The 141,036-nt window shown below is 50.8% G+C and overlaps 7 protein-coding genes across 7 annotated transcripts; 3 read left to right on the plus strand and 4 right to left on the minus strand.

The window, feature by feature from the left end:
• Window positions 1–12,529: 12,529 nt before the first annotated feature.
• On the plus strand, window positions 12,530–36,923 carry Hif3a (hypoxia inducible factor 3 subunit alpha). Its single transcript, XM_059281118.1, is given in 14 exon segments — window positions 12,530–12,590; window positions 12,593–12,684; window positions 16,798–16,882; window positions 17,767–17,879; window positions 18,233–18,441; window positions 19,602–19,708; window positions 19,951–20,098; window positions 23,097–23,209; window positions 23,802–23,992; window positions 25,577–25,678; window positions 27,073–27,344; window positions 28,676–28,787; window positions 30,994–31,075; window positions 32,409–36,923. Coding segments are annotated over 14 exon segments (1,785 nt in total). The 3' UTR covers window positions 32,507–36,923.
• On the minus strand, window positions 29,889–80,204 carry Ccdc8 (coiled-coil domain containing 8). The gene is made up of 3 exons (XM_059281100.1): window positions 80,110–80,204; window positions 76,747–79,991; window positions 29,889–29,909 (listed from the first exon to the last, which is right to left on the minus strand). Exon 2 carries the CDS (start codon window positions 79,413–79,415, stop codon window positions 77,181–77,183), a length of 2,235 nt encoding a protein of 744 aa, XP_059137083.1. The 5' UTR covers window positions 79,416–79,991; window positions 80,110–80,204; the 3' UTR covers window positions 29,889–29,909; window positions 76,747–77,180.
• On the plus strand, window positions 40,448–66,099 carry Ppp5c (protein phosphatase 5 catalytic subunit). The gene is made up of 13 exons (XM_059281107.1): window positions 40,448–40,639; window positions 45,713–45,954; window positions 53,101–53,248; window positions 59,192–59,313; window positions 61,864–61,929; window positions 62,164–62,262; window positions 62,962–63,067; window positions 63,458–63,600; window positions 63,689–63,776; window positions 64,481–64,521; window positions 64,613–64,791; window positions 65,406–65,487; window positions 65,580–66,099. Exons 1-13 carry the CDS (start codon window positions 40,519–40,521, stop codon window positions 65,640–65,642), a joined length of 1,500 nt encoding a protein of 499 aa, XP_059137090.1. The 5' UTR covers window positions 40,448–40,518; the 3' UTR covers window positions 65,643–66,099.
• LOC131897987 (10 kDa heat shock protein, mitochondrial-like) lies at window positions 80,027–83,338 on the plus strand. The gene is made up of 2 exons (XM_059249057.1): window positions 80,027–80,173; window positions 82,868–83,338. The coding sequence occupies exons 1-2, from the start codon at window positions 80,027–80,029 to the stop codon at window positions 83,213–83,215; spliced, it is 495 nt and encodes a 164-aa protein (XP_059105040.1). The 3' UTR covers window positions 83,216–83,338.
• An 8,406-nt stretch (window positions 83,339–91,744) lies between these two features.
• Window positions 91,745–94,778, minus strand: Pnma8c (PNMA family member 8C). The gene is made up of 3 exons (XM_059249174.1): window positions 94,773–94,778; window positions 92,445–92,601; window positions 91,745–92,345 (listed from the first exon to the last, which is right to left on the minus strand). Exons 1-3 carry the CDS (start codon window positions 94,776–94,778, stop codon window positions 91,771–91,773), a joined length of 738 nt encoding a protein of 245 aa, XP_059105157.1. The 3' UTR covers window positions 91,745–91,770.
• Window positions 94,779–115,017: 20,239 nt separating this feature from the next.
• On the minus strand, window positions 115,018–118,204 carry Pnma8a (PNMA family member 8A). The gene is made up of 3 exons (XM_059253565.1): window positions 117,846–118,204; window positions 116,340–117,610; window positions 115,018–115,853 (listed from the first exon to the last, which is right to left on the minus strand). Exons 2-3 carry the CDS (start codon window positions 117,595–117,597, stop codon window positions 115,837–115,839), a joined length of 1,275 nt encoding a protein of 424 aa, XP_059109548.1. The 5' UTR covers window positions 117,598–117,610; window positions 117,846–118,204; the 3' UTR covers window positions 115,018–115,836.
• Window positions 118,205–137,509: 19,305 nt separating this feature from the next.
• Pnma8b (PNMA family member 8B) lies at window positions 137,510–140,467 on the minus strand. The gene has a single exon (XM_059253566.1). It carries the CDS (start codon window positions 140,060–140,062, stop codon window positions 138,059–138,061), a length of 2,004 nt encoding a protein of 667 aa, XP_059109549.1. The 5' UTR covers window positions 140,063–140,467; the 3' UTR covers window positions 137,510–138,058.
• Window positions 140,468–141,036: the final 569 nt, after the last annotated feature.

Below are 141,036 nucleotides of genomic sequence, written 5' to 3' on the forward strand. Positions count from 1 at the left end.
TAATTCTTTATTGATTCTTTGGGAATTTCACATCATGCACCCCAATCCCACTCACCTCCCAGTCCTTCCATATCCACTCCAACCCCTGCAGCATGCCTCTCGAAAAGGTGCCCCTGAAAAGATTAATTTAAAAAAAAACTCCCCGCCGGGTGGTGGTGGCGCACGCCTTTAATCCCAGCACTCGGGAGGCAGAGGCAGGCGGATCTCTGTGAGTTCGAGGCCAGCCTGGTCTACAGAGTGAGTTCCAGGAAAGGTGCAAAGCTACACAGAGAAACCCTGTCTTGAAAAACCAAAAAAAAACAAAAAAACAAACAAAAAAACCTCCCTCCTCCGTCTCTCCTACACCTCTTCATTGATCCCAGTGGCACGTCACACCCTTTGGCTCAATCAGCCCCACTTGCAAAATACTCACTGCAATGAGTCATCTGTCTGGTTCAAGGCCTCTGCCACACCATCATCACTGGACCCTCACTGAAATTCTTCTCAGATATCCTGCTGTTGCCCCAAGTCATGGAGATCCTGCAGTTATTGTTCCTTAGGACCAGTCCCTTCACACACTCCAGCAGGTCATCGATGGGGTAGATGTTAGGGTAGGCCAACCCAAGGCCCAGGATGTGGGTCTGGGTGATAGCTGAGCTGGTCGGTGTGGGCCACTGGGACAACCCCCTCAGGTAATGGGCAAAGCCAGCTCTCCTAGGTAAGACATTTTCTTTTTTTTCTTTTTTTTTTTTTTTTTTTTTTTTTTGGCTTTTCGAGACAGGCATTTTCTTAATTAGTGATGGATGGGAGAGGACCCAGCCCATTATGGGTGGTACCATCCCTGGGCTGGAGGTCCTGGGTTCTATAAGAAAGCAGGCTGCCGGACAGTGGTGGTGCACGCCTTTAATCCCAGCACTTGGGAGGCAGAGCCAGGCAGATCTCTGTGAGTTCAAGGCTAGCCTGGGCTACAGAGTGAGTTCCAGGACAGGCACCAAAGCTACACAGAGAAACCCTGTCTCAAAAAACAAAAAAAAAATTGTACATGACAGTATTCAGAGACTGGTGAAATGTTTCAGCCGGTGAGGGTGCCTGATGGCAAGGCTGAAGGAGTGAGTTGGATCCCTGGGGACCCACACGGTGGAAGGAGAGAACCAACTCCTCACGGTTGTCCTCTGACCACTATGTCTGTGTTGGGATGTGCATGCTGGGGGAGAGGAGGGATTGGTGTTTGTGCGTGAGCCGGGCATGATCGTGCACGCCTTTAATCCCAGCGCTCAGGAGGCAGAGGCAGGAGAATCTCTGTGAGTTCCAGGACAGCCTGAGCTAGACAAGGAGACTGTCTCAAAAAAAAAAAATTGAAAGAAAATATTCAGAATCAAGATAGTGTGTTGTTGTGTCACTGTTTGTTCTCAGAGGATTCACAAAGCAGGAGGACTGCCATAGCTCCCTCAGAGAGAAACGTGAGATTCAATCACACGACAGGAAAAGTTTAAACTAGTTCTCATCACGTGACATTGCGGTGAGTTTACTAAAATGTAATGTGAACCTAGGTGTGATGGTGCCAGCACTCAGGAGGCAGAGGCAGGATGATGGAGAGTTACAGGCCAGCCTGGGATACACAGTGAGTCAGTCTCTCTCTGTGTGTCTCTGTCTCTCTCCGTTTCTTTCTCACATACGGGGGGGGGGGGGGGGGGGGGGGCTGGAAAGATACCAATCAAGAACACTGGCTGCTCTTGCTAAGGACCCAGGTTCACTTCCCAGCACTCACAATCTTTTATAACTCCAGTTTCAGGGGATTTGATTCCCTCTCCTGACTTCAACAGGTGCTGCATGAATGTAGTGCACAGATATCCATGCAAGCTAAACACCCATACATGCACACACACACACACACACACACACACACACACACAAATACTAGCTTTAAAAAACTGGAAATTTTTAGTTACATTTATTTGTGTGTGTGTATGAGCAAGAGAGGGAGACAGAGTCAGACAGACAGATGAGAGACGGAGAAACGGACAGAGATCATATGTAGAGGTCAGAAGATGAATTGCAGGACTCTGTTCTCTCTCAACCTGTGGATCCCAGGTATAAAACTCAGGTAGGCATGCTTAGTGTCAAGTACCTTTATCAGCTGCTCCAGCATTCCCCAAAAAATACTTTTAATAATTTTTTCATTTTATGTACATTGGTGTTTTGCCTTTATATACTCTGTGTGAGGGCATCAGATTCCCTAGTAGAACTGGAGTTACAGACAGTTGTGAGCTGCCATGTAGGTGCTGGGAATTGAACCCATGCCCTCTGGAAGGGCAGCCAGTGCTCTTAACCGCTGAGCCATCTCTCCCCCCCCCCCCCCAAAATAAAAAACCTTAAAATGAGGGTTTGGGGATTTAGCTCAGTGGTAGAGTGCTTACCTAGCAAGTGCAAGGCCCTGGGTTCAGTCCTGAGCTCCGGAAAAAAAATCTTAAAATGTAAAATCAATCCACTAAAAATATGTGAAGTATGTATATAAATATTTCACTACCAAATAGACAGGACACAGGCATCTGCAGAGTCATCCCAACTCCCACCACCAGAGGGCGGACAAGGCTTAGTTAGGGCTCCATTGCTTGTAAGTTTGGCTCCACCAAACTCCTTGACATCCTCTCAAAGTGTTGAGGACTTCTAAAGTGAGCCATATGAAATAGAGAAGCTGGGCATGATGGCCCACTCCTAGCCCTTGAGGGCCAAAGGCAGAAAGATCAGGAGTTCAAAGTCATCCTCTACAACATCAGTTCTCAATCTGTGGGTCACAACCCATTTGTGTGTCGAATGACCCTTTCACAGAAATCACAACAGTGGCAAAATCACAGTTATGGAGTAGCAACTAAAATAATTGTATGGTTGGGAGTCACCACAACATGAGGAATTGTATTAAAGGGTCACATTAGGAAGGTTGAGTACCACTGCTCTACAACTTGAGTTCAAGACCAGCCTAAGCAAAAATGGCACACATACCCTCACCCCAAAAAGAAGTTTGGACAGATGCCCTGCATGGTGGACGGTACTGCTCCCAGAAGTCATGGGGGTTTTAACTGAAAATCCCAATGCCAGGTGCAGGATACCTCCCTAGGTGTCCTGGAGGTTGGTCTTGGAGCCTCTAAAAGCTCCAAAATGATACAGACTTGTCATTGCTCTTAGCCAGTCAGCCCCTGCTGTGGAAGACACAGAAATCAAGGGTGAAAGTGACCTAGCAGTTTGCTTCCCGCTGGCTAGGACTCACAGTTCTGGAAGGCGCAGTAGAGGCCGCTGAGGGGGGGAAAGTCATCAATGATCTCACCCAGCTGTGGGCCCTGCATGCTACAATACTGGCCCGCAAGGCAAGGTATGTGGCCCTGGCGTAGTAGTTAGTGCCACAAAATGTTCAAGTGTAACCAACTGCTTTCTGATCGGATCTGTGGCCTGAGCCACACAAAGGGGGTTTCATGTCTCGTACTGTAAACCTGGCCAAAAACCTACAGCTAAGGGAGTCATGGGCTCTGCGGGGGGACTCTACTACTGATGGTTTCCTAGATAAACATGGAGTCAAACTGCCTTCTAAACATCTCTGTTTATATCCACAGACTAACGCAGCTCTCAGCCTTGGCCAGATAAGCCTCTTCGGGAAGCCGGCAACAGTTAGAGCAGAGAGACTTATACATGGCCAGATCTCTGAGGATGAGTGACTGGATGGGTGCTCAACACTAAACGAGACATCTCTATCACCTCTCTCCAAGACCAAGGAAACATCAAAGAAAACGGGGTGATGGAAAGCTGTAAAGACCGGAAGACAGGGAAGAGAGCCCCAAATCCTGTCTTCTGGATATGACGTGGCCATTACAATCATGAATACACAGCCACCGTGGCTACCTGCACAGGACCTGCCCCCCACTCCCCCCTTGAAAAAAGACATTAAAGTAGGAAGGGGCTGGCTGGGAAAGGGATAGGAGTTAGCAGGAGCAAGAAGGGATAAGAAGAGTTAAAAATGAGCCCGGCGGTGGTGGCGCATGCCTTTAATCCCAGCACTCAGAAGGCAGAGGCAAGTGGATCTCTGTGAGTTCAAGGCCAGCCTGGTCTACAGAGTGAGTTCCAGGACAGCCAGGGCTACACAGAGAAACACTGTCTCAAAAAAAAGAAAGAAAGAAAGAAAGAAAGAAAGAAAGAAAGAAAGAAAAAAGAAAAGTTAAAAGGGAGTTAATTTGACTGCAATGCATTATATAAAAGTATGGAATTATTTTAAAAATTAAGTTACTATAATAAAACACAACCAACCCCTCAATATCAGAGCAACTCTATCATCACATATCCCACGACTGTTGGAAACTGTCAATGTTCACCGGGAAGAAGAGTGAGTGAGGCAACAGCATCTTACTAGTGTCCGGAAAAGAGTTTTGCCCTCGGAGGTCAATGGTTAAAAAGAAAAAGAAAAGGACTACGATAACACTTCAGAGTGCCCCCCACCCCTGCCATAGACCTACGAATTCTATTTTGAGGATCCTTGCTCTCTGCTTTCAGTTCTTACCTCCAGGCAACTCAGAGCTCCTCAATGATAACTACTTTTTCAACATCTTTTTATTACTGTGAAATATAGTACACACATAGGGTAGCTGCTCTGTGGGCCAGAATGCTAAAAAGAACAATGGAGCTCAGAGTTAGTGGTAGAGCCCTTGCCTAGAATCCCCCAGTGAGGGGCTGGGGGTGTGGCTCAGTGTAGAGCTCCTGCCTAGAATCCCCCAGTGAGAGGCTGGGGGTGTGGCTCAGTGTAGAGCTCCTGCCTAGAATCCCCCAGTGAGGGGCTGTGGGATGTGGCTCAGTGGTAGAGCCCCTGCCTAGAATCCCCCAATGAGGGGCTGGGGAGTGTGGCTCGGTGGTAGAGCACCTGCCTAGAATCCCCCAGTGAGGGGCTGGAGACATGGCTCAGTAGTAGAGTATCTGCCAAGAATCCCCCTCTGAGGGTTTGGGGGCATGGCTCTCCTTGAGTTGGGCCCTAAATTCAATCCTCTGTGCCCTAAATGCAATAAAACAATGAGAAAAGAAAAGAAACTCCCTCTCCTAACAATTGCAGCAAAGTCCTCAAAGTTCCTCCTCACTGGACTAGGTTAGAACACATGTCTTCCCTAAACCAATATAATCACTGTGGCTCCAGCTCAGTCTGGATTTTGCTGAGGCTAGGGATAAGTCAGCCTTATTCAAGTAAAATCGACTGAAACAAAATCGCATGCAAGTTGGGCATGGTGGTGCACACCTGTAATCCCAGCACTTGGAAGGTGAAGACAGGGGGATCAGAAGTTCAAGGCCAGCCTTCACTATATAGTGAGTTCAAGGCCAGCCTAGGATAGCCTATCTCTAAAATGTAGAAGAGGAGAGGAAGGAGGAGGAAGATGGAGAAGAGAAGGAGGGAGCTGAGTAGGTCCCTGGGTTGAGATGGGGAGCCATGTAGATTTCTAGAGGAAAACAATTGTTTTTAATTTTTCTATTACACTCTGTGTGTGTGTGTGTGTGTGTGTGTGTGTGTGTGTGTAGGTCAAAAGACAACTTTCTGGAGTTGGTTTTCTTCTCCTTCCACAATGTGGGTCCCGGGGATTGAATGCTCGTCATCAGGCTTGGTAGCAAGTGATTTTAACTACTAAATCAACCCTCTAACTGCGAGGAAAAGCACTCTAAAGTGAGCGTGTGCAAAGATCCTGAGCTTGCCCAGTAACTCAGAAACAGTAAAGCCATTTCTACTGCAGTGTAGAGTGTGCCCAAGCCTGCCTGCGGAAGGAACACTGCTCCTGCACCCGCGTCCATCAGTGCCCCACCCCCTCTCCAGGCCACACAGGAACGTCCTTCCTTACCCCGCTGTACCGCCTTCCACCTGTCCGTGGCCACTGCGCACGTCTCTCTAATCGTTTCTCTGTTCCCTTTACAAGTGGGTGTGATGGAGCCAAAGCATATTTACTTGACAGAAGCTTAATTATTCATCCACGGGAACCTGAACAGGGAGTTAAGAGAGGCCACAGGGTGAGGGTGGGGTGGAAAAGGGTGGACAAGGAAGGACCGGGGCGGGGCGGGGAGGGGGGGAGTCCAGAGTTGGGTCACACAATGGAGTGACAAGGGGTATGGCAAAGCAAGGGGCTGTGGAACACGGTGGGGGAGACGAGTTAAAGGTGGAGAGGAGAGGTGGGGACTTGGTACGTTAAGAAAAGGACAGGAGGAAAAGGATGGGGGGGTTGAGAAGAGTGGGAGTGGAGGGGCCCGACTGTGGGTGGTAATAGAGGAGAGACAGCGGTGGGACGCAGAGAACAGAGTGAATCCGGATGGTTCAGAAGTGCACGGGATGGGAGTTCAGAGACTGGAGGGAAATCACGCCCGGCGGGCTCCGGACGGCCGAGGAAGTCTGCGGCAGGGGCGTGGCTGGGGGGGGGAGTGTGCATTACACAGGATTCCCCCACCCCCTTGGAGTTCCAAGACTTCTCCTTTAGTCCCTCCCCCTCCTTGGGAGTAACAAGCCCACCTTCCAATCAGAGCCGCGGGCTGGGCAACAAGTAGCCAATGGCGTGGCAGGGGCGGAGCTGGGGAGGGGGCTCACACGGCTGGGGAGGGGGCGCGGGGCATCGAGGGCTCAGGAACTGCGAAGGGCGAGCCATGGCGTTGGGGCTGCAGCGCATGAGGTACAGGGCTTCGGGGATAGGAATGATGGGGACTGGGGGCTCTCCTTGATGGGGGTGTGGGGGAACCCCTCATCTGTGGGGTGTGGCTCAAGTTGTGAACACCCTGGGGCGCGCGACCGGGGACACATCCCCGACGCACCTTCCACCCTAGAGGGTTGCAGGGGATCTGGGATTTACCCCATGAGCTCTAGCTGTTCCCCCCACCCCAGGAACAGCTTTGGGGTTGTGAGCTGTGATTTTCTGATACACGGGGTTCAATCCTCCTGGCTGGGAGTGAAACTCCAAGATCCTATGGATTGGAGGTGGTTGAGTTTGATCAGTGGGCTCTCTTCCGAGAGAGGCTTTACTCGAAGCCCCAGAATTGAGTCTTTCTTGGCTGTCAGACTCTTGTGATCTTATAAAGGGATCCCCCAAATTGAGGTTTCCCAGACATAGGGAGTCCCTGGAAGACTCCACTTCTGACTTCCTGAAGAGACATTACCTTTATTCTGTCCATCCTAACAATCTCCCAAGCTTCAAGTTGCCCTAGAAATGACCGGAAAGAATTGGCTCCTTAGAGTCTGTGTGGAACCCAACCGAGGTCCTTTATCCTTTCAAATAAGTGGGATGATAGCTGGGGAGGGGAGTTCGCGCCTGTAAACCCAGCACTCGGGAAGCTACACAAGAATGATGATTTCAAAGCCAGCCTGGCCTACATGGCGAGTTCCAGACCAGCTTTGATCTACACAGAACGGCCACTAAAAAAGAAAAAAACAAAAGCAGGGTCACCCCTTTTCAATCCCAACGGAACAAGCTTGACCCACTTCCCAAAGCCTGGTTCTGTGTCTCCTTCATCTGCCCGCACCCAGTCCGCAATTGAGGGAGGAGGGCCCCACCCAAACCCTATTTGAGGGATATCCTTGGGAAAGCAGCGCCTCCTGTGGCCCGGCACAGCTGGGGCCATCCTGGGAAGAGGTGGATTTCGTGTTCACCTTACAACAGGTGCAAAGGCTTTGGGACCATAGCCAGGCTGCCACAGGAGACACCAGAAAACTACCCTAGACCCTTGGCATTCCCCGTCTAAACTGAGTCTCGCCACAGTCACTCGTCTCCGGCTTCCTAGGTCTGCTTGGTTTTCTCTACACTTTTCCGCTTTTACCCCCACCTCAACCCACCCAGGCTCCCCTTCTCCCGTTCTATTCCCATCTCTGGCTCTGAGCCCACCAGGGAACTCCATCCCCACCCCTTCTAGGCCAGCCCTGGCGCCGCTCGTGATAGCGCCCCCTTATGGCTGTGTGAGGGGCCCCTCTTAACAGAACTAGGGTGCCCCCCTCCGCACGCAAAGCCAGCCCTTTCCTGTGGTGTCAACCCACGCAGCCGCACACCACTAGTAACTCGCACCCACCTCCCGGCTGCGCTCCGGTCCCCTCCTGCGTCCCCAGGATGGCACTTGGCATCAGAGGGGGCTTGGGTAATGGTGAGTGGTTCCCTCTGGACTATGAGCCCCCCTCTTTCTTCTAGCTTTGGGCTTCCAGCCATCTCACCCTTTGTGGGGGTGTTCTGGGGAAATCCACAATGGGCACATTGCCCTGAGTACCCACCCGAAAGCAGGGCTCCCCGTAAAAACTGGACTAGTGACTGGCACCCCACCGAATAGCCAAATGACCATACTGCTGAGAACAAGTTAAGGTCAGAGAGGCTCCCCACTGACCCCCCCCACCCCAAGTCCTTTCTCCGACCCAAACCTTGGCCCCTGGCCTCTCAGGTCACCTCCAAGCAACATCAAAAGGGGTCTCTGCCCAGATACAAAGCTAAGCCTCCACCACACCTCAGATACTCTACAGTTTTTGTGAGCGCCGCCCCCCCCTCCCGCCCCCAAATACCCAGCTGAGAGTCAGAAGAGAAGCCCAGAATGTGAGAAAGAGGCTCTCTTAATTTCCTAAGCCTTTCAGGTTGGGGAAAGAGATGGGGTCTTTTCTCTCTTAGCTAAAGGGCCACCGGGCCCCAAGTCCCCCTTCCCAGGCCTCACCCTGGGCCTCTTGGCCACACCCTCTGTTCTCAGCTAGAACACAGAGTAAGGGTGGCAAAGTTCCAGGCGCACGTCCCAGGCTGGGCAGGCTGCCAAGGGGTTGGACCAGAGCTGGGCCAGCTAGGGAGATCAGTAGCAGTGCTGAGACAGGAGGAAAAGACTTAGTCCACCAGGCAGAAGGGAGCAGGCAGGGGTCCCTTGGCTGGTGGGCACACCCTCCTGAAGAATAGCATTTTAGAACGCAGGCCTCAAAGCCAGGGTTCAAATCCCCAAGCTCCCACTTCCTGGCTGTGTGATCTTGGCCCAGAGATTTCCTTCCCTGAGCTCGCATAATGGATAATGGGGGTCAAAATTTCCCAGGGAGGGAACACGTACCCCTCCCCACACACACACACACCCAGTCAACAAACCCAATTCCACTAGGGATTACTGTGTGGCCTCCGGCAATTTCTATCACCTCTCTGAGATGGCTTCCTAAAGCAGGAAGATAACAATGGGTGCAGGGTGGGTATGGGGCTTACCTGAGAAGCAGCTGAGCAAGGCAGACAGGAATGGGGATGAGAGTCTGGGAACTACCACCTGAGTGACACAGGACAAGGGTGCCTCTGCCCTGAACCTCAGTCTCAATCTGAGACAGGCTGACCTCGAACTCACTACGCCCGAGGATGCCCATGAACTCCTGGCCCTCCCGTTCCCACCTCCTTAGTGCGAGCGTTGCAAGCCTGTGCCACCAACACCCTGTGTGTGTGTCGTACTGTGGGGCAAATGCTCCACCAACTGAGCTACATGCATCTCGGGCCCTGTTTCTACCTTTGGGAAAAAAAATTACATTTATTCATTTCTGTACCTGTGTGTGTATGGGGGAGGGGTTGCGTGCTTGCCCTCGAGAGTGGGTGAGGGTCAGAGGACACCTGGCAGGAGTCAGTTCTCTCCTTCCACCAGGTGGGTTCAGGGGATCGAACTGGTCAGGCTTGGCCCAGTTTCTACATTTCTAAAAGGGAGGTCGTCGCTTCTGCTGCATGTGATAGCTGTGAGGCTGGATTGGGTCTCTAGTTTCTGAGGGTGCAACACACCGTCACTGTTATTTTATTCCTTTGAAGCGTTCGTGTAACAGCTGGGTGTGTACTTGCACACTCATAATAATACACGCACACACACTTGCATGCATGGCTAACTGCACACGTGTTCTTGCACTTTCAGAGGCCCATAGGTTACTCCAGGGTACAAGAGACTCATAAACTTGAGCCTTTTATGACTAACACTAGCCAATAGCCAAGCCTCGCTTGCTAAGCCTCTGACATAGATTAACTCATTTAATCTTCCAGCCACCGTAGGAATCCATCAGGTGATGCAGTCCTATGACCATAGCACTCAGGGAAGAGGCTGAGGCAGGAGGATCATAAGTTCCAGGCCTGTCTGAGCTACACAATGAGACTTTGTCTCCCAGCCCCACCTCACATGCCCCCAAACCCAAACAAACACAAACCACCCTTTGAGGAGGCGGAGGTTATTATACTGTGCCCAGGAAGGTTAAGCAACCTGCCCAAAGTCACACAGCGAATGAGCAAGGGCGATAACGCTGTCAGAACTGGAACCCTGACCCAGAAGAGGCAGCCCCCACTCTGTCTCACAGCTAGGCCAGAAAGCCAGCGAGAGGCCCCTACTTCCCGTCAGAACATCCGGAGAACAGACTGAGAGGGAAGGAGGGTCCCTCTACAGCCACCAGCTGGCTCCTTCTATGGAGGAAGAAACCCTGCCACCCTAGCCATGGAGAGTAGGATTACAGAGCTCAGCTGCCTGGGAGGTGGGGCGCCAGCCCCACCCCCACCCCACTCCCCTTCTCTCTCCCAGTTCCCTCTGTCCCAGGGCCCCCAGCTCAGTGAGGCCCGCCCACCCCCACCCTCTGGGCAGGAAGACAAACAGGGCTGGAACAGTACAGTACAGGACGGAATGTCCTCTGGGCAGGCAGGACTGAGGCCCCTGCCCCCACCAGCCAAGAGGGAGTTCATGGGGTGCCCCCTTGGCTCCTCCAATACTAGGCCAGCCTGCCCCCTTCAGGGCCTCACACAGCCTTGCAGCTACCCCTACCCCACCCCACCCCCCACCCCCCCCACCCCCACCCCCACCCCCACCCCCCGCACCCAGACTGAAACATTTTTTTAGCCCTCCCACCCCCAGAAGTGGCCTCTGCTCCCCAAATTAACGACTTTTAAGAAAGTGCAGCCTCCTGTCCCGGGGGGGGGGGGGGGGGCCATCACACGGAGTTGGTTAGAGAAAAGCCTAGGAACCTCACTGACTGGGCTCAGCCAGAGACTGGTTGTGTGATCTCTTGGGCAAAGGACTCCACCTTTCAGAGCCTCGGGTTCCCCTTTGCTAAATGGATTTAAAATGCGCCCCCTCCCCCTGTCGAGCCCAGGCATAGTGACAGGCCTATAGATTTATAATCCAAGCACTCAAGAGGTGGAGGCAAGATCGGGAAGCCAAGGGTCATCCTTGGCTTGAGCTACATGAGACGCTCTCTCAAATAGTAATTGGGGGCAGCAGCACACACCTTTAATCCCAGCTCTCGGGAGGCAGAGACAGGCAGATCGCTGTGAGTTCGAGGCCAGCCTGGTCTACAGAGTAAATTCCAGGACAGCCAGGGCTGTTACACAGAGAAACCCTGTCTGGAGAAACCAAATAAATAAATACATAAAAATAAATAATAATAAAGTTCCCTTGGGCTCCGCTGAGGGTCAGATGAGTGCTCACAGGCACTATACATGTGACAAACACATAGGGCTGGTTTGTGGGTCAGAAATCTTGTAAGCATCAATAATACTGAATATAAGGACTAGATATAATATACCTTTTTTAAAAAGGAAAAAAAAAAAACTCAAAAGGGAGACTTACGAGTCAAGTGTGGAGGCACAAACCTATAATCCCAGCACTTGGGTGGTAGAGGCACAAGGGATCAGGTGTTCAAGGCCAGCCTGAGCTACACAGGGAGACCCTGTCAAATAGACTACGGTATCAAATAAAGTTTGGGGTTTTGTCTGGTTGGTTGCTTGTTTGTTATTGAGATAGGGTCTCATGTAGCCCAAGCCAAGGATGACCCTAGGCTTCCTCGTATGTAGACTAGGCTGGCCTCGAATTCAGAGATCTGCCTCCCAAGTGCTGGGATTAAAGAAGTGGGTTTGGCACTTGGCAGGGGAAAATGACCTAATAATGAAAATGGATAATTGATAGATATTAATATTACTGGTAAAAGATCGAGATCGATCTCTCTGTCTCACACACACACACACACACACACACACACACAAGTCAGGCATTTGAAGGGTAGAGGTGCTGGGCAGAACGCAGGGGGTTGGTTTGCTGTGTCACCCTTAGTGGGGCCCGGCCCCTCTGAAGGCCCCTTTGGTGTGTCGTTAGACTTTGAGATATCTCTGTGAGACTCAGCTTGGCTGGGGAGGGGACACCCGGGAGGGAAAGGAGCCTGGGAGGCTGCGAGCTCTTCGCGCTCCATCTCTCCTTTGGACTCAGGCCAGCTCTACCACCCCCTCCCACCGGGAGGCCTCCCTGTCCCCCAGGCGACGTCTCTAGTAGGGAAATGAGCTGCAGATAAGTCCTGGAGAGGACAGAAGATCTTAGGCACATATCCTGGGGGAGAAGCCTGGAGCAAGGCGCTGCAGGGAGGGCCTCATGGGCATGGGACCAAGATAGGTTAAAATTTGGGGCAAGGAGAGGAGCTTCAAGGGGAGAAGCTGCCGGGGGGTGCCCAGCGATGTTGCCAGGACCCCAAGCGGAGGCGTCCCACATGTGACCTGTCGTGTGCAATTTCCTTTCCACAGGTCGAGCACTGAGCTGCGGAAGGAGAAGTCGCGGGATGCGGCGCGCAGCCGGCGCAGCCAGGAGACCGAGGTGCTGTACCAGCTGGCACACACGCTGCCTTCGCGCGCGGGGTCAGCGCGCATCTGGACAAGGCCTCCATCATGCGCCTCACCATCAGCTACCTGCGCATGCACCGCCTCTGCGCCGCAGGTGAGCCCGGAACGCCCCGCCCCTGACTCCGCCCACAGCGGAGGCCCCTCCCCTGGGAAGCTTCCTCCGCCTCCCTGGCTCTAGAATCCCCTGAGCGAGGACCCGCCCTTCCAGTTCTGGACTAATCGGAGCTCTGGGCTCAGAAAGACTCCTTGGGAGGCCCCACCCCTTAGTATCTATGGGAGGCCCCTGGAGGCCTTAGGCTTGGGCTTTGGGGGAGACTAAAGTCTCTACCCCCTTAATTTTGTGTTTGTTTTCTTTTTGTTTCTTGATTTTTGGGGGGTTTGGGGTTTTTTTTTTTTCCTTTTTTTTTTTTGAGACAGGATATCACTGTGTAGCTCTGACTGGCCTGGAACTTGCTATGCAGACCAAGCTAGCCTTGAACTCACAGAGATCTGCCTGCCTCTGCCACCCACCCCCTCCCGTCCACTCACCCTGCCTTTAAGTGCTGGGATTAAAGGAATGCACCACCACATCGGCAATTTATGTGTTTGTTTTCTTTTTTCCATACTGGAGGTTGAACCCAAATCAAGGGGTATGGTACCCAAGCACTCCTACCACGAAGTCAAGCCCCCAGCCCCTCACTGGGGGATTCTAGGCAGGGGCTCTACCACTAAGCCACACCCCCAGCCCCTCACTGGGGGATTCTAGGCAGGGGCTCTACCACTGAGCCACACCCCAGCCCCTCACTGGGGGACTCTAGGCAGGGGCTCTACTACTGAGCCACACCCACAGCCCCTCACTGGGGGATTCTAGGCAGGGGCTCTACCATTGACCCACACCCCAGCCCCTCACTGGGGGATTCTAGGCAGGGGCCTCTACCACTGAGTCACACACCCAGCTGTCTTTTTACTGTTTTGACACAGGGTCTTACTAGGTTGCTCAACCAGTAAGAACTTGAACTAACTTGGTAGGCCAGACAAGACTTGAATTTTTGATCCTTCTGCCTCGGCTTCACATAGCCACCATGCTTAGCCAATCCTTGTCCACCCCAGGAGGCTCCCCAGCCATTATTTTAAAATTCCTGGAAGTCTCTCTTCATCCTCTCCCCTCTTCTCCTCTAGTTCAATTTCTTATTCTCTTAGCAGCCACCCAAGGAAGCGCTTGAGTGCTCTCTCTCTCTCTCTCTGTCTCTCTCTCTCTCTCTCTCTCTCTCTCTCTCTCTCTCTCACACACACACACACACACACACACACACACACACACCACACACACTCAGACTCCTGAAATTTTTTCTAAAAAAAAATTAGAAATTTGAAAAGGTTTCATTACAGAGGGTCTGCCCATTAAATTCCCTTGCCCCATAGAATTTGGGGGGGGGGGTCACCCCTTTAGAATTCTGTCAGCAGCCCTCTGACCTCCACGTGCACAGGAAATAAATAAAATGTATTGGAATTCTGTCTTCTGGAAATCCCTGACATTTTAGAATTCTGCCCATCTGGCAGGCCATCCACACCCTCCCGCCAAGAATTCTAGAAAACTCACAACTCTAGAATTCCAGGTGCCCCCAGGCCTCTTTGAAGTTCGACTCCTCAGAGAGTTCAGTCTTAGAATCTTGGGGGATTCTATGTCCCCTTTGGGAGTCCATGTTCCTGTTTCCAAAGTTTAGTGGCCTTGACCTCTTCTTTGCGACTCCAGGCCCCTAGGATTTTCTCCCACTCGCCCAGGCTTTTCTATGAGTTCGTGTGGGTGAGGAAAGATGGAGGGAAACCAGGTAGGGTGGGTCCATAACTGATAACAGCTGCCCCATCCTCCCCCTCCCCGCCGGCTTGGGCACCAGGGGAGTGGAACCAGGTGGGAAAAGGGGGAGAGCCACTGGACGCCTGCTACCTGAAGGCCCTCGAGGGGTTCGTCATGGTGCTCACCGCCGAAGGAGACATGGTTTACCTGTCGGAAAATGTCAGCAAGCACCTGGGCCTCAGTCAGGTGAGCTGCCTGCTCTCTACCTGCCCCTCCCCCAGTGGTGATGCTGGGGGGACCGTGGTTCCCCGCGACCTTAGTTCTTCCTTTATGAAATTCACAGTATGGCAGAGGGGAGAGAGGAACGTCACCAGACAGAATGGTCAGCGCTGTGATGATGGGACAGCCTAGATGTAGGAAATGTGGCGCTGAGAGGCCTGACCCAGCCTGGGAGGAGATGGACTTGGGGGGGGGGGCTGCTTAGAAGAAAGAACGTCTTAGCTGCAACCTGAATGGCTTAGCAGTGAGGATCACTAATATACATGGAGGAGTGTTGGCACACGCAAAGGCCCGGAAGTGAGACGGAAATGGAACCCTTTGGAGAAATGGCTAAGTGGACCATGGACAGAGGACAGTGGAAGAATTTGGGAGGGGGGAAAAAAAGGTCAGACAGTTCAATAGGTCGATAATGTGTGTTCACGTGAGAAGGTTTGTCTCCAAGGCGCTGGGAGCCATAGAAGGAGGGAAAACAAGGGAGAGGTTGTGCTAACGTGGTAGAACTGTGTTTACCGTTCAGAAAGGGAACAGAAGGACTAAAGATGAGAGGATGCGCAGCAGGGAGTGGATACCCCTCAGGTGCGAGGAGAGGAGCTGGGCAAGACATCTGGGGACTAGACCTAACTTTAGTTCACCTTTAGAGTAAACCCTGTATGAGAAAGTTTGTGTTCTTTTTTTTTCTCTTTCATGTAAATGGCTGTACAGTGGACCTCTGTTCCTTCTCCCTGATGCATAACCCCACTCCTGGTACCAATTTCTCTGTGAGTGTGAACTCTCAGAGTCAGACAAGTGACTGCCCCAAAGTCCTAAACTAGAAAGTGTTACAGCCAACTATCAAAGCCAGCTACAAAGGTGTTACTGGAAGAGTACTGTGTCGCCCAGATCCCACCCTGGGCACTTTTTCATCTGTGTCCCCTCCTCCTAAATGGAAACAAGTAACAGACTCTTTGACCTGCCCAGGAGGTGTGACTCACCCTTTGCACTTGTGACTCCTGTTTTTATTTTATTTGTTTGTTATTACTCATAAAAGTTTACCTATTTTATGTGTATGGGGGAGACTGACTGTGGGGGAGGGTTGTGAGCACACATGCACACACTCACGCATCACGTGCATGGCATGTGGGTCCTGAATATATGTATGTACATCATGCACGTTGCAGGTGCCCTCAGAGGCTAGAAGGGGACACTGGATCCCCTGAAACTGGAATTACAAGCAGTTGTCAGCCACCTGATATAGAGTCCTGGGAACTGAACCCAGGTCCTCTATAAGAGCAGCAAGTGCTCTTAACCAATGAGCTGTCTCTTCTCCATTTTGGATTTTTTGGTTTTTTGGTTTTTGTTTTGTTTTGTTTTGTTTTTTTGGCTTACTATGTAGCCCTAAATTGCCTGGAACTCAATATGTAGACCAAGCTGGCCTGGAACTCACAGAAATCCACCTGTTTCTGCTTCCTGAGTGTTGAAATTAAAGGCATGGGTCACCTCACCCTGCATGACTTATTTTTAAAGAATTGTCTTACTCCAGAGAGCCACAGACTCACTTCACTTACAATACTGAGCTCCCTCCACCACTTTAAAACAGCATTCCATGTAGCCCAGGCTAGCCTCAAACCCACTATGTAGCCAAGGATGACCTTGAACTTCTGATCCTCCAGCCTCCACATCCCCATTTCTGGAATTATAGGTACTTGACACAGTGCCCAGATGCTGTGTCTGGCATCACATCCAGGGCCTGGTCCACACTAAGCAGGCATGCTACCAACCTGGCCACCTCTCCAGCCCAATGCATTTTTTTTCAAACATTACCTCCTCAAAGAAACTATTCAGGGCCACTGTCTTTAAACTAGTATCTCATTATCATGTGACCATACCCAGATGCCTCCCCAGACACACACGTGCATGCACACCGCCCAGTAAACTCTGAAAGACAAGGATCCATCTATGATCTGTCTAATCATTTAGCAAGGGTCCTAGTAAATATTGAGTGCTGATAGCTGGTTGCTGAACAAAGGAGTGAGTGAATGAGTGACTGAGGAGGCTGATGACCTTCACCAGACACCTGATTAGGGGCCAACACGATAAGCAGAGGACGTAGGAGCCAGCCGGGGGGGTCCTGTTAAGTGTGTCTTCTCTCCTCTACAAACTCTACCCTTCCCCCAGCTGGAGCTCATCGGACACAGTATCTTTGATTTCATCCATCCCTGCGACCAAGAGGAACTCCAAGATGCCCTGACCCCCAGGCCAAGTGAGTCCCCTGCAAGCCCAGACCCCACTTTTCAGGGTAGGAAACTGACCCAGCCCTCCTCTCCCTGATCTGGAACACCTGCATAGAGAAAAGTGGAGAGAACTGGCTATGCCCTGAGTGCTCCCTTCCTTGAGTGTTCCCTTCCTTGAGTGCTCCCTTCCCTGGGGACTCCCTTCCCTGGGGACTCCCTTCCCTGAGTGCTCCCTTCCCTGGGGACTCCCTTCCCTGAGTGCTCCCTTCCCTGGGGACTCCCTTCCCTGAGTGCTCCCTTCCCTGGGGACTCCCTTCCCTGGGGACTCCCTTCCCTGAGGACTCCCTTCCCTGGGGACTCCCTTCCCTGAGGACTCCCTTTCCTGGGGACTCTTTTCCCTGAGGACTCCCTTCCCTGGGAACTCCCTTCCCTGAGGACTCCCTTTCCTGGTTCCCGGCCTGAGCTTTGGAGATGAGGCTGGGAGACTTTAAGATTTTATTTTTGCCAGATGTAGTGGCGCATGCATTCAATCCCAGCACTCGAGAGGCAGAGGCAGGAAGATCTCTGTGAGTTCGAGGTCAGCCTAGTCTACATAGTGAGTTCCAGGACAGCCAGAACTACAGAGAGACCCTGTCCCCCAAAAAAATAGAAAAGGAAGGAAGGAAAATTTTATTTTTATTTTCTTTTTTGGGGGGGGTGGGGAGACAGAAGGGATGATATGATCATGCATGTGAGTGCAGGTGACTTCAGAGGTCCGAAAGTGGGTGGTTGTGAGCTGCCTGACATAGATTTTGGGATCCAAACTCGGGTCCTCTACAAGAGTAGTACCCACTCTTAACCGTTAAGCCATCTCTGAGGCTGGGGAGACTTTAACATTCACTTAGTGGCATGTCCCCTCCCTGTGCCTTCCCAGGCCTGTCCAAGAAGAAGCTGGAAGCCCCCACAGAACGCCACTTTTCCTTGCGCATGAAGAGCACACTCACCAGCAGAGGGCGCACGCTCAACCTCAAAGCTGCCACCTGGAAGGTAGGCTGGGCCTTGTCTCAATGGGGTGGGTCTGACCCCTGAAGATCGCACTCCCTATTGGATTTGGGGTCTCACGGGCTCAGAGATTTGCTGGAACTCCTTTGGACTGAGTCTGATAGGGTATTAGAGCACCTATGAATTGAGTTTCCCGGCGCCAGACATTGAGGATGGAAAGGTCCTCTGCCTCCTGAATGAAGTTTCCCGAGGGTTGGAATGAGGATCCCAGAGCTCCTCACGACTTTCTAGAATAATTAAGGATCTTTTCTCCCTATGGGACCCAGACGCAGGTCTCCCAGCCCCGTGGGGAGCCTAAGGCTAAGATGGGTACTGACAACGCCCCACTTCACCTAAAGGTGCTGCACTGCTCAGGACACATGAGGGCCTACAAGCCTCCTGCACAGACGTCCCCCACCGGCAGCCCTCGCTCCGAGCCTCCCCTGCAATGCCTGGTGCTTATCTGTGAAGCCATCCCCCACCCAGCCAGTCTGGAGCCCCCTCTGGGCCGGGGGGCCTTTCTCAGCCGCCACAGCCTGGACATGAAGTTCACGTACTGCGACGAGAGGTAGGCAGTGGCTTTGTGCAGAACCACACCCATCCACCACCTCCTCTGGTTGGTTTTGCCCCAATATTCATTCTCTCTCTCTCTCTCTCTCTCTCTCCCTCTCTCTCTCTCTCTCTCTCTCTCTCTCTCTCTCTCTCTCTCTCTCTCTCTCTCTCTCTCTCCTCTCCCCCCCCCCCCCCCCCCGGTCTCTCCTCCCTTCCCCCTCGCATTAAATGTCTAACCACCTCCTGAGGGAGGGGATTACAGGCGAGCCGGGGATGGAACCCAGGACTTTGTGCATGCTAGGAAAGCACTCTGCAGACGAAGCTACGCGCTCAGAAGCAGTGACTCTAGGTTCTGATTTCCTGGGTCTGTAACATTGACCAAGTGACTTCATCTCTCTGCCCCTCAACGCCCTCAGCTATCCTGTAGGAGAACAATGTCCCCCTGTCTTTTACCCCTGCCCTCAGTACTCCTAGTCTTGCATAGGGCAAAGTACAATGCAAGTGTCTCGTTTTTTCAGTCTATATCCATTTTCATTCTTTCTTTTTGGAGTTTCTGCTCCATCTTCATGCTTCTTCCACATCATTTTCTTTATCTTCTCTGCCTCTTCATTTTCCACCTTTCCTACACACACACCATATTATTTTCTTTTTTCATTTACTTATTTACTTATTGTTGTGGTACAAGGGGTGGAATGCAGGGCCTCACACGTGCTTGGCAGGTGTGCTACCACTGAGCCACCCCCCAGCCCCTCACTGGGGAATTCTAGGCAGGGGCTCTACCACTGAGCCACACCCCAGCCCCTCACTGGGGGATTCTAGGCAGGGGCTCTACCACTGAGCCACACCCCCAGCCCCTCACTGAGGGATTCTAGGCAGGGGCTCTACCACTGAGCCACACCCCCCAGCCCCTAGAGAATTCTAGATTCTACCACTAAGGCATGCCTTGAGCCTTTGGTTTTTTGAGATATGGCCTTGCTGAATCTCAAGCCTCAAATTCACAATCTTGCCTCCACCTCCTGAGTGCTGTTATTACAGATCACCACACTCTACTCTCTTTCTCTGTTTCTTACCCCCTCCTGCCTTTCTGTTGCTGCTCTGTCTCTCATCTCACTGCTGTTGGCACCTGCCCATTCCCTCCGTCTGGGCCTTGACCAGTACCTCTCCGTTTTACTCCAGGATCGCAGAAATCGCTGGCTACAGCCCTGACGACCTGATTGGCTGCTCTGCCTACGAATACATCCATGCACTGGACTCCGATGCAGTCAGCAGGAGCATCCACACTTGTAGGTGACCAACATGTCCCCAGGCCAGAGCCAGCTGCTGCATGGCCCCACCTAACAGCAATCCCTGGTCTCCTAAACAGAAAGCCCAGGGCTTTGTGGGGCTCCTGCCTCCCCCTGGACCCCAAATGCTAGGGCCTGCATTTTTGTCTTCAGTGACCTCTCATTCCTAATTCCAGCTTCCTGAGCTTTCTGTCCCCAAGTGTCTCTGCTGTGACCCTGACCCCTATCCATCCTATCCCCAGTGCTGAGCAAGGGCCAGGCAGTAACGGGGCAGTATCGCTTCCTGGCCCGGACCGGAGGCTACCTGTGGACTCAGACTCAGGCTACAGTGGTGTCAGGGGGACGGGGCCCCCAGTCAGAAAGTATCATCTGTGTCCACTTCCTGATCAGGTGAGCAGAGGGATGTAGTGTGTGTGGAGGGATGCATAGGCAGGCCTATGTATTGTGCATGCATAAGGAAGTGTATATGTGTGCCTGTGTGGAATACATATGGCCATAGGAATATGCATATGGATCTCTGTGTGTGTATGTTTTTGTTTAGTTTTTGTTTTTGTGTTTTAGAGACAGGGTTTCTCTAAGTGGCCTTAACTGTCTTAGAACTCTATGTAGACCAGACTGGCCTCAAACTCACAGAGATATACCTGCCTCTGCCTTCCAAATGTTAGGATTAAAGGTATGCACCCCCGGGCCCTTTGCTAATTTTTAAAAAAAATTTATTGGTGGTAGTTCTGTGGGCTGGAGAGATGGCTCAGCAGATAAGAGCACTGGCTGTTCTTTCAAAAGGACCTGGGTTCAATTCCCAGCACCTACATGGTGGCTCACAACCATTTGTAACTCCAGTCCTAGGGGATGGGGCACCCTCCTCTGTGGGCACTACACATACATGGTGCACAGCCATATAGGCAGGCAAAGCACCATACACATAAAAGTAAGTAAATATATATTTTGCTGGACGGTGGTGATGCACACCTTTAATCCCAGCACTTGGGAGGCAGAGGATCTGTGTAAGTTCAAGACCAGCCTGGTCTACAGAGCAATTTCCAGGACAGCCAGGGCTGTTACACAGAGAAACCCTTTCTCAAAACAAAACAAATAAGTGTATTGGTGTTTTGAGATAGGGTCTCATGTAGTACAGGCTGGTCTCAAACTCACAGCAAACTTCCTGCCTTGGGCTCTCGAGTGCTAGGATTACAAATGTAAACCACTAGGTCCAGACCAACAGTTCCTTTCTCATGGTAACTAGTGGTCATTGGAGAATGAATGGACCAATGTTTATTTATCCATGTGCCATCTGGGGGACTTTAGGCTGTTTCCTGTTTGGGGGGATTATACAAACAGCCATTATAAACATTCTCAAGTGGGATTTTGTGAGAGTGAACATTTTCATTTCTCCTGGGTAAACATCTAGGAGTGGAATGGGTGGGTCATATGTTTCCATGAAAATTTAACTTTCTAAGGAACCGAAAAACTGTTTTCACAGTGCTGTGTCATTTTGCATTCCCTTAAGCGGTTTATGTGACTTCCAGTGGTCTCCATCCTTGCCAACATATCATATTGCTGCATATTTTCACTTTAGGAATTCAAATTGATAAAATTTGGAGTAGAGTACCTGCTTAGAATGACCCACAGAGGAACTGGGGAAATGCCTGGGGGCCAGGAGTGGGATGGGGAGCTGAGCTCTGTCTGCATAGCATCTCTCAGAGAGCAGCTGGGGGCATGGCTCAGTGGTAGAGCCCCACATAGAGTCCACAATGAGGGGCTGGGAGTGTGGCTCAGTGGTAGAGCCCCTGCCTAGAATCCCCCAGTGAGGGGCTGGGGGTGTGGCTCAGTGTTAGAGCATTTGCCTAGAGTGCACCAGTCCAGAGACATTCAGTCACATGTTTAAGGCCACACAGCTCAGAAATGGCAGAGCTGAGATTTGAACCCAAGCTGGTAGCTTCAGAGTCCTTGTTATCAACCTCTGTGTAGTGGTGCTTCACTGAGAGGTGTTTGTGGAATGAATGAATAAATGAATGAGCTCCATGTGGCCTGTATGCACATATTTGACACCAAGCACATGGAGGTTTTTATGTGTGTTCTTTTCCTCTAAATACTTGGGTGTCTACAGGCATTCCTCTCTGTGTGTACCGAGTGTGTGCCTGTGTCACTGTGGACATTCTGTCCTCCAAGGGGATAAAGGTGGCTGTCTTAAGCTGGAATGTCCCCAGGACAGGTTTAGTGAGGGTAGAGTCATAACTTCTGCGTTCTGCCCTATGGGATGCTTATGCTAATGGATGCAAATGAATGCATGGTCCTCAACCTCAGACCCACTCCCCCAAAACCAATTTACCCAGCCAGCATTTGGGTTGTCTCCAGAGCCAGAGACTGTGGGATGGGAGGTGCGGGGGACAGAAAAAAGATGTATTTATAAACCTGTTCCCTTGAGGATGGAGACGTCTATGAATAGAAGCTTCTCAAATAAATGCTTATTCATAGAAACGTAGCTATGAATTCTTCATATTTGGAAATGTAATGAAGAATATGGTTCTTTTTTTTTTTTTTTTTTGAGACGCAATTTTCTATAGAGCAGACCAACATCAAATTCACTATGTAGCTGAGACTGATCTTGAACTCCTGACCCTCTTGCTTCTGCTTCCTAAGTCTTGGGATTATAGGCAGCAGCCATCAAGCCCAACAAGTTCTGTTTTGTTTTGTCTTGTTGAGACAGGGTCTCATGGTAGCAGCTCAAGCCAGCCTCGAACTCTCAAACTTCCTGCCTCAGCCTCCCAAGCACCAGAAGGCATGTTGGCTCCACCACTCCAGGCTTTAAGTTTCTTTTCAACGCCACTGCAGGAGCTAGGGACATAGCTCAGTAGAGGAGGGTTTGCCTAGCAAGAATGAGGTCCTGGGTTCAATCCCCAGCCCAACAAACAAACCCATAAATAAATAAATAAATGCCATTACCAGTTGGTCTCCCTTATCCTAAATGTTTGGGAGCAAAAGCATTTCCGAGGGGCTAGGGACGTAATGTAGCTCAGTTGGTGGAACGCTTGCCTAGCATGCACAGAACCCAGCGTTCCACCCTCCAACCCCATAACCTGAGCATGGTGGTATGTGCCTGTAATCCCAGCACTCAGGAGGTAAAGACGGGAGAATCAGAAATTCAAGGTCAGCCATGGCTACTTAACGAGGCTGAGGCCGGCCTGGGCTACACGAGACTCATCTCAAAACAAACAAAATAAATCCTGGTGAGAAAGCAGTGTGGGAGATTGTTTTCTGGCAAATCCCCTTCAGTTTCTAGGTGACGTGGCCTCTGCAGGAAGACACTGGAAGCAGCCGCCTGGGGGCAGGTGGGTGGGCGCGGATACTCTCTGACTCCTACTTTTCTTTCTCCCCGCCCCGCTCCCAGCCGGGTAGAAGAGACGGGCGTGGTGCTGTCCCTGGAACAAACGGAGCAACACACTCGCAGACCCCCTCAGCGGGGTACCTCCTCGCAGAAGGGTATCCCTGGCAACGGTCTAGGTATGGATCAAGGCCATTGTGTCTTCAGGACCCCTAGAGGAAAGGTCAGATGCATTCGCGTGGTTCACAAGACCCCGTGGGACCGTCTGCTGCCTCTCTCCCCTTGACCACGCACCCACCAAGCCACACCGATTTCCTCTCAGCTCTCGGGACACGCCGCACTCCTTTTTATTCACTGCCTTTCCACATGCAGTTCCTCTGCTTAGAATGCTTTTCCCTGCTGTCCTCCCTGTATCCAGGAGTGCCATGATCGCTTGAGTATCCTGTCTCTTTCTCTTCCTCCGCTGTGGTCCCCTACGCTCACACTTCCCTACTCCTTGTGGGGGAGGGGGTCTCCAGCCAGTCTCAACACATAGGAATGGAATGGCCAGGTGCTGTTCGCAGCCCCTAGGCCCTTCCTCGAGGACCCTCCAGGGCGCCACTGCAATCTGACTATGAAACGGCCCTCCGGCCACTCCTCTCCACCAGTAAACACAATGGCCATCTTCACGTGCTGTTGAAGATGTAACCGGCATCCTCTAGGCTGAGCACAGCAGAGCAGGGGCTGGCCCTCAGCCCTGTGTAATCGCACTGTGTTCCGTTCATCCTGCAGACCCACCTGCTCCCCGGATCCTGGCCTTCCTGCACCCTCCGGCCCTGAGTGAGGCCTCCCTGGCTGCTGACCCTCGCCGTTTCTGTAGCCCAGACCTGCGCCGCCTCATGGCACCCATCCTGGATGGGCCTCCCATAGCCACCACCCCCAGCACCCCACAGGCTACACGGAGACCCCAAAGTCCTCTTCCGGTAAGCAATGCCACCTCTCCGAGCATACAGAACCTGTGCTGCTCGGGCCTCGGGCTTGAGCCTTGCTGTTCTCTGTTTTCAGTTTCTCCGTCTTAGGGATGAGATGGGGTTTCTCTAAGAACTAGGTTACAAGATAAATATGGTGGCACACACCCATGATCCCAGTACTTGGGAAGCCGAGGCAGGGGGCTTGAGTTTAAGGCCAGCCTAAGCTACACAATGAAACCTTGCCTCAAAAATATCGAAACAGCCAAGCATAGAAGTGCACTCCTGCAATACCAGCACTTGGGAGGCTGAAGCAGGGAGAGTTCAAGGCCAGCCTGGAATGAGATCCTGCTTTAGTTTTCCTTTCTGTTGCCATGATAAACTGTCCTGACAAAGGGAGCTGGAAAGATGGCCCAGTGGTTAAATGCTTACTGTTGCAGAACACCAGAGTTCAGTTCCCAGCATCCACATTGGATGGCTCACAATCACCTCTAATTCCAGCTCCAGAGGATCCAACACCCTCTTCTGGACTCTGTGGGCATCTGCACTCATGCGCACATGTGCCTGCGTACGCGTTCACAAGTGTGCACACACACACACACACACACACACACACACACACACATACACACCCTCAGAAAAGAAACTCCAGGGGGGAAAGGGTTTATTTTGACTTGCACTTCTGGGTTTTATTTTATCATTGCAGGAAAGTCACAGTGGCAGGAGCATGAGACCGTAGGTCATATCACATCTATACTCGGGGGCAGAGAGAAATGAATGAATGCATGTTCCCTTGTGCTCAGCATCATTTATCTATTCTTAGGCAGTTCGGGACCCTTGACTAGGGAATGATGTCACCCACAGTGGACTGGGTCTTCTTGCATCAATTAAGTTTAAATGTGTGTGTGTGTGTGTGTGTGTGTGTGTGTGTCTACATGTACATATATGCACAGCATGTGTGCCTGCTTCCTGTGGCAGCCAGAAGAGGGCATCAGATGCCCCAGAACTGGAGTTATTGGATGGTTTTGAGCCACCACGTGAATGCTAAGAATCAAACCCGGATCCTCTGGAAAAGCAACGAATTTTCTTAACCACTAAGCAATTTCTCTAGCCCCTATTTCCATTAACTAAGATGATCACCCACAGACATATCCACAGGCCAACTCAATATGGACAATCCTTCTTTCTAGCTGATTCTAGGCTGTGGCAAGTTGACAAAGCTAACCATCACAGACCCTGCCTCAAAATTAAATAAATAAATAAATAAATAAATAAATAAATAAATAAATAAATAAATACAAGAATGATGAGACACACCTGTAATCCCAGAATTTGGGAACTAGAGGCAGGAAGATCCTAAATTCTAAGTCATCCTCAGCTATATTGTGAATTCAGGGGTCACCTTGCACTATGTGAGACAATGTCTCAAAAAAATAAAACAACAACCACAAAAACAAGCAAGCAAACCAACAAAAACACCTTTGTTTACACTGCTATTTGACCCCCTGCAAGCTCTAAGACCCCCTACCTCTCCCCCAAGATCTTACGGTCAGCACTTCCAGACTCAGTCTCTGGTGTTTCTGCTCTGTTTCCCTCCAGGCTGATCTCCCAGATCAGTTGCTTGGGGGCTTAGAGAATGCATGCAGACTCTCCACTGCCCGGAAAAACAAGACTGTGGAGACAGATCTAGATAAAGCTCAGGTGAGGACTGGCATGGAAGGGGTCAGCTTATCTGGCTTTACAGAAGGGTGGTGGGATGGATGGATGGATGGATGGATGGATGGATGGACGGACAGATGGATGTCTGTATGGGTAGATGGAGAGAGAGAGAATTGGATAGGTAGACTATTGTTTCATTGGCTGGGGATGTGAAATGGAAGACAGAAGGATGGAGAGGGAGACAGAAAGAAATAGAGACAAAATGACAGAGCTAGAAAGGTAAGAGAGAGAGGCAGTGGCAGAGAGACAGAGAAACAGGCATCCAGATAGAGACAGAGACAAAGACAGTGATGGGGGCAGGGGGTACAGAGACTTGGAGAGACACGGAGACAAAGAAGGGGAAAGATGGAAGGAGATGGAGAAGGACAGACAGGGATATAGAAAGATAGGGGTTAAGAAGAGATAGAGATGAAGAAGGGGGAGAGACACACACAGAAAGGAGACAGACAGAGTGACAGAGAGTGAGAGACAGGGACGAAGAATAGATACAGAGACAAAGAGTGCAGAGATAGAAAGACAGCTATGGGCAGAGCTGGGGAGACATGGTCAAAACCACAAAGACACAGCCATTGTTGTTTGGTTTCAGCCTTTTGGGGGGGCCCTGCCACCCAGCTCCCAAATAAATCACACACAGAGACTTGTTATTACTTTTGAATGGCCGGCTTTAGGTTGGCTTCTTTCTTGCCAGCTTTCCTTAACTTTAAATTATCCAGCTACCTTTTGGCCTCTGGGCTTTTCCTGTTCTCTTACTCCGTGGCTTGCTGTGAATGCAGCTGGGTGGCTGGCCCCTGGAGTCCTCCTCCTTCTCTGGCTGCTAGCTCTCTGCTCTCCTCCATCTCTTTTCTTCTTTTATATCAACTGTCTGCCTGCCAGCCCCACCTATCCTTTCTCCTGCCTTGCTATTGGCCAGTTCTTTATTAGAACCATCAGGTGTTTTGGACAGGCACAGTAACACAGCTTCCCAGAGTTAAGCAAATGCAACATAAACAAAAGTTACACACCTCAAAATAATATTCCACAACACACAGCAAGAGATAGACACACAGAGACAAAGACAGAGTGACATAAATGGCAGTGGTCACTGGTATCGTGCCTTACAGTTAAATGGGAAAGACAGGCAGCATCATGTCCTTTTAACCCCAGGCCACCTGATTGATCTCTGTGGAAGGGGACTGTACCCAAGGAGAATCACTGCAGCACCTTAGGAACTGACTGCCACACAGTCTTTGTACCTATTTGAGAGATAGGGCAGGAAAAACTTAGCGCTTCAGGCGAGCACCTCAGAGGAGCTAGCACCCAGCACCCAGCCTAGGACCCTCCCCTCCCCACCCCCAGGCCATGGCTCCTGCTGTAAACTCCCTCCTGCCCCCTTACAGGACCCTGACACTCTGGACTTGGAGATGCTGGCTCCCTACATCTCCATGGATGATGACTTCCAGCTCAACTCCTGCGAGCAATTGCCCAGAACCCACCGCAGACCTGCCAGGGTGGCCCGCAGACCCCGTGCTCGGAGCTTCCATGGCCTGTCGCCCCCCATCCCTGAGCCCTCCCTGCTGCCCCGCTGGGGGAGTGATCCACGACTGAACTGTTCCAGCCCCTCCAAGGGGAATCTTCCCACAGCCTCCCTAATGCCTGGAACTCGGAAGAGGTGAGCCACAGTGAAAGCGGGACTTAACACAGGCATATAGAAGGCCCTTGCTCACTCTCCTGAATTAGCCCCATCCTTCAGCATGCTTCCTGTCTCCACCTCTCCAGCCAGGCCCTCCATGTTCCCAGCATATGCCAGGTTTGTTCCAACCCTTACCTGGAGCCCCCTACTGGAGGCCCCTCCACTGCTCTCACCATTTACCCAAATCCCACTGCAGCCAGGAATCAATCCCACATTTACATCTGACTTATTGACACTTTTTGTTACAATAAGAAGAAATTGGGGCTGGGAATATAGTTCTTCAGTAGAGAACTTGCCTAGAATCCACCAAGCACCTGCCTAGAATCCCCTAGTGAGGGACTTGGGGGGCGTGGCTCAGTGGTAGAGCCCCTGCCTAGAATCCCCCAGTGAGGGGCTGGGGTGTGGCTCAGTGGTAAAGCACTCGCCTAGCATCCCCAATGAAGGTTTGGGGATGTGGTTCAATGGAGGGCAGTTATCTAAAATCCACCAGTCCAGATACATTCAGTCACTTGTTTAAGGTCATGTAGCTCAGCCTCTCATTAGGGGATTCTAGATGCTCAACTACTGAGTCGTACTCCCAATCCCCTCACTGATGGGTTCTAGGCATATTCTCTAGTAGTGAGCTATATTGCCATTGTAGGGAAATGGATGGATGGATGGATGGATGGATGGATGGATGGATGGATGGATGGGTGGATAGAGAGATGGGGAAAAGAATCAGTGGATGGGTATATGGGTTAGGTAAATGGATAAATGAATAGATAAAAATTATCAATAGATGCGTGGATGGGGAGTTGGAAGGTGAATGGGTGGTTAGATGGATGGATAATATGTGGGTGGAGAGAAGGATAAATGGAAAAGTCAGTGGATAGATGAATGAATGGCTAGGTGGATCTTGAAAGGGTGAATTAATCGGTAGAAGAATGGAAGTATAGATGAATCACCAGATGGATGAATAAATAAAAGATAGAATGATAGCTGAATGAGTGAATGAATGAATGTATACATGAATGAATGAGTAGACAGGTAGGTGAGTGGATGGGTGGATAGGATGAGTGAGTAGGTGGGGAAAGGAATGCACAGATGAATGAATGGATGGACAGGGATGGGGAGAAGGTGAATGAGAAGGTTCATTGTACGGAAACTAAGAAGTCACAGTGCAGATGAATGAGGTATGGTTGGTGGGGTGGACGGGTGGATTGGTAGGCATGTATGTAAAGGACTGAACAGTTGTTTGGGAAGGTCATCAGCTTCTGACACGGGTACCCACACTTGCCCATGTATTTTGAGTCTTGCCTGTGTCTCTGCAGGGCCCTGGCCCAGAGCTCAGAGGACAAAGGGATGGAGCTGCTGGAAACAAAGCCCGCCAAGCGGTCCCCTAGCCTAGAACCTGGAAGCTTCCTGCTGCCTCCCCTCAGCCTGGTAGGTTTAGAGAGTTGAGGGTGGGGGTTCTGCAACCCTCTGAACCTAGCAGGTTTCAAACCTCCTGTTTTATAGATGGGAAAACCAGAGAGGGCCAGGGGCAGGCTGAAGGTCAGAGGAGAGGTCAATGGTCCAGCTCCAGACAGGACCTTGATCCTCCAAGTCTGCTAATGAGCTTGAAATGACTTTGCAAATACATGGCTAGCGCCAGACTCGAAGTAGGTCAAGAGGAGTGAGGCAGTTTGTCAGATGAGGAGGAGTCTTCTCCGTTTCCATGGTCCCCCTCCAAAACGAGACAGCCTCGGATCTGGAGGACCACTGCAGAGTTTAAAGAATAAACATTGAGTGTGGTGGCCACACCCATAAACCCAGCCCTAGAGAGACTCGGGAGGATGCGCAGATGGAGGTCGGCATGAACTATATAGTAAGACCCTGTCTCAAAAAACAAAGCAAGAAAAAAAAGACCTATTGTGCTCAACAGCAAAATCTGGTTTCTTTCATAATGCTTCCCTGGATTGTATGACTTCCACAATGCCTCTGTCTAATACCTCCCTATCTCCCAAAGAACTCAGCTCCAGAGTCTGCAAGAACTGTTTGAATATGATCTGTGTGAGTGATAATATCAATAGCTTTCATTTACTTCGTGCCGATCCTGGCCACATTAAGTACCTCACAATATTAACTTATTTATTCCTTATGAGTATACTTTAATATTATTTAATAATAATAAATATCACCAGGCATGGTGGTGCACGCCTTCAATCCCAGCACTCAGAAGGCAGAGGCAGGTGGATCTCTGTGGGGTGTTTACCCACCAACCCCACAGCTCCCCAGAGTTTTCTTGAGTGTGAGCAGCAGGAAACATTGGATAGAAGAATTTATTGCGGAGAATCTTGCGGAGATAAACAGATAGAAAATAAAGGATAGCCTCAAGAGGGCCTGGAACCTTTTCCGACGGCCCCGACTGTCTCTGCCCCAGGGTTTTTATAGAGACACCAAGGGGTGGAGCAAAAGACACCCCCCACCCCACCCCACCCCACCCCCACCCCCGGCACAGCCAAGTGCAGACCATCTCAGACACCTGCACTCAGGCCTGTGGTCCTAATCATCCTCTATGTGGACCTGCTGGGTAAAGCCACAAGGAACCTGAAAACAGGCTCCCACATATCTCTGTATATTTGAGGCCAGTCTGAGTTTCAGGGCAGCCAGGGCTACACAGAGAAACCCTGTCTCAATCAGTGTCATTATGGTGAGACAGTTATACACAGAAGTTAAGCAACATTATCAGTCATTCTAGATAGCACACTTAGATGGGGTGCTGAGAAGAATTTAATGACAGGATTGTCAATGGTGTGAGTACAGCATCTGTAAGTCCACAGAGCTGCTATAACATTGGGGCCAGCACTATCCCTAGCCGTTAAGGCCTAACACCTTCCAGAGTGGGACACAGCCAACTCACCACAGCCCAGCCCTCCTCCTACACCTGCTAGAGTTGCCCATCATCTGAGTACAGCAGGAAAACACAGCAAAATTGCACAGCAATGGGGTCAGCCTCTTGGGACACAGAGGCAGGGAAAGGAAGGAGGACCACCCAAAGGATATCTAGAACAGTGATTTCTAGTACTCACCAGACTCCAGTTAACCACTGCACCATACTGTCTTGTCAGATACGTGGTGGTGGTGGTGGTGGTGGTGGTGGTGGTGGTGGTGGTGGTGGTGTGGGGTGGTGGTTGGGATGATAATGATGATGCTGTTGATAACACTGATGGTGGTGATGATGCTGATGAGGGTGATAATACTGATGATGGTGATGCTGATGGTGGTGATAATACTATGGTGATGATGTTGATGAGGGTGATACTGATGGTGATGATGCTGATGAGGGTGATAATACTATGGTGATGATGTTGATGAGGGTGATAATACTATGGTGATGATGTTGATGAGGGTGATACTGATGGTGATGATGCTGATGACAGTGATAATACTGATGGTGGTGATGCTGATAACAGTGATAGGGGTGATGCAGATGGGGCTGATGATGTTAAAGATGCTGTGCTGTTGATGCTAATCATGCCAATAGTGATGCTGCTGCTGATGGTGATGATGTCATGGTACTGGTGATGACATTAATGGTGATACTGATGTTGATGCTGTTCATTCTAATGATGGTGATAATGACAACTCTGTCTCCCTAACTTCCCAGAGTTTCCTTCTGCAAGGTCGACAATTCCCAGGGAACCAGCGGGATCCCAGAACCCCACTCTTGGATTCCCGTGAGCCCTTGGGTAAGTCACAACAGCCTGGATATGCAGAAACTTCAGGTCCCTTCTCCTCTGGATGGTTCCACAAATGATTAAGAGAAGAATGGAGCCGGGCGGTGGTGGCGCACGCCTTTAATCCCAGCACTCGGGAGGCAGAGGCAGGAGGATCTCTGTGAGTTCGAGGCCAGCCTGGACTACCAAGTGAGTCCCAGGAAAGGCGCAAAGCTACACGGAGAAACCCTGTCTCGAAAAACCAAAAAAAAAAGAGAGAAGAATGGAACCGTCTTAGGAGTAGGTGAAGGAGGGTGTCTTAGGGTTATATGCTGTGGTGAAATACCATGACCAAAAGCAACTTGGAGAAAAAAGAATTTATTTCACTTCCACTTCCACATTGTAGTCCATCATGGAGAGAAGTCATGGCAGGAACTCAAGCAGAGCAGGAACCTGGCGGTAGGAGCTGATGCAGAGGCCATGGTGGAATGCTGCTTACTGGCTTGCTCCCCATGGCTTGCTCAGCTGCTTTCTTATAGAACCCTAGACCACCAGCCCTGGGATGACTCCATCCACAAAGGGCTGGACCCTCACCCATCAGTCACTAATTAAGAAAATGTCCTACAGACATTCTTAAAGCCTGATCTTCTGGGGGCATTTTCTGAGGTTCCCTCCTCACAGATGACTGTAGCTTATGTCAAGTTGACATAAAACTATCCAGTGCAGAAGGTGCCCTCAGGCAGTCCTTCCCTCTTCTCCCGAGCCCTGTGGAGAGAAAGAGAGGCCCTTGGGGTGGAAGCCAAGATCTTGTGGACCCAGATAGGGCTCCACTTCGAAGCTTAGTTGAAGTAATTCCACAAGGTAACTCCCAGCCACATGACTTTGGGACAGCTGCTGTGAAGCCTCAGCTCCCCTGTCTGTCAGTGGGAGCTTATGATGATAATTCTTACCCGGAGGAACTGTTTGGAGAAATGAGTTCGTGGAGATGCTGCATGGGCAGAATTCACCCAAGAACTGTGATGGAGTACGTGCTCAGGAAACACCTCCCCTTGTGGCTGCAGGGCGGGGCAATGCTGGTCTGCAGCCTTTCAGCTTGTTTGTCTTTTTCTGTGGTGATCTTCCCCTGCAGCTGTCAAAAGCTTTGGCTCCACTTGAAGCTTCGAGTGAGTCCCGGGGATCAAACTCAGTGGTCTGTTCTCGCTCTCCACCATATGGCTTCTACGGCTCCAACTCCAATGGCCAGGCTTTGCAGCAAGCACCTATACCCACTGAGCCATCCGGCCACACTGCCTCCCTGCTTTTAGATGCAGGTGTGTATATGACTGGGTGCTAATTCTCTCCTGATTTACCTTCCCTTTTTCTACAGGCCTAGCTCCCTCGCTGCTCTCTCTCTACCAGCATGAGGAAACTATCCAGCCCAGGAACCACGGCCCACCAGCAGCAGGATTGGCCCAGGCCCCCTGAGTCAGCCCTCCTCCCAGTTCCCTGCTTCTACCCCAGAAAGGACTCATCCATACTCCACACCAGCAGCCCACACCCAGGATGGGGCCTCTCTCCTCTGAGTGCCCTCCACAGCTCCCAGCCAGCCTCAGTCCTACCTCAGCCCCCCAACCCTCTGCCTTCACCCATTCAGGGGCTTCTTGGAGTGTTCGCAGCTCAGTTACCTCTGGGAGGGGGTGTGTGACCCCCCTTCCATCTCCTCTCAGGACTTCCCTTGGGGTTCTCCATAGTTGGTTATCTCACTATCTCTTTCTCTGACTCTCTTTGCTTTATTTGGAAGAATGAAAGGTTCGGAGAGTCAGGGGTCTGTCTCTGATCCTGGCCCCGTGGAGTTTGGACAACCATAATCACATTTTTTTGTTTGTTTGTTTTTGTGTTTGGTTTTGGTTTTGATTTTCCGTCACCCTTCTATCGGCTTGACTTTGTCCTTTTCACAGTAACGCATTCAGGTACTCTGCATTGCACAGGGCCCACAGCAATGCTGGACTCTGATCTTCCCCCTCCGCGGTGGCAAAGGTGGGGAGACTCTGGGTCAGACCTCACCCCCAGTGACTTGTGGAGTCTCAGCCTTCCAAACCGCCACCCAGCTCTGCCTACCCTTTCTGCTCCTGACTTCCTGCTGGCACCAACCTTGCCTGAATAGTGACTTCATTTGTGATCTTCCTATTTTAGGGGTAGCCAGCAACTTCTTCCACTCAACAGAGCCATAATCTCTGACCTTCCCTGGATCTAGAATACTTGACTCCTGCCTTCACTGTTTGTAGACTATACAACCACCTCTGGCCTTCCCTGGTGTTAGGCTTTACCACTTTCCATCTTCCCTGGTTCTAGACAACAAGACTCAGGGCCATCCTTGTGTCTAGACCATGCAGCCCCTGGTCTTAGTTGGTTCTAGAATGTATGCCCTTGGGCCTTCCCTGGTTCTAGAGGCTTGGGGGCTCTCTGGTTCTAGAGTTTCCTACTTCCTGGTTCTAAAATGTACAATCCATGGTTTTTCCCTGGCTCCTGGATTCCATACCCCTCATCCTTTTCTGTTTCTAGACTGTGAGGCCTGTAGCCTTCCTTGGCTCTAGACTATGCTACCATTGGTCTCTGGTTCTAGGCTTATGACCTCTGGCCTTCCCTTGTTCTAGACACTGTAGCCGCTGGCCACCATGGTTCTAAACTGTGTTATTTCTGCCGTCTTCCATCCTAGACTGTGCAACCTCTGATCTTCTCTCTTTCTAGTCTGTACATTCTCTGGTCTTTTACCTGATTTGAGACTGTACACTTTATGACCCTACTGCTGTTCTAGACCATGCCACTTTTCTGGCTGGCCTTTTCTCTCATTCTAGACTGTAGGTCCTCTAATCTTCCATGGTTCCAGAGCAGTGGTTCTCAACCTTCCTAATGCTGCAGCCCTTTAACACAGTTCCTCACGTTGTGGTGACGACCCCCAACCATAAAATTATTTCATTGCTACTTCATAACTGTAATTTTGCTACTGTTATGAATCATGTAAATATCTGTTAGGCAGGCTATCTGATAGGCAATTCCCAAAGGGGTTGAAACCCACAGGTTGAGAACCGCTGTTCTAGACTATACAACCTGTGACTGTCTTTGATTCTAGGCTATGCTACCTCTGGTCTTCATTGGTTCCAAACTATGTGACCGCTAGCCTTCTCTGTCATTCCCTGATCCTAGACTGTCCTGTCATTGACTTCCCCCTGGCTCTAGACTGCATCACCTCCAACATGGTCTGCTACAGACCTCAGTTTCTTCAGACCCTTCTAATTCCAGATCTCGTAGTCTTTAGCTCTTTCTTGGACTGGCTCTCACAGCCCCCAATTCTGTCTGTTTTCAAATCTCACAGTGTTTTAAAGTGTGGTTTGAGTTACATAATATGTAAGGCTCTCTGGGTCTAGAGCCTACAACCACCAGAATCTCATCCTGTAGTTTCCTCTGGTTCTAGACTTCTTAAAAATCCCTCTGGTTCCCATTCCCTCTGTTCCCCGTCATTGCAGACTGTTTGTGTGTGTGGTATTGAGGATTAAATCCAGGACTTCCCACCTGCTAAGCAAGCACTCTACCACTGAGCTCTATCTTTGTTTTATTTTGAGACAGTACCTTGATCGATTGCTCAGACTAACCTTGAACTCATTCAGTAAACCTAGGCAAATCTTGAACTCATGATCCTCCTGCCTTAGCCTCCCAAGTAGCTGGGAATTTCAGGCCTTTGAAACTGAGCCTATTTGATCTTATAACTGACAGTTCCTTCTTGTTTCTAGATCCCACAACTCCAAGCTTCCTGTTGGTTCCAGTCTTTCTGATCTGTAAGATATTTGGTTTCAAATCCAGATCTCATTTCTAGATCATTTTGGTTTCAAACCTCATGATATCTATCTTATTTCTCTTCAGGTTTCTGTGCTCAAAAATTCAAGAATTGCTTTCCGCCAATAAGGAGGGGTAAAGCGAGTTATGTCTTGAACTTGGAGCTGGCTCTTCTGGAGCCAGACACCATGTGCCCATTCTCTTGGGTTCTAGATTTCACTACCTCCATCATCCCCAGGTTTTAGATTATGCAAACTCTAGACCTTGAAACTTCCAAGATGCTCTGTTCTCAGATGACCTGATGATCTGCCTATTACTGAGCTTCAAATATCAAGCCAGAGGGTAGTGGTGCACACCTTTAGTCCTAGCACTTGGGAAGCAGAGGCAGGTGGTTCTCTTCGAGTACAGCCTGGTCTATAGAGCAAGCTCCAGGACAGCCAGGGCTACACAGAGAAACCCTGTCCTGAAAAAACAAACCAAAACAAACCAAAAAGAAAAAAATACCTTCTGGGTTCTGTTACTGTTTTGAGACAGTGTCTCAAAACTCACTGACCATTAATTTACTATGTAGTCAGGGATGACTCATGATACTCCTTCACCCACCTCCCAAGTGCTGGGATTACATGCATGCCTAGTTTTATGTGGTGTTGGGGATTGAACCCAGAGCCTCATGCATGCTAGGCAAGTACTCTACCAACTGAGCTACACTTAGCCTCTGTAAATGTCTTCTCATTCTAGACCTTGTCCCATGAGCTCCTTTGGTTCTAGATCCCACAATTACTAAATCCTCCTTGCTTCAGATCTTATGACTGAAATTTCCCTGAATCTAGAGCACATCTTGAAAATATCAGTTAATAATGTCTTGCCTTATATATTTCTCTAGTTCTAAACCTTAGAACCCTGACTCTTTCTAATTCTAAATTGTAAGATCCCAAAAATCCCTGTGGATTCTAGAACTTAGTTTTTAGGGTTTTTTTTCCAGAGAGGAGGCAGGATTTCACATAGCTCAGGATGGCCTCCAGCTCACTATTACACAAGGATGACCTTGAACTTCTGATCCTCTACCCTCCACATCTCAAATGCTGGAATTGCAAGTGCACATCATCATACTCACTTTATGTGGTACCAGGGATGAAACTCAGCTTTGTGCATGACAAGCAAGCACTCTGTCAGCTGAGACACATGCCTTCTCCTAGGCCTTTTCTAATTCTGCCATTACTTGTGAGTCACTGGGGTTCTAGGCTTGTAGTTTCCAATTGCCTCTAGCTTCCCATATTTCTTCCTCAGGTTCTAGAATGCAGTCTCCAAATGGGCTTGTTGTAGAATGTCTCCTGTTGTAGAATCTAGAACTCACTCTGTAGATTCTCTTGATCAAGATCTCCCATCCCTTGACTCTTTAGGTCCAAATCTAATCCTTCTAGCTCTGTTCTGGGCTTCCTCACTGTGCTTGTCTCGGTTCTTCCCTTAACTCTCAAGTCTTCCCATTCCAAATCATCTGCTCATGAACTTCATGCTCAAGCCCTCCCTCCTGCCTCATAGCCCTGAAAATTCTCTACCCTAGAACTTCTTTCACTCCTCACCCCAAGCCTCCAGGCATGCACTTAACCTTAACTCTACTCCAGGTATCTAGGAACCTGGGGCTCCCTCCCCTCTTTAGGGGATCCATAATCCAGCCGCACAGGCACACGCACAGCCCTATCTGCATATCTTTGGGTGAGGAAAGAGGGCAGGACCCCCTCAGCTGTCGCCCACCATCTATGCATCCTCCTTACCCCCAGCTCCCTTCTACAATGGTGCTACTCTTGGTCTTCCACAGGAAAAGGCTCCCCTCTCTGTCCCATTCATGACTCTAAGGAAGGCACCACACAATCTGTCTTGTCAAGAGGTGGCCTGTCCAGGTGCTACAGGGGAAAGGATGTGAACCTCTCTCCCCTCATGGGTTTTGTGGGCCCTCAATAGAAGGAACTGTCCTGGTTAGGAGAGAGGAAGGACATGGCCCAGCCATGCTGGCTCAGAAACCCAAAACTGTCTCCAAAACCACCATAAAGACCTCGCCTTGGTAGGCACCGGACAGACGTGTGTTGACTCATCTGTGGGGTCACTTTGGAGGGTATGGGCACACTGTAGAGCTAGTATCCATTGTCTGTTTGTGGACAATGAGACAGAGTCTATTGTAGGCCAGGCTAGCCTCAAACTTGTAGCCAAGGATAACCTTCAACTTTGATCCATCTGCCTCCACTTCTTAAGTGCTGGAATAACAGGGGCGTACTACTACATTTGGCTTCCATGTTACTTTATGATTCCTGTGTGTGTGTGTGTGTGTGTGTGTGTTGTGTATGCTGATGTTGCCATTTTGGGTAAACATGTGGGTCTGCAATACTTCAGTGTTGAGAACAGGTGTGATTCCTTCTACATGTCGATATTAGTATCTGTGTTTTTCTGTAATTACTTGTGTAGAAGCATTGTGTTTTTTTTTTGTGTGTGTGTGTGTGTGTGTGTGAGAGAGAGAGAGAGAGAGTTGGGGTATGCGTGCATGTCATTATATGTGGACATCAAGGACGACTTGCAGGAGTTGGTTCTTGCCTTCCACCATGTGGGTCCTGAGCATCACGCTCTCAGGTCATCAGGCTTGGTGGCAGCATCTTTACTTGCTGACACTTCTCAGAAGCCTGTGGAGTTTGTTTGTTTAATTCGGGATCTTATTTATCCCTGTCCAGGCTTTGACTCACTATGTAGCCAAGAACTTCTGATCGTCCTGCCTTTATCTCCCTAGTGCTGGGGTTACAGGCATGCTTCACCATACCTGTTTTATCTGGTCCTGGGGATTGAACCCGGGAGCTTGTTGCATGCTAGTCAAGCACTCTACCAGTTAATCTACATCTCCAGCCTGGCACTGTGGTTTCTTTTTCAATGTCTGTGTGATGTTGTGATACTGCATATGTGTGTGGGACTGTTTAGCACAGTAATTCCAGAAGAGTGAGTGAGTGTGTCTGTGTGTGTGTGTGTGTCTGCGTGGGAGACTCTAAGTCTGCAGATTCCTGTGTAGGAGGGTGTGTCTGTTCTGTTTCGTCTCTGTACATGTCACTCTTCTGTCCCTCTCCCTTGTTCCTCGCAGGCAAGAAAACCACTTTGAAGTGGTTGCACTTGCTGTGCCTTCTGCTTTAAATGTCCTTCCTGAGGATGTACCTCGGTTGGTAAAGTGAGTGCCTAGCATGCATGAAGGCCTGGGTTCCACCCCCAGCATCACATCAAACAGGGCTTGGTGGCACAGACCTATAATGCCAGCACTCCCACTGAAGGTGGGAGGGTTAGGAGTTCAAGGGAATCCTCAGCTACATGCTGAGTTTAAGGCCAGCTGAGGCTACATGAGACCCTGTCTTTAAATAAATAAATAAATAAATAAATAAATAAGTACCTTACCCCTCTGCCCTCATTTGCCCACCTAACTCATACTTCAGATCTCTGGTCTAACACTCCTCCAGGAAGCCATTCTTGCATCTCCCAGTTGGACAAGGTCCTTCTAACCCCCTGAAAGTCCCCTCATCCCAGCTTTATTCACCCTGTCACACTCAGACTACCTGTACGGCACTCAATATGGAGCATCCTTCCGTTCGCCTCCCATTCAAACACTGTAACTCATATGAACTTTTTGTTTGGTTGGAGTTTTCTAGCTGGGGAAAAAAAAAACGAGAGAGAGAGACTAAAACAGGGTCTGACTCTATTACCCAGGCTGACCTGGAACTCACTAAATGGCTCAAGCTGGCCTCAAACTCATGGTAATCCTTCTCCCTCCGCCTCTCAAATGCTGGGACTGCAAGTGTAAGCCACCAGGCCAGGCTTATCTTAAACCTCCTCTGCATTTATATTTGGGCACCATGACTATCTCCTCTTTAGAGAGGAAATAATAGAAAGGGTGATGCCTTGCCCAAGGTCATATAGTCTCAGGAAAAGTCTGAGCTGGATTCAAATGTATTAGAACAAATACTGCCTCGAAGGGAAAAAAAAAAAAAAAAAAAAAAAGGAAAAAGAAAATTCACTATCTTACATGATTCCACCGGCACTGACAGAGGCAGTCAAATAGGAACCTAGTGCCCAGGAATTAGATTCAGATTCTGACTTTCAGTGAGACTTTTCAGGAGTATATTGAGTCCTGTGAACCTCAGTGTCTTTGCATGTAAAATGGACATGATACCAATTCCTACTTTCCAGGGTGATTGTTGGTTGTGGTCAGGGATGGAGGTGGGGTCAAGCTGATACAAAGCCTTAAAAGCACTTACAGAGTGTAGCCTGAGAAGGAGTTAAAGAAGCTAGAGTAGGAAGATACACTGCCTTAGGTGGGGTTCTAAAGGGAGCAGTGCTGTCTGGAGATGTTGCCAGAGGCCAGACTAGTCACGGCTTCTCATCAGAAAGGGTTTAGATTTTCTCCTAAGAGAGCTGGGGAGCCACGGAAGGCTGGGGCGGGTGCCAGCCTTACAGTGTTCCAGCAAGATGCCTCTGACTGCCATATGGAAGGTAAACCGGAGGAGGGAGGAGGGACGCAAGTAAGCACCAGAGGAGGCTGATGCTGTGATCCAGGCAAGAGAAACGCAGACAGCAACCCGAGTGTCATTTAAGAGATTACGTTGGTGTGGTTGGTTGTGTTTGTGGCAGTGTCTCATGTATCCCAGTCTGGCCTTGAAATTCCGATCCTCAGGCCTCCACCTACCAAGTGTTCAGATTACAGAGGTGCATCTTTCAGCCTGGTGTTATGTGGCGCTGGGGATGGAACGCAAGCCTGGAGCATGCTAGACAAGTACTCGACCACATGGGCTACATCTCTGGCCCTTTAAAAGATTTTGCTGGGGCCTGACATGATGCTGAAAGCCTTTAATCCCAATACTTGGGAGGCATAGGCAGGTTGATCCCTGTTGAGTTCCAGGCCAGCCTGGTCTACTAGCAAGTTCCAGGCCAGCCAGGACTACATAGTGAGACCCCGTCTCACAAAAATAAAAAATTATTTAAAAAAAAAAAATTCTGCTGAACCTAGAACAAACAAGATACAATTGATACTTGCTCAAGACTTGAAAAATCAGGATGCCCTGTTAATAATCCAGAAAAACTGATTTGCCAAGGTTCAGGCTTTATTTGGTTTCCTTGAGGAACTAAGCATTTTCCAGAAGGGTCATTGGGGCGACAGGAGGAAGACTTGTTCAAGGTCACAAGAGTAACGGGCAGCACCCAACTCTGGAGCAGGTTCCCGGTTGGGCAGGGTGCTGCACAAAAGCAGCTCCACCCGCCGGGGGCATCGCAACCCAATCACCAAGCCTAAAGGAATCCCGACTCTCTAAGACCCAAGAAACTTCAGCTTCCTCAGAACTCTCTAACTTTGGGAGCAGGCGCCCTCCGGGCCACCCCCAGACCCCCAGCACTCCCTCTCTCCTCTTTCTGATTGGCTCCTTCTACGAGGGGCGTCTGGATACCCTCTGGTCACCTGGTCCTCCGGGCGCTCTACGGCGGGCGGAGGGGGCGGGAGGGGGGGAGCGCCGCGCAGGCGCGGCAGGCGAGCCTGTGGGGCCCGCGCTTTACGACACTTGTGCGGCAGCGGCGGCGGTCACTCGGCGCTCCTTCGCGACGGTTCGGCCTGGTGCCGCGAGCGGCCGTTGCCAGGGTGGGGGTCGCTTTGCGGCATGGCGATGGCGGAGGGCGAGCGGACGGAGTGTGCTGAGCACCCCCGAGACGAACCCCCGGCCGATGGCACTCTGAAGCGGGCAGAGGAGCTCAAGACGCAGGCCAACGACTACTTCAAAGGTGCGTCCGGCCGGGACGGGGGTGAGGGAGGGCGGACAGCGGCCCAGGCCGTGGGGGTGCCAGGCCCCGCGGGGAACCATGGCAACGCGGAGCGGTAGCCTGGGCGCCGGGCAGGCACTATGGAGTAACCCGGCGCGAGGAGGAGGCCCGGGCTGGACGCCAGACTGGGGAGAGCTACTGCGAAGTGGAGTACGGAGCAGAAGCCGCTCACTGGGGAGACTGAGGCAGGCTCCGCTAAACGACAGGGGACGAGCGGGGGGGACCGACGTGTGAATGCTGCCAAATGTGAGACCTGGACAGACGTGCTAGGTGGAGGTCAGACCTGAAGGGGGCGCTACCAAATAGTGACATGTGTTGAGGGCAGTGATGGCGCTGCCGAGCGGGGAGACCTGAGGTGAGCAGGACCGACTGTGAGGAGGGAAGGGCCCAATAGAGAAGGGAATTGTGGGGATGCAAACAGATTAGATTGGAAGGCGATTTGGGGTGATTCGAGGAAAGGAATAGGGGGTAGGGGTGGAGCGGGAAAGAAGAGCGTGATCTTGGGTTAAGAGTGAGATGTGGGAACATGTGTCCATTCATTCATTCCTTTAGTGCATTTGTATTAACTGTCATGTACCACCGTCTGTGCTTAGCTCTGAGGCTGTACCAGTGAATGAGACACATGACTTGGATTCAAGCAGAACCAATAGTTGCCAACTTGTGATCAAGGTGACCAAGTAGGGAATGCAAGTTAGTCGGCTTTATAGATAGTGGGGTCAAGGAATGCCTGGAGAAAGGCTTTTACACGTGGGTCAGTTGACCTAACGCAAAGACCCTGGGGGTGGAGAATGAATGAAAACAGACTGACTTAGTTGGAGCTTGAGCAAGCCGGGTGTGGGAAGGGAAGACCAGTACAAGATGACATTAGGATAAGGGGCGCCAGGTCAGGCAGAATCTCTGAGGTCATTGCAAAGACTAGTTTGGGTTTCCTCAGCTGTCCAAAAAGAGACATTGAGTAGGTCAGTGGGCCAGTCTGGACTGGAGAAAATCTTGGGTGTGCCCAGCCTATGGCTGGAGGTGCCCTGGGATGGATGAAATCACTCGCCAGTGGGATCTCGAGAGAACCTAGAATGGAATTTTCATGTGTAAATCGGGAAAGGAGCTGCTGAGGCAAAGTGAGATGAAAGGAAACCAGGAAAGGGGCCGCAGGCTAAGAGAGGAAGGTTCTTCCAGAAAGAAAGCCATAGCCTCAGGCGTTGACCAGCAGCGGTCTGAGGAGGTGATGTTGACAGAGCAGTAGTGAACATAAAGCTGGCCCAGAAGACCCTGAGGGGTGAATGCAAGCGAGGCACCCACGGGGCAGGTGTCTCAGTTCCTAAGGGGAGTGGAGAAAGGGGGGGGGGGCTTGGCAGGAGGGAGTGGTGGGGTCCCTAGGAATGCCATTTCAGATATGGCCCAGAAGAGATACAGACCCGGGGAAACAGATCTGCAGGAGGTAGGGGGAGGGTGAGAAGGATCTAGAATCCTAGGGAAAGGTGAGCCCCCATGGGGCTAAGTCCAGACATTGTGGTGCATGCCTGTCTTCCCAGCTCTGGGGAGGCTGAGGCAGGAGAATTGTGAGTTCAGTGACGGCCTGGACTGCATAGCGAGACTGTCTTAAACAAAATAAAACGAAGTGGGAGAAAGTTGAAGTGGGAGCAGTGAGTGGGCCTGAGAGGCCAGGTGGGTTTACAGATGTCATCCTCAGGGTAACAAGGAGAGGTGTAAAGAGCGGTCCAGTTGGTTCTGGGTACGGGTACTGGTCCTCCCTGTTGTGGAGTCAAAGGCCAGGCTGCAGAGAGGAGGTTGGAAGGGTGGACAGGTGAGGGGGTGGAGCCTCTGACCAGGCTGGGGGAGGAAATGAGGCCGGCGGCCTGGAGAGGGGGAGGGTAGCAGTTGGCCAAGGCGCAAAGGTGAGTGGGGCTGGGGTGGAGGTGGTTAGAAGAGTTGGTGAAACTGCAGACAGCAGGCCACGGGACGGGGCTTGAGCTTTCAGCTCTGGAGAACTGAAGCTGCTTAGATCTGGGCCTTCTAAAGACGGGCCAGGAAGCCGGAGGCCAAGGTAGAGAGAGGCTAGAGCAGACTAGGACTCTGCGGGGGAGGGCAGAGTTTAGTGTGGGGTGGGGCTGCTAGAATGGGAGGAGAGTTAATGGGTGTGAGATGCTATCTGGACAGCGTGCCCAGCTTGCAGGGCTTTGAAGGCTGGTGGCTGCCAGCACCAGGTGACCAGACCCAGCTATGTAATGGTTGGACCTCCTGGCTGTCCTTCACTGGGTCCTGAAAGGAGCAACCAGAAACTGGGCTGCTGCTGAGGACAAGTGAGGGAAGGGGTTAGCCATGAGGAGGGACCTTTCACCCCCACCCCCACCTCCAGGTCCTGAGATGCAGGCTCTCAGAAACCTAGGGCTGGGCTGGCAGCCAGAGGGGCCTGGCCTGGAGCTGGCTTGGAGGAGCACCCTTCCTGGTCCAGGCCTCCCACTGCTGGGGGCAGGCAGTGGCAAGCACAGAACCCCAGGCTCAGACTACAAGAATACCAATAAAAAGAATAATTGCAGCTGGCGTTCACTGCACCCCTGCGGTGGCCAGGTACTCCTGAGCCGAACCTCGCCTGGGGCGCGGGGGTGGCGGTTTATAGAGGAAGCCGACTCAGAATGAAACTTCTTCCCCAAGGTCAGAGTGCGTGAGCAGAAGGCGGATATCCCCTTCCTCTCCACGTGCTCAACTCTCCTTGTCATCTGGCCTCAATGGGGAGAAAGGGGTACTCTGTGGAGGAGGGGGTCTCAGGGACTCAGAAGGCCCACCCCCAGCCCTGCTGTAAAGGTCCCCAGCTCAGTCTGAGTCCAAGGGAAGCAGGCCTCTGCTCTTTGCCTTCTCCCTGAGGAAGGAGGCTGTGCTCTGCTCACCCAGGGGTCTTCGTGGTCTGAGGGTTGAGGGGGGAAATACTGCATCATGGTTCAGGGCACTCCTCTGTGAACGCAGATAAGCAGTTGACCCTCACTGTACCTAGAGGGTCCTACTGCTGCAGTTGGGGAATGGTCTCAGGCTGGAGTGTGACAGCTGCCAGAAGCCTTCCAGGGGGGGCTCCTGTCCCCTGGACTCTTCCTTCCCGCCTCCATTTGGCGGTGTGTGAAGCCAAGCCCAGCCTGGTTCCAGGTGCAGACAAGTGGTCTGTGGGGCTGAGGCTCCAGCCAGCGGCCCTCTGTCTGCACTCTGAGTTAGGAATCTGCACCGCCAGGTGTCAGACTGCACGCCCTCTGCCACTTGAAGCAGCCCCACCTCACCAACTGAGTACTAACCAGCAACCTCTGGAGCCCGGCCAGGACCCCAGGGAAGCCCTCAAAGGCACTGACATTCCAGGGAGGGGTCCTCTAAGCCGTGCTGCCCTCCGCATCTTCCTGTCTTGGTGGCTTCTGGGAAGTTCTAGGTCCTGCTGTCTTGGGGCTCACAGGCCCGGGAGACACCAGAGTGGCATAACTGGGGCAGGCAGGGAAACCTGGGGCAAGGGGTGCCTCACCCAGACCCGAGGGGAGCTTCCTGAGAGGGGACATTTGGGCCTGTGGTGGAAGTCCAGGAAGGACTACTGAGCTGCACCCCTAGGACCAGCCGTTCCGCCTCTGGTCTCAGCCTGCCTGCCTTCCTTCCTTCTTCCCTTCCTCTCTCCTCCCTTGGCCAGTCGCTTCCTTCCCCATTCATGGAGGCTCCTCTACTACTTCCCACTTAGATTTCTCCCCCAGGCTTCCATGGGCCCTTAGGCTGTCTGAGCCCTGAGCACTTTGTCACTGTTGTCTGGGGTCAGATCTCTCTCCTTGATACACCAGCAGTCCCTGGAGGGCTGGCCTGTGTCCCCAGATAAGGCAGGAGCTCCTGGAAGGAGACAGACACCTTCCCCACAGTGTGTGGGCTCAGCAAGCAGAACATAAAAGTCACTGAGTTCTCTGAGAGCAGTGAACTCAAGTGCAGAGAGGGTGTTTAAGTTGTCCAAGTCCGCCCAGCCTAAACAGAGCAGAGCCAGGCACCTTCCCATTGTGGGTGCTGTGCCAGGCTTCCACCAGGGCACATGGGGGGAGGATGGAGGCATTGCCGTTCCTGCCTGCCTCACAATTCCCATCTGCCACTTGTCACGTGACTCAAGCACAGGCTTTCCTTCTCTGAACTTGAGCAGCCCTCATCTGGAGATGGCTAATGTGGCTTACTCCCTCGAGTTCCTTGAAGGTTCATGTGTCCTAGGGAGCTGTGTGGCCTCTGGCACATTCCGGTCCCCCAGCCTGGCCAGCCAGGTCTGCAGCTCGAGACCTCGGTCTTGCTGTTTGTTTAATGAACCCTCGGGAGGAGGGGTCAGGCCTACCTCTGCCAGTACCGATTGGGACTCTGACCTTGAACTAGGCCTGTGGCTTGTGTCAGGTGAGTGCCAGATGGTGCTTATGCTGTGAGACAAGAGGATCCCACAGGTTGATGGAGAGCTCAGGGCCCCTGCTGTGACTTAGTTCACATGAAGTCTGACCGTTTGCCCTTGACGAGGAGTGACCCTTGTCCCCACACACTTAGAGCCCTGCTGCTGTAGTGTCCTGCCCTCCCCCAGCTCCTGCCCGCTGCACCAGCTGGTCTTGGGCCTCCGCACCTGCTGCACCTTTTCCTTGCAGCCTGAGGAGCTTCCTCCCCTTATCCTCCCGCTCTCTCCGTCTCTGGACTTGTCTGCTGGCCGTGGGCATCTGGACAGCCACAGGCTCGGCAGTCTCAGTCTGCCTGGCTCGGGCCGCAGCGCTGGCACTCCCTGACATGTCCTGCTGATCATGGGGAGACTTGGGGGAAGCCTCCTGGAGCCCTGAAGGAAGTAGCACTCAGCCTGGCCCTTACTAGGCTGGTGTGTGGGATTGATTCAAGTTCTGCAGTCTGTGGCCTGAGCCTCAAGACCTGGCCTGTGGTCAGACATCTGGGACAGGAAGAAGGGACAGATCCCATCTGAGCCCCAGTCTTCCCTTTCGTAACAAGGACCACCAGCTTAGGGTGGATTCCTGCCTGTGGCAATAGGGCTTCATGCCTCCTTCTCCTCCACAGCCAAGGACTACGAGAACGCCATCAAGTTCTACAGTCAGGCCATCGAGTTGAACCCCAACAATGCCATCTACTATGGCAACCGCAGCCTGGCCTACCTGCGCACCGAGTGCTACGGCTATGCACTGGGCGATGCCACTCGGGCCATCGAGCTTGACAAGAAGTACATCAAAGGCTACTACCGCCGGGCGGCCAGCAACATGGCACTGGGCAAGTTCCGAGCTGCCCTACGTGACTACGAGACGGTGAGCCGGGCCTCGGGCATGGGCCAGCTCCCGGCACCCTAGCCAGGTGGATGGGGGGGGGGGGGTTACCAGGGGTGGGGAGGAGCTGTTCTGTGTCTCCTCTATACAAGGGCTCCCCCAGAGAATGGCCATGGGGCCTCTAGCCAGTTCCACTCCACCTCTCAACTGTCATGCACTCTGTGACCCTGGGCAAGTCACCTGGCTTTTCTGCCTTCCTGTGCTCCTCTGTGTTGAGAACAGGCCCAGCCTCGGGTGGCCGCGGCAGAGTTTCTGCTGTGTGCGTGGTTGGAGCAGTGCAGGCCCATAGTCTGTGGTCAATAATAGCTCAGCCTTGTGACTACTGTGGCCGTTATTAGCGACGGTGATTAGTAATGGCAGCAGTTATTAGCAAGGGCTGCACAGACCTTTGACAGCTTGAGATTGTGTGGCAGGTGGGAGCCCCATGTCCCTGACCAGGCAAGGAAAGTGACTGCAGGAACAGAGGAGTCGTGCTTCCAAGAAAGTAGAGCAGAGGGACAGCCTCCAAGGACATGTTCCCCTGTGGAAATGAGAGAGGGACCTAGAGGACAGTTCCTCATCCACTACTGCCTACCAGTGATGTGCTCTGACAGTCTTGATGACAATAGGAGGGACTGCCAGAGCATCCATTTGGGACAGGTGTGCTCTATGCCCTTCACAGAGACTGGCTGAGTCAGTGTGGCCACCTGGAGAAGGGAAGGAGATTGCCCCTGTCATACAGGTGAGCAGTCTGTGCCCCGACTGCTGAGTGCCAGTGTTGGGACTGGAGCAGTGTCGCTCTTGACTGCATCTCTCCTCCTCCAGACAGCTCCCTGCTCAGGGGCTCTGAGTGCAGAATGGGTCACTGCTTACCTTGCTGTAGGTAGCCCTTCACTGTGGACCCTTTCTGTCATGTGCACAGGGCCCCAAGAGGGCTGTGGGGCCATGGCTGCAGCAGGAGGGAGCTGGTCACTCAGCCTGGCCTAGGATCAAACCAAGTAAAGGCTTAGGCCAAGGTCAAGGGACACTTAGCAAAGGGCAAAAATGTGATGGGGACGGAATGATAACCATGAGGGTGGGAAGCAAAGCATGGTCCTTGTAAGCTTGGTACCCAGTCCCTACCCTTGTCCCTTGATGTCCTAGTCTGGAATACAGTAACAAGAGCCATGGCCCCCTCCTGAACAGCTGGGGCTCTGGTACAGTGGTGAATAAAGGTCACTGGGGCCAGAGGGCCAGGTAATGAATGAATAACCAAGGACAGGCAGCATCCCCACCGGAGAACAGGACCAGGTGCAGGGTCTCTGCCATTCTGGGCTCACAGAACATCTTTACTGGGAGTAAGGAATAGGTTCTTCTGAGAGTGCTCCCAAGGTTGGCATCTACCTCTGCATTCTCCGTGAGGCTAGGAGATGGTGGGTACGCTGCATCTGAGCCGGACTCCAGGCTTTGTGGAGGCCACAGTGAGGAGGGAAGTCCATAGCCGGTTGCAGAACCAGCTGGAGCTGGAGCCACAGCCAGCACCTAGATTATCAGCCCTGTGAAACCCCAGCAGGAGCCTGGGATCCTTACCTTCCAAGCCTGAGAGGCTGGGCTGATGGCAGCTCCCAGCCCAAAACTTCCTCCTAGAAGATGCTGGAGTTCACGGAGGACATGACCAGGCCCTGGCCTCTGGATCAGGAACTGTGTGGCCTTGGTTGGAGCAAAAGAACCCATGATACTGCCTCTCAGCCTGTTTGAGCCTCAGTATGCACATGGAGGGCTCAGTACAGCTGTGAGCATTGTGCATGTGTGAATTTACCTCTTGTATAGAAAGGAGACGCCCCTCTCTAGGTCACCTGGAAGGAGTGACAGCTGAGACTGGAACCCAGCTCCGTAGTTGAATCTGAGTGGGTCTGTGAGTCAGGAGCACTGTCTGGTCAGCACCCATCTCCAGCAGAAGAAAAGGCAGTTTGTTTACGTGCATGAGCATAGGTGCTGTCCACTGCTTCCAGCATGTTTCTTCCTGTGGGCTAGAGTCAGGTCTGCAGCCACTGCAGCAGAATGTGAAGGCACAGCCTCCGAGATAGGGGTGTCGAGGTTGGTGGCCAGCTCAGCGCAGACCGAGGTGTGTGACTTCAGATGCCTTGGGCCTCACCTGTAACCAGGGAACACATAGGCCTGCGTTGGCAGTGTCATTGTGAGGGCTGAGCGAGTGGGCTCATGTCATGTCTTCCGGGTTTCCTCCTAGCCAGCCCATGGTGAAGTGGGCCTGTGGCCCCTGGTTTATGCTGGTGCTAGAACATTGCAAGGGCACAGGGACCTAGGTGAGTCTCTGTTTGCTCTCCCACTTGGGGGGCACACCTTGGACTCGTAGTAGTCAGTCTCCCTTTCCACATGGGCCCACCCCTTCCTGGGTCACATCTCAGTTGGTATCACTGTGTTCTTTCCTATACACTTAGAACACACTCAGCCATGCAGGCCTAGGCCAGACCTGGGTGGGGAGGGTCTTCCTAAACTCTCCGCCCTGTCTAAGGGTCCTGTGGGGTTTGTTTGGTTTATGATGTGTTTCGTAAATACATTTTGATACCCCTGATAGAGTGATACAAAAGAAACAGGGACAGTCAGAGTTGATCTATAGCTCAGCACTCACATGCGGACCACCTTCATGCCGTGAAAGTCATTTCTTCACCATGGTCCCCTGCACAGCGGGACCACTGTTGTCCCTGATTTATAGGTGAGGAAACAGGTCACTCCTGCAGTCTCACAGGAGTCCTAGAAGGTGGTGGCCTGTCCCCAGAACCGGGCTCCTAACCAAGGCATACGTGCAGGTCCCTGGCACCATGCTGGCCCCGGGGCAGTGAGCACTGGTGGTATTCCTGCCTGCTTCATCACGGGGCGCCAGATGTGTTGTGGTAGATCGACTCACTAGAGAAAGGGTGTGCTGTGTGGAAGGCTGTCCCTGATGGGCTACCTGCCAGAAGCCTGGCTTTTCTCTGCTGTGTGATGCACCATCTGGCCCCTCTGGGCCAAATCTCATTGTCTATGCCCTGCAGATGAACCATAATGCCCTTTGTTGGTTCCTCTTGCTGGTATATCCCTTAGACTCAGTTCTGATTAAATGTGGGCACTTTGCTTGGTATCCATAGCAGGCCTGAGTGACTGAATCTCTGATGGTGTGGATTGCTCCAAGGTAGGGGGACTACAGGCCTTGTTGCCAGCAGAGCCATGTGGTAATAGTGGAACTGCCTTGGGTCTGCTGTGGGTGTCAGGGTGGAGGGTATGTGCCCTGAATGGCCTCTGCAATTCCAGTGAGTCCGAGTTCCCAAACACGTGTCCCAGGGTTTATAGTGACTACCAGTGAACCCCGACAGCTGACAATGCCATTTGTTGTTACTGTATTGTTTTCAGTGCTGAGGACAAAACTTGGGGCTGTACAAGCACTATACAGCTGAGCCACATCCCCAGACCCTCACTGGGGGATTCTAGGCAGGGGCTCACCACTTAGCCATGCTTCCATTCTATTCCTTCTGTTTTTATAAGGTCTCTAATCCTATCAAGGGGACCTAGCCTCACAACCTCATCTAATTCTAATTATCTCACAGATATCAAGCCCTGTGCCACAGAGCAGAACCTTCAGCCCCTGAAGACCTCTCATTTCTTCGAAAGTGTTGTTGATCACATGCACCTTGCACAGATCCCAGTTTCCCCCAGTGCGGGGTCTGTTTGAAACCATAGAAATATCACAGAACACTGCCACAGATGCAGTCCACATAGAATCTTTGGTTGTTGCTTGTTTTTGTCTTTTGAGAGAGTCTTGCTACGTAACTCAGGCTGTCCTTGAACTCCTAGAATCAAGCCATCCTCCTGCCTGGGCTTCCAGAATCACTGGAATATTGGCCACATTACTGCACTTGGCTTCAGATGCTGTTTTGTTTTTCGAGACAGGGTTGTCTAGAACTCCCTCTGTAGCCCAGGCTGGCCTCGAACTCACAGAGATCCTCTTGCCTCTGCCTCCCAATTGCTGGGATTAAAGGCATGCGCCACAACTGCCTGGCTCAGATGCCACTTTTTAAAGACATGTCCACAGGCCAGGTATGGTGATGCATGCCTTTAATCCCAGAACTTGGGAAACAGGAGTTAGAGGCTAGCAAATCTCTGAGTTCAAGGCCTGCCTGGGCTGCATAGTGAGACTCTGTCTGAAAAAAGAGAAAGAAATGAAATGTCTGGTGCTGGCACTAAGTTCTGATGCAGTGGGTCTCAGGCCCTGAAAAGCCTTGTAGTGTGGAATTGTACCCTTCCTCAGGAGAGGAGCTCCACGGGGCTGTCTCTCTGTCAGCCAGACCTAGCAATCCCTGCAACCAGCATAGCAGGCTGGGAACTGAGTGCTTGCTGCTGCTTGGCCAGGGATGGGCCTGGCAGTAAAGTCTCACGCCAGCCTTCTGAGGGTGTTAGCACCACTCCCTCCTTCTAGAAACTGGGGGTCTTGAGTGAGCAGGACATGTGTCCTGGAAGGCCAGAATCCAGAGTCTGGAGAACTGTTACCTCTCTGCCTCACATGGGTGGTAGCATTCAGGAGCCTGGGCTTTGTAAACTAATCCAGGAGTGCATAGAACCCTGGCTCTTTGGGTTAATAACTGTACCACTCTGTCTAGTGGAGTTTGCACTGTCTACCCCATAGAGTGGTACAGAGGATGCTGTGAGCAGGGTTGCTCGCCACAGTGGCAGCACCCAGCTCCATTTTCCTCCTTAAACTGCAGCCCACCTGAAGACGGGTCTGGTTCCAAGGACATGTTTGCTACCCTTTGTTCTTGAGGAGGCATTCATGTTCTGCTGAGGACACAGCTCTGTCCCCCCAGTGCCACTTCAAGTGGGGAGGACATTATCCCCAACCTGGAGGCTTCATGAGAGAGAGGAGCAGGAAGGAGGTTGGAATTAGAAATGAAGTATGCTGACAAGGGCAGCATGACCAAAAGTCCTGAGCTACAGGAGGGTGGCATACTGGGGACCCATGAGAGGCAGTACTGGGCTACAGAGAAAGAGAGGGTGGGCCTAAGGGCCAGGCTTGGAGCATGTGGACTTTATTCTGGGGAGTAGAGGGAGCTGGCCACTCCTCCTATCCCTGGGAAGGGCTCCAAGGGCTGCCTAAAGCTGGCAGCCCTCAAGCTTGCCGCCACACCCACACCCCAGTGGGGCTGACTGGCAGGTGGCGCAGCCTAGGCCTGCCCCGCCTGCTGCTGCTGGCCAAGCACCTGCAGGGAGTAGCGGTTGTCTTTGCCAGGGCTCTGACTCACTCGGCCATCCAGCTTTGGGGCTGGGGGGAGCATTCTGAGGACCAGCCCTGGGACTTCCTTCTCTGTCTAATAGCACAGAAGCTGTAGAGGGCCCAGTCTTAGGATGGCTGTGTAGGTCAGCAGGTGTATGACAAAACTTTTGGGGGGTAGATGCCACACTCATGTCTACTTACCCCAGATAGGGATCCCACTACAGACCATACCACCAAAGTCCAACTTGGTGAGCCAGTGAGTTTTAGCGGGGTTACTTAATGGGAGTATGGGTAAGGGGTTACTTACAGAAGCAGGAATGACTCAGACAGTTGCGTCACCAAAGCCCACCCCAGCATGAGTGACAGTTCACAGCTGGAAACCTGGAGCACACTGCACAGCCTGCAGACAACTCAGCAGGTTGGAGAGTATCCTGCCCGGGTGCCTCAGTTGGTCTAAACCTCTTGCAGACACCTTGGCTGGTTTCTGTTTTCTTCTAGGCAGCTGGTCTGGTCTTAGATTCTTTCTTTTAGCTTGGCTTCTCTTAGCAGTCTTTATTGCTTACTCTGGCAGGGAGGGGCCTAGTGAATCTGATCAGTTTCAGGGACTTCCTGAAGCCATTTTGAGTAGTTTACTTGTCTGCTTAAAGAGCTTCCCTGTGGGATGGAATGTTTCAGTCTCAGAGGAAACTGCTAAACAACAGCAGGTCAGACTGGGTCCAGTTCCAGTTACGGTAGCCAAGCTAAGGCTCAGAGTTGAAGCCTGTTGCCCAGGGTCTCACTCTGTAGCCCAGGCTAGCCTGTTGTTAACAGTCATCTTGCTTCTACCTCCTAAGTGCTGAGATTGCAGACATGCACCACCAGGCCCAGCTCTGTCTTCTAAGCAACTGGGATCCAGGTTTGCAGGTAGCAGGACAGAGTGGCGTGCAGGCAGGCTCCTTTTACTGCTGTGGCCCAAAGCTGCCTGCTCACAGCTGACTGTCAGATTTTTAAAAGTGCTCCCTTGTGGCTGGAGAGATGGCTCGGAGGTTAAGAGCACTGACTGCACTTCCAGAGGTCCTGAGTTCAAGTCCCAGCAACCACATGGTGGCTCACAACCATCTGTAATGAGATCTGGTGCCCTCTTCTGGTGTTCAGGCAGACATGCAGGCAGAACATTATATACATAGTAAATAAAAGTTTAAGATCAATTTGGGCTACAGGAGATCTTGTCTTCAAAATAAAAAACAAAAACTTTTTTTTTAAAAAAAAGTGCTCCCTCATTCATTCTTACAGCTCTCTCTGAGTTGATGCTATTACCAGTGTCCCCTCCCAGAGAGGAAACTGAGACCAGCGTACCTACAGCATATCATCTGGTTAAGATGGGACTTGAGCTAGCTCTCCTATCCCGTTGCCACAGGAAACGGCAGTTGGAGCCTCAGTCACCCATAAAGCCCCAGGGAAGCAAGCAGCTGACTGCCACCTGCACACAGTACCCACCTCCTGTGTGCCAAGGACCTCAGTCCCTCCTCGGTCCTTTCAGCAGACCCCACTTTATTCTAAGGGACATTAAGGAGCTAGGAGTCCAGGCTGCCTCCCCCACTGGCTGCGCTGGGAGCCTGGAACCTGTGTGCCCAGCTGGGCCCCTGTTTGGTTATAACAGGGTCAGAGTTGTTTAGTGAGGGCACTTGCATGGACTAATACCCTGTCTCTGAAGCCACCCTGTGGGGTGGTTCAGCACGCTTGTGTGGGGATGTGAGAGGAGTCCTGAGTGACAGCTCCAGGGTTGCCCTGCTAGCACGTGGTGGCCCCTAGGTGGTCTGACTGGCCTTTCTTCAGCCCAGGGCTGTTGCAGTGACCCTGGTGGCTTACCTGGGTGAGTGACTGGCCCTCCAGAGTGTGACGCCTCTTCACTTCTTCTTCCTGGCCAGGTGGTGAAGGTGAAGCCTAATGACAAGGATGCCAAGATGAAGTACCAGGAGTGCAGCAAGATTGTGAAGCAGAAGGCCTTTGAGCGGGCCATTGCGGGCGACGAGCACAGGCGTTCTGTCGTGGACTCTCTGGACATCGAAAGCATGAGTGAGTGGGCCTCTCCACACCCCCTCACACTCATCCCTGCCACACTTGGTGGTAAAGGCAGGGTTTCGGGGGACATTTGGGAATGTAGGTGTCACCTACAGCTGCTGACTGTCTTCCTTGGCCCTCTCCATCTTGCTCATAAGAGTGGGAACCCTTGATTAAGCTTGGAGTGGCTCAGGACTTTTGTCACAGCCTAATAGACGTCTTGCTCTAGTCCATTCCCTCCAGTTAGGACTCGGGGTCCATGGTGCCGAGCAGGTGTTGGTCCATTTCCACCACGTGTCTTGTGGGTGATGTGGCCTTAGTCAATGTCCCCCTTGGCTTTGCCTGATGGGGGGTGTGGACACCGTCTGCTCCCATTGGGTCCCGAGGAATTCAGGCATAATGTTTAAAACCACGGGTAGTGCCATGCCTAAGAATCCCCACAGCTCCAGTACTCTGTGACAGTCTTCAGGGTGGAGAGCAGAGAAGGAGAGCCGAGATGGGGGAAGAGAATAGGAAAAAACAGTGGGGCCGTGTGGCGTCGTCCTCTCTTGACAAGAGCCATGTGCTCACAGCACCCTCTCGCCCCAGTCACGCGCTCCTTTTAGTTTTTCTCAGGAGTTTGAGTCCAGACTTGGGGGGGGGGGGCAGGGACGTAAAGGATCTCACTCTAGTCCAGGCTGGCCTCAAACTCATGATAATTCTCCTGCCTCAACTTCCCAAGTGCTGGGGTTACGAGGGTGAGTCACCATGCCCATATCTCCCCTCCCCTTAGCCAGCCAGTCCTTTGGGCACCTGTTCCACTTCTCTGGTGAGCTGGCTCTGAGGAACACGTCTCCCTCCAGGGGTTAGATGTTATGATCTATACTGTCCCTTTGTCTGTGTGACAGACTGTCACCCACGGCTGTGCGTTGTCCTCTGGTTTTTCGAGTACTCTCTGGAGACAGTGTCAGTGTCAAGTCTTGTCACGACCCGTTTGTAGCCCCCTGAGGCCCCCGGCGTCACCCCAGCTCACCAGCTGTTCAGGGTGCTCTCCCCAGGACTCTGTCCCATAGCTACAGCAGTCGAGCTGTACCTGATGGACACATCTAGGCTCAGGCATCTCTGCGGGGCTGCAGCTCCCGTGTCCACTTATTTCCTGGATCAGGGGGCCTTCTAGCATGAGTACTGGGGATGTCTGGAAACTACTGATGGGTATCGACCGTTCCTGCTTCAGTGAGCCCCTCCAGCCTCCTTGGGTCCGTGCTCCAAACACACCCCTTTACCCGGCCAGGCTACACTGCCTTCCTGCCTGAGTGTATGTCAGCACAGGTATAGACATGGGCCTCAACACCGGCCGCTTCATTGTACTGCTTCACCACCGAGCAGAGCTCTTCCCCTGCTTAAAGTGGAAGGTTGTCCTTTCACTTTGGGGTGGCCATGCATATACCTAGCACCTTCTAAGTCCATTGCAAGCTATTACTAGGCACTGTCCAAATGTTGGTAAATACCAGCTTCTCAGAGTCAGCCTGAAGGAGAGGCCCCCTGCTCCTGAGGGCCCCTCCCTCCCTTCCCAGGTAGTGCCGCCTTGTGTGATGCTTGTGAGCACTGCCGTCCCTGGAGTGACTCACCTAGAAGTTGTGGGTTCTCAGGTTATACCCTGCAGCACGAGGACAGCCCCATTCAGTATCTCACAGCAAAGTAGAGAAAGCCCTCACATTGAATTTCTCTGGCCTAGAGTTTTTGCTGTAAGCCCCAGTCAAGGCTGTGCCCAGACTAGCCCTCCCATCCCTACTGCACGTGGCGTGGGCTTGAGTGGCTTGGGTAGCATGCCCAGTTCCCACTTCACATGTGCACTTATTCCTGCCAGCGTGTGGACTCCACACGTCTGTTTAACAGGGAAGATGTTGCCTAGTGAGATCGATACACGGTACGACCCTGCTGTATATCGGGTGTGGGTTCACGCGGGTCTACAGAGGCACTCTAGGGATGAAAATTTTAACCTTTCCAGCTGCAAAGGGATCAGCCTCTCATGGACTGACTCACTGTAGCTTAGCAAAGGGCCCTTTTATTGTTATACATTTCATACCTTTAGCAAGTCAATCATACACCAAAACCTCTTATCTAAGCCCCCCAGAGGGACAATGCCAAATGCAGATTCTGAGTTAAAAGACATCCCAGTTTGTCGGATCCTCCCCCAACCAAGTTTCTCATAGGCTTTGAACCACTAGGAAACTCTCAGATAAGACTTCAAACAGAAGGTACCAGAGACAAAAGGTAGCAGTCACAAAAGGCAGATCTAAGCTAGATGCCAACCTCAAACCGCAGCAGAAATCTGCAGGAACTCCCATAATACAGTCAGGTGGAAGGGGTGTGTATATCACCGGAAGTGTGTTCAGACACACCAGCCCCTGTGAACCTTTAGCACACCTGTTAACACTCCAGCTCACAGTCCTGTCAACTTGCGAAGTCTTACTTGTCTTATTTCCATGTGTGTGGGTGTTTGGCCTACATGTACATCTGTACTACTGTGTGCCTGGTGCCTTCAGAGCGTATTGGATCCTCTGGGCCTGGAGTTACCATGTGGGTGCTTGGAATTGAACCTGGGGCCTCTGCAAGAGCAACAAGTGCTCGTAACTGCTGAGCCACCTCTAACTCCACCTTTCACATTCTTTAGGACCACAGTGCGTGTGGCTCCCACGTCCAGGGTGTCAGGATTTCTCTTCATCGCCCGCCCTCTCACCCTTTGATCTGCTGCTTGCAGTCCCGGGGGTGGGGTATAGGGGGTGGGGTATAAGGTGGTGGCATTGAGCCAAGACACCTACTCTGTATCTTCATTTTTTCAGATCTTGGTTCTTGTTAACTTTTATTGTTATTAATATGTCTGCTGCTCCAGACTATGTCAGACCGGATTTCTCACCATAATCTTTGTCTTAGAAATGTTAAACATTGCCGGGCGGTGGTGGCACACGCCTTTAATCCCAGCACTCGGGAGGCAGAGCCAGGCGGATCTCTGTGAGTTCGAGGCCAGCCTGGGCTACCAAGTGAGTTCCAGGAAAGGCGCAAAGCTACACGGAGAAACCCTGTCTCGAAAAACCAAAAAAAAAAAAGAAATGTTAAACATTTCCAAACAAGAGCAAGTAGAGCAGATTTTTGTGGACCCTCTTAATGTTTGGACTCTACAGGGACTCCCTTGCCCCTTCCCAGCTGTGATGGACACGTTGTAGTTAGAGCTTTTTTCTCTTGGTTTTTATTTGTGTGCGTGCATGTGTGTGAGGGTGCACGCATGTGGGTGGAAGTCAGAGAACATCTGGGAAGAAGCAGCTCTAATTCCCTCCACTGTGTGGGTCCCGGGAATCAAACTCAGGTCATCAGGTGTGGTGGCAAGAGCCTTTACCTGCTGAGACGTCTTGCCAGTCTCTCCTGTTCTTTATCCATTTTCTTTATCCATCTTTTCTCACTGAATCTAGAAAAGCCCTCAGTTCACAATCCTCCTGCCTCAGCATTCAAAGATTTAGGATTACATGCATGCACCAGCACATCTGGCCTTGTCTTATTTTTTTTAATAACTCTAAGTACTTCTCCCTTCCTAAGATGAACTCTTCCTTCTTCTCCATGTTCTTGTTTATGGCTTGATGTTTTTAGTAGCATCTCTCGGAACTGTAAGAGGAAGTGGGGACCCCAAATCTAGCAGAACTTGTGAACTGGTTTTGTAAAGTTCCATGGGCAGGGAGGGTCCTTGCTTACACCAGCCCCATATGGCTTGCACAAGAAACAAATCAGCTGCTCTTCTGTAGTGACCTTTCACTCAGCACTGATGGGGGAGGCAAGCACCGCCATTCAAGGTGAGCAGACATTGCAGTAGCTTCTGGTCGGCCCACCAGGCGGGCTGTTCCATAAAAGTCTATCTTAGTTTCTTTTCCTGTTGCTATGATAAAATACCTTGATGAGAGTGATGTAAGGGAAAAGGGGGTTTGGCTCACAGTTTAAGGGTACAGTCCATGGCAGGGAAGCCAAGGAGCTTGAAGCAGCTGATCATATTGCTCTCACAATGAGGAAGCAGAGAAATGGATGTATAGAGCCACGGCTGCTCAGCTCCTTTCCCTTACACGATCCAGGATCCCAGCCAGGGACTGGTGCCACCCACAGTGGGCAGGTCTTCGCACCTCAGTTAATACAATCAAGGTAATCCCCCTGTAGACATGCCCAGCAGCCCATCTCCAGTGATTCTAGTCTCCGTCAGGTTGACAACTAATACTAATCGTCACATAGCCGGTGTGTCCTCTGCTCTGCAGCGTTCTGAGCCAAAGCCAGGGCCCTGCATTCGGTCCCTCAGAACCCACTGCAGGAAGACTCCTTGGGAGGTTGATAATGGAGTCACAGACAACTCCTTCACACCAGGCCCTTTCTTTCACCTCTGGTGACCAGAGGTCCTGCAGGTGCTATTTGTCGTCTCTATGTGACTTTTCCCCGGATGCTGCTGGAGTCTGAAGTTGGTCTCAGGCCAGCATCGGACCTGACACTCTCTGCTGCAGTTTTAGCCATCTTAGAAAGCTTTGGCCAAGAAATTGAGCGGATCACATTTTCTTAGTGAGAGCACAGCACAGCTGTGGCCCTGTACAGTGGGTGACCATGTCGTCACCCAGAAGTCATACTCCTTCCTCTCCTCTCTTATCCTCTTCCTTCCAGACCACATTTCTGCGAGCCAGGGCCGTCCTAGCAAATCCCACTTGTAATAAATACTAGTGCTGACAGTATATCGGCAGTCGGCACAGACGCCTGGTCACCAAGACCATATGCAGATTTCTACACCGGTAACCAGGCCTCCAATCTGTAGTGGGTACCATCTGCAGATTGCTCTGATTCAAAACAGTTCTGACAAACTGAGGTGCAGCCCCAAGCTCCCTCCCACACACACACCCTTTTGAAAAACATTCATTGATTATCATGTTGTTCTGAGTACGTGTGTATATACCATGGTGCTTATGTGGAACCTGCCACCTCCACGGTGTTGCTTGTTCTGAGTCCCAGATTGATTTTGACCATGCCTCTGACCCACTGGGTGTGAATCGGGCCTCCCACAGTCTGCTCTTGGGGTTTCATTAGTTTGTTGAATGACTCACAGAACCCAGAAGGGTGCTTACCAGTCTGTTAGACAGTCTATGGAGGAAGAGCTGCAGAGAGAAAGCACATGGACATGTGAGTCACCCTCTAGCAACTTCCCTGGGTTCCGTTGAGTTCCTAGACTCTAGGAGCTCCCAGGTCCCTGCCTTTGCCTCAGAGTCTTGACAGACTTAGACACTGGGTTAGACCACTAGCCATTGGCCTCCAGACTCAAGTCCATCTGCTCACCGCTGAGAAGCCTGGGAGCCAGGAGTTGGTGGGGATACCAGCTATATCTGAGGACCTGCCTCCTGAGGACGTGACAGGAGCTAGCATGTCTGCCTCCCTCCTAGACACACCCTGTCAGGGTCTTCATCATTCAGTGGGTGTATAGTCATCTTTTCTGGCCAGAGTATCTTGACAGTGGACCTTGACTTCCTGGAACCATGGTGCCCACCATCCCTTTGATGGGGAACCGCTGCAGTTCAGCCTAGCAGTCCCCCTGCTGTGTGTTGCTGATGCACAGGACTAGGAGGAGTAGCCCGAGTTCTGGTGTCACCTGAAGGTCACCATGTGCTCTGAATCTGAGGAGATTACTTGGCAATCATCCTCTTAGCCACTCGTTCAGAATGTGGGGCAGAGGCAAAGGGCAAGGAAACAGCTCTCCAGAGGACAGGTGCCAAAGGAGGAAGCCACTGCTTAGAACTAGCCAGAGTCCAGGGATTGTAGGAGCTGTGGGCTGACCTAAGACCCAGGAGCACCTCAGCATCATGGGAGTCTTCATGGCCTCATCTCCTCTCCCCATCCCTCTGGGCCAGGTCTCCCTTCCTGCCCCTCCATGGCTGAAGCCACTAATTAATCCCCTTGTCCATACACCAGCCATTGAAGATGAATACAGCGGGCCCAAGCTTGAGGACGGCAAAGTGACAATCACTTTCATGAAAGAGCTCATGCAGTGGTACAAGGAGCAGAAGAAACTGCACCGGAAATGTGCCTACCAGGTAACATACCCGCCCGTGCCACACACCTGAGACCGGGAGTGGGCCTGGCTCTGAACAGAGTGAGGAGAGTGATCACAAAGGCTGCCACTTCCTTGGCTGTGTGCTGGGCACCATGCTGAGGGTTCCCACATGTCCTCATCCGTACCACAGCACTTTGTGGGTGTCGGGTAGTACAGAGTTCAGAAGACTCCTCAGGCTCAAAAGTGAGACCTTCAGGAAGGCATCAGAAAGAGGAATTTTTTTTAATATTTACTTATTTACTATATTTATATTTATATATTATACAGTGTTCTGCCTGCATGTATGCCTACACACCAGAAGAGGGTGTCAGCTCTCATTATACATAGTTGTGAGCCACCATGTGGTTGCTGGGAATTGAACTCAGGACCTCAGGAAGAGCAGCCAGTGCTCTTAACATCTGAGCCATCTCTCCAGCCTAGAAAGAGGAATTCTTGAAGAGCATGGCTGGCCCAAGTCGGGGGCTTGAGTAAGAGAGGACATGCGTGGTTGGAAGAGGTCTTGGATGACAGAAGTCATTCCTCTTTTTTTTTTTTTTTTTTTAAGATTTATTTATTTTATGTATATGAGTGCTCTGTCTGCATGACTTTATGCCAGAGGAGGGCATCAGATCCCACTGTAGATGGTTGTGAGCCACCATGTGGGTGCTGAGATTTGAACTCAGGTCCTCTGGAAGAGCAGCTAGTGCTCTTAACCACTGAGCCATCTCTCCAGCCCCCAGTAGAAGTCATTTTTGTGTCAGGACTAGCCACACATGCCACCTCTCCTGTGATGGAGTCACAGCCCGCCAGTGGTCACTGCCTTCCCCCGGTGCTTAGCCCGGACAGGAGCCACCAGCCTGCTCAGCTGTGACCCCACTGCTCCACAGGGGGACTGTGTTGTCACTGTCTGTGGTGTGATTCCTTCGGGATTTTTGCAGGTGGCTTTTGGGTGGATTTGTTGGTTTTCTTTTTGAATGTAGTATTGGCTGCTTGGCTTGTTCTTGTTCTTAGGGTGACAAGAACAGTCCTTTGCAGCTTCCTGAGTGGCCGGCCATCTCCAGTGTCTTGTTTTGTTTTAATGACACTTTCTCTTTCGCCCCAAGTTTTTTTTGTTTTGTTTTTTGTTTGTTTTTTGTTGTTGTTTTGTTTTTTAATTGTTAAATGTACATGGAAGTTAAAAGATGAGCAGTTAACAGCCACATACTTCTCACAAGTGTGGGACCTCTCCATCGCTTGCTTTTAACAAAGCCATTTGAAAATCGGTTGCAACCAACATAACCTGTACCCTCAAACAAGGACATCCCTTACAGGACTGTGATGACCCTGAGGAGACACTAAGTATTCACTAATGTATTAACATAAAACCTGAAACACTGATAAACACACTTGACTTTTCTCAGGGTCGTGTTCAGTGTGTGAAAGGAACATTGACAAGTGTTGTAGTGTTTTCATTTCTCCTGGGGTTCCCCAAAGTGTGTTGAAGGTTATGGAAGGGGTCTTAATATATACCCCAGGCTATGCAAGGCATGGTGGTACACACATTTAATTCCAGCACTCAGGAGGCGGAGGCAGATGCATCTCTGAGTTCAAGACCAGCCTGGTCTACATAGGGAATTCTAGACCAGCCAGAAAGATACAGTGAGTGAGACCCTGTCTGAAAAATACAAAGAATAAAACTATACACTCTAAACTAGACTTAACCTGCCAGGATTATATTTTAAGGAGCTTTATGACCATGCGTTTACATGTGTGCGGGCTAGCTCTGTGTATGTGTGTATGCACCTACATGTAAAGCATGTGAGTTTGTAGGCGTGAGGACACCTATACACACCTGGGGGGGTGGCGCGGAGGGACATGGGACGGACAACAGGGTCTTACTCACCTGGAAACCCACTAGTTCATCTGGACTGGCTAGCCCACAAGCTCCAGGGATCTGCCTGCCTCTGCCCCTCAGTGCTGGAACTACAGACATACGCATATGCACATGCATGCATGTGCTGGGAATTTGAACTTAGATCCTGCCAAGCAAGCACTCTTATACACTAAACCATCGCTCTGGCTTTAGGGTGGTTCTTTTATAAGGTTTCCTATACTGTGAACCCACCATTGTGTTTCCTAATGCTGGTGAATATTAAAAGATGAGCCAAATCCTTGTGAAATGATGGTGATGTTTATAAATTGCCCGAGTGTATATCTGTATACTGCATGTGTGCAGTACCTCTGGAGGCCAGAAGGGGGCACTGAATCCTTCGGGACTGAAGATGTGGACAGCTGTAAGCCACTGTGTGGTGCTGGAAATCAAACCCTGGTCTTCTGTAAGAACTGCCAGGGCTCTTAAGAGCTGAGCCGTCTTTCGAGCCCCCAGCATGATGTTCAGATGACACATGGGCCACTCAACACCTCTTGAGAGCCACCTCTGTCCCTGGCTAGCACCCAGTAGTCTGGGTCTTGCCAGTAGCTCTGGGCAGCTGAGGCTTTTCGAGGGCCTTGAGAGGACAGCCCCGTGTGCTGCCGCCCAGCCGGCTCTGCTCACAGCCTGCCTGTCTTGCAGATCCTAGTACAGGTGAAAGAGGTCCTCTGCAAGCTGAGCACGCTGGTGGAGACGACGCTGGAAGAGGTGCGCCTTGTGCTGGGGGGGTGGGGAGGGGGGGCATGGGGGGCGAGCAGTCTGGTAGGTCACCCAGCTCAGGGCCTCAGAAACCCACCTGTCTGCCTTCCTCGTTGCCACATCCCTACCCTGTGTCGTGCATGTTTTCTTGGTCTGTTGTGACCTCTCCCCTCATTTCCCCTCTGCCCCCTCCCCATATCTCTCTCTGGGCCCCTCCCTCTCCGGTGGCCTCTTTTCTTCCAGACAGAGAAGATTACAGTGTGCGGAGACACCCATGGCCAGTTTTATGACCTCCTCAACATATTTGAGCTCAACGGTTTACCCTCAGAGACCAACCCCTATGTATCCTCGGTGCCACCCCATGTGGAGAGGGCGGGACCCCAGGAGGGGAGAACGCCAGGGCCGTCCTCACTGCTGCTGCGGTCCTGCAGGTCCAGGCCCCAGTTCTTCTGTCCTACAAGGTGACCCCTGGGCAATGTCCGCCCAGCCCTTCCGCTGCAGCAGGCTGTCCCGTCTGCGGCGTTAGTTCCCTCATCTGTACCTGGGGTGAGAGGGTCTTCCTCACAGGGAGGCGATGAGCAGATGAGCAGAACCAGCCTCCCGGTGTTTGTCACATGTTGTTTTGTCGTTGGGGGCTTTTCTGAGGGACGGCGTCATGTGTGGCTTCTGCTGGCCTTGAACCCTTGAGCTCCCCACCTCCCATTCCTGCGTGCACCACCACACCAGCCTGTACCCGTGTGTTTGACATGGGTGATGGAGGTGTCCGGGCTGTGTACTCTGGGGAGGAAGGGCCTGTCCATCTCCTGTGGATGGAGGACTGCTCTCAGAGAAGAGCTAGCTGCCGTGGCCCTGCCGTTGGCTTCCCCGAGACGATGAGGTGGGTGGGTCCTTGGTGCCGTCGGGGACGGGGTCAGTCCAAGGGCAGGCCAGGGGTGTACCCCTTTGGAGGTACTGACGGGAGCCTTGGCACCAAGGAGACAGGAGGAAGGACTGCCTCCTGGCCCGTCTGCCTCCCCCACCGTGGTTTCCTTAACAAGCAAGATCTTTAATGGCGACTTTGTGGACCGCGGCTCCTTCTCCGTTGAAGTGATCCTCACCCTCTTCGGCTTCAAGCTCCTGTACCCAGATCATTTTCATCTTCTTCGAGGTGAGGAGGGTTTCCCACCCCACCCCACCCCTGCCCTGGGGCCATCAAGTAAGGTTGAACAGGTTGTGCCCTGCCCTAGCAGCCACACTGGCCAGACGGCTCGGTGTGGGCCTCACTGTGCCCTTTGCTGGCAGGTGCCAGGCAGAGGTACAGGGGAGGGTACCTTCGTGTCGTTCACATCGAGAGCAGGTGTGACGGCCTCCCTGGGCACTAACCTAGCGCAGAGGTCAAGCTGCCTAGCAAGGTGGGCACTCATTTGAGAACTCGGTGCCAGCCTGCCATCATTGAGCAGTGCCGTCTTGTCCCCAGGTCTGTGTCTGAGCATTGCTGGGTAGGTGTATACTGTAACCCGGAGGCTGAGGTTCTCTCCAACCCCCCTGTTGTGGCCAGGTAACCACGAGACAGACAACATGAACCAGATCTACGGGTTCGAGGGCGAGGTGAAGGCCAAGTACACGGCCCAGATGTACGAGCTCTTCAGTGAGGTGTTCGAGTGGCTCCCGCTGGCCCAGTGCATCAACGGCAAAGTGCTGGTGAGGCCGCAGGCCCACCCGCCCGCCCCACAGGGAGGAGGGTGAGGGGAGGGGCTCCTTGCCTCACAGAAACACGCGACTCCCCCAGATCATGCATGGAGGCCTGTTCAGTGAGGATGGCGTCACCCTGGATGATATCCGGAAGATTGAGCGGAATCGGCAGCCACCAGACTCAGGTGAGTGGGCCCCGGGCACAGAGGAGTGCCTGGGCTCACACAGACTTTGTGCCCTTGGCAAGCACGGGCCCACTCTCCCATCTGCATCCTGAATGAGTGGGACGTGCCAGCCAGGGAACATCCAAGCCCGTGACACACACCTGTCACTCATTTGCTCCCCTCCCCGAAAGAGAATTCAGGCGTCTGTTAAAAGAGACTGTGTCACTGAGAACACAGATGATGGGGATAGGTTCTGCAGGGTGGTGACATTTGAGATGACACCAGAGGAGGGGTGAGGGTGTGACCAGTGAGGGAGGACAGTGGAGAGTGAAGGGGTGGGGTGGACGGGGCTGGCCCTCAGAGGTTCCTGCTGGACACAAGGCCAGAGGCCACATCCTGAGAGCTACAGCCTTTGGTGGGAACATGGGCTTTGCTCCTGGGTCAGTGGGGAGCCACAGGAGGCCTTGGGCAGGAAGAGGGCCTGCTCGGAATTGGGGTGATCCACGTTCCATCCAGCTTCAGGCTTAGGATGGATCGAATGAGATATCAGGGAAACTGGGGCCAGCTCAGAACTGATGAGCATGCCCTGAGCCCTGGCCACAGGGATGTCCCCTGCCAGACCCCACTGCCACCACCAGCACCGAGCCCTGCTGTGGGGTAGGCGCCTGCCTGGTGCACGCTGGGAGACAAGTCTCTTGACGCTCGCCTCTCCCCCTCTCCCCCAGGCCCCATGTGCGACCTGTTGTGGTCAGATCCCCAGCCACAGGTGAGCCTGGGGTCTTGTGTGGGCGTGGGCTGAGTGGTGGGGCGGAGCCGGGCCAGCAGTCCCCCCGTCTCCTGTCCTCCGCTCCTCCTAGAACGGGCGCTCTGTCAGCAAGCGGGGCGTGAGCTGCCAGTTTGGGCCTGACGTCACCAAGGCCTTCCTGGAGGAGAACCAGCTGGACTACATCATCCGCAGCCACGAGGTCAAGTCCGAGGGCTACGAGGTGGCCCATGGTGGCCGCTGTGTCACCGTCTTCTCTGCCCCCAACTATTGGTGCGTCTTCCTCTCCCACCCTTTGCCCAGGCCACAGGGTTTGTATGGATTGTGTGTGTGTGTGGCTTTAGTCCAGGCGGGTATCAAACTCGGGGCTTTTCTGTTGCAAGCCTCTCAAGTGGTAGGATCTCACGCATGAGCCACGGTGGCAGGTTTTGGCTCTAACTTTCCTCGAAACTTTCGCCATAGGAAGGACACCTGAGCGTGGATATGTGTTAGTGTAATGAACACCTGTGGGCTCCGGGCTGCTCCCCAGCCTCAGCGATTAGGTCCTCCCCCCGTGGACCGAGGCCTTTCTTACCTGAGTTCACTCTCTCCCTCCTTGTGTGTGGGGGAAGCCAGGCCACGGAGCTGCATGGGCTGTAACATCCTGGTGGTGTCGCGTCACTGTCCCCTGCACCTCCCGTGGCTAGGGTCGTGGTGAGGTCGGGTCTCCAGACTTCCCCACCTTTCCACGCTTCCTCTCCAGCCCTCTTCAGTGTGGTTCTTCTCTGCCTATGGCGAGTGTATCTCCCCCTTCTCCTCCCTGCAGGCCCCTCCCGCTTCCTCCCGTTTCCCACCTTCTCTTAATCTCTAGCCCCAACCATACAGCCCCTCTGCCCCTGTCCCTGCAGTGACCAGATGGGAAACAAAGCCTCCTACATCCACCTCCAGGGCTCGGACCTGCGGCCCCAGTTCCACCAATTCACAGCAGTGGTGAGTGGCCTGGGGCAGGGAGGGCACTGCCTGGGCAGGGCTGCCTGTGGGCGGGTCCTCTGACTGTCCCTCTCCTTCTGCCCCTGCTGCAGCCTCACCCCAACGTCAAGCCCATGGCATATGCCAACACGCTGCTGCAGCTAGGAATGATGTGAGGCTGTCTACAGCAGTGAGCCAGGGCCTGCCCGGCTGGACGGCCCCGCCTTCGGCCTGCTGCCCCGCCCCAGGGCAACGTCGGACCCCCATTTACTTTGTAAAGTTTGTATTTATTCCCCTTGAGGTTGCAGAGGGGTGGGGGCAGCGCGGGGCAGCCGAGGACGGGCTCCTGGTCCGCGGAAGGAGGAGTTGACTGGGGTAGGGCACAGCCTGGGCATTCGGAGGAAGGCCGACCTGGGTGGGGGTGGGGCCAAGAGGGGGTCCTGCCCCCTCATCTGCATGGCTCCTCCCCTGGTAAAGCAATAGGGCTCTACCATAGGAAGACCCCAAAGAGGGTCATCAGGGAGGTCTCCTCCTGGTAGCCTCAGGATGGGGCGAGGCTGGGGCCCACCCCCAGCTGTTTTATGTTCTGTAATTAAATGTTAAAATAAAATAAAGTCATTATTGTAAGTCAAACCTCATCTCAGACCCGCATCAGCACATGTCCACCGCACGCAGACCCCTCCGGGCGGGTCCAGTTTGGTTCCAGATGCTTCCCAGTGAGGTGGGCATGGCAGGCCTAAGAGTGACCGCAGAAGCATCCTCCAGCTCCTCAGGCCTGTGCAGGCTGCGTGCTGACTCAGACCCCTCAGAGGCGTCTGCTTGTAGCCGAGCTTTGCGAGGACACTGCTTAATGTGTGCAGCTCGGATGGTCTTCTGAACCCTGACCTCCGTACAGCGCTGCGGAGCCGGCATGTTCGGTGCCGTGGATTTCCCGTGTTTGTCTCAGCGGGGCCAGTGCCCAGCGACTGCCCTGCTGTGCGCTCCGTACCAGTGGGGAAAGAAGCACGGCCGGCGGGAGAGCCTTCCAGCCCGAGAAGCTGCTGTGTCTCCAGCCTGGAGGGGAGAGACGGCACAGCCATGGCGGCTCTGACAAGGAAAACGTTGATGGAGGCTGGTGCACAGTTTCCATCCGTTATCATGGTGGGAGGCCTGGCAGTGCACAGCAGACACGGTGCTGGAGAGGGGGCTGAGAGGTCCGCATCTGGATCCCCAGGCAGCGGGAAGAGAAGCTCGAGCTTCTGAGACCTCAAAGCCCACCCCTAGTGACATTCTCCAACAAGGCCACACCTAATAGTGCCCCATGGGGGTCGTTCCTATTCAAACCACCACAGGACCCGTCTGTTGCTGCTATAGGTCAGAGGCCCCCAGACACCAGTTCAGTAGTGCTAGGATTTAAGACTCCTGTAGCTGAGAATGGCTAGCAGCTGTGGCCAGTATTTCTTTCCACGCTGGAGGGTGGATTATACTTCTAGAAAATTCCAGAGCCCCTGACGGTCTCTTTGTAAACCCCTAGCAGCCTGCCCGCCCGCAGGGCTGCCCCACCTCCATCTATAGCGAGTGTTTTTCTCAGTACTGCCACGGGACATCTGACAAGCAGCTCAGGGGCAGTTGCTCATCATGCCAAGAAAGGCAGGGTGGCCATACCAGGCCAAGGCCACAGGAGTTTACACAGCCAGCTCTCACGTGGTAGAAACCAGTGAGCAGAGACCAGACCTCCAGCAAGGTTAGCTAATTAACGCTCAAGGCCCACCCTTAGGGCCTGCATCCTCCAGCTAGGTCACATGTCCAAAAGTTCTACCTCGCAAGGCAGCATCACCAGCTGGGGGCCAAGTATGGGGGGACAGTTCCCTTCAAGCCCTACCAGTCTGACCCCCGCTTCCCACAGCCCTGTCCACCAGTTAATGCTAACTCAGAATTGAGTGTCAGGACCCGAGATGGCTCGGAGGATAACATGTTTGCCAGGCAAGCCTGACAGCGTGAGTTGGATCCCTTAGGAAAGTTGAAGTAGGGAGTGAACTCCATAAAGTTGCCCTCTGACCTCACACATGCTATGATATGCATGCCCTACCTCCAGTAATGATAGGGGACGAGGAGGGGAGTTTTCAAAACAGGTGTCTCTGTAGACCAGGCTAGCCTTGAACTCAGATCCCTCTACCTCTGCCTCCCTAGTGCTGGGATTAAAGACATGCACCACCATTGCCGTTTTTTAAAATTGGGCTATGAAGTTTCTCTGGGTGCTTATTCAGACCATGAGTTTCCCATAATTTACCGCACTTTTCACACCTTACCTGTCATAGAAACAGTGCGTGCTGTGTCAGCCTTCTCTAAAGGCATAGCACGGGCGTATGTCGTAAAAGGGGACAGCCTCCACAGTAGGGGCTGGGTAGTTCAGCAGTGGCCGTCTGCATGCTGGAGAGCCTGAGAACTGGATGCCTCAACAGTGGCCAGTGATGTGGTTCAGTGGGTGGAGGAGCTTGCCACCAAGCCCGAAGGCCTGAGTTCTGTTCCTGGAATTCACACGGTGGGAGGTGAGAGGCAACACTGGGTGCCCCGGCCCTCTCCCACACACAATTGCCCTCCACCCCCACCCGTCACACACCAGTGTTTAAAAACAATGGGAAACGAAGGCAGGCAAGTTTTTCTCAGAAAAAGCACGCCTTTTTATTTCCGGATGGGCCACCTGCAGCCAGGGTCTTCAGTCCTTATTTGATCCTCTCCAAAAATAGCCTCAAAGATCTGTCCAGAAGCAGGACTCTTGGTTGACTCTAGGGTTCTGTCTACTTGACAATCAAAATCATCGCCTACCCAGCAGAGGAGTCCTAGACCTAAACGCCAAGAGGAACTAGGGACGTGGCTCAACCAGGCAGCACTTACCCAGAATCCACCAGTGGGGGCCTGAGGAGAGTCCGGTGCCAAAGAATGCTTAGGAAATCGTTTTAAACGCAGGCCTGTGAACAACGCTTACGGAATTCCACTTGCAGAATCCTGCCCCTGCCCTGCCTTCAGCCCCAGGGAGCAGAGCACAGTGGACCCATCGAGAGAGCTGGTTCAGAAAGGAAGGAAAGACTGAGACACCGGGCGGAGGTGGAAGCAGGAAATCGGAAGTTCAAGGTCATCCTCAGCTGCATAGCAATTTCAGGCCAGCCTGACTGCAGGAGACCCTGCCTCAAAGCAGAAATTGGGCAGAGTGCCGCCCAGGCCCCAGAATCCAGGGCTGGCTCACCACCGCCCCCTACTGTTGCTAGCGGAGTAAACGATTTCTAGACCGAGGCCAAGGTGTAGGAGACGGACTCGGCTCCACCCATTCATGTGCAGGCCCCTCGGGTCTCTCAGGCAGAGAAACACACTCCCAGTCCTTTCGGGGTGTGACCAGGGCCTAGAACAACTCACCCGGAGGAATGAAGGTGCTGGGAACACGTCCCTCAACCCCTGACATGCTTCGTCCCTCAACCCCTGCCATGCAAGACCGAAATCTACCACCAGGTGGCGCTCCAAGACCGCGGTTAAAAACCCACCAGCGATGGCGCTCACTCAGTACACCGGTGTGGGGTGGAATAAAGCCTCCAGGCCCAATCACCCTGCAATGGAAGAAATGCGGTTTATACCAGTTACAACAACCGCAAAAGCTAATGTTTCTATTTCGCTTGTGATGTTCCACTCTCCGTTTAAACTCCCTATTCCAGACAAGGTGCTGGGCTGAAACTTCCCATGGAGCAGAGGATGGCTTTGAACTTCCGATCCTGCTACCTCTGCCTCCAGAATGCTGGTATTTCAAGCATGCACCGCCAAGCCTGGATTTGGGGTATCAGCTGAACCAAGAGCTTCCTTCAAGGAAGCAACAGCCAAGCTACATCCCCGGTCCTAGATGCTCTTACTGTGAGCGTTTTTTCCAGATGAGGAAATGGGCTCAGAGAGGGTGGGTACTTGCCAAGAGTTACACAGCTCTGAAATAGGAACCCAGTTACTTGACTCATCTGATGGATGACGCCCTCTTGCTACCCCCAAACTTGAGATAGGGAAATGTAGTTATGGGGAACAAGGTCCAGAAACAGTCGCATGAGTGGTCAGGGGAGCGGGGATGCATCTGGCCTGGTCTTGAAGTAGTCTCTGCACGCCATTCCCCTGTGGCAGTCATGGTCAAGGGTGGTGTGTGCAGAGAGAAAAAACGCTGCTGGGTAATATTTTCTGGGCAGGGGCTCCTCACAGCATCTCCATCTTTCTCGAGGATAGCCAAGGAACTGTGATTTCAGATGTGTACAGGCCTCAGAAAGAGGATGGGATGGGACCAGATGGCAGGAGTGAGGCCAGGACCCACACCACACCACCTCCTCAATCCTATTTCCCAATCTCTTGTCAACCTCTTCCTTCCTCAGCCTGGGCCTGGGAGCTAAAAATGTTCTCGTCTTCAATAGGACAGGTAGACTGTCTCTCCCCTCCACAGGAGTGAGTGCCAGATGAACTGGTTCAGATGAAAACTGGTTTGAAGAGCTTGGAGTTAGATATCTGAGGTGGAGCCTTTGCCTAGAATCCCCCAGTGAGGGGCTGGGTGTGGCTCAGTGGTAGAGCCCCTGCCTAGAATCCCCCAGTGAGGGGCTGGGGTGTGGCTCAGTGGTAGAGCCCCTGCCTAGAATCCCCCAGTGAGGGGCTGGGGTGTGGTTTCATGGTAGAGGGCTTACCTGGCATGAACAAGGCCCTGGTTTCCAATTTGGAGTCAAGAGCTTCATTTTTGTTTTGTTTTGGGAGACAGGGTTTCCTCTGTATAGCCCTAGCTGTCCTGGAACTCTCTGTAAACCAGGCTGGTTTGAACTCACAGAGATCCACCTGCCTCTGCCTCCCGAGTGCTGGGATTAAGGCATGCGCCACCACCGCCCAGCAAGAGCTTCATCTTTTAAAAAAACAGGGAGGTCAGGATTTTGGAGGGATGCAATTGGATATGTAATAAACCTTAGCAAAATGCTCAGAAATGGGCAATATTAATGTGCTCTTAGTGCAGGATATCCTGCCATTTATGGATTTGTTCATTCAATCAAGCATTTCAGTGGTGCCTCATGTAGCTCAGGCTGGCCTCAAACTCACTATATAGTCTCCCTTGATGTCCTAATCCTCCTGCCTCTTCCTCTTGGGAGCTGATATTCATTTGTCATCTACCAGACTATGCCCTTCGAGGTCAAAGGTGCCACCCACCATGCTCTCTTGCACAGGCCCACATGAAAGCCAGGGGTTTCAATCGGTCTGAGACAGACAGACAGACGTGGCCTCCGAGTCTCCCAGATCCAATTAACTCATCACAGCCACCCACTCACCAGAGAGGTCATCTACAGCAACAGAGCAAGGAGAAAATAGTATACGGCTTAGCTTGTGGCCTCCAAAGTGTGGTTTCACCTCTCTCCCCCTTTGTCTCCCCCGACCAACTCTTCGTTGTTGTTGTTGTTGCAAAATCACGTTTGTGTGTGCATCGGGTGCCTCGGGAGGCCAGTACATAAAGCACATAGGATGCCCTGGAGCTGGAGTTAGGTGGTTGTGAGCCTCCAGCTGTGGGTGCTGGGAACTGAACTCAGGTCCTCCGTGGGAGCAGTGCAACACTCTTAACCACTGATCCGTCTCTCTAGTCCTTGCCCAGGCCTCCCAGGTGCCAGGACCACAGATCTGAGCCACGGGGACCAAGGTTTGTTTGTTTACTTTTCTATCTGTTTGTCTATGTGTTTATCTATGCGGGATCGCTCCTGTTACCCAGGCTGGCTGCATCCTCTTAGGCTCAAGGGATCCTCCTGCCTCAGTCAAGTCAGTACCTCCATGCTGCCTAAAATGTGGTTTTTAAAAACAAGTAAAAGAAAGCGAAGGGGTGGTGGTTCAGGTTCTAGGTTGCATTCATGCCTGTGTCTTCTTTTTCTTCTTTTTTTTTTTTTTTTTTTTAAGCTCCAAAGGGAAGAGGAAGGCTATGATGAAGGGCAGGAATTCTCACCCCCCACTCCCCACCCCCCACATGACGAAGCTTAGAGAGGCCAGGAGTTTGAGCTCCACATTGTTCTACTCCAGGGCCTGTGGCATGCATACTCATCCCAGCTGCACGAAGATTTGAGTGACACCTGCAAGGCCGAGTTCCTGAGTTCACTTTGGCATTGGGGCTGCAAATGCATTTATCAGGAGTTATCCCAACTTGATCATGACTCCTGGTCACAAGAGACTGAGGTGCTGGCGTGGGAAGACCTTCCCTTCCCTCAGCCTCAGAGCCTGTCTCTGCTCCTTGGTGTGTGCCCAGGAGTGTGGCCGTGTTCTAGAACTGTCTAGGATGGCTGTAGAAATGGGCCCTCACTCCCAAGCCTGCCACAGCCAAGAAGCCGGCTGAACTAGCTACAGTTCTTATTATGACCACCAGGTGGCGCTCCAGTCCCGCTGGTCCAAACTACGCAGGTGACTAGGCGTCTTGTGTAAACTGGGTACCCTGGGCATGATCAGCTTCTAAAAGCACCCGGCTGAATTTGGGGACTGGCCTAGCAGAAAGGGGCTCTGCTGGTAGTGTTTGCCTAGCATGCTTAAAGCCCTGAGCTTGATCCCCAGAACCTCATAACCCTGGCGAGGTTGTACATCTCACGTGGGAGGTGAAGACTGGAGGATCGGAAGTTCAAGGTCATCCTCTGCAACATAGGGTGCTCCAGGCAAGCTACAGGAGATCCTGTCTTTAAAACAACAAAAACCTCGGACTGACGATTTGAAGATACAACACCACTTATCCTAGGTCTAGGGCAATGCACGGGTTCCTCTTCCCTCACATCTGGGTCCTCTCTAGATGCTCCTGCTGGATAATGGAGGGAAGGGAACATCATGTCCACTCAAGGGAGGGACAAGCTAAAAGTCAAACCGACCCAGGTCTGTCCAAGTTTCAGGGCTATTCAGAAAGGCTGTGAAAATATCTCCCCGGAAGAGGGTTTTCCATAGCGTCCTTCCATTCTCTGACTGTCTTCTGGGTTTGGGGGCCATTGCTTGAATCTACAGGGGTGTCTAGCAGCATGGGCATTGATGCTAACGTTTGTAAGTATGGCGGAGTATGTGTGTCAGGGGACAGAGGGTTTCCTGGCTTGTGCAGGAACCCGGTGAGTCAGAGTGTGAAGGAATACCGTGCATTGTGTCCGTGGGCTTAAGGACATTTCTGGAGGGCCACCAATGTGCATTTGTATGGGGACCTGTCATTTGTGCCTGTGTCTGTGTCTGTAGGTTAGACGTGTGTGTGTGTGTGTGTGTGTGTGTGTGTGTGTGTGTGTGTGCCAGTGACATGAGACACAGCGTCACCAACGGCAACTGATGTCTGTGAAGTCGTAGTCCTGTGTCTAATCCGCCCCGCCTGTTGTGAAGGTACACACCCTTTTCCTACTTGGGACTCCAGTATTGTCTCTAAAGCCCACTGAGCTCCAGGCCCTGTGAGGGAGGCTGAGCATAGTCCCTAGGTGAAACTACTGCCCACCGATGCTTTCTTTTTAACCTCAAGTGGCTGTGGACAACAGCAAGGACCACCCCAGAGCTCTCCCCTCACCTGGTCATTCCAGACACCTCCAGCCCCCACCAGGCTCACTCCTCCAGGTGGGGTCCATATTTTCCCTTTTTGTCAACACATCAGTGGGACTTTCTTCTGGACAGGATGTGAGCTGTAAGAGAACAAGCCTTATCCCCGACCAACATCAAAAGGGACTATAGCAAGGCCACAGTGGGAACCATGCAGCTTATTATGTAACTACTCACTTTCAGAAGGCAGCAGAGAAGGAAAAGAGAGGTGAGTATACAAGGGCTCGTCATGGAGCCCCTGCTAGAATCCCCCAATGAGGGGCTGGAGGTGTGGCTCAGTGGGAGAGCCCCTGCCTAGAATCCCCCAGTGAGGGGCTGGGGTGTGGCTCAGTGGTAGAGCCCCTGCCTAGAATCCCCCAGTGAGGGGCTGGGGTGTGGCTCAGTGGGAGAGCCCCTGCCTAACATGGGAGCCACACTCCAGCCCCTCACTGGGGGATTCCAGGCAGCAGCTCCATGATGAGCCTTTGTACACCCACCTTTCTTTTCCTTCCCTGCTGTGTTGTCTTGTCTCCCCAGATATCTCTCCATAGGGGAAAAAAAGAAGAAAGAGGGTCAGAGCTGCTGGGACATAATTCTTCAGTCACAAGCACTGGACTGCTCTTTCCTGCTAACGCTCTTTTCTCCGGCTCACTTTTACCAAGGCTGTGTGTGCACACTTATTCTCTCACACAGCTAGTGGTTGTAGGCTGCCAACCACCACAGAGAGATGCCCTCACCTTCCTTCCACCCCTGCAGGTCCTTGGCAGCCCAGTGTCTGCTTATAAGAGGCAGTTATGGGCTGGAGAGATGACTTAGGGGTTAAGAGCACTGACTGCTCTTCCAGAGGTCCTGAGTTCAATTCCCAGCAACCACATGGTGGCTCACAACCATCTGTAATGAGATCTGGCACCCTCTTCTGGCCTGCAGGCAACATGCAGGCAGAATACTGTATACATAATAAATAAATCAATCTTTAAAAAAAAAAAAAAAAAAAGGCAGTATGCACACGGCTTCACTCTTTGAGCATGCTTCTGTTCTAACTGTTAACCCGTCCCTCAGATGTTTGGAGCTTGGTCGAAACAGGTTGAAGGGGGTGGTGAGGCAGCTGGACAGGTAAAGACAATTGCTGCCATGCCTGAATGGTCCCCAGAATCCACATGGTAGGAGAGAACAGATCCCAGCCAGGCGTCTTCTGACTTCCACGGGCGTATCATAGAAACAGATCGAGAGCAACAGTGACGAGGACAGGAGGCTGAGCCGGGCGGCATGAGAGAGCAAGACAGACTCCATTTTAAGAAAGGACTCCATTGTAAACAGGACTTGACCAAGGTCTGGTTCCAGTACAAACCACAAGCAGAGGCTGGGGGAGGTGGGAGGAGGGAAGAGGGGGATCTTTGATTGGTGTGTAAAATGAATGAAAATTTTTTCTTAAAAAAATAAAATCCACAAATCCACAAACAGTTCCAACAAAAATCACGAACTGCCAGGGCCCCAGTCAAAGTGGCCCCACCAGGGTGGGCTGGCCAAGGAGGAACTTTGGGAAACAACATCTCCCGGCACCAAATGGCCTTGTGGCTTTCTGATAACCAGTGTTGAAAATTCCTCCAGACCCCAACCAGTGAATTCAAAGGTTACATGCCCTCACCCAATCCTGAGATGCCAAGGCTCGTACCTCCCTGCTTGTGGTTTTTCCCTTTTAAAACCCCCAAACCCCAAGACTCAGGACCGATCTCCTCCACCCGCTGTGTCGGAATACTGGATGAGGGTCCGAGCTTGAGCTGGTAATCAATAAAGCCCTGTGTATTTGCATTGGATATTGGCTCTGTGGTGGTCTTGTTCGGGGGGGGGGGTCTCTCGATGCGGGCACTACAGGCACACACTTGCAATCCCAGCATTCAGGAGGCGGAAGCAGGAGGATCATACATTTGAGGTTATAGAAGGAGACCCTGTCTCAGAAAATAGACAACAGAAAGACCTCTTCACATTCAAGGGCCACACAGCCATTCAGGTTAAACCACATCTACATCAGGGGTCCCAGACTCAATGTTTTGAGTGGATTTCCTTTTGGTCTTTTTTTTTTTTTTCCTTTGGTTTTTCAAGACAAGGTTTCTCTGTGTAGCCCTGGCTGTCCTGGAACTTATTCTGTAGAGCAGGCTGGCCTCGGACTCAGAGATTCACCTACTTCTGTCTCCTGAGTACTGGGCATAAAAGCATGTGCCACCACCACCTGGTTTTAAATTAATTTTCAATTATTACTTTGTGTCTGGGTGTTTGGACTGCACGTATGTCTAGGTATCATGCGTATGCCTGGTGACTGAAGACCAGAAGAGGAAGTTACACATGGTTGTGAGCCACCACATGGGTGCTGAGAATCGAACCCAGGTCCTCTGCAAGGGCAGCCAGTGCTGCTACCCACTGAGCCGTCTCTCCTGCACCCCACTCCTTGTGGCTTTTCTGTGCCTTGTCACCAAGATCAGTGTGGTATGTGAAATCCACAGGCCCTGCACCCTCCAACCCTCCAGCACTTAGCAGCCCAAATATGGCAGGCAAAGTGATAACTTAAACACAGGGTCATCATCGCTGAGGAGCCAGCCAAATCACCCCAACGTTGTCCGTTGCCAACTCAGAAACAAGAAACCACCTTGGTGAGAACCAATGTTTCTCAACCTGTAGATCACCACCCCTCTGGGGGTTAGACAACCCTTTCAGGGATCGCAGATCAGACATTTACGTTACGATTCATAACAGTAACAAAATTACAGTTATGCAATGAAAATAATTTTATGGTTGGGGGTCACCCCAACATGAGGAACTGTACTAAAGGGTCACCGTAGCATGAGGAAGGCTGAGAACCACTGTTGTAAACATTTTTATTTGCATATCAACTTGAGCCCTCTCTTAGTGCAAAGGGGCCGTCCATCAAAGTAGACAGAAGACAGTGGACAGAACCCCCTCCTCTGTCCATTTCCCTTTGCCAGGCTGTGAGCACTTAAGATACATAGCGAGAAGTTAAAACACCATCCGGGCAAGCAGGCCCCATGGACTTCTTTCTTTACATTCTTTGAGATGCTATATTCAGTATTTAGAAAAATCAACGTATCAAAAAATCAAGTGTGTCTACAGATATACCACCCTAAAAACAAATGGTCTCATCAGACTAAAAACAGGATCATAAAGAGGGTCATGGAAGGCAGGCTTGGTGGTATGTGCCTTTAGTCCTAGCAAAGGCAGGCAGATCTCTGTGAGCTCAAGGCTAGCCTGGTCTACATAGTGTGGGGCGTTTACCCACCACCCCCACAGTTCCCCAGAGTTTTCTTTTTTTTTTTTTTTTTTTTTGGTTTTTCGAGACAGGGTTTCTCTGTGTAGCTTTGCGCCTTTCCTGGAACTCACTTGGTAGTCCAGGCTGGCCTCGAACTCACAGAGATCCGCCTGGCTCTGCCTCCCGAGTGCTGGGATTAAAGGCGTGCGCCACCACCGCCCGGCCCCCAGAGTTTTCTTGAGTGTAAGCAGCAGGAAATATTAGATAGAAGGATTTATTGCAGAGATAAACAGATAGAAAATAAAGGACAGCCTCGAGAGAGCCTGGAACCTTTTCCAACGGGCCCTGACTGTCTCTGCCCCAGGGTTTTTATAGAGACGCCAAGGGGTGGAGCAAAAGACCTCCTCCCCCAGCACAGCCAAGTACAGACCATCTCAGACACCTGCACTCAGGCCTGTGGTCCTAGTCATCCTCTCTACGCGGACCTGCTGGGTAAAGCCACGAGGAACCCGAAAACGGGCTCCCACAACATATTGAGTTCCAGGCCAGCCAGGACTACACAGAGAAACCCCTCTTAAACAAAACAAAAACAAGAAAAGAGGGTCACTAGAGCCAGATGTAGCAAAACACACCTGCAGTCCTGGTGCTTGGCATACTAAGGCAGGGGCGTACTGTGAGTTTGAGACCAATTATAGATGGAGTTCCAGGCTGGCGGGGCTGTACAGAAAGACTGTCTCAAAAAGAAGGGGAGAGGAAGAAGGTGGAGAAGGGGGAGCAAAGTGGAGGTAAAGGTGTAGGAGGGGCTGCCTGCCTCCGCAGCCTCCATTTTCAAACGCGGAAGGAGAAGGAGCCTGCAAGGGAGGGAGGCACCCTATCAGCTCCCCCAGGGCGGGCCTGGTGCAGGCTCCTGGGGCTCCCCTCACAGCTGCTCCTCTTGCTCTCTGTGTTCCATCTCTGCTCTAGCCTCAGCCCTCAACACCCTGAGGCTCCTAGCCTCAGCTGCCCTGGGGACTCTCTTGGGCAGGGTTGGCACCCGGGGAGTGTGCCAGAAAGCCCTCCTGCGCTTGCGGAACCAGGAGAAACGTCCTGGGGTCTGGAACCTCACTGTCTTTACCTGTTTCCGGACCCTAGCTCCCGAGACGGTTCCTAGGCTAACCGAGCCAGCTGAGGCTTCCGCTAGAGCCTGAGGTCCAGCCTCCTCCCTCTGGTCATGGAGGACTTCTGCCCTCGGGTCTGCCGGGGCCTCCACCCTCTGATTTTTTGCAGCTCCAGCCCCTTGGTTAGCTGGGCCCTCTGCCCTCGGACTATCTATGGCTTCTGCTCTCCGGTCAGGTAGGGCTTCTGTCTTCTGATTAGCTGCAGCTTCAAACTCATGGTTATCGGGGGCCTCTGCCCTCAGATTAGCTGCAGTTTCTGCCCTCGGATTCACTACAGCCTCTGCTTCATGATTAGCTGCAGCCTCTGCCCTGGGGTTAGCTGCAGCCTCTGCCCTCGGGTTAGCTGCAGCCTCTGCTTCATGATTAGCTGCAGCCTCTGCCCTGGGGTTAGCTGCAGCCTCTGCCCTGGGGTTAGCTGCAGCCTCTGCCCTCGGGTTAGCTGCAGCCTCTGCCCTCGGGTTAGCTGCAGCCTCTGCCCTCGGGTTAGCTGCAGCCTCTGCCCTCGGGTTAGCTGCAGCCTCTGCCCTCGGGTTAGCTGCAGCCTCTGCCCTCGGGTTAGCTGCAGCCTCTGCCCTCGGGTTAGCTGCAGCCTCTGCCCTCGGGTTAGCTGCAGCCTCTGCCCTGGGGTTAGCTGCAGCCTCTGCCCTCGGGTTAGCTGCAGCCTCTGCCCTCGGGTTAGCTGCAGCCTCTGCCCTCGGGTTAGCTGCAGCCTCTGCCCTGGGGTTAGCTGCAGCCTCTGCCCCCGGGTTAGCTGCAGCCTCTGCCCTCGGGTTAGCTGCAGCCTCTGCCCCCGGGTTAGCTGCAGCCTCTGCCCTCGGGTTAGCTGCAGCCTCTGCCCCCGGGTTAGCTGCAGCCTCTGCCCTGGGGTTAGCTGCAGCCTCTGCCCCCGGGTTAGCTGCAGCCTCTGCCCCGGGGTTAGCTGCAGCCTCTGCCCCCGGGTTAGCTGCAGCCTCTGCCCTGGGGTTAGCTGCAGCCTCTACCCCCGGGTTAGCTGCAGCCTCTGCCCTCGGGTTAGCTGCAGCCTCTGCCCTCGGGTTAGCTGCAGCCTCTGCCCTCGGGTTAGCTGCAGCCTCTGCTCCACGTTCAGCTGGAACCTCTGCCCCCTGGTTCTCGGCAGCCTCTGGGGGCCCCTCAGCTCTCCCCTGAGCTAGGGGTGGCGCCTGCTCCTTCCTGCACCTCCTCAAGGAGACCCACTTGATCTTGGGCTTCCAGCGTCTGGTACCCAGTGTCTGGTCGCTCCCATCTCCTGCGTCTCTGGAGCTGTCGTCCCGGCTGGTGTGGCTGCGTCTCAATTCTCCAGCCCTTTCAGCTGCGATGGAGGCCTGCTGGGCCTCGCCCACCTCGGAGCCTGATCTGGGCGCCCAGCCCTTCACCCTCTGTTTCAGCTTCCCCCAGGACACCTGGCTGACATACTCCCGCCATCTGTCGGCCTTGGACGGCCGGGGCGCCAGGTTGTCCTCAAACATGGGCACTGGCAGATTGACTCGGCGACGTGGAGGAGGCGCGCTGGGTTTCTTCTCCCCACGGCGGAGGAAGGCCTCTATCAGCTCCTGATCATCCTCGCTCTCCACGTCGCTGCCCAGGAATTTGCTGCCCAGGTAACTGACCGGCATTTTGCGCACCTTTCTGGTCCTCTGGGAGCCCCTGTTGCCTTTGACTTTGGAGGTCTCAAAGTCACTCAACTCGCTGTCGCTGGCGTTGCTGCTGTCATAGGTGCCTACGACCAGCCGAGGTGGAGGAGTGACCATCTGTGGGACTCGCCTCACTCGGGGCTCCTTGGCCTTTTTGAGGGGCTGGGGTGGGTGTGGAGTGCTCTTTTCGATGATTCGGGCCACGTCTTCCAGGGTGCGGCCCTCCTCCTGCAGAAACTGGATCAGCCGCTCCCGAAACTCAGCTTCCTTGGTGGCGGGCTTGGAGATGACTCTCCACACGCCCCCAGCCAGCCGGACCTCCCGGGGAATGAGCAGATAGTCAACATCCTCCCCAATCTGCAGCATTCCCACCGTGGAGTCCTCCTCTTTGCGGAACACCTTCCCGATCTTCTTAAAGGTGCCTACGGGCCTTAAGGCCTCCACTAACACGTCCAGATCGACATCTTTGCAGACATCAGGGACACTCCAGAGGATCAGGCAATCGGGGGAGGGGAGGAAACCCCAGGGGAACCAGCCCCCCACGTGGCTTTTCTCGAGAGTCTTTAAGATCTCCAGAGTGGACTCTGGGGTGGGGGGCAAGAAGCCCAAACAAAAACAAAAAACAAAAAAAAAAAACCTCTAAGCTTCTAGTCTTGGGGAGGAGGCACGGGAGAGTCCCAGCAACTCTGCTCATGCAGGGTGTCACCTCCCTGAAATTTTCTCCGCAGGCGACAAGTCCAAGGGTTCCCCCCACCCCCTCGGAGTTATAGCGAGCGATTTTCCAGGTTGCTTACGTGAACTGGCGCCGTCAGTTCCGAGGCTCAAAGCTCTGTCCAAACTGGAAACGCCAGTGTCCCGGCTCCTAGCTGGGGACGCACGGCTCCGCTCGCTTCTCCCTTGGCCCCGACACCCCGAGTGCCTCTGAAAGTTTGTAGAAGGACTCTGCAGACAAAGGCGGATCAGCGTGGCCGTTCAATATGGCGAGGCGCTTAAAGGCCTCCGCCCAGCCCCGAGGAGGGTCTCCCGCCCCTAGGCAGGCTGCCACCCGCTCTGGGCTGACCTTGCTCGCAGTCTGCGGCGGAGCTGAGAGCTGCAGGAAGTTTCTGGGCGCCCTCCCCTCCTGGGTGAGGCCCACCTTCTCCTTCTCATCTTACACTCTCAGTCTGGGAAGACTGGCAGCGGAGCTGTCCAGTCGTTATAGGGCAGGCTCCCTCTCCTCCCCACAGAGGTGTGGCCGCCCCCTAGGGCCTCTCTGGGACCAGGGCTTCCCATCTCAGCTGCCAAACCCCACGTCATCATCTTTCCCCCCACCAAAAGGCAGTGGGTCTCCAACCTGCCATCCTCGACGTGCAAGGCTAAGAGGTGCGTACGCCGATAGCCGAGATCTTTTGAAGACCATTGCAATTACCCGGATGAGACCAGAGAGATGGCTCAGTGGTTAAGAGCATAGGTTGCTCTTGCAGAGGACCTGGTTTGAGTCCCAGGACCCACATGACGGCTCACAACCCTCTGTAACTAACTCCAGGTCCAGGGGATCCATCACCGTCTTCTGATCTCTGTGGGCACTGCACACACGTGGTGCACATACATACATGCAGGCAAGACATTCGTGCACATAAAAAAGGGACCCGCAAGATAACTCAGTGGGTAAAAACATTTGCCATGCAAGCCTGATGACCTGAATTCAATCCCTGATACCCACATAAAACCCACTCTACCGGAGCTTTACACACACACACACACACACACACACACACACACACACGCTCACACATGCCCACGCATTGATTATACATATGCAAATGCATAACACAGTGATAAAATTTTATTTTCTTAAAAATAAAAATACATCTTTAAGATCACAGAGATGCTGTGGTACCCTTAGTTCTTAACTTACTATGTATCCCACGTGGCCTCAAACTTTCAGTGGTCCTCCTGCCTCAGTCTCTGAGTACTGGCCTTATGGGCATGGGCCACCATACTAGGATTAAAGATAATGTTTTCAACCACAACAAAAGCCAAATAAAGAAGTGACTTTAGGGGCTGGAGAGATGCCCAGCAGGTAAGAATACTGGCTGTTCTTCCAAAGGACATGGCAGCTCACAACTGTCTGTAACTCCAATTCCCAGAGACCTGACACCCTCACACAGATGTGCATGCAGGCAAAACACCAATGCACATAAAAAATTTTTAAAAAATCCTAAAAAAAAAAAAGTGACTTTAATACCAATATAAAAACCTACATCAGACATGAGGTGTGCGCTTGTGATCCCAGTACTTGGAGGCAGGAGGATCAAGAGGGTAAGGTCATTCTCAGCTACAAAGAGAGTTCAAAGCCAGCCTGGACTACAAGAGACCCAGTCTCAAAAAACAACAATCTCGGGGGCTAGAGAGATGACTCCGTGGTTAAGGGCACTGGCTGCTCTTGCTAAGGAGCTGGATTTGGTTCCCAGCGCTCACATGGTGACTCACAGTCACCCTAAACTGCAGTTGCTGGGAATCAGACACGTCCTAATCTCTACAAGAACCAAACATGCACAGACAAAGACTAGGGCAAAACACTCGTGCACAGACATCTTTAAAAATTAAAGTAAAATAAACGCTTGTGATTGTATTTAATTCAGGAAGACCTTGGAGGCAGATCATTAGCAATGAGGGAATCCGGGGAGGGGGAGAGAGAGAAAAAGAAGGTGCAGGAGAGGCTGTTACAGGCTCGGGGGGAGGGGCGGGGCATCGCTTTGTATGGGTCCTGTCCTGCCTGCAGCTTCCCCTGGGTCAAGGGACTACTTCTGCTCAGCCTGCTTAGGTGAACGGTTCCCTCTCTTCACGTGACTGCATTCTAGCCGCTCAGCCCTCAGCCTTAGAGACTATCTCGGTAGACTAGGAGTCTCCAAGGCAACCAGGCGTGCTGAGGGGCCCTGGCTGAGCTTAGCGGAGATGTTGGGAGCTTCCACAGAGCAGGCATAGCTCCTCCTACCTTCCTTGTGCCTCTTCCCCAAAGCAGAGATGCTTTGAAGCGAAACGCCGAAATTGCCCAGGGACACCGGCTTTAATAACGGTGGCACATGAGGAGTTCTAAATCTTGAGGCTGAGGATTTAGCTCTGTCAAGGAGCGTTTGCCTAGCAAGAACTAGATAAAGAATCACAAATCATGGGGCTGGATGTATGGCTTGGGGAGTTGGAGCGCTTCCTGCTCTTTGCAGAGAACCGAGTTCAGTTCCCAGCACCCACAGGGTGGCTCACAGTTATCTGTAACTCCGGTTCCAGGTGATCCAACGCCTTCTTCTGACCTCCAAGCACACCACACACACAGAGCACACATACATACACACAGGCAAAACACAGACCTAAAGTAAATAAATGTATTGGGGGGGGGCTGTTTTTTTTAAGACAAGGTTTCTCTGTGTAGCCCTGGCTGTCCTGAAACTTGCTCTGTAGACCAGGCTGGCCTCGAACTCACCGAGATTCACATGCCTCTGCCTCCTGAGTGCTGGGATTAAAGGCGTGCACCACCACCACCTGGCTAATAAATCTAATTTAAAAACCTTCTTAAACTGGGTCTAATAGCTCATCTCTGTAACCCAGGCTTCTCTGAAGACTAAAACAGGAAGATCAGAAGTTCAAGGATTCAATTTCTAAGTATAATTCCCAGAAAAAATTATATATACATATATATGTACGTACACAGTAGAATTTACCTTTAGGCCACCAGCTCCCAAATAATGACACAGAGACTTCTTACCAATTATAAAAGCTCAGCCTCTGGCTTAGGATTTATTTATTATGTCCCCAGTCGGCCCGCAGGACTCTCCTTGCAGCGGCGGCACCGATTCGGAGCTGTGGCGGCAAGAGTCACGGCTGGACAAGCTTTCAGAAAGTTTCTCCCGCTCTTTGACAGGGTGTTGGTTGAAAGGAGTGCCGCCGAAACCGTGACCAAAGGTGGCATTTTGCTTCCGGAAAAGTCTCAAGGAAAAGGATTGCATGCAAGAGTAGTGGCTGTGGGATCAGGCGCCGCCAAAGGAAAGGGTGGAGACAGTCAGCCGGTCAGTGTGAAAGTCGGAGACAAAGTTCTTCTCCCAGAATACGGAGGCACCAAAGTTGTTCTAGATGACAAGGATTATTTCTTATTTAGAGATAGGGACATTCTTGGAAAGTGTGTGAACTGAAATCACTGTTGAAATGGCGTCACGTGAAGCTGCCCATTCCGCTGACGGTCTGAACTATTCATCATGTAAACAATTTCCATGCCTCCTTTTATAATAAATTGATGATGCCCAAACTAATGACAGCCACTGTCTCTGGAGTTTAGTTTCACTGTACTGTTATCAACATTTCCAAATAAAATAATGTAAATGAAAAAAAAAAGATTTCTTTATTATGTCTACAGTGTTCTGCCCGCATGTTGCCTACAGGCCAGAAGAGGGCGCCAGACCTCATCACAGATGGTTGTGAGCCACCATGTGGTTGCTGGGAATTGAACTCAGGACCTCTGGAAGAGCAGTCAATGCTCTTACCCTCTGAGCCATCTCTCCGGCCCCTTATTAGCTCTTACACCTTGAATTAACCCATATTTTCATTAATCTGCATTCTATCACATGTCTTTTACCTCTATCACTCTCTGTGTGTCTGACTCGTTACACATCTGGCTGACTTCTCTGCCTCTCTTCTTCCCAGTCCTCGCTGTGCTTGGAAGTCCCACCTATACCTCCCTGCCTAGCTATTGGCCATTTAGCTCTTTATTTATTAAACCAATCAGAAGGCACCTTGGCAAAAACATATCTTCACAATGTACAAAAACACTTTTCCACAGCACATTACATATATATGCAGTTGCTCTACCACTGAGCCATACCCCAGCCCCTCACTGGGGGATTCTAGGCAGGGGCTCTACCACTGAGCCACACCCCTAGCCCCTCACTGGGGGACTCTAGGCAGAGGCTCTACCACTGAGTCACACCCTCAGCCCCTCACTGGGGGATTCTAGACAGGGGCTCTACCACTGAGCCACACCCCAGCCCCTCACTGGGGGATTCTAGACAGGGGCTCTACCACTGAGCCACACCCCAGCCCCTCACTGGGGGATTCTAGGCAGGGGCTCTACCACTGAGCAACAATAGACATTTCTTTTACGCAGTATAAAGTTGTAGTTGTATTATGATTCTATCTCAGGCTGGGTGGTTTAAAACACACCCAGCAGAAATGACCAGGTGCTGGCAATTTTTATAAGAATATCAAATATCTGGGATTTTAATTTCTAAGTGGTAGAGCCCCTGCCTAGAATCCCTCAGTGAGGGGCTGGGAGCATGGCCCAGTGGTAGAGTGCTGGCGTATATGTGACAAGGCCCTGGGTTGGGTTCAGTCCCCAATAATAATGATTGAATTTAATAACATTGAAAGCTGGTGTCAGCACAAGAGTATGCCAGAGCATTATGAGCCTGTGCTGTGTGGTTTGCAGATGAAGGAACCTGAAGAAGTGAATCATTCTCCCTTCAGTCTGAGGGTCACTGAGCTGGAGAAGAAGCTTAGCAGGGGAGATTCTGTCCCTTCCCTCTGTCTGCCTCAAGGCAGGACATAAATCCTCTGCCAGCAGGAGACGCTGAGCTGCGCTGGGAGGGAGCTGGGAGGAGTCAGCCAACCATCCCTCCCTCCTCCGTATTCTCATTCCATGGTTCCCCGACAGGGTCCCTGCCTGTCTTGTTTTGTTCTGATTGTTATGGGGCCCAGGGTGTAGATGGCGGTAGAGCCATTGCCTGGCATGAGCAAGACCCTGGACCCCATCCACGAGCGAAAACAAATTCCTGAGGGTTCTTTGTTTCCCAAGTCCACAAAGTATCTTGCTTTGCTCACTGCCTTCGGGATTCCCTTTCTCACGAGGACCCCCAGACACATAACTTTAAGAAGAAAAAAAATGCTCATTTCTCGATTCTTTCTTGTTAGTTTGGTTTTATAATGACCACAATCACAGAGCCAGACAGAGTCCTCGAAAGAATCAAGGGTGTGGTTCACTGGGATTCCAGCTCTTGGGAGGCAGAGAGGATCGATTCCAGGATATAGAGACCTTGTCTCAGAAAAAATAAAATCATAATCAGGCCAGGCAAGGCAGTTCAGCAGGCACAGGCATTAAGCTCGAGTTCAACCCCCAGGACCCACACACCGTGGAAGGTCAGAACCAGTTCTCGGTTGTCCTCTGACCCACCCATACACACACACACACAAATAAGTACAATTTTTTTAAACAAATAAAAAGAACAAAGTGGGGAAAGGTGGGTTCTCTTTTTCTCTTCAGGGACCTATTTTAGGGGTTGGGGGGGTCATTTGTTTTTTGTAGCCCTAGGTGTCCTGGAACTCCTTATGTGGCTAGACCACGCTGGCAGTGGACTCAAGAGAGATCCTCCGGCCTTTGCCACCCAAGTGCTGGGATTAAAAGAATGTACCACCATGCCTAACTTGACCTGTTACCGTTTTATGGTTTTTTTGTTTTGTTTTGTGTGTGTGTTGTTTCATTATTTTTTTTTAAATTTCTAAACAAAATTTATTTTACATGTATGAATGTTCTGCCTGCATGCGTACATGTGCACCACTTGTCTACCTGGAATCCAGAGGGGGTAGATGGTGGCAGTGGGTCTCCTAGACACACAGTGACAGATGCATTAAGTCATCATGTGGTGCTGGGACTTGAACACAGATTCTCTGAGAGAGCAATCAGTGCTCCTGATAGGCGAGCCATCTCTCCAGCCCCTCATTTCGCTTTTGAGACAGTGAACTCAGTATACACAGTTGAGAATGACCTTGATTTTCTGAGCCTCCCGCCTCTTCCTCTCAAGTACTGGAATGACAGGTATGCGCCTCCAAATCCAATTTTCGCATCGCCGAGGGTGGTACCCAGGGGCGTCCTGCACGCCAGCTAGGTTAAGCAAGCATTCTACAACAGAGCTACATAAACAGCCCTGGTTTTTAAGTGTTTATGACAGGGTTTCATGTAGCCAAGGCTGGCCTTAAACTCATCCGTCAGCCTTCTCCTCCCACAAGTGGGATCACAGCCCAGCACATCCGTGTCTCCAACACTTGTTTTTATTCTAAACAAATTGTTCCACCTTTCACCTGAGCGTTGGAAAACAGCCTGGGGTCCCGGGAAGCCAGCCAGGTAGAAGAAGACTTTGTGTTCCATGTTTTCTCATCCAGTGGCATCAGATAGCATCTCTTTTAAAAATTATCAGGCAAAACTCATCAAAGGAGTTTCGGGAATTTAAAAAATAATCTGTGTGTGTGTGTGTGTGTGTGTGTGTGTGTGTGTGTGTGTGAGAGAGAGAGAGAGAGAGAGAGAGGCACACACACATGTATGAGGAGGTCAGAGAACAGCTTGTGAGAATCTTCTCCCTCCTCCTACCACATGGGTGCTGGGGATCCTGCTCACATCATCAGGCTTGGCCAAAAGAGTCTTTATCTGCTTAACCATTTTACTGGCCCACTCATTTTTTTTTAATAATTTTATTTATTTTTATTTTATGTGCATTGGCATTTTGCCTGCATGTACATCTGTGTGATGGTGTCAGACTTTGGAGTTATAGACAGTTGTTAGCTGCCATGTGGGTCCTGGGAATTGAACCCGAGTCCTCTGGAAGAGCAGTCAGTGCTCTTAACCACTGAGCCATCTCTCCAGCACCCCCCTTTAAAAAAAAAAAAAGCAACCAGATCATTTTCCCAAAGGAAGTCTTACGTGGCTCCCTCACCTCCTCCAGCATACTCAGGACACACTGTGGTTTCATTAGCATCCATTTATTTCATTAGTTTATATTTATACAGTAGAGTAACAACCACAAAGAATGAAATAGGGTGGACCAGCCTCTTAAACGGGGCTGTGGGGAGGGTTGTTGTAATCATGTGGGGATTTCTGCCTGACATCTGGAGCGTGGACGCAGCTAAGTACCAAATTGTCCCTGTCACACAGCAGCCTGCAGTCAATGTCAGGAAACGTCACCTGGTCCCAACAACCTCCCAAAGGAAATGGCCTCTGGAGTCTGGATTCGTGGGCAGCATTTAATAACGGTCCATGTCGCTTGTCACGGATATAGTGGCCATATGAGAAACACCAGGGACATGCACATCTCAGGCTGCAAAATGAGAAGGAAAAAATGTCACATTCTCCTTTATTATGCAGCCATTGTGCCTTGATGTGAAACAGCATGCATCAGACAGACGTGCTGGAGGCTGTGTCACATCGACGTGAGACCAGGCTAATGCCATCATTAACAAAGACTCAAGGTGTTCTGAGAGTAGGAATACCAGGACCAGGAGAAGTTAAATGTGGGGCCAAGAACCTCTTTTGTTTGTTTTTGTTTCGTTTTGTTTTTCAAGACAGGGTTTCTCTCTGTGTAGCCCTGGCTGTCCTGGAACTCACTCTGTAGACCAGGCTGGCCTTGAACTCAGAGATCCACCTGCCTCTGCCTCCTGAATGCTGGGATTAAAGGCATGTGCCACCACTATGCAGCAAGAACCTCTTCTTTATCTAAAATTGTATTTATTGTGTGTGTGTGTGTGTGTGTGTGTGTGTGTGTGTGTGTGTGCGCGCGCACATTGGGGTGGGTACACATACCGTCTGTGACTCTCACGTGGAGGACTTCTACCACATGGGACCTGGGGATCAAACTCTGGTGGTCAGGCTCTGCAGCAGACCCCTTTACTGGCTTCATCATCTCAACAGCCTAGAGAGCCACAGGCTTCTTGACCACTGATCTGTAAGAAGTTCAAAAGTGTTGGTGGAAAAGGCAGGGAAAAAGCTCTAACCCGCCAAGTGTCGTACCAAAGAAAAGGATGCTGAAGCTGGTACCAGATAGAGCCAGCTTGGGAGACAGATAGAAACCAGTGTCTTCGTTTGAGACTTCAGGTTATGTCCATCAACAGAATTGGAAAACTCCCTTTGGTGTCTTGACACTTGCTGAGAACACATGAACAGAGACAGGTGTTTCCAATGGCATGGCTTCCCAGATGGGAACGGAGACAGCCTTTGGCTCTGGCGGTAAGTAGTAACTTCCAAGAAATCAAAGAGGGGGATGGAAAAGTCACAGGTAGACCTGTGCATACCTGGGCATGGTGGCGCACACCTTTGATCCACACGCTCGAGAGGTATTTGCAGGTGGATCTCTGTTAGTTTGAGGCCAGCCTGGTCTACATAATGAGTTCCAGACCAGTCAAGGCTACATAGTTTTGTCTCAAAACAAAATTAAAAATGAAAAAGATATATCTGGTGCCCATCGAAGTACAACACCAAGGGAAAGAAGGGGGAAGGACTCCTACCTATAATGCCAGCACTTGGGAGACTGAGGCCAGAGAACTGAGTGAGTTTGATGCTAACAATTTGATGTTTTATCCCAAAACGAACAAGATACGGGAGTCTCCGTGTTATAAGATAGTAGAAAAGTCAGCACATAGGCATAGGTAGTAGTGAAAGCCTGTAATTCCAACCCTAGGGGGACCAGGGCAGGAAGATCATGAGCTAAATAAAGGCCAGACTGGGGAACGCAGTAAGTTTCAGATCAGCATAGGCTGCAGAGCAAGACTGTCTCAAAACATTAAAAATCTTTTTAAATATTTATTTATTATGCATACAGTGTTTTGCTGGTATGTATGTCTGCACGCCAGAAGAGGGTACCAGATCTCATTAAAGATGGTTGTGAGCCACCATGTGGTTGCTGGGAACTGAACTCAGAACCTTTGGAAGAGCAGCCAGTGCTCTTAACCACTGAGCCATCTCTCTAGCCCCAAAACATTAAATTTTTGTGTATTCATAAATTACATTTTTTAAAAAGGGGAAAGTTTGTTTAATGTGCATTGGTGTTTTTTCCTTAGTGTATATATGAGGGTGTCAGGTCTTGGAGTTACAGACACTTGTGAGCTGTCATGTAGGTGCTGGGAAATGAACCCAGTTCCTCTGGATGAGAAGCCAGTGCTCTTAACCATTGAGCCATCTGTCCAGCCCCCATAAATTACATTTCTGAAATGCAGTTTTCCTGGAGCCCTAGTAGATCCCTGAAGTAGTAGACGTTTGTAGGTGTCCCTAAAAGAGACATTCTCTCCACCCATCCACAGCTGGATTTCACCATTTGTTTTTCTGAGGGGGGTCCCTGCAGGTGTCATACAGAAAAGCAAACTGCTCCAAGAGATAAGAATGAAAGCCGGGTGCAGATTGACTTCAATCTGGATCAGATTTCAGGGAGTCTATTAACAGGCGGTTTATTCACAATGTATTTAAGCTCAGTGTAATTTAGGGAAAAGTTACCTGGTATAATACAATCACCATTGTACAAGGAAGCGTAATTACATTGAAACTCAGCTCAGAAATTGCCATTTCTTCCAAAAATGGGTTCTGGAGATAGGCTACCTGTACTAGCTTAAGGGTATAAGGGTCTAGCCTGGTCTCAGTCATACAGAGAAAGAGCATAGAAATCATTGGGTTATTAGCGTCCTTTGGTTCTGGTTGTGGAGTTGGGGGAGCCTCTGGCTATAAGGGTCATTTCGATTACTAGCAGCCTCTGTCCTAGATGTAGGAGCTTGATATGGCCTGGCCCAACAGATAACACGGCTCATCAGGCTCCTAGTCACCTCCAAGTCTCAGCTTTCTGGATGGAAGAACAGGTTTTTCACCTTTCCCGTTGGAAAGACAATCCTGTGTGCTTAACATTCTAAGATTCTCTGGATCTGTGGGCCCAAGGACCTTCATGCTGTGCTCCCAACATTTGCCCTCTTCTCCACCCTCACATGATACTCAGTTTATAGACCTGAGGACTCAGTTATTACTTATTGAGACAAAATCCCATGTAGCCCAGACTGGCCTCAAACTTGCTATACAGCCAAGACTGACCTCGAACTCTTGATCTTCCTGCTTCCACCTTCCAGGTGAGGTTTCATGAGCCATCATGGTTGGCTTAGTCTCTCTCTCTCTCTCTCTCTCTCTCTCTCTCTCTCTCAATGGAAAGTCTGGGCTTTTTTTTTTTTTTTTTTTTTTTTAAACAAAAGAATCTCCCTTCCCTCCAAGACATGATTCCTGGATTTTAATTTGGGGAGACATACATGCTTATCTCAGGTGCCAATGGGGCTTCAGGGTCTCACCCCTAACCCTACCTTCAATAAGGGAGAGTTGCATTGAACAGTCACAGCTTTTCAGGGATATATACAGAACAGCAAAGTCCTCAGTGGAGCCAGTGGGGAGCCCACGTGTCAACCATGGTTTATGAACTGTCTTCAACACCAAGCCTCTGGAGAAGGCAGAAGAATAGTAACCCTTGTTCCCAGCCAGGATCTTCCGGGGTCAGCTCCAGTTTTGGCAAGTCTAGCAAAACACTTCCAAAAGCTTGCCATCATGGATCCTCTCTTCAGGCAGTGGTTAACAGGCCACCTGTCCCCACTGTGGTCTCTATGGCAACAGTCACATGCACAGTTGTGGATTTGGTTCCCTCTGCGGGGCTGGTTCTGCTGGCCTCCAAGTTGCTAAAAGTCTTTTACAAGTCTCTGGACCCTTCTCGATCAGAAGTTGCTCTCCCTCACTCCAGCAATACCCCCCACCCACACACACACACACACTTTCATGTTCTCAAATGTTACCCACAATTCCTCAAATACAGAATTAGAGCCATGAGGGCAAGGCTAAAAATCATTGACTGTGTGTCCTGTACCTGGCACATTGTAGATGCTCAGGAAAATTTTGTTGGTTGAATGAATAAAGTGTCCCACATGCAACCATATATGACCCCTCAACTTTATCTAAATTTACTTAAATGAAAACTTTGCTCACTTAGATGTATCCAAGTAACACCATTACTACAAGTGTCACAGACAGGGATTTTTCATCCCTCTTTATTCCAAGATCCAAGTACCATTCTGGGACACAGTAGGTATGGAATAGACATATGTAGAGTGGATGGAAAAAAAAAAAAAAGGAAGAGATGATCCACGCTCAACTGAATGTTAGCCACACCCACTCAACTGTAGTCCACAAGTTCACTTAGATGAAAGTACCAGGGCTCACAGTGTAGTCACAGCTCGTTAACAGAGAGTTTGCCTAGAATCACCTAGTGAGGGGGCTGGGTGAATGGTTTACTGACAGAGCACTTGAATAGCATGCTCAAAGGCCTCGCACAGTTCTCAGCATTGACCAAAATAAATAAGCTTTCTTCACGAAGTCAAATGCCACAGGCGGGCTGGAGAGATGGCTCAGCGGTTAAGAACACTGGCTGTTCTTCCAGAGGTCCCGAGTTCAATTCCCAGCAACCACATGGTGGCTCACAACCATCTGTAATGAGATCTGGTGCCCTCTTCTGGCCTGCAGGGATACATGCAGACATTACACTGTATATATAATAAATAAATAAATCTTTAAAAAAAAAAAGATACCACGGGCAACACTCGGGTGATACTCATTCTGACTCAGAAGTCATCCACTTACCGGTCCATCACCCCCTATCCACACTCACTCTCAAGTGCCAGAATGCTGTGTGCCCTCCCACAGTCATCGCGTGCCCACTCAGATGACTCCCACCCTCCCTCCGCAAAGCCCGCCCCCCATACGCGCTCATCCAACATCACCTCACAGCTTCTCAGAAGCCTGCTGTGGGCGTCGACTTTCTTGCCCTCTTCAGCCTTGCTCTCTTTCTCTGGGTCCTCGAGGGGGCATCCCATCCCCCTTGGCGGCAGCCCCCTGGTCTGCATTCTCCCCCTGCGGAGACAGTCAGCACTTCCTGGAAGGCAGCTCTCCAGGACCTATTGTGGTGGGACACAGCTCCCGCCTGAGGACGCAGGCCACGTCCTCCACCGTCCTGCCCTCTCCCCGCAGGAACAAATTGAGCTTGGTGAGGAATTCGATGTCCTGACATTTGGGCATGTAGACCACTCTCCACACACCTCCCTTACCCTTGATCTCCCTGGGAACCACGTCGTAATTGAGGTCCTCTGCCAACCTAATGATAGCTGCCTTGGATCTATCTTCCTCCAGAAAGGCCTTCCCAGCCACTTCGAACTTGCCTAGTGGTTTCAGGAGGCCCCGTACGATGTCTTCAAATTCCCGGTGGCTACAGTCCTCTGGGATCCCCAGGATCATCAGGGACTTGTAACTGTCCACCTCCAAGGCCTTGCATTCATGTTCTAAGAATACAATGTCCTGGACTAAAATACCATCTTGCCCAGCTCCTTGAGGCAGCTGTGTGCGCACTGCTGCGTGGTAGAGCCGCCTCGAGAACCCACGGAAGGATCCCGGGTGCCGAGAGCTCTTTCTGATGAAGTGAAAACGAAGCCTCACGGGCGAGGCTACTAATAGACCCAATGGGTCCAACTCAGTCAAGGGGAACCCAGCCTTCATCAGCCTGCCCCCTCTGAGCTCACTCGTGGAAGTTCCTAGCGGCTCACGTTGGCCACGGAGTTGGAGCTGGGTGGCCGTGGCTCCCACGTCCTGGGCAAGGCCACTCCAAGGAGCGTTCGATGACGTAGACTCTGCTGCACTGCCGGTGGCCTTGACAATCTCTGTGAACCCGAGACCACTGGTCTCCCTGCTGCTGCTGCCACCCTAATTAAGTGTCATGGGTTGGCAAGTTGGAGTAGGTCACCTCTCACTGCTGGCCCAGAGGTCGCCCTCACATGCCCCGTGACAGAGTTGAAGACCAGGATGTGATGATGGTGGCGGCTGCACTTGCTCCGGCAATGACGTCATAGCTCCCTGGTGCATGGTGGCTCTGCGGTCTCCATGGCAACCGCTAGAACGTCGCCCCTGCCATTAGCAGGTCCCGCTGCATTGAAATCAGAGATCAAGGCAAAGAGGGGTCATTACAGGAAGCGAAGGGTCAGCTCCTCACTTCCTTTTCTCTGGCAGGGCGTGGGCAGGGGTACAAGGAAGACGCAAAGTAAGCCCGCAGCAACGTCGTTTGGGTTCAGAAAGTCAGGGTATAGTTAAAGAATAATGGCAGAGCTTGTAAGGACACAGAAGCCAGCTTGACGTGTACCCACAGGCCAATTCAGGGAATTTGAGCATCGCATTGAGGCTTCTTTCTTTTTCTTTCATTCTGTCTCTCTGTCTCTCTATCTCTCTCTGTCTCTACCCCCACCCTGCCCCCACCCCCAGACATGATCTTATATCTCCCATGTTGGTCTTGAATTCGTTATATAACCAAATTTTTGGACTTCTGACCCTCCTGCCTCCACTTCTCAAGAGCCGGGGCTACTACATGCACGCACCACCGTGCCTGGTTTATTCAGCTCTGGAGATGGAACCCAGGGCTCTTAGCGGCCACGCAAGCATTCTACCGAGATACACCCCAGCCCAAGCATTAATGTTAAAAGCAACAGATTGTAACAGACTGATACTCCCTGAATAAAATAAGAACAGTTGGGTCCATATAAATATACACACGTGGAAAGTTATTTTCAAGTCTTTCTATTATTTATGTTTGTGTGTATGTCCGTGTACCACATGTGTGCCTGGTGCCATGGAGGTCAGCAGAGGACATCTGATCCCCTGGAACCAGAAATACAGTTGTGAGCCGCCCCTCAAGAAAACTTCCGACTGAACTCAGATCCTCTAGAAAAACAGGACATGGGCCTGGAGAGACGGCTCAAGGGTTAAAAGCACTGGCTGCTCTTGCAGAGGACCTAAGTTCGGTTCCCAGCACCCACATGGTAGCTCACAACCACCTGTAGCCAAGGGTGATGGCATACACCTCTATTCCTAGTACTCAAGAGGAAGAGGAAGGTTGATCTCTGTGAGTTCGAAGCCAGCCTGGTTTACATAGCCTGATCTACATAAGCAAGTTCCAGTCCAGCCAAGCCTACATAGTGAGATTGGCATAAAATAAATATTAAAAACCTAACTACCTGTAACTCCAGTTTCAGAGATATAGTGCACTCCCTGGTCTCTTTAGGCACCCACACAGGTACACGTATGTATGTACACACACACACACACACACACACACACACACACTTAGAAATAAATCTTAAAACATTTTAAACATAATTGTACTGTATATAAATTGATTGTTTATGTAACATGGGAAGCAGAATGTGAATCTAGTCCTCTGAGCACACTTCCTTTCTCAGATTCCAAAGACATGGGGTTGGGGACAGGGCTCAGCACTAGAGCATTTGCTTAGTACCTTCCAGGCCCTGATGGCCATCACAGCACTGTAAAGGTCACACCAAGAGAGGGTGGGAAGGGACCGGAGAGAGAGCTCAGCAGTTCAGAACACTTGTTCTTGCAGAAGACCTGGGTTCAGTTCCCAGCACCCACATGGCAGCTCACAACCATCTGAAATTCACATAAATTAAGTAAAAATAAAAGCACATGTACTTACAAAAGAAGAGGGTTGGGGGAGAGAATTCATCTTCAATTCTATATAAGCTTTATTTGTGTGTGTGTGTGTGTGTGTGTGTGTGTGTGTGTGTGTGTGTGTGTGCCACATGTGTGCAGGTCCTCTAGGAGGCCAGAAGGGGGCGTCAGATCCCCTGAAGCTGGAGTTACAGGTGGTTGTGAGCTGCATGGCTTGGCTACTGGGAACTGAATTGGGTCCTCAGCAGGAGCAGGAATCATCCTTAACCCATATGCCATCTCTCCAGCCCCGTTTCGCTTCATTTCTGTGACTAGCATTCTGCATTGCAACCCGGAGATACATTATCCTTCAAAAGTGAAGTAAAAACTCTGACCCATAATATTTGCTATTGGGTTTATGAGTCTTTGGCACTCACCGGCATGTCCCTGGTTTTATTGGGCACATTCCAAATTGAGAAGCCGGCAACAGAAGGGTTCATTTATTTCACAGACTGATGTTTACTGAGAAGTTACCTTTCGCCAGGCTGTGGGTGACGTGCTGAGCATACGTGAGTGTCCAGATGGGACAAACTATGCATTTAGGAGCCCAGTCTCGTGGTTATGGCAGGCTTGCTCTGTCTGTTTACAGTGTGGGGGGAGACGAGAATGTTTGTCGGGGAGAGACGAGGCCCTGGTGTGGAGTGACTAGAATATACTGGTTGGGCTGAGTGAACCTGGAACACATTTTGCCATCATTTAGGGGGTGGTGCTGGCTTCACTGTAGCTACTCTGGGGGAGTTAACACTTGGGACGTTACTCTTATTCTTTCTAGTAGCTGATGAGTCCACTGTCTTTCCAGGCATACAGTCCTCTCACGTCTAGGTATCACAAACATGTCTCCTCCTTGACAATACTTATGCTGTTCTTTCTCAGGTCTAACTATGAGCCATGTTTCTTGAATTGTTTACCCTTCGGTCCAAGGTTGGGGATCTCAGTCCATCTTGAAAAGACACAGCCTACTGTAGCCACACCATGATTATAGCCAAAGGTACTGTGTTGGTCCAGTCTGTGTTGCTATAACAAAATATCTGAGGCTGGATGCTTACAGAGGAAAGAGGTTTTGCTGTTGTTTGATACCGAGCCTTACTGTATAGCCCAGGTTAGCCTGGAACTAACTGATTGACTTAGCGTACAGAATGCAGGAATTACAGGCACATACTATCACACTTGGCAGGAAAGGGTTGTTTTTTTTTGTGTGTGCATGTATAGGGGCTTGGAGAATGGCTCAGTGGTAGAGCCCCTGCCTAGAATCCCCCAGTAAGGGGCTGGAGGTGTGGCTCAGTGGTAGAGCCCCTGCCTAGAATCCCCCAGTGAGGAGCTAGGGGTGTGGCTCAGTGGTAGAGCCCCTGCCTAGAATCCCCTAGTGAGGAACTGGGGGTGTGGCTCAGTGGTTGAATTCTTGCCACATATGCAAGACCCTGGGTTCTATTCTCAGAAGCACAAAAGGAAAAGAAGTGAGAAGGCAGCTGGAGAGATGGCTAAGCCACCCACATCAGATGGCTCACAACCGTCTATAACTCCAGCTCCAGGAGATCTGATGCCTTCTTCTGGCTTCCAAGGGGGCATGCATGTGCGTGTGTGCGCACACACACACACACACACTTAAAGAATACAATTACTAATGAAGGAAGGAGGGAAGGAGGAAAGGAATGAAGGAGCAAAGACAAAACCTTGCAAAATCAGCCGAGTGTGGTGGTGCTCACCTTTAATCCCAGCACCTGGAAGGCAGAGGCAGGTGGATCTCTGTGAGTTCGAGGCCAGCCTGGTCTATAGAGCGAGTTTCAGGACAGCCAGGGATACACAGAAAAACCTTGTCTAGAAGTCATTGGCATGTCATGGGAGGTGCTTTATATCGTGGAGGGAGAGGGTATGAGGAAAGGAATGGAAATGGCCCAGGCCCACAAGATTGGGGCTCCCAGGGGGCTGGAGAGACGGCTCAGAGGTTAAGAGCACTGACTGCTCTTCCAGAGGCCCTGAGTTCAATTCCCAGCAACCACACGGTGGCTCACAGCCATCTGTAATGAGATCTGGTGCCCTCTTCTTACCTGCAGGCATACATGCAGACAGAGCACTGTATACATAATAAATAAATCTTTAATAAAAAAAGAAAAAAGGATTGGGGCTCCCACCTCCTACCCTATCACATAGAGGAAGAAGAATCAAGAAAGATGGCTGTTATTGGTTGTTTTTTATACTTTTGAGGGCCTGCCACCCAGCTCCCAAATAAATTACACATGGAGGTTTATTCTTACTTATGAATGCCCAGCCTTAGCTTGGCTTGTTTCTTGCCAGCTTTTCCTAACTTAAATTATCCCATCTACCTTTTGCCTCTGGGTTTTTACCATTCTCTTCTGTAAATCTTACTCTTACTCCGTGGCTGGCTGTGTAGCTGGGTGGCTGGCTCCTGGAGTCCTCCTCCTTCTCTGGCTCCTTCCTCTTTCTCCTTTCCTCCCAGATTTCTCCTATTTATTCTTTCAGCCTGCCAGCCTGGCCTATTTCTCTCTCCAGCCTTGCTATTGGCCGTTCAGTTCTTTAGTAGCACATCACGTGTTTGGGTTTTGTTGTTGTTGTTTTTGGTTTTTGGTTTTTTGGTTTTTGCGAAACAGGTTTCTCTGTGTAGCTTTGCGCCTTTCCTGGAACTCACTCTGTAGCCCTGGCTGGCCTCGAACTCACAGAGATCCGCCTGTCTCTGCCTCCTGAGTGCTGGGATTAAAGGTGTGCAGCACCACCGCCCAGCTGCACATCAGGTGTTTTAGACAGGCAAAGTGACATAGCTTCACAGAGTTAAACAAATGCAACATAAACAAAAGTAACACACCTTAAGATAATGTTTTCCAAGAGATGGCAGAGAGGGGAGGGAGAAGAATCCTAAGCCTGTTTGATAATCAGTCAGGGCTGATGAAACAACTTATTGGGTAAAACACATGCCTTGCCAGCATCCCTGAAACCCACACAAATGCTGGATAGGTGCGGTGATCTGCCTGAAATTCTAGCCCTGAAGGCAGAGCCAAGGGGATCCCTGGAGCAAGGAGGTTAGGGAGACCATCAGTCAGCTCTGGGTTTGATTAAGAGACACTGACTCACTAAATAAAGTAAAAAGTGGTGGAGGATGATTCCTGACATCAACTTGGGGCTTCCACATGCACAAACACCCATCCACATGACAATATGCCTACACAAATGCACGCACATCACACACAGAGAAAATACACGTGCCTGTAGATCAGTATACATGCATCTTATTTCATTTTGGGAAATGTATGTACCACCTAGCACACGACCTCATTTCATTTGCTTGGCGATCCTCTGAGGTAGCTGCTCTCACACCATTAGTCCCATTTTCGTTTTTTGAGACAGAGTTTCTCTGTGTAGTTTTGGTGCCTGTCCTGGATCTCGCTCTGTAGACCAGGCTGGCCTCGAACTCACAGGGATCCGCCTGGCTCTGCCTCCCGAGTGCTGGGATTAAAGGCGTGCCCCACTGCCGACCGGCCGCTAGTCCCATTTTGAGAATGAGGGAACAAGCACAGAGAGGGAGATGGCTTCGGCTAAGACCACACAGCTGGCAAGGTCAAGACGACCCTCTGACGGCAGAGTTGCAGGCCCTCCCTTTACTTCTCTGAACTCCTTTCTGGATGAGAGCGAAGCTTCCAGATCAGCCCTTCAGGGTTGGGGCAGGCAAAGGCGCACATAGGTTTGGAGAGAGAAGAGGCTCAGAAACCGGAAGCTTGGTAGGAGGGAAAGTCTTGGAGGTCTGAGGAGGCTCCCAGGACTCCCGGATTCTTGGCATGGGGCAGAGAATGGATTCTGTCAGGGAGGGAAACAGAGACCGACAGGCCTGGCCCTTCCCCAGCCGCCGCCGCAGCAAGCCCCGAGTTATGCAGGCTCCTGCTGCGGGGTGGCCCACGTGGCCTTCCCAGCAGGCACCCGGGGAACCCGGCCCTCAAATGCAGGCTGGGTCGGGGAGAGCAGCGCCTGGAAGGGGTTTTCAGTCTGGGATCGGAAGGAAACTAGTTGCTCACAAGGAACTGCGCTCAGAGTTTCTCACGCCCGGGAGGGGTAGGTTTAAGCAGGGGCGGGGAGGGAGGGGCAGGATTAAGCCCATTCCACGGCCCCTGGGCCTCAGATGGTGCTGAGAGCCAGGCTTCAGAGCAGGCAGGATCATCGAGGTAAAGGGGTCTCAGCAGGCTGGGTGAAACTCGGGGGTTTGGCAAGGGGAGATGATTCTGGGTTTTGTTTTTTTGTTTTTTGGTTTTGGTTTTTCGAGACAGGGTTTCTCTGTGTAGCTTTGCGCCTTTCCTGGGACTCACTTGGTAGTCCAAGCTGGCCTCGAACTCACAGAGATCCGCCTGGCTCTGCCTCCCGAGTGCTGGGATTAAAGGCGTGCGACACCACCGCCCGGCATGTTTTTTGTTTTTTATCCCCAACAATGTTATCACAAACATCCCTGGGAAGGCTTAATTAAGGCAAGAGGGTTGGGTAAGGGGACCAGGAGTTGACGGCCAGCCTGGGGTACTAGTGAGACTGTGGAGAGAGAGGGAGCGGGGAGGGAAAGGACAGAGGAGACACTGCAATGTGGCCTAACTGGGGGAGTGGTTGCCCTGGGTTCCTTCCTCCTCCTCCTCGCATTAACTTGTAATGGTGCACACCTGTAATCCCAGTTGCAGGAGGTGGAGGCAGGAGCAACAAGGGTTCAAGGCCATCTACAGAGTCTGTAGAGAGTTTGAGGCTAGACTCAGCTAGAGACTCTGTATCAAAATGGAGAGGAAGAGGGAGAGTGGGAAGAAAAGAGGGAGGGCAGGGGAAGGAAGGAAGAGAAGGGGCGGGGTGGGGGGGAGAAGAGAAGGGAAAAAAGAAGAGAAAGGAGGAAAGGATCTGTGGTGGTATGAATGCGAATGGTCCCCATAGTTTCATATACTTGAATATATGAAACTATGGGGACCCGAGTCTAAGGAACTGTTTGGGAAGGATTAGGAGGTGTGGCCTTGTTGGAGGAGGTGTATCACTGAGGATGAGCCTTGATGTTTCAAAAACCCATGCCATTCCTAGTAAGCGCTCTCTCTCTCTCTCTCTCTCTCTCTCTCTCTCTCTCTCTCTCTCTCTCTCTCTCTCTCTCATAGAGATGAGATGTGAGCTCCCAGCTTCTCCCAGCTACTTCTCCAGCAGCGTGGCCACCTGCCTGCTGCCGTGAAGCCCACCATGATAGTCAAGGACCAACCCTCTGAAACTGTAAACAAGGCCCCAATTAAATGCTTTCTTCTTTAAGTTGCCTCGGCCATGGTGCTTTGTCACAGCAGTAGAAAGGTAACTATGACAGGGTCGAAACCAGAGAGGGAATGGTGCCCATGACAAGAGTTCTGAGTAATGAGCAAGGGAGTCAGGTGACTCAGAAAAGCCAGGGAATGCACCTGTGAACCCTAAGGGAAGCAGCTGGCCTCACCCGCAAATCCCATCCTCATAACCTCCAGAATGGTCAGACAATAACTATGCATCACTCTAAGCTGATAAGCTTGGGGTCATTTGTTTCAGCAACAGGCACATGACCAACAGAGATTTGAACCAGAAAGTTTCCCCCTAAGTTCAGTTCCTCAACCTGTAAGTTGGGAGTGATTGTGAATGTAATGGAAAGTTGACGCAGAGTTGATCTAGAGGGCTGACCGTGGCGACTGGTACAGGGTGGGGGTGGGGTACTTGAGAAACAAAAGCTGTAGTCATCTTCAAAATGGAGATAAATTGTGTGTGCCTCCAACAAACATTTAGTATACATCTGCTGTGCTCTAGGCAGCATTGTGAGCACTACAGATGCAACATGAAGAAGACAGCATCCGTGAGGGTAGAGCCCCTGCCTGGAATCCCCCAGTGAGGGGCTGGGGGTATGGCTCAGTGGTGGAGCCCCTGCCTGGAATCCCCCAGTGAGGGGCTGGGGGTGTGGCTCAGTGGTAGAGCCCCTGCCTAGAATCCCCCAGTGAGGGGCTGGGGTGTGGCTCAGTGGTAGAGTCCCTGCCTAGAATCCTCCAATGAGGGGCTGGGGTGTGGCTCAGTGGTAGAGCCCCTGCCTAGAATCCCCCAGTGAGGGGCTGGGGTGTGGCTCAGTGGTAGAACCCCTGCCTGGAATCCCTCAGTGAGGGGCTGTGGGTGAGGCTCAGTGGTAGAGCCCCTGCCTGGAATCCCCCAGTGAGAGGCTGGGGTGTGGCTCAGTGGTGGAGCCCCTGCCTGGAATCCCCCAGTGAGGGGCTGGGGGTGTGGGTCAGTGGTAGAGCCCCTGCCTAGAATCCCCCAGTGAGGGGCTGGGGTGTGGCTCAGTGGTAGAGCCCCTGCCTAGAATCCCCCAGTGAGGGTCTGGGGTGTGGCTCAGTGGTAGAGCCCCTGCCTAGAATCCCACAGTGAGGGGCTAGGGGTGTGGCTCAGTGGTAGAGCCCTTGCCTAGAATCCCCCCCCCGTGAGGGGCTGGTTGTGTGGCTCAGTGTAGAGCCCCTGCCTGGAATCCCCCAGTGAAGGGCTGGGCATGTGGCTCAGTGGTAGAGCCCCTGCCTAGAATCCGCCAGTGAAGGGCCAGGCTGGCTCAGTTGATAGGGCATTTACCTAGCTTGCAGAAGGCCCTGATTTCTAGCCCAGCACCATACATATAAAAAAAGTAACTATATTTAATATTTCATTATTTCATGTAAGCCGTTAGTATTCACATATGAATAAGCATGCATAGACAGATACATGAAAACAAACATATTTATACTATGTACATACACCCAAACATATATAGACACATAGATGTAAACATGTATCTATGCAATGTATGCATATATACATAAACATAAAGAGATGCATGCTGATTTATACATAATTTTTTTTCTCTTTTGGAAGGAAAATGAGAACCACTGTGGTTGTTACATCTACATTTGGCACCCAATGTGGGCCACGAACCCACGACCCTGAGTTTAAGAGTCTCATGCTCTACCGACTGAGCTAGCCGGGCTGCCCCTGGCATCCTCCTTTCCTTGTTCTCTTGTTCTTTTTTCTTTCTAGAATTAGTTAGTACTCTATATGACCGTTCATATCTTAACAAAGTGTAAAATGCATATATATTTATATCTATATATATTAATCTTGTAAATTTTGATATAAAATTCATACTTTAAGAAAAGTTTAAAGAATCAGAATCAAAGAGTTGAGATTAGTAATAGAATAGTCCCTTAATTAATTTGGCTTTTCTCCTGTCCCATAGCAGAAGATGGTTCTTTTCTTCTGGCATGATACAGGGAGTTTGCATTTTCCTTTTAACAACATGCTTGAGTTTAAAGAAGGAGAGCCTTGGGACCAGGGAAATCCCAAGTGAAGAAAACGAAATGCAGCCCAATGGAAAGGTTTTTAAGAAGTTAATTCTTGGGAATTATAAATGGATAAACTATCTTGAAGTGAACTGCAGAGTGAATAACTTCGGAAGTGGACTCACTGCATTAATGTAGATGTAACCAACCGTCTTATTAAATAAGAAACACAGAACCAATGCAAAGAAGAAAGCCAAGAGGTCAGAGCTAAGAGCTAAAACCTTACCCTTCCTCCTGCGGTGGTCCTACCTCTCCGAAAGAGAGCCACCTCCTGTGTTAAAGTCTTTATATAGACTTTCTGTTCTGCCTTCTCATTGGTTGTAAACCCAACCACATGACCGCCTCGTCACTGCCTGTCTGTATAGACCTCCAGGTCTTCTATGGTTGGTATTGAGATTAAATGCGTGTATATCCAATGATGGCTGTATCCCTGAACACACAGAAACTTACCTAGCTCTACCTACCAAGTGCTGGGATTACAAGCGTACGCCACCACTTCCTGGCTTTCCTATGGCTTGCTAATAGCTCTGACCCCTGGGCAACTTTATTAATTAACATACAAATAACATTTTAATACAAATAAAATATCACCATACACTGTGGTCATTGGCTTTGGGGGTATGTAAGGGACAAGCAGAGGGGACACTCCGTAATTTCAGTTCTGTACTTCAAGCATCTAACGCCCTGTGTTTCTTATTTTAAAATGTCTCCATGTGCTATTTTGGCAATGAGCTTAAGGGTCACTTCTCGTGTTTTTCTTTTTATGGCTCCTTTTAAAATAAAGACTAAACCACATGACCTAAAAATAAAACATGTTAGAAGCCAAGACTGCATGATATGTCACAGCCATGGTGAATCTTCCTTTCTCTTTTTTCTCCTCTTTCTCCAGGTCTAACATAAAACGTTTCTTTCATGTGACTTCTTGTGTATTTGTCACGAAATAAGACACGGAGGGCCTGGCCAGGACATCTCCTCCCCGTCCCCGACAGAAACACGTCCTTGCCTGTGAGGCTGCCCAGGCCAGCAGCTGCCACATGGTGGATATTTCTCCCTGTCCAAGAATGGACAGAGAATCTGCCAAGGATATCCTCACCCTCCATGATGTAAGAGCAATAGAACAGCATGACATTGTGCAATGGGTGTGAGCACATGGCCTGCTGCTCTGGAGGAAGTGCTCCGGCCAGGGTGATTTCCCTTGTAAGTGAGAGGAGATTTTATACTTCTATTCAGAAATATATATTTTTTTATTATTCTGCACCATGCCGCTCTTGAATTCTTCAGGATCTGTGGGGCCACGCTAGAGGCAGCATTTGTCTGAATGCTGGAGCTGGGAAGGCTGGTACTGAAACAAAAATGGGGTCTTGGGGCTGGAGAAATGACCCAGCAGAGGTTCGGAGCACTGGCTGCTCCCTCAGAGGACTTGGGTTCAATTCCCAGAACCCACACGGCACACACAGCCATCTGTAACTCAAAATCCCAGGAGATTCAGTGCCCTTTTCTGGCCTCTAGAATCACCAGGGGTGCACAGAAATACATGTAGACAACACATCAACACACATTAAATAAATAAATAAAAACTGGAAACAGCGTCTCACTGTGGAACACGTGCTGGCCTCTAATGCACAGGGAGATCCTCCTGCCTCAGTTCTCAAATGGTGAAATGATAGGCATGTGGCACTGTGAAGCGAGAATCTAGCAGAGTCACTGTTTCTAGGGTAAACATTAGAATGTAACAGTTGTTTCTCACTGTAGGGTAAGAATAGAATGTATTAGTGTTTGTTGAAGGTACCTAGGCCTTGAGCAGTCATTGTTTTCCATGATTTATAGAGTTGTTTTTCTGGGGAGGTTTTCCATCCATTGCATGGCCTTGGTCACAGGACTATGCAAGCACACTTGGAGGTCTTGCCTTATTGGCTACTGCAAACAGTACCCAACAAGGACTAAAGGTTGGGGGTGCGATGGTTTCCTTCAGAGAACATATAGCATGGATCAAAGGGGATTTGGTATGAGGAACTTGCTGTGTTCCAAACACAATGTTTGTGTACAATCGATGAATATGCTTCTGACCAGAGGTTTGAGGTTCAGTTCACAAAAACTGTTCCTCCCTGCTGGCAGAGAGCCTAAAATTACCTTCTGGGGTGACCCTCCTTTGAACGGCCAGCACGACACCGAACACTGACCTAATTCCATTAAAACAGTCAACTTCCCTAACTACGTAACACTATCAATTAAATAGGCCTTCCTACTCAGCCCACCACTGGCCTTAGCTTACAACTTAATCATTCAAATTTTAAATTCTATTTGGCAGCACACACACAAAGGTACAATATGGAGGTCAGAGGGCAGCCTGAGGAAGTCTGTTCTCTTCTCTCCTTCCACTGTGTGGGTCCTGTGGGTCCTGGGGCTCAAACTCAGGTGGTCAGGCTTAGCAGCAAGCACCTGTATCCACTGAGCCAGCCCACCAGCCCACTGATCATTTATTATCATTACAACGTACAAAATGCTGGGTGTCGTGGCTCACACATGTAATCTTCAGGAGGCTGAGGCAGATGGAGGCTGCTGCAGGTTCAAGGTCAACCTGTGCTACGTGCTGAGACCGCCTCCAAACAAAAACAAAATAACAATAGCTGGGCATGATGCTGCATGTCTTTGACGCTGGTGCTGTGGAGGCAGAAGAGCTCTGTGAGTTTGAGGCCAGCCTTGTCTGCCTAGTGAGTTCCAGGACAGCCAACTTTTATTTTCAAAAAGCAGTCATTTTTGTTTGAGACAAGGTCTATCTACGTAGCCTTGGCTGTCCTGGAATTCACTACGTAGTTCAAAGTTGCCAGGCTGACTTTGAACTTACAGAGATCTGGCCTGCCTCTGCCTTCTGAGTGCTGGGATGAAAAATGTTTGGTCCCATACCCAGCATACGTTTTTATTCGTTATTGTGTGTGTGTTTGTGTGCATGTGGAGGTCAGGGGACACTTGTGTGGAGGGGTGGTCTCTTCTTCCACCCCATGGGTCCCAGGAAACTAAGCTGGTCAGGCTTGGCGGCAAGAGCCTCAGCCAGCTAAGTCACTCAGGTCCCCAGAAGCCCGTCTTGTCCTCCTGTGTAAAATCCTGGAGCTGGACGCAGGAAATGGACAGTTTAGTTTTACAATTAAAAACCAGCACCAGGGCGGGACGGTGGCTCACTGGGTAAAGACAGTGGGTACCTCAGCATGATAACCTGAGTTCAAGCCCCAGATTCACTGGTGGAGGGAGTGGCCATCTCCTTGTCCCCTGATCTCCATGCTCACATGGTGGCACACAAATGCTTTATCTCTGTCTCTCTCTCTCATACACACACACACACACACACACACACACACACACACACACACACACACTGATAATAATAGATAAAGGACTGAGGGCTTTAAAAAACCCAACACTACCAGCAACTGTCCACACAGTAGACTCAGCCTGAGTGAGAAAGTCCCAGGTGGCCTCCAACAGGTGCTGCCATGGGCGTGTGACCCCGATCTGTTACTCATTCACAAAGCTTTCTCCCGATCTGTTACTCATTCACAAAGCTTTCTCGTGGCCCCCGGGTGGAGGAATGAAGCATGACGAGGCATGGACTTTGCAGAAATAGTCCATAGGATTTTTCGGTCGTAGACAAGCCCCACAGTGGGGTGAACTCTTCAAAATAACCAGAGACACAGCTTCCAAGATAAGGACGTTTTATGGGGAAGGCTATATCTGCTCTATTGTGTCAGGAAATGCTTCTAAGAACTACAGAAAACTCTGGTTAACTTAGCCATATTGATGAATGTGGGTTGGTAGTTATTTATTCATTTATTTGTGAGCACATGTGTGTCCGGCGTTGTCAAGGCACTCAGAGGTCAGAGGACAACTTTCAGGAGTCAGTTCTCTCCTTCTACCACATTGGATCTTAATTGAACTCAGGTGGTCAATCTCGGGGGCAAGCACCTTTCACCCACTGAACCATCTTGCCTGGCCCTTTTTTTTTTTTTTTTAACTTTTACTTATTTACTTATTTTTGTGATTCCCTAATCTTATGATATGGCATTTAACATGAAGTATTATGTTTTCTTTCTTTCTTTCTTTTTTAAAGATTTATTTATTTATTTATTATGTATACAGTGTTCTGTTTGCATGTATCCCTGCAGGCCAGAAGAGGGCGCCAGATCTCATTACAGATGGTTGTAAACCATCAGGTGGGTGCTGGGAATTGAACTCAGGACCTCTGGAAGAACAGCCAGTGCTCTTAACCGCTGAGCCATCTCTCCAGCCCAGTATTATGTTTTCCAATGTGAAGTTTAATAAATGTCACCTACATGTGTGAATGGCCCCATTAGAAGGGCCTTAACTTTTACCTACTTATTTATTTATTTATTTATTTTAAGTATAATGGTTCAGTAGGTAGTCACTTATCAGTAGACCAGACTGACCTGGAACTCACAGAGATCTTCTTTCCTCTGCCTTCCCAGTGCCGGGATTAAAGGCATATGCCACAACACCCAGCAGGCTGGCTTTTTAATGACTATTATTATTGTTTTAATTTCTTTTTATTACTTTAAGTCCATGGGTGTTTTGCCTGTGTGTATGTCCGTGTACCACATACGTACCCAGAGGCCAGAAGAGGGTGTACAACTGTAGTTATAGGTAGCTGTGAGCTGCCTCGTGGATGCTGGGAGTCAAACCCAAGTCCTCCAGAAGAGCAGCCAGTGCTCTTACCCACTGAGCCGTCTCTCCAGCCCTGGTTTCTTTTTGCTATCCCAAGGGTTCCATCCTCTATGGTGAGGCTCCGGTTTGTTTAAAACAGTTCTATGTTGACGGCCTTGGCCTTGGGTTGTTCTTTTACTTTTTTTTTTTTTTTTTTACTGTTTTTCATTTTGTATTTTAAGCCTGGCCTATGGTAGTGAGACCCTGTCTCAAAAAAGAAATAAATAAAATAAAATAAAAAAGAATAAACTCTCGAGATAGGGTTTCTCTGTGTAGCGTTGCGCCTTTCCTGGAACTCACTCTGTAGCCCAGGCTGGCCTCGAACTCGCTGCCCGGCCTTACTCCTTTTTCCAGAGTTCCTCTCTCTCCCATGTGGCTGCAGGCCACTCCGTGGCTGGCCTCCATGCTGGTTATCGGCTCCTTTCTCCCACTCAGGGCAGGTGCAAGACTTGCAGCTTGCCTGCCCTCGGGTGTTTTTCTTTTATACTCTAATAAATTGTTCTTGAGCCTGCATCTAAATCCATCCTTGATTTTGCTGAGACTAATTAATAGACTAATTATTGTAACCCTTATATTAATACTCACCAGTGGCCACGCCCCCTCCCTGCAACCATTGACTGCCACTATCTCCTCGGCTAGGGGTCGGTCTCCTGAGCCCCTCCCCTGTCTCTTTCCTTTCTGGTCATTTAGTGCAGATTTCTGCCCATTTTTCCCTGTGGACCGTTTTAGAAACAGCTTGCCTTGCACGGATAAAAGAAAGCTCAGTTAAATCCATACAGTCTCAAGAAAGTAACGGCAGCACATTTTCACTTGTGACTTAATCTGGAACGTTCTGTGTGTGCTTACGCTTCTCATGGAAGATTAAAAAGCGGAGGAGAAACATCCCGAGCTCTCCTGGAGCATGGAAACGGCCTATAATTGCTGACATTGGTTACACATTTGCCATTGTTCTAGAACATTCCCACGGTGTCTGCAGGCGCCCGCCCCCTCACTTCACCCCTACTTTGTTTCATGACTTGATCTGTCGGCCCCGCAGCTCCCCTGGCTTTTCATGCTTTTACCAAAATACATAATAAGCTCAAGCTGGACTTTTCAAAACTGACCTTTGAAGGCAAAACCTGTCCTAACCAGACTGCTGTTATGCACCAAATGGTGACAGGATACGACGTCTTGCAAGATCTGCAGCAGAGGTCATTCAAGGGGCAGCGAGAGGGAGGTGTGGCTTTCACACATAACACAGGTGTGTGGCTTTGTGGCTTTTCCGTTTTCATGTGTGCGTTTTAATGTAGGAAGATTTTTTCAATTTTCATGTATATGAGTGTTTTGTCTGCATGTATGTCTGTGCAGCACAAGCACCCAGTGCCTTTGGAGGCCAGAAGAGGGCGTCAGATGCCCTGGAACTGGAGTTACAAATGGTTTTGAGCCATGTGGGTGCTGGAAACCCAAACCAGGTCCTCTGGAAGAGTCACCAGTGCTCTTAACTGTTGAGCCATCTCTCCAGCCCTGGGAGATATTTTTTAAAGACATATGGCAGCAGGTGGTTATGGCCCATGCCTTTAATCCCAGCACTGGGGAGACAGAGGCAGGCAGATCTCTCTGAGTTCGAGGCCAGCCTGGTCTACAGAACGAGGTCCAGGACAGCCAGGGCTACACAGAGAAACCCTGTCTCAAAAACCAGATGGAAAAAAAAAAAAAAAGACATACGGTTCCAACTGTCATGAAATCCCAGACACTCTGGAGGCTGAGGGAAGAGACCCACAGTTCAGCTTTGGCAACAGAGAGACCTGGGTGTAGAGCTCAGAGGTACGGCACCAAGATCCAGGTATGGTCCAGGATCCAAGAGTGAGGGGCTGGAAGAGGCGTTCAGCAGCAGTGCACCTGCCTGGTATCCAGAAGGTCCTGCATTCAATCCCAGTACCTCAAAATACATAAAATAAATGAATAAAAGTGTGTGGGCGTGGTTCAGCCAGTCCTGGTGATCTCAGCACTCAGGGAGCTGAAGCAGGAGGATCCTAAGTACAAAATCAGCCTGAACTACGTAATGATACGTGTGTGTGTGTGTGTGTGTGTGTGTGTGTGTGTGTGATGACATTTTAAAGAAAAAATAAGTGTCTCTCCAGCCAGGGCCATTCACTCATGTAAATGACATTTGTTGAAGTTTGACATTTGGAGGCTGGAGAAATAGCAGTTATGAGTACTTATTCAGCTCCCAACACCCACATGGTAGCTCACAACCATCCACAACCCGTTCTCAGAGATCCGAGGCCCTTTCAACCATACATACATACATGCAAACTAAACATTAAATAAAACATACATAAAATAATACATAAGATGAACCTTAAATTTTTTAAGTTCAACATTAGAAGACATTTTTTCATGTTAAACACCTTAAGAATTGCAAAAAAAAAAAGTTTAAATAAAGAATTCAGTGGGTATGGTGGTTTGAAAGAGAATGGCCCCCATAGACTCATATATTTGAATATTTGGTCCCCTGTTAGTGGAACTGTTTAGGAAGGATTAGGAGGTGTGGCCTTGTTGGAGGAGGTGTGTCACTGGGGGTGGGCTTTGAGGTTTCAAATGCCCTTTTCAGCCCAGTCTCTCCCCCCCCCTCTCTCTCCCCTTCTCCCTCTCCCTCTCTCCCTCTTGGCCTTCTGCCAGCAGATGTGAGCTCTCAGCTACTGCTCCAGCTCCATGTCCGCCTGTGTGCTGCCACACTCCCCACTGAGTGTGTTAATGGGAGGTGGGGCGGTGTAAAAAGTGAAAGTGCTTCTGGACTTCTCCCTAACATCTCCACTCACTTAACTTTGTCATCAGGACTGGGGCTGTAGCTGAGTGGGTAGAGCACTTGCTTAGCACGCGTGAAGCCCTGGGTTCGATCCCCAGCCCTGCATAAACAAGCATTTACCATCTCGACATTTAGGAGGTGGAGGCAGGAGGATCTGAAGTTCATGGTTATTCTAGGCTGTGCATTAAGTTCAAGGTCAGCCTAGGCTATGTGAGATCCGGTCTCAAAAGGTATAGAGGGTGGGATATTGACTAGGGGGAAAGCTCAGTACTAAAACTCTTGTCTAACATGTAGGGGGTCCCAGGTTCCAAACTCCAGCACTGAAAAATATAAGCTGGTCATGGTTTACACCTATAATCCTCACACTTGGGAGCCTGAGGCAGGAGAATCACAATGAGTTCAAGGCCAGCCTGGGCTACATAGAGAAGTCCAGGCTAGCCTGGGCTACAGAATGAGATAACAGAAGCTGATTCGCTGCCCCACCCTGCCCATTTTCTTCACCTTCTGCTATTTCTCAGCATACTAACAGGCCAGTTCCAGAAGGCTGGGACTCCCACATCGTCCCTGGCTGTCTGACAGATGCCCAGCAGCTCTGGCTGGCAGGTAGTTTAGCTCTGAGATTGCCTTCATGACATCCCCTGTATCTGGGTCCCATCCATGGATCTCCCCACCAAGGGGATTTTGTTTGTTTGTTTGTTTACTAGTGGGCTTACCAGACCCCAACAGATGACCATCATGGGAGTTCTTCGAAGAGCTTGCCCAAAAATGGCTTTTAAGTCAGCTGACAGATCGCATTCAGTGCTGCAGATCAACTGCTGTCCAGCCCCAGGTCTCTACGCTCTTTGACACACTCCATTTGTGTTTTCACAATGGAGTGAAAACCCTCCATTACCCTCTGGACCCCACTTCCTCATAGTCATAGTCATCCATCTACAGCTCTCCCTCTGTGCGCATCACAATCTCCAGAGGGTCTTAAGGACGCCAATTCTGGGCATCAGTCAGTAAAGTACTTACCACGTGGGTGTGAGGACCTGAGTTCGAATCTCCAGCACCCACCTAAGAATCCAGGCACAGCAAGCCTGACGGTGGTGGCGCATACCTCTAACCCCAGTACTCGGGAGGCAGAGTGGATCTTTGTAGAGTTCAAGGCCAGCCTGGTCTACAGTGCAGGTTCTAGGATACCAAGAGCTACACACAAAAACCTTGTCTTGAAAAAACAAAACAAAAACAAACAAAAAACCCAAAAAACAAACAAGAAAACAAGTACGTCAGTGCTAGGGGGGCAGACACAGGAGGGTCCCCAGAGCTCACTGGAGGGCCAGCCTCACCCAGTCAGTGAACTTCAGGTTCAGTGAGAGACCTTATCCCCAAAAATAAGGTGGAGGGCATTTGAGGAAACCATCTAACGTCAACCTCTGGCCCTACATGTGCACAACACATACACACACACACACACACACACACACACACACACACACACAGGAATATCCCACATGAACATGTATCCACACACACACACTAAGGTGCACCTCATGTGAACATGTATGAACACATACGCACACACCAAGGTGGGCCGCGTGTTACCTTGTACACACACACACACACACACACACACACACACACACACAGAGATGCACCTACACACACGAATATGTAAACACAAATCCCCAACATGCTATTTCCAAGGCACAATTCCAAGAAATGCTGATTTCACAGTTGAGGCCACAACATAGCTGTGGAATACCCAGGAGTCCAGGGGGTGGGGGGTTAGCTACGTCCGGCGTGGGAAAGCTAAAGGAAAAATCTACATACACTATGCTCTTATGTCTGTTAATTTTATTCCTGTAAGACAAAATTCTATCAATATAGCTATAGCTCCGTCAAGCATTCAAGGCAAGAATAACTCTAGATCCACCAAGCTCTTTATCTGTCTACTTTATTTCTCTGGGATGAAATCCTGTCTCCATAGCTTCAGTTCCGTCCAGCTCCCTAGCTCTCCTATGTTTCCAGCCTCATCTTCGTCCTCTTCATCCTCTTTCTCCATCTCTGCTACTCTCTACCCCTGGCACCCAGAAAGCTCTACTGGAGATCTGCAGATCTGCTTACCCTAGTCCATGGAACCTCTGTCTTCCTCTCTTCTCTCGCCATGCTGTTCTGTGTCTACAGAAAATGCCTGCCCCTTCTTTCCCTGGGCACGGGGTTCTCTGCCTCCTCAGGAGTGTTATTTTACCTCTTACCTTGATATGTAAAATCCTCTTTTGTTCTCAGTCAGTTGCTCTGGAGAGCTACTAGGCCTCGGGTCTGAGGGATGGTCTGAGCTTCATTAGCACAAGAAGCAAAGCTATATGTCTCCAGCCAGCTTGTCTCCTCGGCTCAGTGGGGGGGGCTGGGGGGTTAGTAACCTAGAAGTTCAGCATGATGTCTGGAAATATTTGAGCACACAAGAATTTCATAGTAGAAGACAGCTGGAATATTAAAGACTGGATAGCACCAAATATTCATAATAAATGGCTTGCCTCTTGATAGAGACTTGGCCAGTCAAATATAGCTTTAATACACAGCTGAATCTCCATGATATATTCTTGCAGCCCGCAAGAAATAGCATTTTAATAGGGAGTGCAGGTGACTCTGGTGTGGAGGCCACCTTAATTCAGGAGCCCCTAGCATGGAGACCTTAAGCAGAAGAAATCTTTTAATTAAAAGACCTTTTTTTTTTTTTTTTTCCCAAGACAGTTTCTCTGTGTAGCTCTGGCTGTCCTGGAATTCGCTCTGTAGACCAGGCTGGCCTCAAACTCAGAGATCCACCTGTCTCTGCCTCCTGAATGCTGGGATTAAAGGCATGCACCATCACCACCCAGCTAAAAGACTTCTAAGGCTGGACATGGTAGTACATATCACTAATCCCAGCACTTGAGAAAGCAGAGGCAGGTGGATCTCTGTGAGCTCCAGGCTGGCCAAGACTCCAAGACTACACAGTAAGACTCTGCACTCTGGGCGTGGTGGCATACACCTTTAATCCCAGCACTGGGGAGGCAGAGGCAGGTGGATTTCTGTGAGTTCGAGGCCAGCCTGGTCTACAGAGTGAGTTCCAGGACAGCCAGGGCTACACAGAGAAATCCTGTCTTGGAAAACCAAAAAAAAAAAAAAACACTGCGCCCCTACACACACGTCACCTCCAAAAAAAAAAGGCTTCTGCCTTAGGACAGGTGAAATGTCTCAGCAGGTTAAAGGTGCTTGCCTCAAAAGCCGGGGGGGGGGGGGCGGGAGGGGGGAGAACGGGGGAGTCCGTGGCTGATATGTGGAACTGAATTGTATTGCAAAATAAAAATTAAAAAATTTTTAAAAAATTAAAAAAAAAAAGCCAGGTGACCTGCATTAGATCCCAGGAACCCATGGAAAGATGGAAAGAGAAAACTGGTCCCACAGAGCTGTCTCCTGAGCCTCTGAGCACCGTGGAGTGCGTTGGCACGCGTTCCACACACACACACACACACACACACACATACACCATGGCACAGGTATATACACTAAGACTATTTAAAGCTCTCTGCCTCTGCCAAGGGGTGGGAGGGAAGAAAGAGTTCTCACTGTCCAGACACTTTTATAACAAACCAGCATCAACCAGGCCTGATGATACAGGTCTATAATTCATTCCATCTTCTTGGGAGACTGAAGCAGGAAGGTAACAAGTTCAAAGCCAGCCTGAGCTACACTGAGCCCACTGAAACCTAGCTTGAAAATAAAACATAAAAAGAAGGCTGGTTGTGTGGCTAAGTGGTAGAGCCCCTGCCTAGAATCCCCCAGTGTCTGGGAGTGTGGCTCAGTGGTAGAGCACCTGCCTAGAACCCCCCAGTGAGGGGGTGGGGGTGTGGTTCAGTGGTAGAGCCCCTGCCTAGAATCCCCCAGTGAGGGGCTGGGGGCGTGGCTCAGCAGTGTGGTGATTACCTAGTATGTGTGAGGACCTAGGTCCAATCCCTAGCACCAAAACATAACTAAACTAGTCCTTTCAGATCACTCAATATCATTTATTACCTATCCTAAAAACCATAAGGTCACTGGGGAAATGGATGACAGGCCACAATAACCAAGAACAAATAGCTTCTTCTCTGATGGGAAATTAACAACAGTCACGTGAATCTCTTACTGCTTAGCAGGGAACATCTTCCTCCAAGCTCCATGCCCCATGCACCCTCCTCCAGCAAGATAGACTACGCAGAGACTTCATTTGCACAACTTTATTTTACACTCACACATTTACATTCATTGATCGTTTGATCAATGCGCTACTTCAATGAAGGTGTCTCAAGGACTATCACAAGAAATGGGTCTGGTGGTTGACTGATTCACAGACGAGTGTCGAACAACTGATCACAGTTTCTGGATCGAGAAAACGGAAGCGGGGTGAAGGGGGAGCGTGGAGAGCATGAAAACTCAGGATGGCTGGAAATCCAGGACGGAAATCCCGCTGTGTACCAGGTTAGCCCCGATAAGCAAGTGACCCCCGCTGTCAATCACAGCTGAACAGAGAAGGTAAACACACAGACAGAGACTCCCTTTGGATATTGTGTTTCAGGACATGCAGGGGACCAGATCCCTCCCCACCTTTGTCCTCAAAGTTCCCATCTACAAGAAACTTAATGAGAGAGCTGGTGGTGGGGGCACCTCGGTTAGAAAAGCAGACAAGCAAGCCAACACGGTAGCACAGGCTTGCAGCCCCAGTGCTGGGGAGGCCGACAGGAGGGTCCCTGGGAACACTGCCAGGCCAGCCTCCTAGCCAGTTTCAGGACAGTGAGAGACGGTGACTGAGGAGTGACTCCCAAGGCAACGCTCTGCCTCCACATACACACACGTGCACACAGGCACAGATGAACACACACACAGTTATATACAAAGTACAATGCCGATGACTGGTTACAGTTATCCTATACACATGAGGGAACATTCCAGTACTTTGGATTACGACACTGTTGAGTTGCCATTTTTCTACACTTTAAAAAAAATTTTGTTTTTATTTACTTATTTATTTTGAGGCAGGGCCTTTCTCTGTAGCCCAAGCTGGCCTTGAACTCATAGCAATTCTCCTGCCTCAGCCTCCACATACGGGGGGTTACAGCCACATGTCACCACACCTGCTGCTTTCTAGTGTTAAAAGTCTTTATTACATTTATTTACTGGGGGCATGCTCGTGCCCCGGAATGATTGTGGAGGTCAGAGGGGGATTCTCAGGAGTTGTTTCTCTCTTTCCACCATCTGGGTGCTGGGGATCGAACCCAGGGACTCAGGCTTGGTGGCAAGCCCCTTTTCTCACTGAGCCATATCTCCAGCCTCTCTTTTATGCTTCTGAATGTGAAAGAGAGTCCTCAGGCTGTAGCTTAGAAACCACAGATGGTGGAGATGCCATCCTCTCTCCTTTCCGTGGACACAGAACGGGACATGGCAGCATGGTCGGATCTAACGGCACTAAATTCAGAGGCCAGAAATCAGCCCATTTAAAGAAACTTTTGAAAAGAGAGATATTTCCCCCTTTTTACTATAATGTGAGCAGCTGACTTAAGCCTCAAAGACAGGGGTCTCATAGAGGTCCACACAATTAGAGCTAAAAACTGATTTTTCTCTACCAACCTCTCCTCTCCCCCACAGACTTCCTGAGAGGGCATCACCACATTTTAGAGCTAAAGTGCCATTTTTATTCCATTTTGGTTTTTATTGGCTCTGGAGATGGAACCCAGGGCCTTGCATACGCTGGGCAGAAGGCTCTGCCACCGAGCCCCACCCCCAGCCCCTCGCTGGGGGATTCCCAGCCCGGAAGCTCACCATTTCAGATAGGTTGGCTGGCCAGCAAGTCCTTGGGATCGACCTGTCTCTACCACCTGATGCTGGTGTTACAGGCACGGGCAGCCATCCCTGACCTTTTTGCATGAGTCCTAAGGATTAGAACTCAGGGCCTTGTGTTTGTACTGCAAGCTTTCTTACCCCCTGAGCCATCTCCCCTGCCCTTGGTTTTCTTTATTAAAGACTCTGAAATCTGAAGAACTCAAGGGCAAGCAGACATTTGTTTTTTCTCCAGAACTAATTCTTGGGACCTAGCCAACTTCCAGTTAGGTTGCTGGAGGAGGGAAGTTGAAGAATGTGCACAGAGCAGGAAGAGCAAGTCCTGACTTACCAAATGCTCACAGCCTGAGGGACAAAATGGTCACCCTGCCCTTCTGGACCTCAGGCTCTGCAGCCGGGCTGGGCCTCCAGAAGAAAAGGCAGTGGGTAGAGGAGGATAAAGGCTGAATGCGGGTGAGCATAACCGTGAGTTCCCTCGTGGGTAATGGGGAAAGAATGTTCTAGACTTTTCCGAAGCTACTTATCGCCTCTTCTGCCTTTGAGGGTGAGCGGAGGCGAAAAAGAAGTTCCAACTGAAGAAAAGACACAAATAATCCAACAATCCCTACCTCCTAAGGCCTTACATCCGTTACCTGTGTGGGTCAGACCCCCCACACACACACACATATAACAGGCCCCGAGTAGTCCAAAGTCATGTTTCATTCATCCACAAAGAAAAGGTTTGCTCCCAACTTGAAACTTCTTCCTTGATGCTCTTCCTTCTCTTCAGGTACAGGGTTCCCCAAATCATAGCTGTCTGGAATCTGTGGATAAATCAGAACATCCCAAGAAGGGAAGCAGGGACCAGCATAATTAAATATTTACTGCCTGGGAACCTCCTGAGTCCACCCCCACCCAGCGGGACCCTAGAAACATCGGCCTTAAAGCCCTGCACCATAACAAACAAGAGAACCAAAATCTGGTCATAGGCTGATCTCAGACTCTCGACCCTCACCAGTCTCCCAAAAGTGTTGGGATTACAAGTATGTGCCACCATGTCCTGCCCGCAAACCATTACATTGCTATGGAGGAAGAAAGTGAGTGAGACAGTCATGGATTGGCAGTGACCCCGATGATGCCTAACAAGGGCTGGAGGAGGGAGGCCCAGCCTCTCACTCACCAACCCTCACCTGGGAGGGTGTCAATCACTTCCCCCAGTGCGCTGGGGTCCTGTGAGCCCCTCTGCACCACCCTCCCCCACTGCATGCCCACTTGAACCAACCAAGTCGTTTCTATAGCCACCCACTCACCTTTGGAGACCCGAGGGAAGCCTCCTGGCTTCATCTTCCGAGCCCTGGAGGTTGAGGGTGAAGCATCATCAGGCTGGGGCCCCTGAGGAGCCCTCTGAGCCGACATGGCCCTTCTAGAACCAGACCCTTTCTTGGGAATCCCCGGTTTGTTCTTGGTGGCTTCGGAATCAACCAGAACATAAGAAAGAGAGCCCAAGCTCATCTTCTTCTTCTTCCTCATGGGAGCAGGGATCTTGTTTGAGGGCCAGGTTGCGGCTTTCTTCTTTGGGGGGCTCTCAGGACCACCATCTTGATCTGAGTCCTCCAGATTCGCAGGGCTCTCTGCTCCGGGCAGCGTACTCTGAGGAAGATCACTGGGATCCTCTTTCCAGATTCTTTTCTTCTTCCAGACGGTCTCCTCCTGCTTCACAATGGGTTTTTTGTTGCTCTTGGCCGACTCTGGGATCTCTGAGCTTTGGGCAGCTGCAGGTTCAGCACCTACCCTATTGTTATAATTGTTACCTTGGGGTTTTCTCCAGAATATTGGCTCTTGCTTAGGATTTTTTTTCTGCTTCCTTCTCCTGGAGCGAATCTTACCTCCAGCCCTGCGAACTAGAGGTTTTGGAGGGTCACCACGGTCCTCCATCTTGCAAGCCGATCCCACCTCTACGCCCAGCCCGGGTTCCTTCTTTACCCTCCTCCTCGCTGTTGAAGCCCTAGACGCCATCAACTCAGCCTCAGTAGCTTCCTCAGTAGCCCTGGCTTCCTCCTCCCTGCTGCGGATTTCAGAGTCCTTGTAGAAGATAACCTGTACCACCGCGCCCAGGAGCAGCCCCACGGCTTCTGCCCAGTTCGGTGGAGGCTGGTTTGGGTTCGGGAACGATGGGTTAAGCCTCAAGAGGCGCACCACATCCTCCCAAGTGCGCCCTTCAGCATCCAGGAATTCGTTCAGATTTTTTAAAAACTCAGCGTCCTGGGTGGGGTCTCTACAGACCACTTTCCAGACACCGCCCCTCCCCGGGAACTCGCGGGGTATAGAGCTCAGATTCACACCCTCGCTAACCTCAATGAGCGCAGCTTTGACGTTCTCTTGCCGCAAAAAAATTTTGTTGAGCACGCGGTATGTGCCCAGTGGCAAGAGGATCCCATTCAAGGTCTCCTCAATTTCTGCATGGCCACAGTGCTCAGGGATGCCAGTGACCAACAGGGACCTATGGATGTCCAGTCCCATGCCCTTGCACCAGTCCTCCAGCAGGCTCATGGCCCTGGGCTCCGACATCTTCCTGCTCTACCTGTGATTGGAACAAAGAATCTATGAGGGCGGGGGTGGAGGTGAGGTGGTCCCCAAATATGAATCCCGTAAGGTGACAAGACAGTGAGGTCAGATTCCATGGAAGATGGACAGATCTCCCCTGTGTCCTCCACGGCTGGCCTTGCAAGAGGCCTCGCCCCCCACTCCCACCCCTACCCCCCCACCCCCACCCCCGCGCAAGATCCTCCTCCCTAGCCTGGGCCCCTGGTGCTCACGTGTTCTGAATATGGTGCAATCGGCCCTAGCCCCTTCCTGGAGCCTGGAGCTCTGAAGGTTCACAGGGATGTTCTGGCCACCCCCGCTTCTGACAGTTCAGGCAGGCCAAGGACTGGAGGCTGGAGCGCAGTTGGCTTCCTGAGCGCAGTCCCCGGCCCCAGAGAGCCAGGAAGTTGTGCCTATGCTCGGCTCCAGCTCCAGTCTGTACGGGTCACACGGCCTTGATCCCCTGAGCTCCACGGAGCTGGCGTTGAAGAGCGCTCATGCGCACTTGGTTCCTGCACAAGTTCCTCAGATCTGCATCCCCAGCGGTCTCCATGGCAACCGGCCACTGGTTGCTAAGCATCATTGCGGCCTGCTATGGGCTCCGCAGTTGGGCTTAATAGGAAAAATGGACAAAAGATGTGACCACTGCTCTTCTTTAGATGTCCATTGGGGGAAGAAAAGTCTGTATCCTACATCCCTCCAGGGCTATTGTCTCTACCATGACTATTCTTTTCTCTTTAAATTTACACACACACACACACACACACACACACACACACACACGTCTCACCCAAGGGTTCTACTGTGCAGCCCTGGCTGTCTTGGAACTTTCTGTGTAGACTAATCTAGCCTAGAACTCACAGAGATCCATCTGCCTCTACTTTCTGGGTGCTAGTGTTAAAGGCTTGTGCCACCATGTCTGGCAACTTGTAATTTTTAAACAATTAGTTTGGAGTTGTTGTTTTGTTTTGTTTTTGCTAGAATACAAAGTAATTGGGGCTGGAAAGATAGCCCAGAGGTTAGCGCTGGTGGCCCCCTGCAGAGAACCCAGGTTAAATTCCCAGCAGCCAGCCACATCTGCAATTACAGTTCTGGGAATCTGACGCCATCTTCTGGCCTCTGTGGGCACTGCATGCATGTGGGGCACAGATAATACGTATAGGCAAAACACCCACACATGTAAGATAAATAAATAAACCTCTAGGTACAGCCCAGCAGTAGAACACTTTTGAACCCCTGGAGTGAATCCCAGCACTGTTGAATAAATAAATAAATAAGAAAGCTATTTACCTTATGAGGTTCGCTAAAGTTGACCTGGCTTAGATGAAAGCTTCTGTGACCAGGGTTAGGTTTGAATTTCACCAACTGTATCACAAGTAACTACAAAGAAGGAACTTCTGTGACCCCAGAACTGAGAGTTACACCATAGACTAAGAATAATTGGAAGATTTGGTCATCAAAAATGAAACTGAAGGCCGGGCAGTGGTGGCACCCGCCTTTAATCCCAGCACTCAGGAGGCAAAGGCAGGCGGATCTCTGTGAGTTCAAGGCCAGCCTGGTCTACAGAGCAAGCTCCAGGACAGCCAGGGCTACATGGTGAAACCCTGTCTCTAAATAAGAAAGTGGAGGACAATCAAGGAAGGTACCGACATTGACCTCTGGCCACCACAACCACACACACGTGCAAGCAAAGCCCCCTCCAAAGACACGGACACAAAAATGATGCATTTGAATTATACCATTTCAATGAAATGTGGGCTTAGAGAAAGTCATGTTTCTAAAACTCTGCATTTCAAATTGATGTGTGTGTGTGTGTGTGTGTGTGTGTATGAGTGTGCAAGTGCCTGTGCCAAAGCACATGCGTGGAGGTCAGAAGACAGCCTGCTGGAGTCAGTTCTCCCCTTCCACGTGGACTGAACTCAGGTCCCAGGCTTGTGCAGGGAACACTTTTACCCACTGGGCCATCTCACCATCCCAAAATCTGTGCCACAAAATCTGTCATTCGATGTGGTTGTGATATGTAAAACTAAGAAAATGAGGGAGCTGGAGAGATGGCTCAGAAGTTAAGAGCACTGGCTGCTCTTCCAGAGGTCCTGAGTTCAATTCCCAGCACCCACATGGTGGCTCACAACCATCTGTAATGAGATCTGGTGCCCTCTTCTGGCCTGCAGGCATACATGCAGGCAGAACACTGTATATATAATAAATAAATAAATCTTTAAAAAAAAATTTTTAAATAAGTGAAAAATGAACCAATATTACGTACAGAGAGAGAGAGAGAGAGAGAGAGAGAGAGAGAGAGAGAGAGAGAGGCTTATTTATGATGAAATCCAAAATACTTAACAGTATTTAAGAGGAAAAAAAATTAAAATTTAAAATGTGTTCATGGCCAGGTACGGTGGTGCACGCCTTTAGTCCCAACACTCAGAAGGCAGAGGCAGGTGAATCTCCGTGAGTTCCAGGCCAGCCAATCTAGACAGTGAGACTGTTGAGACCAGAGTGACTGTCCAATGGATAAAAGCACTGGCTGCTCTTGACTAGGACCCACGTTCTATTCCCAGCACTCACAGAGTAATTCACACCATCTGGAAGTCCAGCTCCAAGGACTATAACTCCCTCTTTCTGGTCACCTTGGTTACCAGCACACACATGGTGCACATATATGCATTCAGGTAAACAATTATGCACATAAACTAAAAATAAAAATTGTAAGCCGGGCGGTGGTGGTGCACGCCTTTAATCACAGGAATCGGGAGGCAGAGCCAGGCAGATATTTGTGAGTTCGAGGCCAACCTGGTCTACAAAGCGAGTTTCAGGACAGCCATGACTGTTACACAGAGAAACCCTGTCTCGAAAAAAACCAAAAAAAAATATATATATATATATATTGTGACTGTAGGATCTCTGAGTTCGAGGTCAGCCTGGTCTACATAGTGAGTTCTAGGACAGCCAGGACTGCACAGAGAAACCCTGTCTGATAAAAATAAAAAAGGGAAGGATGTAAATGTAAATAAATTAAATTAAAATATATTTATAAAGCCAGGCATAATAGTACATGCCTTTTATCCCAGCAGGAGTATCACAGAAAGTTCAAGGATTGTCAGAGCTGCAAATAAAAGACCAAGCCAATCAGGGTTACATAACAACTCTGTCTCAAAAATTAATTAATTAATTATACACCTGTAATCCCTTGGCAGGTGGATTAAGAGTTCAAGGTCAGCTGGGCAGTGGTGGCAAATGCTTTTAATCCCAGCAATAGGGAGGCAGAGTCAGGCAGATCTCTGTGAGCTCGAGGCCAGCCTGGTCTACAGAGAGAGATCCAGGACAGGCACCAAAGCTACACAGAGAAACCCTATCTCAAAAAACCAAAAAAATAAAAATAAAAAATGAGTTCAAGGTCATCTTTACATGCATTTCAAATTTGAGGCCAGCCTAGGCTTTGTGAGAATCTAAATAAAAAGATAGATAACTAAATCATGTTCATGTAGATGAATATATAAATATATAGAGAAACTTTATATATGTGTATGTGTTTATATACACATATGTGCTTAGTGAAGTCAATTGCCTGCCCAATCTCACATTAAGGAGGCACCCTGATTGCCAGAGGATTTAAAAATAGTTCTAACGCATCCCTAATAGGAGTCTTACTGTGGTTTCCATGACAACACAGGTCCTGCAGTTTCCATGACAACATTTTGCAGAGGGGGGGTTTCCAAGACAACACATCTCTGCAACCTTTCCGCCCATCACTGCTTTGTGTTTAAGGTTATTTTTCCATCTTCTTCCTCTCCCTTAGCCTTTCAGTTTCTTTTGTGTTTGTTTGGTTTTTGTTTTTGCTTGAAGACGAGATGTTGCCCAGGCTGGCCTCACACTTGTTATTTAGCCAAGGATGGCCTTGAGCTCCTGACCTTCCTGACTCTGACTCCCCAATGCTGTTGCAGATGTGGGTCAGCATGCCCGGCCCCATTTCTTTTGCTTTGAGACGTGCTCTGACTGGGCGGTGCAGGCTGGCTTTGAATTCAAGACTCTCCTGAGTCAGTGTCCTGAGTCCTGGGATGGCAGGCCTTTGCCACCATACCTGGCTAGACTTTGGGATCCTCTTTTATCCTACTGTGTGTTTTAGTTGAGAACCCATCACATTTCTAGAAATACCAACTCCAGAGAAGGTTTAGGGGTTGCCTTAGTTTGTTTTCTGTTGCTGTGATAAACACCATGACCAAAAACCAGCTTGAGGAGCAAAGGGTGTATTTCAGCTTACAGTTGTAGTCCCTTGAGAAAAGTTGGGGCAAGAACCTAGAGCAAGGACTCAGGGGGAGCCCATGGAGGAACACGGCTTCCTGACTTGCTCAGTTCGCTTTCTTATACACCCAGAACCATCAGCCCAGGGGGTGGCGCCGCCCACAGTGGGCTGAGCCCTCCCATATCACTCATCAATCAAGGAAAATGCCCCCGCCCCCAGGGGCTTGCCTACAGCCCGTCTGACAGCGTCATTTTCTCAGTCTAGGTTTCCTCTTCTCAGATGAACCTAGTGTGTGTCAACAGCAGCAAATAATAATCATAGTCATAATAAACAACACTCACCAAAACAGCCGTGGATGGGTTCCTCCTAGATTTTGCTTTTTCCAGTATGTTGTGCTAACCCACCCACCTCGGAGATGGAGATGGTCAATAGTCACCGTCTCGTCCCTCCTCTATTCCGTCAGGGTTCCTCTCGCACTGAACGCTCTCCCATTCAACTTGATTCCTCCCAAGCCTGGGTGCTCACCATCTTTCCACAGCTTCGATAAAACACTCTGACCAATTTCAACTTGGGGAGAGTCCCACTTAGGGTTCCTATTCCTGCGATGAAACACCACACTCACGGCAAGCTGGGGAGGGAAGGGTTTATTCGCCTTACACTTCAGCATCGCTGTTCATCACCAAAGGAAGTCAGGACCAGGAACTCAAGCAGGACAGGAACCTAGAGGCAAGAGGGCAGCTGTTTACTGGCTCACTCCCCTGGCTTGCTCAGCCTGCTTTCTTACAGAGGACCAGCAGCCCAGCGATGGCACCACCCACCATGGGCTGGGCCCTCCCCCCATTGATCTCTAATTGAGAAAATGCCTTACAGCTGGATCTCACGGAAGCATTTCCTCAACTTAGGCTCCTTCCTCTGATGACTCTAGCTTGTGTCAAGTAGACACACAAAACCAGCCAGTACAGGAGGGAAAGGGTTTATTTCATCTTACACTTCCAGGCCACAGCCCATCATTGAGGGAAGCCAGCAGAGAAACCTGTCAGGAACCCGGAGGAACACGAAAGAACCCTCCCTGCCTTCTTGCTTGCTTTCTGGAACTATGCAGTCCTGTGTAGACCAGGCTAGCCTTGAACTCACAGAAGTCCGCCTGCCCCTGCCTCGGGCTGGGATTAAAGGCAAGCATGGCACCATGCCCATCATGATGGTACCGCCCACAGTGGGCTGGGCCTTCTCACATCAATCATCACAATGCCCCCCCCAGGAACGCCCCCCATGCCCGTCTGATCTAGACAACTCCTCAGCTGAGGTTCTCTTTTCCCAAGTGACTCTAGTTTGTGTCAAGTTAAAAATGGAGATTAACCAGCACACCTGGCAACCAGAGTTTGGCCCCTGGACGGCCACACAAGTTTCATGGCACATGGGTGTCCAAGCTCACAAACACAATAAATAATAAAGAACAATTTTTAAGTTTTAAAAAATGCAGGGGCTGGAAAGACGGCTCAGCTCTTAAGAGCACTGGCTGCTCTTCCAGAGGACCCGGGTCCTATTCCCAGCATCCCCATGGTGGCTCACAGCCATCCGCAGCTCCAGTTCTAGGGGGAGCAATGCCCTCTTTTTGGCTTCCCAAGGCACTGCGTACATGTGGTGTGCATATGCACATGCAGACAAAACACCCAAACACAAAGTGTCTTTAACTGCCCTTTTGTGGGGCTAGAGAGATGGCTCAGCAGTTAAGAGCATGTACTGTTCTTGCAGAGGACCTGAGTTTAGTTCCCAGCACCCATTTCAAGCAGCTCACAGCTGCCTGTAAGTCCAGCTCTAGGAGACTCAACACCCTCTGCCTCCACGGGCACCAGCTTTCATGTGCCCATGACACACACAAATGCATATAAGTAAAAAATAAAACTAAAATAGAAAGAACCAATCTTTTAAATTGTTATTTGAGTTGCTGGCATGAGTTTCATATCAGATCAATACATGAATTTTCTTGGCATTGGAACAGAATTTCCAAAATGACCGTAACATACTCTGTTTTTAAATTTTTATCATTATTTTGTGTGTGTGTGTATATGTACGTGTGCAAGTGCATGAGAGTGAAATATGTGTGTGTGTGTATGTGAAGCAAGTGTGCACGTGTCACATTGCCTGTGTGAAGGTCATAGGATAACTTTGGTTTTTACTACAATTATTCATGTACTTAGTTGTTTATTTTGTATATGCGTCTATGTATGGGGGCAACCATGGGTTCCACGGCGCACATATGGAGGTCAGAGGATGCCTTTAAAGAAGCCTGTTCTCTCCTGCCACCTTGGGAGCCAGGGATCAAACTCAGGTCATCGGGCCTACAGGGCAAGAATTTTAACCTACTGAGGCATCTCACCGGCCCGGTTCTGCTATGCTGTGCTGCATATTTTTGCAAAATGGCATTCTCAGCATAACAGTTGTAAAGTCAAAATATCAATTTGAAAACTGCTGAGGATATTCTATGTCCTGCCGATCAAATATTCAACTGAGATTTAATTCTTCATGTTCAATAAGCAAGTGTAATTATCTCATCACATGAACCTTTGCATTTCACTCAATAATAAAAATATGAGATGTGTATAAAACTGCTTTGAAATACATTTTATGACTCGTTAATAGTAAATGTTGGGTTTGTATACCTATTTTATTCATCTTTATATCATTTAAAAAACGTTTTGGGCAAAAGGTGGTGGCTAGTAGAAACAGTTTAAGAAGAGCCAGCCCTAAGCTGGGCAGTGGTGGAATAAATGCTGTGGCAGCTGGCTTTAATCCCAGCCCTCGGGAGCGAGAGAGGCAGGCAGATCTCCGAGTTTGAGGCCAGCCTGGTCTACAGAGTGAGTTCCAGGACAGGCTCCAAAGCTACACAGAAAAACCTCATCTCAAAAAAGGAAGGAAAGAAAGAAGGAAGAAAGAATGGAAGGGAGGGAGGGAGGGAGGGAGAGAGGGCAGGAGGGAGGAAGGAAGGAAGGAAGAAGGAAGGAAGGAAGGAAGGAAGGAAGGAAGGAAGGAAGGAAGGAAGGAAGGAAGAGAAAAAAGCCCAATGGTTCAGCGGCAACCTTACCCTGGGCCATTCTGAGTTTCTTCTCACCGAGTTTCTGTAAATAACTGACAAAATCTGAGGATTATGTGGAGAGAGAAGAGATGTGTTCCGTGGCGCGAGGCTCAGGTTACAGGCCCAGCTGCCGGCCCGACTTGCCTGGGAATAAGTGCTGTGGCAGCTGGCTTGCTCTGGAAGCAGCATTCCAGAGAGGAGCCATAGCCACAAAACTAGGAACCCGAGCCATTTTTGCTTAGGGAACAAAATAAAAAGAAAGTCAGCCAGTGTCTTAGTTAGGGTTACTGTGCTGTGATGAAACACCACGGTCAAAGCAAGTTGGGGAGAAAAGGGTTTGTTTGGCTTACACTTTCGTATCACTGTTTATCACCGGAGGAAGTCAGGACAGCAGCTCATACAGGGCAGGGACCTGGAGGCAGGAGCTGGTGCAGGGGCCCTGAAGGGGTGCTGCTTACTGGCTTGCTCCCCATGGCTTCCTCATAGAACCCAGGGACCACTAGCCCAGGGATGGCAAACCCACAGTGGCCTGGGCCCTCCTCCACTAATCACTAATTAAGAAAAGTCCCTGTGGGCTTGCCTACACACTATTTTATGGAGGCATTTTCTGAATTGAGAGTCCCTCCTCTGATGACTCCAGCTTATGTCAAGTTGACATAAAAGTATCCAGCACAGCAGCCAGCAGTATGCCTCGATACATATTTCAAAAAATAGTCCAACCCACTGTGTCGAGAGGTCATAGTTTGGCAACAAGCACAAGCCATTGATAGAAAATGTACAAAATAAACTCACTACTGTAATATCAGCATTCAGGAGGTTGAGACAGGAGGATTATGACAAGTGCAAGGCCAGACTGGGCTATATAGTAAGGCTATACAGCCTGTGCTACAAAGCAAAATAGTGTCATAAAGGCACATGCCTGGGAGAGGAGGGCTGTGGAATGGGAAAAGCACGTGAGGGTCTTCTGGGGCCCACGAGACGGTAAAAGCACTTGCCACTAAGCTTTATGATTCAAGTTCCATCCCCAGGACCCACATGGTGGAAGGAGAAAATGAATTCTCCAAGACAGTCCTCTGAACCAGGCGGTGGTGGGGCACGTCTTTAATCCCAGCACTCAGGAGGCAGAGGCAGGCAGATCTCTGAGTTTGAAGCCAGCCTGGTCTACAGAGTGAGTTCCAGGACAGCCAGGGCTACACAGAGAAACTCTGTCTCAAAAACGAAAGTGAAATGAAAAATAGTCCTCTGATCTCTACACGTGCACCAAGACACACATACACATTTATACAGACACATAGGGATGCAACAAATGTATAAACTTCATGGCTGGGCACGGTGTCCCATGCCTTTCATCCCAGCATCCAGGAGGCAGAGGCAGGTGGATCTCTGTGAGTTCGAGGCCAGCCTGGCCTATATAACAAGTTCCTGGACAGCCAGGGCTACACAGAGAGACCCTGTCTCAAAACAATAACAATAATAATAATTTATCTGTTATTTGAAATTTTCATACATGTATACAGTGTAATCTTATACACCCCCCACTACTTCCTCCAACTCTCCCTGGCTCCCCTCAACTCATTTCTCTCCCAACTTCACATCCATTTTTTAACTTATTGTTATTATTAAGAACCCCCTGGGTCCAATTAGTGTTGCTCATATGCTCATGAGTGTGGGACATCCACTGGGCAAGCTAGCACTGATGATATCCCCAAGGGAGAGTGACTCTCTCCCAATCCACAGCCACCACTGCCAGGAGCCCTCTCCCGACATTTTTTATTATTTATTTAGTTTGTGTGTGTCCACAGGCATGTGGCCACATGCGTGGAGGTCAGAGGACAACTTTGGGGACTCCACATCTTCCTCCCACCGTGTGGGTCCTGGGGATGGCACTCACGTTGTCAGTGTTGGTGGCCAGTGTCTCTGCCCAATGAACCATCCCACTGGCCCCAGAATTCATCTTTAAAAAGATGTAATAATGAATATTGAGATCATGGCCCAATGTCCATTCACTCTTCCTTCATTGTGAAGCATTACTGATTTCTAAACCTGGTCTACATAGCAAGTTCCCAGAAATGACATGTACATTATCTAATCCATGACTTTTGGGGGTTGGTGGTTTCGAGACAGGTTTTCACTGTGTAACAGACCTGGGTGTCCTGGAACCACCTCTGTAGCCCAGGCTGGCCTCTAACTAGGAGATCCACCCGCCTCTTCCTCCGGAGTGCTGGGATGAAAGGCGTGTGTCACCATGGCCAGGCACCTAATCCATGACTTTTCAAGTTTGTTTTAGTTTGTTCAAATTCGCCTTAACTGTGACGAAACACCATGACCAAAAGGCAAGCTGGGGAGGAAAGGGTTTATTTGGCTTACACTTCAGCATCGCTGTTCATCACCAAAGGAAGTCAGGACAGGAACTCAAACAGGGCAGGAGCCTGGAAGCAGGAGAGGACGCAGAGGCCATGGAGGGGAGCTTGTTGCTGGAGAATTTCTCTCCAGCTCCCGCCACCAAGTCCCGCCAGTCCCAGAGCCCACTTATAAAATAAACACACGGGCTGGAGAGATGGCTCAGAGGTTAAGAGCACTGCTTGTTCTTCCAAAGGTCCTGAGTTCAATTCCCAGCACCCACATGGTGGCTTACAACCATCTGTAATGAGATCTGCTGCCCTCTTCTGGCCTGCAGGGATATGTGCAGGCAGAACACTGTATACATAATAAATAAATAAATCTTTAAAAAAAAATAAAAAATAAAAAAAAAAATAAATAAAAAATAAACACACAGACTCTTACATTATTTAAACTGCTTGGCCATTAGCTCAGGCCTGTTATTGTCTAGCTCTTACTCTTATATTTAGCCCATTTCTATTAATCTTTACTTTGCCACATGGCTCATGGCTTACTGGTACCTTACATCTTCCTTGTCCTGATGGCGGCTGGCCGTCTCTCTCCCAGCCTTCCACTTCCCCGAATTCTTTTCCTTGTCCCGCCTATACTTCCTGCCTAGCCAATGGCCAATCAGTGATTTATTTACTGACCAATCAGCAACACACTTGACATACAGACCATCCCACAGCACTTCCCCTTTTCTTTTCTTAAAAAGGAAGGTTTTAACTTTAACATAGTAAAATTACATATAACAAAACAATTATCAAGCAAGAATTACAGTTACAATATTAAAGAAGCGATCCTATCTATCTTATATTTGTAAGTTTAAGGTTTTATATCTAACTTATCTTTTATTATAACTAAGGAAAATTGTAAGTATCTAGTCTTTAACCACATCAAAGACCTCAGAAGGATATACTATTACCTGAGAAATGGAGAAGGATATAAGCAACTTTTAGGAGTCTTGTAGGGTAGACAGAGACAGCTGGCAGCCTGGACAGTCATTCAAAGTTCTCTTGTAAAGTTGGGGCATCTGTCTTCAGCCCACAGGCCTAGAGTCTCTTATTCACTTTTCTCTGTGTCCTGTAGAATGTCTGGCAGTTTTCTCTGCAAAGCAGGAACCTGAAGGACCATTTTGTCAAGCAAAGTTCAGTGGTCATCTTTGTATGGGTCCTGCATGTCCAGTTGATCAGGCAGTCCAGGCAAGAACAGTTTCTTGCCCAAATGGCTATTTTTATCAAGGTGAAGATAAACTCTGTATGGAGTGTCTTCGATGCCCATCCTCCTCTCTGAAGTAAATCAGTGCTGTCAGGAGCAGACATGTCTCACTGTCCAGAAAGTCTAAATTTTTAAAACATTTTTTTTTTTTTTTTTTTTTGGTTTTTCGAGACAGGGTTTCTCTGTGTAGCTTTGCGCCTCTCCTGGAACTCACTTGGTAGCCCAGGCTGGCCTCGAACTCACGGAGATCCACCTGGCTCTGCCTCCCGAGTGCTGGGATTAAAGGCGTGCGCCACCACCGCCCGGCTTAAAACATTTTAAATGCCATATTCTGTAGGTCTTTGAAGTGTTTGAAGACTACCTATCTATCTGAAATATATCTATGTATACCTAGAAGACTTAACTAACATGGCTACAAATATGATTATCATAGATGACTAACTATTAATCTATTTTTTAATTATCCATTACAATTTTAAATGAGTTACATAAACATAATACCTCAAACAAGAATAGAAATATATATACAGTATAACAAAATTAAGTTTAAATTTGTATCAATAAACTAAAATCTATAGCGATGTAAAACATTTTAAACAAGTTGTTACTCTTTAAAAGTAGGTTCATTAATCTACCCTTTCATCCTATCATATCTAAACTATCCCCTTTTTTTCTTTAGAAAGAGATTGTATTTATAATCAACCTGTTTTAAATAAAAATATTGTTTTTTCTCTGTCCCACACCAGAGGGCTCTTCTGATTTGGGACACAAGAATCTCTTAACCATTTTTTTTTTGAGCAATATGTCTGGGTTTAGAGGGGGAGTGAGCCAATTCCATCTCTAAAGCCAGCTTGGTATATTTGGGAATTTGGGCGTAGCTTCTCTTACTACTTCCTGCTGGAGGGGGGCGCTGTATCTTATGGGGACATGAAGAAAATTTTAGGATCATGGAGTAGTCCATGAGGCTGTATCGTCTGAGCCAGTTGCCTTGAAACCATTCTGGATGTTGAATCATCTGGGCCATGGTGTCATTGGAGACCTTTCAGGGGGTCTTGGCTGGTCAAACCTGATGTATCTTAATCTGGAACAAATCCATAGTCTCTGGCTTTCTGTGGAAACAAGAGCAGAGACTCTTTTCCAAAGCAACATATCCTTATATCCAAATTTTGAAGTCAAGGTACCTTTAAAATATACATTTTGGCATAATTCAACAGCTTTTACAATCAAATGTTTTTCTGCAGTTACGAATATCAAAGAGAACATAATCCAGATTCTTTGTGTGGTAGCCATCTTTACGTGGCTTATTTTTTTATATTAGCGTGAGCCTATTGCTTTAAACTGCAGCCTTCTAAGCCTGAAATGGCGCAGTGGCTGCTGGCTCCGCCCACTTCAGCTTCCCAACATGGCGGTGGTCCGCTTTCCGCCAGCTCTGGGAGCCATAACTCTCAGAAATAGTGGGTCTACACTTTTACCAAAGTAGCGTGTAGCCCAGAAACTTCTTTTTTTTTGTTTTGTACTAGCAAAGGCTAAATCCACCACATAGCTTAATGTGTTACTTGCAGAGGCCTCATTCCTACCATACTGCAGGTCGAGAGTGCACACTAGGAACCCGCCAGTAGCTCAAACCGGCAGCTGCCGCTTATTTGAGAGAGACAATTAGGAAGCTGTTTTTAGGTCCGTTTTAGAATCTTTTTTCTAAGTTTTTAGGTGGAAACTCTTGCCACCACGTTGGACGCCATTTGTTGCTGGAGAATTTCTCTCCAGCTCCCGCCACCAAGTCCCGCCAGTCCCAGAGCCCACTTATAAAATAAACACACAGACTCTTACATTATTTAAACTGCTTGGCCATTAGCTCAGGCCTGTTATTGTCTAGCTCTTACTCTTATATTTAGCCCATTTCTATTAATCTTTACTTTGCCACATGGCTCATGGCTTACTGGTACCTTACATCTTTCTTGTCCTGATGGCGGCTCGCAGTGTCTCCCTCTCAGCCTTCCACTTCCCAGAATTCTCCTCCTTGTCCCGCCTATACTTCCTGCCTAGCCAATGGCCAATCAGTGATTTATTTACTGACCAATCAGCAACACACTTGACATACAGACCATCCCACAGCAGGAGCTGCTACTGGCTTGCTTCCCCTGGCTTGCTCAGTCCACTTTATAGAACCCAGGACCAGCAGCCCGGCGATGGCACCACCCACCATGGGCTGGACCCTCCCCCACTGATCACCAAGTGAGAAAATGCTTTACAGCTGGATCTCAAGGAGGCATTTCCTCAACTCAGGCTCCTTCCTCTGATGACTCTAGCTTGTGTCAAGTTGACACACAACATTATTGTACAACATTATTGTGTGTGTGTGTGTGTGTGGTGTGTGTATATGTGCAAGTGTTTGCACATTTGTGTGCATGCGGAAGCCAGGAGTTGACATGAGTGTGTCTTCCTTGCAGCCAGAAGATGGAGTCTGAGCACCCTGGAAAGGGAGTTATAGGCAGTTGAGAGCTACCCGGCATGGATGCTGGGAATCGAACCTGGGACCTCTGGAAGAGCAGCCAGTGTTCTTAACCTCTGAGCCGTCTCTCCAGATCCTCTCTAGCTTATTCTTTGAGACAAAGTCTTTCACTGACCTTGGAGCTCACTGATTCGTTGAGGCTGGCTGCCCAGCAAGTCCCAGGATCCAGGATCCTCTTCCCCAGCACTGGGGTTACTGTGCCCGGCTTTTACATGGCGCTGGACCCTCAACTCAGATCCTCATACTTACATGGCAAGCACTTCAGCATTTACCATTTCCCCAACCCTTAAAACTGTCCTCAAGTGACTACAAGTTTGAGGTTTTTTTCTTCATGGTTACAGCAACCAAATAAACGCTAAAACCATTTCCTAGAATGTTCCACAGATTAAAAACCTGAGCCCCAGTAGTGTAAAAACACATTCTTAAGAGACTCATGAACCAAATGCACAAAACACAGTCAGGTAGGCTTCTCTCATTTGTGAGGGGCTGGGGTGTGGCTCAGTGGTAGAGCCCCTGCCTAGAATCCCCCAGTGAGAGACCGGGGGTGTGGCTCAGTGGTAGAGCCCTTGCTTAGCAGGTATAAAGCCCTGCATTCTATTCCCTGCACCACAAAAATAATAATAATAATAATAATAATAATAATAATAATTTTGAAATGTGAGCCAGGATTAGGGAGATGACTCATTAGGTAATGTGTTTGTTTCACAAGCATTCAGACCTGAGTTCAAATCCCCAGCACCCATGTGAAACCATGTATGGTGGAACAGATCTGTGAATCCATCCCAGAGATAGGGAGTAGAGAGATAAGTGGATCCTGGGGACTCACTGAATAGCCATTCCAGCTGAAACAGGTGATGCACAGTGAGAGACCTGATTTCAAAAACCAAAGTGGAGAGCACCGAAGGAAGACAAATGATGCAGATTTCTGGCCTCCACGGGAGCACACACGTGCACAGACACGCCTCTACCACATATCTCGACAGCCCTGTTTGTTTGGTTTTTGGTTTTTCAAGACAAGGTTTCTCTGTGTAGCCCTGACTGTCTTGGAACTCACTCTGTAGACCAGGCTGGCCTTGAACTCACAGAGATCTGCCTGCCTCTGCCTCCCAAGTGCTGGGATTAAAGGTGTGCGCCGTCACCTCCCAGCCTGTACCTTACTTTGTATGGCAGGGCCTCCCACCAACCAGGAGCTTGTCAGTTGGGCCAGACTGGCTGGCCCAGACCAGGAACACTCCTGTCTGTGTGTCCCCAGTGCTGGGAGTACAAGCACGTGCCGGCCACACCCAGTTTTTTGTCTGGATACTGGGGATCCAAACTTGGATCCTCAGGGTTATATGACCAGTGCTCCATCAACCGAGCCATCTCCCTCGCCTGGTAGATGTAGATGAGGCTGTCCTTGAACTAGAGTGTGCTGCCAGAATGGGATCAAGGCTTTACTTTAAAGGCTGTACAGCCATTAGGAGGCAAGGGCTGGCTGGCAGCAGTATGTCACTGGAGACGGGCTTTTGAAGGTCCTATCCCCCTATGTTCTAGCTGCCGTATCTCTGCTTCTTGGTTTGTCACCATGGCAACAGGCTCTGTTACTATTCCACGCTGCTACGCCTTCCCCACCATGGTGGACCGAGATCTCTCTGGAGCTGAAAGCCAATATAAAGCATTTCCCCCATAAACTGTTTCCGGTAGGTGCTTCATTACGGCAACATGGAATAAACTGATACTGAGGGTGTTCGGTATTTTGATCATCTAAGTAGTTGTAGGTGGTGCCTGCAGACCAGTCTCAAACCCGGCTGATTGATACCTCTTGACTTCTAGTTCTGAAGGAAAGGGGTGTCCAGGGAGGAAGCCCCAGAAGCCAGACTCCAGTTCACCCTCTATCTATACCAACCCATTGCCTCTCGCTGTCGACAAAGAGAAAAATGGCACAAAACCCACAAAGAGGAGAGAGCTGTCACCCTAAAAATAGCAGAGGCTTCCTGCTTTCTCCAGTTCCCTCTTCTTGCTTCTGTGTATTGGAGGGGCTTCCTCAAAGCACACCACTCCGCTCCTGAGCAAGGACCCAGGGCAGAGCTGAGTCACCCACCTGCTCACAGGAAGGTCCATTAGGGCCCAATACAACCCGGTATTTATATAGCTCCTAGAGGCAAGAAGGGCATGGCCAAGCGTGGTGGTGCATGCCTTTAATTCCAGCACTTCGAGATAGAAGCAGGTGATCTCTGTGAGTTGGGGGCCAGACTGGTCTGCACAGCCCGGGCTACGTACAGACAGCCAGTCTTAAAACGAAAAGGCTCCATGGGTAGTTCTTCTGGGTAGCCCGGAGCTAAGCATCATAGCTCCAGGTAACAGAGTAGCTGTTCTCAGACTGGCCATGCCTCGCTGTCACCTGGGTGGCTTTTGACAACAGATTTAGGAAGCCCATTCCCGAAATGGCTCGGTAGATCCAGGGTGGGCCCAGGAATATGCATTTCTCGCAAATTCCCCGGAGCTGCTGAAGCAGCCAGGCACAAGCCCTGACTCTGGGCTTCCATGCCAACTGCACGGGAAACGGTGGTGAGCGTGTGGTTTGAACCCGCGATCCCCGAGCGCCTCCTCGTGGTACAATGGGGCCTCTGCAGCTCTCGTGAGTTGACGCCTCTCCGTTCCTGAAGGAAGGAGGAGGAGCATCCTGAGGGAAGTGGGAGGACTCTGCACTAAGGATCTAGGTTCTCTGTGGGCACCAGACTTTGGACACCGGAAGGGGTGACGTCATAGGTCTTCAGAACCTTCACTTTTCTTTATTGCAGCTACTCACGACCCCAGGAATCTACAGCGCCGCTGTCTTTGTCTGAGGCAGCCGAGAGACAGGATAGATGAGGTCCCAGGCAAGGATGCACATCCAGGAAATCTTCAAGGACCACCCCATCCCCAGCTTCCTCTTCCTAAATTCCAGTCTCTAAAATTCTATCAGCCAGCAGCCTTTTGTTTCGAATATCTCATTTGCTTGCTTGCTTGCTTATTCCTTCACTGTATTTTTGTTTGTTTGTTTTGGTGTGGTGTGTGTGTGTGTGTGTGTGTGTGTGTGTGTGTGTGTGTGTGTGTGTACGTGCTCCTGTCATGGACAGGGTTCAGCTGTGGGAGTCAGTTCCCTCCTTCGACCACGTGTGCTGGAATAGAGCTCAGGTTCTGTCCTTGCCCGCAAGCTCCTCCGTGCCTTAGGCCCATCGAGAGCTGGATCTTGCTTGGTTTTTTGATAGAGGGTCTCAGGTAGTCCAGGCTCACCTAGAACTCCTGATCCCCCTGCCTTCACTTCCTGAGTACGAGGATTACAGATGTGTGCCCCTACATGAGGCATGGTGAACACTGCTTTCCCGAAGCCCAGCTCTGATCCTTGCTCGGAAGGGGCCGGAAATTACGCGCTGATGGTCGTATGCTTGTCTCGTACCTTTCTTCAGCTTTGCACTGGCTGGGCCCTGTCCGATCGTGCTCCCTCAGTCATGTGCCTGCCTCTGCCATCCTCAGGCTTCTGCCTTAGGGGCCTTTTCTAGCCAGCAGTCCTGGATATCTAACACATAGATCTTGTCCTTATCCAGGGAGTGTGTCACCTGTCGCCCCACCCAGGAACGCACCTGTCTCCAGGAACGAAGCCAGCAGAAATCCGCATTGCGCAACCTGCGCCGTGGTTGCCTTTTCCGCCGCCAGGGGGCAGCCGTGTTCCACCCACCTACGCCACTTGGGGCTCCCTGCAGGTTGCACCTGCTCCTCCCGCTCACCTCACGGACGTGAGTCTGACACCCCCTAGGGACCTCAGGGCCTCCACTCCACAGTTCCTTCTGCTCTTCTTTACTCGACCCTCGGCTCCCTCCAGAGACCATATGGTTCTGGAATGTTCCTCACCAAGCACATCTGGGGTCTGGTTTACCCAACCCCAAAGAGTTATCCGTTGCAACCTTTCAACAAATGTCAGCCAACCAGTACAACACTGCTTGCCTTACACAGTGATAGGCACTGGGGACACTGTGGGGTACACCCCACTCCCACTGCTGGGAGCTGATTCTAAGCGGCTCCACTTTCCCTCCACCTGCTCACTCATTTTTCCCAGGCCAGGAAGGACCCAGAGTTCTTCACCAGGGGCTGTTGAGGTTGGATGGTACACTAGGGTTGGAAAAGTTGAGGAGGAAGGCTTCTCCATCCTGAAGGCAGCAGCAGAAAGCAGCAACATGGACGAACCAAAACCTCTGGACCATCTTCAGCAAAATTGCCTCCGTGTTTGGGGTCTCTGGACTCCGGTGACCTGGGTTCCAGGCTACCGGCTTTACAGAGGAGGTACCTCGCACCCAGGAAGAGAGCTGCTATTTCACCTTTGAGCAATGTACCCATCCTCGTGTTGCGTCCCTAAAAGCGCCCGTTGTATGTAGTTGATACACAGGTGTGCCAAGGTGCAGGCAGAGCTCTGACTATGGAGCGTCACTTTTTAAATAGGGTCTCCAGGGAGCACTCCTTGGGAATGTGATGTTAGAAGTGAAGTGTCCTGGGGAAGGGCATTCCAGGCAGCAGGAACAGCCTATGCAAATGCCCCGATGTAGGAGCAAGTGGTATTTCTTAGAACCTGGAGGATTAAAGCCACTTGAAGACCCAGAAGGGGTTGTGGGAAATGAGATCGGAGGGGATATCCTGTGTGGACCACAAGTGACAGAAACTTTCAGTGACCACAGAGATGCCCTGTACCGATAATAAGCAATCTGGTTACCACTGGCCACATGAAGCCCTTGAGCCCATGCAGATGGGACTGACAAAATAGTACAAACGTTTAGCTTTATTCCATTTAGATTTTAGGTCAATTGAATTGCCCCCTACGTGGCCAGTGGTGACACCGTTGGATAAAGAGGGTCCAGATATTTGGCTTGGAGCTGTGGTGACATAGCAAGGTCTTCTGGGGTATGGAGAGAGGAGCTGCCCAGTGTCAGATGCGGCTGCCCAGACAGTCCCCCTAGGCCACCACCCCCAAGTCCTGACAGTGAAATGCAGACCAGGCTAAAGCCCCAACCTGTACTGAAGGATTTTGCTCTAGGGTCCCAGGTAGAGACTGGGGTATGGCTTGGAGAAGGGGAGATTGCGAGGACAAATGTGAGCTATATCAGGGTCTCGGGGGCTGAAGGGTTCAATTAACGTGGCAAAGTCCAGGGGTGAATTGGAGTGTGGAGGGACATGGGATTCCACATAGGGCTATGGGATGCGGGGGAGCAGGAGCCGGGTATGTGTGTGTGTGTGTGTGTGTGTGTGTGTGTGTGTGTGTGTATGTGTGTGTGCGTGTCAGCCATGATGGCAAGGCAGGCCACTCAACCTGGTACACACGCACGACATTGTTCAGACCGCAGAGGAAACAACAGCCAAAAGATGCTTCATTATGTTTCACTGAAGGATCCCGGGTCACACAGCACACAAGGACAGGGACCTATAACTATGCAGGGAGAAGTGACAGGTGGGGCCCTCCCCAGCCACAGGTTACTCAGGAATTCCACCAGACCCCAAGTCCATCAGCCCACACGAAGAGAGGCTTCCTCTCCAGCCACAGGCCACTCTGGCCTGCTTCTCATCATCACTGGTCCTGGGAAGCAAGGAGAGGGCTGCTTCCGAGTACAAAGCGGTACCCACAGTCCTCGTAGCTTCTGGATGCCCCTGCCATGGGTTTGGACTGTCCAGTCAGGGTTATGAGTACAGGTCAGAACTTCTGTTACATCCTAGAGGGTCCAGGCACCACGAACGGGTCACTTCCTGGGAATAGAAACTTGGACACGCGCGCGCGCGCGCGCGCGCGCGCGCGCGCGCATACACACACACACACACACACACACACACACGTGAACAAGAGGATGAAAGGTGCTGTGCTTAGGAAAAGCATTATCTACACAGCGAAACACAGAACTGAGCAGCCAGGGCTTCGGCACGGCACGGAGCACTACAGGAAAACACACAGCCGAAGCGGCTGCTCTCGGGGACAGCAGAGGGCTGGAGCCTGGCCAATGTCAGCCGGGCTGACTGGGGGATGGATAATACCAGGGTGGGGTAGAGCAACTGTTTCCTACATACGATAGGGACACTTGACCCTTTAAGGGGACCTGGGTATTTGCTGCACGTGAGTGGGGGGAGGGGGTGGACAGGGGACTCCACTGTCGGAGTAAGTCAAGAGTTACAAGGGCAAAAAGCTGAGGAGTAGCCAGGGACAGCTGGGGCAACGGAGCAGAGATGCCACAGGGCTTGCCCAGCTGAGAAACCAGCCATCTGGATTTCCCGCAAGTTTTCCAAATCAGAACACATTGGCAGAGTATTGCCAGTTCAACCTGTGGACAAAGGCTGGTGGGGTGGCTTGGCTTCCAACCTTTCCCACCTGCAGAGCCTCAGGTGGGTGGGCTAATGCCACCTTCCCTTCCCTCCTCCCCTTCTCCTCTTCTTCCTCCTCCTTCCCCTCCCAGCCTCCTCCTCCTCCTCCTCTCTTTCCTCCCATTTCTATCCCTCCTTCTCCCAGCCCCCTCAGACTTTTACTTTGGGAGCACACACACACAAACACAAGCACGCACAAGGCCCTTAGCCCTTCCAAGCTCAGCTAATGCCTATAATGCCCAACACTCTCTTGTTTTCCCCCCAGGCCCCCGTCACGCCAGAGGTGGCTCACAGTCGATACCAGCTGTTTGGCCAGAAGCAGGTGCCTGGAAGGATGGGCAGGCGGGAGTGCCTGGTACCCACACACACCCAGGCTGGGGTCTTCCAGGCCCACATCTTCCCTGCACCCACTGGCCACTGCATCCGAGTGTCTTGTCTCTTTTTCTTCGTCTCGTATCAAGGCTTCAGCCATCACGATCGCTCACGCCATCTGTTCATAGAACGAAGAGGGAAGGCTGGGCACTGGTCATAGCCAGCCAGGGATGCGGCAGAGCACAAAGCAAAATGCACGCGGTTAAGCGAGAGGGGGAAGCAGGGGAGAGAGAAGAGAGAATGGGGGGCGGGGGGAGTTCACACACAAGAGACAGGGCTCCTAGTGACGTCTGTGGCACTAACGGCATTTGGGCGCCCGCCTTGGGCCCCGACGTGCTTTCTTCCCGCGGGCAGACTTGGGAACAGCAGCTGGCTGTCCCTTGGCCTCGCCAGCCCTGGCACGGGCCCCCGCGCCTGCAGATCCCTTCTTCTTCTTGTTGGTGGTGGTGTTGCCCGCGTGGTCTTCGGCTGCAGCCCCGCTCCCCGCTTTCTTCTCTGGAGTGACGCCCCGGCCACGACCGCGGCCACCCCTGCGGGTTTTGCGTGCCCTGGATGCGGTGGAGACGGCGGTGGCGCCAGCGGGAGCCAGGCCTTTGGAGCCGGTGCGCGCTCTCTTGGCGCGGGGCTTCTTGGACACGCTGTCGCCGGGTTCTGACTCTTCGCTGTCGGTGTCGTCTGAATCTTCCTCAGACTCTGTGTCTGAATCGTCATCCGATTCCTCGTTGGACTCTAGGTTCTCCTGGGAGGCCAGGAAAGCCAGGACGTCGGATAAGCCGCCCTGGCTATGATCACACTTCCTGCCGCCACTGCCACCGCCGCCCCACCTGCTGGCTTCCTCCTCTTTCACAGACTCCACCATATCTTGCGCAGCCAGGAGTGCCACCAGCTCCAGGAGGCCACCCTGGTGGCCCTCAGCGGTCCACCCTCTGAGGAGACCCAGTCCAGACTTCTTTCCCTTGGTGCTGTTCTCGGCTTCGGCCAAGGTGGAGATACATTCCAGAAGATTCCCGTCTTCCTCCGCCTTCCTCAGGACCATGGCGTCCACCTGACGGCCTGCCTCCTCTACCTTCACCCTGGGCCCAGAGGTGTCCTTGTTCATGACAGACAGGACTTGAGGAAGGACATCTTTTTTGTCTTTTTTATCGCCCCAGCCTAGGGTCTCAATCACAGAAGCGATTTTGAGCATTTCCTCCCTGGCAGAGGGGTCAGCGGGGTCGGTATAAGCCACGATCGCCACAAACTCGGGGTTGTCCACCCCTTCTTTTCCTCGCTCTACATTTTCCAGAGACTCGCCGTCGTCGTCGGAATCATCATCATCATCATCATCATCATCGTCATCATCATCTTCTTCCTCTTCTTCCTCTTCTCCATCTTCGTCTTCCTCCTCCCCCTCGCTATCTACATCCACTACCGGGGTATCTCTTACAGCCAGGAGCGCAACTAAATCAGGGACCCCACTCTTCTCATCTTTGATGTTTAAGCAGATGGACTCTGTGCCAGGAAGGTCTTTCTCGATCTCTTCCTTCTTCGCTTTGTCGGTGACAGTGACAAGTGCCAAAAACTCTCGGGGGCCATCTCCTTCATCTTGGTCTCCCCGGAAGGCCCACTTCTTGGTGAGTTCTTTGGCAGCTGCTTGGAGCGTGGCATACAGGGCCCTCTGGTCCTCATCTACGCTCAGGTCCTCCGCATAGATCTCCTCTATGACAATACCCAGGCTGTCATCGGATGAGTCGTCCGACTCACTCCTGGCTCGGCGCCCTCCCCGACCCCTCTTCTTGCCCTTCTGAGCCGTGAACCTGTGCGTTCTAGATCTGCGCTTGCCTCCCCGACGGCCCCGACGGCCGTGCCTGGGTGCTCCTTCCGAGGAACCAGTCTTCTTGGCCTCCTTCCCCAACCCCTTGGCCTGGGCCTGGGCCTCCAATACCAGAGGGATGGCTATTTCTCTGAAGTCATCCATGGGCCTTTCATCTAGCAACAGGCGCCTCATCTGCCTAAGGACCCGCGCATCTTGCCCGCGGTCCTTACTCAGGATCTTCCAGATTCCATTATCTCCCCGGATGTGAATGGGGATGGCAGAGTGATCGATGTCTGCCCCAAACTCCACCAAGGCGGCCTGAGCCTTCTCCTTGGTCACAGATCTCACAGTCCGGAGCCTGTAGCTGCCCAGGGGTTGCAAGTTCGGCCTCAGGGTGGCTTCGATGTCCGCCTGCTGCAGGCGCTCAGGGATGCCCGTGATCAGCAGGGCCCTGTGGACCTCCACTTCCAGCTCCTTGCACCAATCTTGCAGAAGGTTCATGGCCATGACGCTGCCCAGTGCAGGCTAATCTTGGGGCGGGAGGGAGCCGGGTGGACTGCAGAACACAGGCTGGGTCAATCCTACTCTGGAAGGACCACTCGAAGGGGTTAGAGTCCAGGCTCGGGATCTGGGGCTCCGGGATCTAGCTACCTGCTGGCTAACGGGACGCAATGATCTTCCCCCGGGGCAATCTGACGGTCCGCAGGGGGCTTACGTGTCCGGTCTCCGGGCTGGCCCGGGCTGTTCCTCACTTCCCTTTGTCCCTGACACCGCTGTTAGGGTGCAGGAAGGCGACGATCAACGCACCTGGTGGGCGTGGGGGGTGGGAGCGGCAGCTCGCCTGCGCTCCCGCGGAGTCTGAAGCGAAGAGCGAAGAGCGCACCCAGGTCTAGACGCTCAGCGGGGCCGCTGCGGTACGGCAGCCTCAGACTGCGCCTGCGCAGATCCAGTCCCCCCCCCTTCCCCGCCCCCTCCTGCTAGTCCGGGTCTCCATAGTAACACTGCAGGCAGCAGCTGGGGTCTGCGCTGTTGTGATCGCAGCAGCTGCTCTTAAAGGGACAGGTGGGAAGGAGGGCTTGGTCACTGGAGCGAAGAACAAGGGCAAAGTCACCAGAGCCTACACAGCACTAAAAGGGACCAGCCTCCCTTCAGGGGACAGAGACCACCTTTAAAAGCATGGATGCTTCTACAAGGGGTGTTTGCTTTGGTTTTGTTTTTTGAGGCAAGGTCTCCTGTAGACTGGGGTAGCCTTGAACTTGCCAAGTAGCCACAGATGACCTTGAACTTCTGATCCTCCTGCTTCCGCCCTCCCTACAAGTTCTGAAACTACGCGCATATGTGATTTCTTGCCTGCGTTATTTTTTTTAATGCGTTTCTCGGAGTCGAGGCCAGGGTTTCACGCATTCTATGCAGGCGCTCTACCAACCGAACTACATCCCCATTCCCGCGGGACCGATACAGCTTTGCTTTACAAAGCGCCA

The sequence above is a fragment of the Peromyscus eremicus genome, chromosome 1 (genome assembly GCF_949786415.1).
Source record: "Peromyscus eremicus chromosome 1, PerEre_H2_v1, whole genome shotgun sequence".
Lineage (NCBI taxonomy): Eukaryota > Metazoa > Chordata > Mammalia > Rodentia > Cricetidae > Peromyscus > Peromyscus eremicus.

Coding starts and splice junctions, on each gene's coding strand:
- Ppp5c (XM_059281107.1), top strand. CDS start 40,519: ATGGCGATGGCGGAGGGCGAGCGGACGGAGTGTGCTGAGCACCCCCGA. Junction 59,314..61,863: donor ACCGGAAATGTGCCTACCAG/GTAACATACCCG, acceptor CCTGTCTTGCAG/ATCCTAGTACAGGTGAAAGA. Junction 63,068..63,457: donor TCATTTTCATCTTCTTCGAG/GTGAGGAGGGTT, acceptor TGTTGTGGCCAG/GTAACCACGAGACAGACAAC.
- Ccdc8 (XM_059281100.1), bottom strand. CDS start 79,415: ATGCTGCAGATTGGGGAGGATGTTGACTATCTGCTCATTCCCCGGGAG.
- LOC131897987 (XM_059249057.1), top strand. CDS start 80,027: ATGGCGAGGCGCTTAAAGGCCTCCGCCCAGCCCCGAGGAGGGTCTCCC. Junction 80,174..82,867: donor TGGGCGCCCTCCCCTCCTGG/GTGAGGCCCACC, acceptor CTCTCCTTGCAG/CGGCGGCACCGATTCGGAGC.
- Pnma8c (XM_059249174.1), bottom strand. Junction 92,346..92,444: donor GCTCCAACTCCGTGGCCAAC/GTGAGCCGCTAG, acceptor GTCTATTAGTAG/CCTCGCCCGTGAGGCTTCGT.
- Pnma8a (XM_059253565.1), bottom strand. CDS start 117,597: ATGTCGGAGCCCAGGGCCATGAGCCTGCTGGAGGACTGGTGCAAGGGC.
- Pnma8b (XM_059253566.1), bottom strand. CDS start 140,062: ATGGCCATGAACCTTCTGCAAGATTGGTGCAAGGAGCTGGAAGTGGAG.